This window comes from Capsella rubella, unplaced genomic scaffold (assembly GCF_000375325.1).
Source record: "Capsella rubella cultivar Monte Gargano unplaced genomic scaffold, Caprub1_0 scaffold_7, whole genome shotgun sequence".
NCBI lineage: Eukaryota > Viridiplantae > Streptophyta > Magnoliopsida > Brassicales > Brassicaceae > Capsella > Capsella rubella.
The window spans coordinates 14,538,353-14,674,962 of record NW_006238917.1 but is presented as its reverse complement, the minus strand read 5'-3'; the positions used below and the strand labels follow the sequence as shown (position 1 = coordinate 14,674,962).

The 136,610-nt window shown below is 33.2% G+C and overlaps 27 protein-coding genes, 1 long non-coding RNA gene and 2 other non-coding genes across 36 annotated transcripts in view; 13 read left to right on the top strand and 17 right to left on the bottom strand.

Annotated features, from left to right (window-relative positions):
* The window catches only part of LOC17880781 (replication protein A 70 kDa DNA-binding subunit C), a 2,458-nt gene extending 582 nt beyond the window's left edge, over positions 1–1,876 (bottom strand). Inside the window, exons 1-8 of the mRNA XM_023778551.1 lie at positions 1,730–1,876; positions 1,375–1,642; positions 1,193–1,289; positions 986–1,110; positions 809–893; positions 572–704; positions 300–493; positions 80–203 (exon numbers count right to left, since the gene is read on the bottom strand). Coding sequence (XP_023634319.1) covers positions 80–203; positions 300–493; positions 572–704; positions 809–893; positions 986–1,110; positions 1,193–1,289; positions 1,375–1,642; positions 1,730–1,876 — 1,173 coding nt within the window. The remainder of the gene's footprint in view (positions 1–79; positions 204–299; positions 494–571; positions 705–808; positions 894–985; positions 1,111–1,192; positions 1,290–1,374; positions 1,643–1,729) is intronic.
* A 1,230-nt stretch (positions 1,877–3,106) lies between these two features.
* Positions 3,107–3,991, top strand: LOC17878175 (probable thionin-2.4). The gene is made up of 3 exons (XM_006285135.2): positions 3,107–3,381; positions 3,464–3,541; positions 3,654–3,991. Exons 1-3 carry the CDS (start codon positions 3,156–3,158, stop codon positions 3,749–3,751), a joined length of 402 nt encoding a protein of 133 aa, XP_006285197.1. The 5' UTR covers positions 3,107–3,155; the 3' UTR covers positions 3,752–3,991.
* Positions 3,992–5,039: 1,048 nt separating this feature from the next.
* On the bottom strand, positions 5,040–7,242 carry LOC111829464. The gene is made up of 2 exons (XM_023778550.1): positions 6,141–7,242; positions 5,040–6,049 (listed from the first exon to the last, which is right to left on the bottom strand). Exons 1-2 carry the CDS (start codon positions 7,240–7,242, stop codon positions 5,040–5,042), a joined length of 2,112 nt encoding a protein of 703 aa, XP_023634318.1.
* A 1,814-nt stretch (positions 7,243–9,056) lies between these two features.
* Positions 9,057–9,567, bottom strand: LOC111829743. The gene is made up of 3 exons (XR_002833099.1): positions 9,419–9,567; positions 9,275–9,340; positions 9,057–9,189 (listed from the first exon to the last, which is right to left on the bottom strand). It is a non-coding gene; the product is annotated as an uncharacterized LOC111829743 (long non-coding RNA).
* A 7,776-nt stretch (positions 9,568–17,343) lies between these two features.
* On the top strand, positions 17,344–21,214 carry LOC17879123 (transmembrane 9 superfamily member 4). 2 transcript variants are annotated; one of them, XM_006283328.2, is made up of 8 exons: positions 17,344–17,606; positions 18,076–18,116; positions 18,199–18,784; positions 18,875–19,012; positions 19,097–19,253; positions 19,821–20,305; positions 20,622–20,890; positions 20,984–21,214. In XM_006283328.2, the coding sequence occupies exons 1-7, from the start codon at positions 17,461–17,463 to the stop codon at positions 20,839–20,841; spliced, it is 1,773 nt and encodes a 590-aa protein (XP_006283390.1). In that variant the 5' UTR covers positions 17,344–17,460; the 3' UTR covers positions 20,842–20,890; positions 20,984–21,214. The 2 variants fall into 2 exon arrangements, with proteins under 2 accessions (XP_006283390.1, XP_006283389.1); XM_006283327.2 differs by having other exon boundaries at positions 20,622–21,214.
* Positions 21,215–21,938: 724 nt separating this feature from the next.
* Positions 21,939–23,862, top strand: LOC17880363 (armadillo repeat-containing protein 7). The gene is made up of 7 exons (XM_006284553.2): positions 21,939–22,116; positions 22,236–22,360; positions 22,452–22,488; positions 22,953–23,026; positions 23,135–23,228; positions 23,305–23,387; positions 23,477–23,862. Exons 2-7 carry the CDS (start codon positions 22,289–22,291, stop codon positions 23,660–23,662), a joined length of 546 nt encoding a protein of 181 aa, XP_006284615.1. The 5' UTR covers positions 21,939–22,116; positions 22,236–22,288; the 3' UTR covers positions 23,663–23,862.
* A 3,242-nt stretch (positions 23,863–27,104) lies between these two features.
* On the bottom strand, positions 27,105–29,641 carry LOC17878727 (O-acyltransferase WSD1). The gene is made up of 7 exons (XM_006283564.2): positions 29,420–29,641; positions 28,548–29,120; positions 28,391–28,457; positions 28,060–28,151; positions 27,760–27,969; positions 27,531–27,668; positions 27,105–27,378 (listed from the first exon to the last, which is right to left on the bottom strand). The coding sequence occupies exons 1-7, from the start codon at positions 29,612–29,614 to the stop codon at positions 27,190–27,192; spliced, it is 1,464 nt and encodes a 487-aa protein (XP_006283626.1). The 5' UTR covers positions 29,615–29,641; the 3' UTR covers positions 27,105–27,189.
* A 4,461-nt stretch (positions 29,642–34,102) lies between these two features.
* On the bottom strand, positions 34,103–37,908 carry LOC17881038 (putative polyketide hydroxylase). Of its 2 annotated transcripts, none has more exons than XM_023778962.1 (11): positions 37,805–37,908; positions 37,452–37,677; positions 37,272–37,354; positions 37,042–37,177; positions 36,442–36,935; positions 36,317–36,364; positions 35,889–36,063; positions 35,452–35,564; positions 35,268–35,364; positions 34,965–35,184; positions 34,103–34,732 (listed from the first exon to the last, which is right to left on the bottom strand). In XM_023778962.1, exons 2-11 carry the CDS (start codon positions 37,651–37,653, stop codon positions 34,180–34,182), a joined length of 2,121 nt encoding a protein of 706 aa, XP_023634730.1. In that variant the 5' UTR covers positions 37,654–37,677; positions 37,805–37,908; the 3' UTR covers positions 34,103–34,179. The 2 variants fall into 2 exon arrangements, with proteins under 2 accessions (XP_023634730.1, XP_006282862.1); XM_006282800.2 differs by having other exon boundaries at positions 37,795–37,907.
* A 2,922-nt stretch (positions 37,909–40,830) lies between these two features.
* Positions 40,831–42,717, bottom strand: LOC17879976 (armadillo repeat-containing protein 7). Its single transcript, XM_023779021.1, has 7 exons — positions 42,637–42,717; positions 42,430–42,531; positions 42,234–42,270; positions 41,668–41,741; positions 41,465–41,558; positions 41,266–41,348; positions 40,831–41,181 (listed from the first exon to the last, which is right to left on the bottom strand). The coding sequence occupies exons 2-7, from the start codon at positions 42,499–42,501 to the stop codon at positions 41,002–41,004; spliced, it is 540 nt and encodes a 179-aa protein (XP_023634789.1). The 5' UTR covers positions 42,502–42,531; positions 42,637–42,717; the 3' UTR covers positions 40,831–41,001.
* Positions 42,718–47,020: 4,303 nt separating this feature from the next.
* On the top strand, positions 47,021–49,064 carry LOC17878742 (protein REVEILLE 2). The gene is made up of 5 exons (XM_006284157.2): positions 47,021–47,169; positions 47,650–47,712; positions 47,810–47,921; positions 48,034–48,362; positions 48,445–49,064. The coding sequence occupies exons 1-5, from the start codon at positions 47,158–47,160 to the stop codon at positions 48,814–48,816; spliced, it is 888 nt and encodes a 295-aa protein (XP_006284219.1). The 5' UTR covers positions 47,021–47,157; the 3' UTR covers positions 48,817–49,064.
* A 7,637-nt stretch (positions 49,065–56,701) lies between these two features.
* Positions 56,702–61,292, top strand: LOC17880365. Of its 2 annotated transcripts, none has more exons than XM_023778386.1 (10): positions 56,702–56,875; positions 57,006–57,073; positions 57,158–57,602; positions 57,704–57,913; positions 58,021–58,440; positions 58,538–58,861; positions 59,007–59,357; positions 59,447–60,805; positions 60,886–60,913; positions 61,003–61,292. In XM_023778386.1, the coding sequence occupies exons 1-10, from the start codon at positions 56,761–56,763 to the stop codon at positions 61,127–61,129; spliced, it is 3,447 nt and encodes a 1,148-aa protein (XP_023634154.1). In that variant the 5' UTR covers positions 56,702–56,760; the 3' UTR covers positions 61,130–61,292. The 2 variants fall into 2 exon arrangements, with proteins under 2 accessions (XP_023634154.1, XP_006283028.1); XM_006282966.2 differs by having other exon boundaries at positions 58,018–58,440.
* Positions 61,275–66,763, bottom strand: LOC17877643 (sucrose synthase 5). Its single transcript, XM_006284838.2, has 13 exons — positions 66,530–66,763; positions 64,969–65,123; positions 64,709–64,892; positions 64,110–64,228; positions 63,699–64,011; positions 63,448–63,621; positions 63,225–63,341; positions 62,971–63,137; positions 62,652–62,876; positions 61,972–62,538; positions 61,730–61,868; positions 61,550–61,635; positions 61,275–61,475 (listed from the first exon to the last, which is right to left on the bottom strand). The coding sequence occupies exons 1-13, from the start codon at positions 66,746–66,748 to the stop codon at positions 61,430–61,432; spliced, it is 2,511 nt and encodes an 836-aa protein (XP_006284900.1). The 5' UTR covers positions 66,749–66,763; the 3' UTR covers positions 61,275–61,429.
* Positions 66,764–69,941: 3,178 nt separating this feature from the next.
* On the top strand, positions 69,942–70,045 carry LOC111829810. Its single transcript, XR_002833166.1, has one exon. It is a non-coding gene; the product is annotated as a small nucleolar RNA Z103 (small nucleolar RNA).
* Positions 70,046–70,101: 56 nt separating this feature from the next.
* On the top strand, positions 70,102–70,201 carry LOC111829811. The gene has a single exon (XR_002833167.1). It is a non-coding gene; the product is annotated as a small nucleolar RNA Z103 (small nucleolar RNA).
* A 232-nt stretch (positions 70,202–70,433) lies between these two features.
* Positions 70,434–72,116, bottom strand: LOC17879061 (microsomal glutathione S-transferase 3). Its single transcript, XM_023778946.1, is given in 5 exon segments — positions 70,434–70,715; positions 71,453–71,625; positions 71,720–71,795; positions 71,938–71,956; positions 71,959–72,116. Coding segments are annotated over 5 exon segments (441 nt in total). The 5' UTR covers positions 72,050–72,116; the 3' UTR covers positions 70,434–70,633.
* A 2,299-nt stretch (positions 72,117–74,415) lies between these two features.
* On the bottom strand, positions 74,416–77,628 carry LOC17880587 (uncharacterized ATP-dependent helicase C29A10.10c). Its single transcript, XM_023779277.1, has 4 exons — positions 77,412–77,628; positions 76,791–77,321; positions 75,071–76,676; positions 74,416–74,992 (listed from the first exon to the last, which is right to left on the bottom strand). The coding sequence occupies exons 1-4, from the start codon at positions 77,526–77,528 to the stop codon at positions 74,556–74,558; spliced, it is 2,691 nt and encodes an 896-aa protein (XP_023635045.1). The 5' UTR covers positions 77,529–77,628; the 3' UTR covers positions 74,416–74,555.
* Positions 77,629–78,389: 761 nt separating this feature from the next.
* Positions 78,390–81,489, bottom strand: LOC17877395 (ATP-dependent helicase NAM7). 3 transcript variants are annotated; one of them, XM_023779663.1, is made up of 7 exons: positions 80,786–80,896; positions 80,142–80,687; positions 80,067–80,108; positions 79,968–80,036; positions 79,365–79,901; positions 78,951–79,275; positions 78,390–78,871 (listed from the first exon to the last, which is right to left on the bottom strand). In XM_023779663.1, the coding sequence occupies exons 1-7, from the start codon at positions 80,879–80,881 to the stop codon at positions 78,390–78,392; spliced, it is 2,097 nt and encodes a 698-aa protein (XP_023635431.1). In that variant the 5' UTR covers positions 80,882–80,896. The 3 variants fall into 3 exon arrangements, with proteins under 3 accessions (XP_023635431.1, XP_023635429.1, XP_023635430.1); XM_023779661.1 differs by lacking the exons at positions 79,968–80,036; positions 80,067–80,108 and adding an exon at positions 81,400–81,489 and having other exon boundaries at positions 79,365–79,927; positions 80,120–80,635; positions 80,755–81,304; XM_023779662.1 differs by lacking the exons at positions 79,968–80,036; positions 80,067–80,108 and having other exon boundaries at positions 79,365–79,926; positions 80,119–80,687; positions 80,786–80,881.
* Positions 81,490–83,599: 2,110 nt separating this feature from the next.
* On the top strand, positions 83,600–86,264 carry LOC17879782 (cation/H(+) antiporter 24). The gene is made up of 2 exons (XM_006282746.1): positions 83,600–83,896; positions 83,985–86,264. Exons 1-2 carry the CDS (start codon positions 83,600–83,602, stop codon positions 86,262–86,264), a joined length of 2,577 nt encoding a protein of 858 aa, XP_006282808.1.
* Positions 86,265–86,576: 312 nt separating this feature from the next.
* On the top strand, positions 86,577–87,462 carry LOC17877687 (SWR1 complex subunit 6). Its single transcript, XM_006284570.2, has 4 exons — positions 86,577–86,723; positions 86,808–86,913; positions 86,998–87,104; positions 87,195–87,462. Exons 1-4 carry the CDS (start codon positions 86,619–86,621, stop codon positions 87,396–87,398), a joined length of 522 nt encoding a protein of 173 aa, XP_006284632.1. The 5' UTR covers positions 86,577–86,618; the 3' UTR covers positions 87,399–87,462.
* Positions 87,463–87,604: 142 nt separating this feature from the next.
* Positions 87,605–90,800, top strand: LOC17878969 (probable helicase MAGATAMA 3). Its single transcript, XM_023779828.1, is given in 5 exon segments — positions 87,605–88,113; positions 88,855–88,972; positions 89,050–89,699; positions 89,701–90,031; positions 90,109–90,800. Coding segments are annotated over 3 exon segments (966 nt in total). The 5' UTR covers positions 87,605–88,113; positions 88,855–88,972; positions 89,050–89,546; the 3' UTR covers positions 90,591–90,800.
* Positions 90,801–91,017: 217 nt separating this feature from the next.
* Positions 91,018–96,096, bottom strand: LOC17880409 (auxin response factor 8). Its single transcript, XM_006282384.2, has 14 exons — positions 95,363–96,096; positions 95,168–95,277; positions 94,943–95,041; positions 94,785–94,841; positions 94,542–94,697; positions 94,366–94,450; positions 93,941–94,031; positions 93,705–93,869; positions 93,507–93,629; positions 93,317–93,392; positions 93,034–93,181; positions 91,785–92,797; positions 91,504–91,694; positions 91,018–91,421 (listed from the first exon to the last, which is right to left on the bottom strand). Exons 1-14 carry the CDS (start codon positions 95,403–95,405, stop codon positions 91,304–91,306), a joined length of 2,475 nt encoding a protein of 824 aa, XP_006282446.1. The 5' UTR covers positions 95,406–96,096; the 3' UTR covers positions 91,018–91,303.
* An 8,241-nt stretch (positions 96,097–104,337) lies between these two features.
* On the top strand, positions 104,338–104,742 carry LOC17878266 (mavicyanin). The gene has a single exon (XM_006285316.1). It carries the CDS (start codon positions 104,338–104,340, stop codon positions 104,740–104,742), a length of 405 nt encoding a protein of 134 aa, XP_006285378.1.
* A 2,341-nt stretch (positions 104,743–107,083) lies between these two features.
* Positions 107,084–109,267, top strand: LOC17877762 (uncharacterized protein At1g65710). Its single transcript, XM_006283279.2, has 2 exons — positions 107,084–108,222; positions 108,316–109,267. The coding sequence occupies exons 1-2, from the start codon at positions 107,179–107,181 to the stop codon at positions 109,141–109,143; spliced, it is 1,872 nt and encodes a 623-aa protein (XP_006283341.1). The 5' UTR covers positions 107,084–107,178; the 3' UTR covers positions 109,144–109,267.
* Positions 109,268–109,417: 150 nt separating this feature from the next.
* LOC17877613 (cysteine-rich receptor-like protein kinase 26) lies at positions 109,418–112,590 on the bottom strand. Its single transcript, XM_023778549.1, has 6 exons — positions 112,029–112,590; positions 111,842–111,954; positions 110,293–110,500; positions 109,981–110,209; positions 109,734–109,884; positions 109,418–109,654 (listed from the first exon to the last, which is right to left on the bottom strand). The coding sequence occupies exons 1-6, from the start codon at positions 112,588–112,590 to the stop codon at positions 109,418–109,420; spliced, it is 1,500 nt and encodes a 499-aa protein (XP_023634317.1).
* A 364-nt stretch (positions 112,591–112,954) lies between these two features.
* LOC111829463 (cysteine-rich receptor-like protein kinase 26) lies at positions 112,955–113,623 on the bottom strand. The gene is made up of 2 exons (XM_023778548.1): positions 113,217–113,623; positions 112,955–112,961 (listed from the first exon to the last, which is right to left on the bottom strand). The coding sequence occupies exons 1-2, from the start codon at positions 113,621–113,623 to the stop codon at positions 112,955–112,957; spliced, it is 414 nt and encodes a 137-aa protein (XP_023634316.1).
* Positions 113,624–116,008: 2,385 nt separating this feature from the next.
* LOC17878011 lies at positions 116,009–118,086 on the bottom strand. 2 transcript variants are annotated; one of them, XM_023779335.1, is made up of 8 exons: positions 117,921–118,086; positions 117,650–117,742; positions 117,334–117,537; positions 117,083–117,238; positions 116,907–116,960; positions 116,790–116,793; positions 116,650–116,708; positions 116,009–116,468 (listed from the first exon to the last, which is right to left on the bottom strand). In XM_023779335.1, exons 1-8 carry the CDS (start codon positions 118,074–118,076, stop codon positions 116,106–116,108), a joined length of 1,089 nt encoding a protein of 362 aa, XP_023635103.1. In that variant the 5' UTR covers positions 118,077–118,086; the 3' UTR covers positions 116,009–116,105. The 2 variants fall into 2 exon arrangements, with proteins under 2 accessions (XP_023635103.1, XP_006285617.1); XM_006285555.2 differs by having other exon boundaries at positions 116,650–116,793.
* Positions 118,087–120,195: 2,109 nt separating this feature from the next.
* LOC17877610 (probable glycosyltransferase At5g03795) lies at positions 120,196–122,679 on the bottom strand. Its single transcript, XM_006282520.2, has 5 exons — positions 121,977–122,679; positions 121,745–121,875; positions 121,314–121,659; positions 120,910–121,235; positions 120,196–120,780 (listed from the first exon to the last, which is right to left on the bottom strand). The coding sequence occupies exons 1-5, from the start codon at positions 122,490–122,492 to the stop codon at positions 120,438–120,440; spliced, it is 1,662 nt and encodes a 553-aa protein (XP_006282582.1). The 5' UTR covers positions 122,493–122,679; the 3' UTR covers positions 120,196–120,437.
* Positions 122,680–129,012: 6,333 nt separating this feature from the next.
* On the top strand, positions 129,013–129,871 carry LOC17880251 (NDR1/HIN1-like protein 6). The gene is made up of 2 exons (XM_006285467.1): positions 129,013–129,466; positions 129,576–129,871. Exons 1-2 carry the CDS (start codon positions 129,013–129,015, stop codon positions 129,869–129,871), a joined length of 750 nt encoding a protein of 249 aa, XP_006285529.1.
* Positions 129,872–130,899: 1,028 nt separating this feature from the next.
* Positions 130,900–131,783, bottom strand: LOC17879069. The gene is made up of 2 exons (XM_006282759.2): positions 131,573–131,783; positions 130,900–131,225 (listed from the first exon to the last, which is right to left on the bottom strand). Exons 1-2 carry the CDS (start codon positions 131,754–131,756, stop codon positions 130,996–130,998), a joined length of 414 nt encoding a protein of 137 aa, XP_006282821.1. The 5' UTR covers positions 131,757–131,783; the 3' UTR covers positions 130,900–130,995.
* Positions 131,784–132,964: 1,181 nt separating this feature from the next.
* Positions 132,965–136,153, bottom strand: LOC17877761 (protease Do-like 10, mitochondrial). The gene is made up of 8 exons (XM_006283349.2): positions 135,743–136,153; positions 135,406–135,651; positions 135,115–135,310; positions 134,484–134,743; positions 134,271–134,398; positions 133,931–134,134; positions 133,558–133,608; positions 132,965–133,375 (listed from the first exon to the last, which is right to left on the bottom strand). Exons 1-8 carry the CDS (start codon positions 136,140–136,142, stop codon positions 133,127–133,129), a joined length of 1,734 nt encoding a protein of 577 aa, XP_006283411.1. The 5' UTR covers positions 136,143–136,153; the 3' UTR covers positions 132,965–133,126.
* Positions 136,154–136,610: the final 457 nt, after the last annotated feature.

Below are 136,610 nucleotides of genomic sequence, written 5' to 3'. Positions count from 1 at the left end.
TGCAATTTAGGCATATATGTCTTAGTTAGGTGTTTGGATTTTATAGCAGATGAGGACATTGTATAGTATGTAAGATTACCTCATCATAATTGCCTTCCAAAAGTTCAGTTGTAGTATGATTCACAATCTTATAAGCATTTGTATCAAATAAGATGAACTTTGACTCCCCGGTGTTGTCCATAACATCAAGAGTCAGTTTGAACCTGATGAAAATACATAAAAGAAATAGTTCACATGATAAAACACTAAAAACAATTCGCATAATATGTTTAAGACAAATCATAACTGTACAAACTGACCTGGAAACAGCCTTGGTTACATCTTGCACGCATGTTTTACAGTAAAACAAAGGCTTTCTTGGTTTACTGTAAGTTACATTCTCAACTTTTGGGATCAAGTAGCAAGTTTGTTTACATTTGAGACAGGTAAAATAATACCAACCAAATTCCATATCTATGTTATATATGGTTGCCATTATCTTCATCTTTCCTTCCTATTTATCATGTTCATTCATACTATTAGTCATTAGAAACTCTAGGACATGGTTAGATTTAAGTAGAAATAGAGTTACCGAAGTAGCTTCCAACAGATCGGAAATGGTGCTCATTGGATATTGGTTGATGTAATCATCCTTGTCCTTTTTCAAGATCCGATCTGTTGATTCTTTAGCCAGGAAGACAATTTGCAAATCATCTTTGGGTAAACTGTAGTTTGAAAGAAAATAAATATATAAGCCGTTTATAATAGTATTTTGGTTAGATATGTAGATATTGCAATTAAATGTATTTGACGAAAATTATAAACATACTCAGCAATAAAATCACCGACAGCGGTGTGGTCTGAGTTGATTTGCATGAGAGACATGTCAAATGCATTTGTAACTGATCTCTCACCTGAAAACAATAGTAATAGAAACTCTAATCCCGGATAGAATTGTTTATCATTTATAACATAACACGTTAAGTTGTAGAATTAGAAATCTGACCATTGTAAGTGTTGATTTTAGCACAACGTAGCAAACAAATTACTGATCCACCAGCTCCATTTCTGGTAGCTTCCCACATTGAATCTGCAAACTTGCCCCATAAAGTACATTGTAGCCGCTGATCGCTATAATCAAAAATAGATGAACATGTTAAAAACTTGTAAATTAAGAATTAACATAGTAAACATGAATCTTACATCCGATTACCTGGTATCTCTAAGTTCAATCTCCAATCTTTTTTTTGGTTTGTCATTTTGAGATGATGTTTTCATCTCACCAACAGCAACAACCTGACCAAGGACATCTGCATATAATGAAATATTTAAACTTTAGAAATATAAAGTAGCTACTGTTAAATAGTAGTAAAAGTCTAAAGAAATTTAAATTACCAATCAGGATGTGTTCATTCAACACATCTTCAGCGAGAATATCATCAAAGGTAGCTAAATCCAAGAAGAAATCATTTGACAATGAAGGACATTTCGATATGAGTGTTGAATTCATAATCGACATCTTGTAAGTATGCTTGGTTGCTCTGTACTTTCCAGCAGATCGTGTGAGTTGAAAGTTTTCAATGATTCTCCATTCTCCATAAACAATGAAGCGTTGAAATTTATTCAACTGTTGTTTTTTGATTGTAGCATGGATTAATGTACCCTACAAAAAGAAAAACATTGATTACAATCATATATATATATATGAATGATTGTAGGTATACTTTGGGAGGACAAATGAATAACTTACATCAACATCTGCTAGAATCATCTCGATGGTCTCTCCTGTGTAGGTTGTAAACTGTTTCCAGGTATGGATGATCTTCACTTTTATTTTCCATGACGTCTTGAATGGTTTGATGTCTGCCAATGATGTAAAACAATTGTTTGAAGCCATCGTTTTTTCTGTTTTAGTGCTGGTGTATAATGTTTAGTGTAGAATGGATGCTTTAATTTATATAGGCGTAGTAGAATGTTAGGTTAGATTGTGTTATGACTCGTTGATATTAAGGAATATTATGTGATGATTTTGTGGCATATTATGTTAGGTTAGATTGTGTTATGACTCGTTGAGATTAAGGAATATTATGTGATGATTTTGTGGCGAATATTCATTGGTTTAATTAACTACTATAACCGAGTTTTGCGTGACTAATACTACTAATACTATGTGTAGATTATGGTAGATACTACGTGCATAATTGACATTATGGTGTATGTGAATATATTGATATTGAATGTATTAAAAACTAATATGCATTTGATTGAATAAGAAGACGAATTTTAAGGACAAAAATTAATGTAGTTACTAAGATTTAGCAATTAGTTGATTCTGAAATTAAAAGAGGATTAACTTTTGTCAATAGTTTCAAATTTCTAACGATGATATCGGCAACTTGCTTTATATTGTTTTTAAAAATTGTGATCTTTTTGATTTACAGGATCAAAGCTAATTAACTGGATTCTTTGACGTGTACATTCTCGATTTTACTTCCAATAATCGAAGATCTCATAAAAGATAACTGCTTTAATAACTTCTGTTTAAAATCTTTTTTAAACAATTGTAAAAGAATTGTTTGTATTGTGTTTGGTTACAGGTTTTCATTTACATTTTTTTTAATATTTTTTTTTTGGGACTGTTTGGACACAGCTTGTCCTTCTGTTTTAATAGTATAGATTTTTTTTTGTCTTGACTAAGTTTCTTCACACAGATTACTAGATGGTGAAAATTTAAAGTATTACACTATTACAACGTGTTTTGTGTTTACCGAAACAGTAAAATATTATTACGTAAAATTAAAGGGATCGTGCATGGATCTTTTATTACGCCGGAGCACCAAACAAGAAGGGATCATGCAAGTTATTTGTATTTGTCTTCTTCGAATAAAAAAGATTAGCATACTAATATTTTAGAGTTTGGTAAACATGTTGTAATACCTTATATACATCTACATAACTAGAAGAGAGTTAATTAGGTTAAAAATAATTAAAAAAATATGTAACACAAACACGTTGTTACTAATTAATTACGTTCTTATCTTTCCAACTTCAATCTAGTCATTGTAGACCAAGTACTAGTATTTAAGCGAGCCTTGTTTCTTCATCGTTTCATCAATACAAGCTTATAACTCGATCTCCACATACATTTTGTGATCAAACAACTAACCAATCAAAAGATGGAAGGCAAAAGTTTGATTCTAAGTGTACTCTTAATGAGTTTGGTCATGGCACAAATTCAAGTTGACGCAAAGAGCTGTTGTCCGTCCACCACGGCTAGGAATGTCTATAATGTTTGCCGCGCAGGTGGAGGTTCCAGGCCAACGTGTACGAGTGTCAGTGGCTGCAAAATCGTTGACAAGACATGTCCACCTGGATATCCCCATGACATACTCGAAAACAGTGGTAAATGTTTTCTATATTGCATATGTAGCTTTTTTGAATATGGATCTCGAATTCATTTTCTAATGTCTACTGGATCTTGAAGATGATGCTATCAACGAATACTGTAAGTTGGGATGTGTATCTTCTGTATGTGGTGCCCTAATCACTCTCGAGAACTCTGGTAAAGCAAACTTCCTAAATTCATTGTCACTATCATCAAATTTCTTTTTCTTTTTTTAATAAAGGACATGAAAATATATATAATTTGTTCAAAATTTTGTTTTGATGAGTAGATGGAAATGAAATCGTGAATGGAGCATTTGAAAAGTGTGCCCTAGCTTGTTCTACAGTCTGCACCAAGGGCTCGAAGAATGGAGTTGAACTTGCCTAGAGAAAACTATACATTTCCATGAAGATACCACGTACATCCAGAGGTGAAGGGCGTGGTCATCTTTCACAATGTTGTATTTCATGTTTTCAATAATTGTCATGTATGTGACAAAACTATTAAGTCTTTTGTGCTTGTTTCAGTATATGCGTAGAAGGTTATCGATCTATAGATTGTATAAGGCTTCTACTTAATTCCTATGTTTTCAATAATGAATAATAATGTGTTTGTATTCATCTTCAACTCTCGACATTTTTATTTTATTTGTTCTTTTTGGTATTACTCTCACAAGCTTATATTCAATGTTTTTCTCTGATGAACGCAATGGCCCTATGAGGAGCTCATATCATAAAACTATATGTCACTTAATTTACTATTGTTTTAAGGTTTGCTCATTATATATAGACAAAACTGCCAAGCGAACTAGCATTTTCTCTACATGTCTTACACTCTTACGGGAAAGGGAGGACTTACAATATATAATAAATGTTGCAAAGGTTTGGTCTCAGGTTACAAGATAGGATACAACACTTCCATTATATATAGAGGTTGGGGTGACACCTCCATGCATCTAGATCTTTGCCATGGAATTTTGTGACACCCAATTTTAGGAAATATGGAGAGGTTTGAAAGAAATGATAATTTTGGCATTGTGGTAATGATAAATATGGAGAAATTTACAGTTAAGCATGGTTATACCGAAGTAGTTTCAGAATGAGTGACCTTATGAGAAGTGATTGCTGGAACTGTCAGGGTGAGGACAAAACACAAAGAAAGATCATGTGGTGATCTGTAGGGTCAGTAAACAAGTTTTTAAACCCTCTCGGACAAAGCAAACCGGTGCTCGAATGGGAGGGCCCAAAAACTAGGAGTGGACGTGGGGCTGATTAATAAAAGCGGACTCAATGACCGAGAACGGATATGGTACCCACAAAGAGATGTGACGATCGTGACGTTACAAATGGTATCAGACCCGAATCCAGACGAATGTGGAGTCATGTAAGCTCAAGAAAGAACATGAGACCCACTAAAAGATGTGACAGAAATGGCGTTCTGGACGCTACATGTTTCCAAATATGAGCTCTAAGAGTGAGTGATTTGTTTCTCAAGGTTACGTGATGATGGTTATATTAGTCATATTTATAATGGTTATGAACCATTCTCTAAAATTTTATACCCAATGTGGGACGCTATACATACACTTTCTTTTTCTCGATTGAGTAATATATGTTCGTTTAATAAAAAAAACTCAAATTTCATCATATGCGAAAAATCGTATTTTTATTATACACTAGATATGGACCCGGGTCTTGTATTTTACATGATCAAATGTTAGTAAATCATCAAAGCTTGTAGGCCCTATTTCTGTATTCAGAAGCATTCTTAAGTAATATAAGTCTCCTGATGTTGGATGAATGTTCACTATTCTTCCTATGCTGAATCCTTGCTTCCTTTTTGACCACATTTTCCCATCTGAATCCCACACGTAATATGAAGGGAATTGAATATAAGTAAGTTTTCTTGCTTCAGGACATCGTCTGTTCATCTCGAACCATTCTGTAAGCATTGTTTTCTTGATTCCGTCTTTTGATAAAATGTATTCCAGTTTGGCACCTTCAGGGTAAATGATTCTTTGTTGGTTAGGTAGGTGTAATGATAGTCTTGTTACTGCAGGTTTGCGGTCATGAATATCGAATGTAAAAATTCGCCAAATAGCTTCACACGCAGAGAGGTAACGACATTCCAGATAGTTTTTTATCTCGTTTATCTCTTCTTGTGATTCATTCTCTTCTTTATTTTGATCCACTCCTTTTCTCTCTATCCTCATTGTAGCCATGTCTACTCCTTTTGTGATATATTTGAATAGATACTTTATAGCTGAAGAAGTACTGCACCATTCTACATTGATGTGAGCTTTATATTTTTTCAGGAGTGTGAGATTGTGAGGCACAACGTAGCGGTTATCAAGCTTTGTGTTACCCTTCATCACAAAATTTGTTTCGTCAGATCTCCTTCTGTAAGAAATGTAGCCAGCTTCACTAATATTTGTGGTATTGTTGTACTGTCTTGGAAACTTTTTGGTGCATTTGTTATCATCCATACACTTATGCCCGCATGGTCCATGCATCATAAATTGCTCAACCAATAGAAAACCTTCTGCATCAGTCGCTTTATCTGGTAATTCAGCGCTAATGAAACTATCAATGTCTTCTGGACTTGGATTTTGTTTAGACTCTTGTAGCCATAAAAGTATGTGTGCATGAGGTAGACCACGTTTTTGAAACTCGATTGTGTGAATGACTGATTTAAGATGTAAAAAAAACATGTTAGATTTCTTTATGTTAATAAATCTTAAACTTTAATAATATTTGGGAATAGATTCTATTAGTACCTGCTGTAATAGGGCCGAAGAAGACACCATCTTGGAGGTCTTTAAGAAGTTCTTCTAATTTCATTTTAAATACACGGCATTCAATATCAGGCCTGTCATTTGCATTCTCATTTCCTGCCTTTTTTATATGTTCAGTGATTTCTTCCCATTTTGGATTTGCTGTTATGGTAATGAAAAGGTCTGGATTTCCATAACGTCTGCAAATAGCCATTGCATCTCGATAATTTTCTATCATGTATCGCGGTCCGCCTGTAAACGATGATGGTAGAATTATTTTTTGGCCTAGTTTCTTTGAATCTGCATCACCTTGTTCAATTGCATCACATACATTATTGTATAGATCCGCTCTAAGTTTCTTCTGGTTATACAAATAAAAGTTCATACGTTCTTGTTCGATAGCTGTATATGCATCAACCACGTATTGATGAAATAAACGGCCTGAACGTACTATTGTCCCCGGAGATGTCAATCTAGTATGTATCTGGTATGCATAATACTCTCGCATTGTAACGTATGACCTTTTAGTAGTATATCCCTCTGAACTATATGGAATGGTCTTCTCGATGTATCCTTGTTCACCATATGGAAACAACAAAGGATATTGTAGTGACATGTATGATGGATGTAAAAAGCTGATGTACTGGGGTTTTTCCATTTTAGGATGCACTATTATATCTCTGTCAGAATTTGGGATAGACATGTCACCCACAATCAGTCCTGCAATCTCTTCTCCTTGTGGAAGGTCAAATTGTCTGCCGCGTTCTTTATTTTTGATTAATCTAATTGAGTATTCTTCATTTGCTCCAGACTCATATCTATCTCTAGCCATTCTAAAAACTTTAGCTAGCTCATTGTATTTGTCGAGCATTTCAATTAGTCCGCCCAAAATTGTTTCATCTAACTCATTATTTTTTCCTTTGGCAAGAGCGTTGAGTCGGTTTTGAACTTCATGAGCAGTATCGTATACGTATAACTGTGCAAAACGTGGTATATATCCTTCGACCGGTAGCAAAGATCCAATCTTATGGTAATTCTGACCATGCATACGAAAAGTGAAAGGACCATTACCTGAATTGATATCGTAATCGATTTTCCCACCCATTGATGTAAAAGCAAGCATTGAATTATATGCTCGTATATTAGTCCAAAACAGTGTTGACCGTGATAATAAATCATCTAAGTAAGTTGGAGTTTGTCGGGATCGTTGTAGGACAACTCGTCCTTGTTGACAACAAATTGAAAATTTCAATTCCGTTCCACTCAGTTTCAAACTTTCTGATTCCCACACCAAAGCCTCGCAATAATTACATGTTACCATATTGTTTTTTTTTCCTTTATTGTTTCCTGGGAAAAAAAAGATTGTAGTAAATAACGTAATAATAACAAAACATACACATATATTAGTTGACGTAATGAGTTATATTAGTTGATGTAATTTCATTTTAAAAAATCATTTATAACATATTAATGTCAAATTGGATGATAACTCAACTACTAACGTAACGATAAATAACTATCTTAGTATATAACTCAACGTTAGAATTTTTACCACAATTCTTTGTCTTTTTTGGTTTTAGAGATCTTCTTGTTTGGTCTAGAACATGATTCTCCAGATTTTCATCAACACTTAAATTTGATGGTTTTGATTGATGGCTAGTTCTAGCTACCTTTGATCTTGTTCTTCTATGGTAAATCCTGCAATATATTATTGGTTAGATAAAAGTTTTTTAATTTTTTTAATATAAAAGATAGAAATTCTTACCAACTTCTAAGTTGCGTTGTTGTAATTTGAGGACCCTATATTTTAGAAAATTAGGTTAATAAAAATGAAGGAAGGAAAGTAATATCTATATGTACAAATCATAATATATATGAAGCAGAACATGAGTATTTTACTTACATATTGATTTTGGTTGTTTACCCATGTTTGAACTGTAGTTAAGTTTAGTCGTATATGAGGTTCATCTGCTAGTGTCTTCTCCATCATAGCAATCTGATCATCATTCACAATACCTTGTTTTCTTTTCCTTCGAAGGTTTTCGGGTTTTTCATAGATTGGATTTGTGACTTCGGTGTTCATGGTTGTAGTAGCCTAGTTAAGTTTTGGATTTTTAGACTACGTCTTAATACTCATATCTATATATATAGATAGTGCAACTTTCAATTTCCTTATCCGCTTAGGTTAAAGTTCCTTTATATTATTGGATTATAATAAGAGATTTTTTATTAAAAAAAGTAAAAAGAAAAACAAAACACAACTTACTTTTTTTTGGTATCTCACGTACAACTATTTTAAGGAATCTCAAAGACAACTCTCTTTGAGGTTGTTAAATGGGTACCAAAAGGCCCATATCAATAATTGTATAATATAAACCATTACGTTACATTTCTTGGTTAATATCGTCGGCCAGTATAATGGGTATGCAAGCCGATATAACTTAAAAAGAGTTTTGGGTTTCTTTTTCTTAATATGGGCCTAATCACCGTATAGTGTATATGGGTTTAATTTTCTTTTTTTATAAATATTTTTCTTTTAATAATTTGCCACATGTCAAAATCTTAAATTATTATTTGCCACGTGTCACGATCTTGTTAATGGCTAACTTTGAAAACCAAGATTTATATAATAAAATATGTTTTATGTCATTAGAATAAAATACAAAACAAATGAGAGCATATAAAGATATTGGAAAAATAGTTTAGAGGAGGAAATTGGAAAATCCAAAAACGGTATTTATTATTTATTGTGCAGAGATTTTATGAATTTTTGTTAAATGTGATAATTATTGGTTTCAATATATTGAAGTAAATAGTTTAATGTCAATAGCATATGATTGTAAATAGTTCTGAACTCGAGGATTTATTTCACAAATGTCAATATAGATAATATATGAACAACAAAAAAGACATTTCCTTAAACATAATTATTATGTCTTAGTTAAACTGACTAGAATAGAGGATAATTAGCAATCGTCACTTGATTTTGTTTTTACCTCTTCGTCCCCTTTCCCTTTAAATTTCGATGCATGCTCTTCACGTCCATAACGATCTTATATAGAGATAATATAAAATAAAGCAAAGGCTGATTAATTTGAAACAAATTTTTCTTGAGGGGAATTAAATCTCTCTCATACCTAGTTTGATTGCCACATAAGCTGATAAACAATTATATATGAAGAGCTCTCCTTGACTTATCGACTCTACATTAATAACAACGAAATAAATTGGAACCAGTCTGAGAATTTTCATGCAGAGTAAATTAAAGAGAACGTACGTACCATCGCTAACAGGGGCTGAACTGAAATTGCGACGAGACAGAGCTGATCTCCCTCTGCGAGTTAATTGCGCAACTACAGAACTCAGATTTAGCACCATGATATCAAGATATTAGGCTTTTGCTTTTCTTCTTCTTTGTCTCTCTGATTGCGTTTTTTCGATCTTTAGAAAGAGACACAATAGGTCTATCTATATATATAATAGGAGAGATCTCTCTTTATTTAGAGTGTCCAAGTAAAAAACAAATCTATTAACCTTAAAGTGTATTGAAAGTATTAAATTAATTCGAATTTATCTATATTTTTGGTTACTTATAATAAATATAAAAGGAGTTAGGACTTCTGGATAATATTCTTAGAGTATTGCGCAAGTTCCTTGGAGTGAACCCCAAGTCTTTAACAAAAAAAAAATGGCTCTATCAAGTATCAACGATCCAAAAAATACTCGGCGAGGCGAGAATTCCCAAGAGTCCGACGGCCTGACTATCCTCGCTTGATCCAGCTCGGTTTGGCGCGCGTGTGGGAACCTTCCCTCACTCTTCTAGACACTTTTGAAACTAGATGAGAGTGCAACCATATATAAGTGGCTCACTTCACACCCTTATTTTTCATTCAAATGAACTTTGTTTTTGACATATGAGTATACCATTTTGTAGTACTCGTTACCAGATTTTCATTGCACTATCAGCTCGGCAATTCCGTTCAACCATTTAACTAAAATTTGGCCGGAAAGTGGCCGAAAATCCATTTTCAAAAAGATGCAATTTCAGAAACTTGTTTACCATTATATAGGGTATTTTTTGCCCTGTCTGTAGCTGATTTGCTTTCATAGTGTACATTTATTGCAGGCACATGTTTCCCCAACATTGGATAACTTCCAAGAAATTACGAAGCCATTTAGCTTCCGCCGCAACTATATCCAATGGTATGAATTCAGATTGCATCGTTGATTTAGCTGCCAGAGTTGTTTGGGAGATTCTAGGACATTACTCCACCTCCAAGTGTAAAAACGTATCCACTTGTGTGTTTTGAGTTTTTGGAGTCTACGATCTAGTTGGCATCATTGTAACCTTCCAAAACTGCAGGGTTTCTACAATAGTGCAAGCCATGATCTTTGGTATAACGTAGATAGATCAAACTCGAGTTATAGTCTTTCAATATTTATGTCGTGGATTGCTTTTGCAGCGACTAAGTACAGTTACAAAGTGCGCTAAATTTGGTCTTCTACTGTTTGTCAAGTACATTAGAATGCCAATTACTCTTGCATACTCCACCCGTTGCACATGTTCACCAGAATATTTTTGTCAAGTGAAGTGAGGATCCATTCGAGTTTTTGCAGTCCCATTTGAGTAATGCTTAAATTGATCAAGTATCTTTTCAGCATAGTGGGTTTGAGAAAAGATGAGGTCCTCATCAATTCTTATGATTTTTATCCCCAAAATAACGTATGCTAGATCCAAGTTTTACATGTAAAAATACATTTTGAGCATATTTTTTCGTTTGATTTATGATGTTTTTGATGCTCCCAGTAATGAGCATATCATCTACGTATAGATATAAGCATAAAAATGTATCATGTTGGAGTATTTTTGAAATATATGCATTTGTGGCATTCATTAATGCTAAAACCGATAGACATCATCACACAATCAAACTTATCATGCCACTGCTTAGGAACCTGTGTGAGTTCATATATTGACTTCACAAGTTTACACAATTTGTATTTTTTTCATGGAACAAGTTGTTTCATGTATATTTCATTTTCCAAATCTCCATCTAGAAATGCAGTTTTTACATCCATTTGATGGATTTCAAGATTTTGCATGGCTGCAATGGTTATGAGCATCCAGATTGAAGTTATTATGTTACCGGAGAATAAGTACCAAAGAAGTATCTTAACCTTCTTTTTGCCGAAATCCTTGCACTACAAGCCTAGCTTTGTACATGTCAATACACCATTGGTTTTCCATTTTAACGAGAAAACCCATTGGTTTTCCATTTTAACGTGAAAATCCACTTTTATAAGCATGCTTTTTCAGAACTTCAGATATCTATATTAACATTTTTAAAGACAGTTATGAAAAAACCCTCACTTAGCTCACTTATTTACAAGGTCCTGCCATTGGCTTTAAATAACTATTCTCTAATATTTCTAAAATTTGTTTCCACGATTATTCAACAAATTTAACTTATAGGATCCCTAAAAATTAGATGATTTGCGAGCTGAATATTCTGAGATTTTCGAAATGATTTTGCGGTATTAATAACCATATTTATGATGATTTTTGCACTAAAAACGGAAACCATATTTATGATGAACATATTATTTTATTTGAAAGGTTCCCCCAAATCTCTCTCTAAATACAAAATCAACAATAGAAACTAATCAATTGCATTAAATCAAACAAATTATATCTATTTATATTAACATTTTTGCAGCAACTTATGAAATAAATCATGGGGTTTAAACTTATTTACAAGCTTTGCCACTGCTTTAAATACAAAATCTTATAAAATCAGAAATTATAATTTTCTAAAAAAATATTAATTGATCGAAAGTTATATATTCGATCATAATTGTTAGTTGTTACGCTTATTTAGCTGCTTTATTCAAGCACATTCTTAAAAACTTATTTCCAAAATCTTTCAATTTGTTTATATTGTTTTAATATATAATCGTCTCAATTAATTGTGTTAGTATGTGATTAGCGGCATAATTGGAACAAATAACAAAATTTCCTTTACTTTAGAGTTTAGACTAACATTGAAAAGCATATTTTTCACTTATAGCCTTCAATTATTTAATGATTTCTATAATTTTAATTTTTCAGAACAAATTCTCTTTGCTCACCGAAGATTCGATTACCTAATCATCCGTTTCTAAAAATCATTATAAAAGATAGTATTCTTGACCTTGTCATAATAAACTGAATTAAATTTTGACGATTATATGACTCGACGAGATAAAAGACGGGATGGATTGTAATATGCTTATAAAAATTATACGATGGGACAAGTTTGAATTGATAATACTATAAAGTTAAAATCTCACTAATTTCATATGTCAAAACAGATAAAATATTCATACGTTAATATGTCAATACTATAAAATAAAAATTAGAAAAAACGTTTGCCCCGCGGTGTACCGCGGGTTAAAATCTAGTCTATATAACATTTTTGCAGCACCTTTTGAAATAATTTTTTGACTTTGAAACTATTTACAAAGAATGCCACTAGAATTTATTATTTAGTTAAACTTTTGAAACTAATAAATAAAAAATTTTAAAAAAAATTTCTAAAATCTCTCCCTAATAAATTTAATACCATTTTTTATTTTCCACATTTTTCTCAAATATTTCCCCAAAATATTTATATGATCTTTTTTTTAATTTATTTTATAACATAACTAAACTAAGAAAAAAATAAAATACAAAAATAAAATTATTAAATAAAAGCAATGAGTTATATTTTATACTTCATACCGTAGACTGGATTTTTTATAGTAATCTCACATTTTATACTTCATACCATAGACTGGATTGTTTGTCAGATTTAAAGAGTAATCTTCTAATCACTCTAGTCGTCATAAGTTATGACTACTGTTGAATATGTAAATGTAAACTTTCTCATTAAGTGTTAATGAGTGACTTACATCAGTATTTATATGTAAACTAAGCAAAAGGAAACTTAGTCTATTCTAAATACAACCGATCAAGAGTGTTGAATATGTAAATGTAAACTTTCTCATTAAGTGTTAATGAGTGACTTACATCAGTATTTATATGTAAACTAAGCAAAAGGATACTTAGTCTATTCTAAATACAACCGATTAATTTATCTAACTATAGTCTAATATCCCCCCCCCCCTCAAGTCTTTGAAACTGAACCAGATGGAGGAGAGAAGAGACTTGATATTGACATCCTGTTGAGTATCAAATGGAAAGGACCAGGCTGTAATGGCTTTGTCAAGATATCAGCATGCTAATTAGAGCTTGAAACATGGAATAGTTTCATAAATCCATTCTTAACTTGATCCCTTATGGTGTGGCAGTCGATCTCAATATGTTTCGTCCTCTCATGGAAGACCGGATTGGTAGCAATGTGAATTGCGGATTTGCTGTCACAGAAGAGCTTTGGACTTGTAATCACTGTGACCTTCAAATCCTTGAGAAGCTGAGCCATCTATAACAATTCACAGGTAGCTAATGCCATGCTTCTGTACTCTGCTTCAGTACTGTTGCGGCTCACTGTCTGCTGTTTCTTGGATTTCCAATGAATCAGTGACTTTCCTAGATAAACACAGAAACCAGTGATAGAACATCTTGAATCTGGGCAATTAGCATAACTTTCATCCGCAAAAGCGTTGAGACAGAGTTCTGAATCAGCCGCATAGAATAAGCCTTCTCCCGGATTTGTCTTTAAGTAACTGAGGATACGCATATCAGCCTCCATATGAGCATCCGTAGGGCAAGACAAAAATTGGCTCAAGTTGTGGACAGCATAGGTAATGTCTGGCCTGGTGATAGTGAGATAGAGAAGACGGCCAATTAGTTCTCTATAAGAAGTGGGATTATCTAACAATGTACTTGCTTCCTTGCTGAGATGAACTGTTGGGTCCATAGGAACAGAAGAAGGTTTACATGCTAGCATCCCAGTTGTCTCAATAATGTCCAATGCATATTTCCTTTGAGAAATAGAAATGCCACTAGAGTTCCTTGCTATTTCAAGACCAAGAAAGTATTTTGGTGGTCCCATATCTTTAATCTTGAAAGCAGCATGGAGAGCATCCTTGAGAGCCTGTAATTCAACATCACAGTTTGATGCAATCATAATGTCATCACCATATACAAGGAGAGCAATGAATGATGAACCAGATTGCTTGACAAACAGAGTATTGTCACTTGGAGACTGAACAAATCCAGCCTTTAAGGCCACAGAAGAGAAACAATGGTACCATCTCCGAGAAGCTTGTTTCAAGCCATAGAGACTCTTATGTAGCCAACAAACAGCATTAGGAGGCAATGGGGCATTAGATGCAGGCGTGTAACCCAAAGGTAAGCTCATATAAATCTCCTCATCTAATGTACCATGTAAGAAGGCATTAGTAACATCCATTTGGGTAAGCTTCCAACCAAAAATGGATGCTAAGCCTAAGATATACTTCACACTAGCAAGCTTAGCAACAGGAGAAAAGGTATCAATATAGTCAATTCCCTCTTGTTGAGTATAGCCTTTTGAGACTAAGCGAGCCTTATATCTATCAATGGAGCCATCTGGATTGTATATAATGGTGTAAACCCACTTACAACCTATAGCATTCTTACCATGTGGCTTGGTTACAATACTCCATCTGCCAAGAGTTTCAAGAGCAGAAATCTCCACATCCATTGCTTTAGGAAAGTGTGGATGAGCCATGGCTTGTTGAAAATTCTGTGGTTCTGTTTCAAGTGAGCAAGAGAGTACAAAAGACTGATAGGAAGGATTGAGTTGGTGATAAGAAAAAACAGAATCAAGGGGATAAGAAGAAGAAGAGGAATCAGAAATTTGGAAAATAGAATCAGAAATTTGTGAGACAGATGAAGGTAAATTTGTTTGAATAAGACTGCGATGATAGTTAGATAAGTAACATGGAGCCTTCACTTGTCGTTTTGGCCTGTCATTGAGTGGTGCAACCTGTCCTGTATCAGCTGCAACAGCCTCTTGTGGAAGATTTGGAACACTAGAGTGTGATGCAGATGATGCAATAGTAGTAGTATCAATAGGAACATGAACAGGGACTTCATCAAAATCAAATGCAACAGGAACATAGATGGGCAAAATCGTTTTTGGAAACAAATCTTCAGATTGTGTAAAACGTGTATCTGTTTTAAATGGAAATTCATTTTCATGAAAAACAATGTTCCTAGAAACTGATATGACATTAGTATTCAAATTCAAAACTTTATAGCCCTTATAACTAGGAGGGTAACCTAGAAAAACACAAGGATCAGCTCTAGGTGAAATTTTATTCATGTCCTTAAGAAGAGTTGAAACATAGCATAAGCAACCAAAAGTTTTCAAAAAACTATAGTGTGGTTTCTTTTTAAACAATTTCTCATAGGGACTCAATTTATCTAAAAGCAAAGAAGGAGTTCTATTGATTAAAAACACAACAGTATGAATGAAATCACTCCAATAGACTAAAGGTAAATTTGATTGAAACAACAATGCACGAGCAACATTAAGTAAATGCTGATGCTTTCTTTCCACAACAGAATTCTGTTGGGGTGTGTAAGCACATGAAAAGTAATGAATCATGCCATGATCTTTGACTAATTGTGTAAAAGCAAGCTCAGGTGCATTATCACTTCTAATGGCTTTAATAAGAACATGAAACTGAGTATGAACATGTTTAATAAAAGCAGGAAAAACAATAGAAACATCACTTTTATTTCTCAACATGTAAATCCAGGTCACTCGGGTACAATCATCAACAATTGTTAAAAAAATACTTATACCCTTCTATAGACTCTACCGAATAAGGTCCCCAGATATCTAGATGAACAAGATCAAAGGGTAACTCAGACAAGTTGTTATTTGATACAAATGGTAAACTTTTCTGCTTAGCTAATGGACAAACTTCACAAGTATGAGAGACTGACTTAGACATAGGCAAAATACCAGTAATATGTTGTAACTTGGCAAGAGATGGATGTCCTAGGCGTTGATTCCACAGATGTCCATCCACGAGCAAGGATCCACAGAATAATGAAGTATTAGAGACGACAGGTTGAGTGACATGATGCTCCAAAATATACAAACCATGAATAACATTGCCTCTACCAATCATCAAGTCCCGAGTATGGTCCTGGAGGAAACAAAAATCAGTATAGAAATGTGCAGAACATTTATTATGCAACAGAGAACTAACACTCAACAGATTAAATTTGAAAGTAGCAACATAAAGGACATTGTATAAGACTAATGATGCAGAAATATGCATTGTGCCTGTGTGTGTGATTGGTACTCTAGTGCCATTAGGTAAAGAGAATGTTACACCTGTCACAGGAAAAGTTTCATAAAACAATGCTAAGTCAGAACAAACATGACTAGTGGCTCCACTATCAATTATCCAGGTATCATTAGGTAGAACAGAATAAAGGGATGAAAGAGAATAATGTTGAAAAGTGAAAGAATGATTTTCATAACGAAGGCTAGAAGATGGAAAATCAAAAGAAACAGTACCAGCAGTAGTTGTTGCAGCCATAGCTCCATGTTCTTTGATGGTTTCAGATGGAATAGTAGACTGCTGCTCTGGAACCCTGAGATGAGTTTGTAATTGTTGTATCAAAGATTGAACCTGATATGGACTAAACTGATGAAGATCAAGATTAGTAGCATTCTGTGCAGGTGGTGGCATATATGGGACCATAGCCGTGACTGGATTAGCTATTTCATGTTTTCAATAATTGTCGTATATGTGACAAAAAAATATTAAAGAGTTTTGTATTCGTTTGTAATGTATTCGATTAGAAGGTTAAGGATCCCTAGATTCTGTATGCCTTCTATTCACTATATATCTTTTAAGTAATAAATAATGTATTTGTATCCATGTTAATTAGCTCTCAGCCATTTTCATATATTTTTGTTTTAAAAAAAACAAAATTACATGTAAAGTTTAACAATTAGTCTTCTCCTACACTTCTATTTGAAGCAAATTACATGTAACCGCATAAAAAAAAAAAAAAAAAAAAAGAATGCAGTGTCCTTTACTCCTAATTCCCTCTAATCCCAACACCTAATCTTAGTGTTAAAATATCATTATCGTTAATATAATAAATCAAAAATAAATAAATAATTATATACTTTTTTCTTCTAAAATCAGAAAAAATAAAACAAATCAAAAATTACAAAAAGTGGTTTCGTTTTAAAATGTAAAATTTCATGACTTGCATTGCGGAGAACCCAAAAAAGAAAAAATAAAAAACTGAGTCTCTCACTCTCATGAATGATCGCTTAAATCTCTCTAATCTCTAATCTCAGTATCTTCATTGATACTACCGGCGATGACGTCGCTTCTTCTGGCCTTCTTCTTCTTCTTCTCCCTCTACGGCTTTTCTCCGGTTATCTCCGACGGTTCCGATCACCGTTATATGGTCGGTGATGATGTTCCCCTTTACGCCAACAAAGTCGGACCGTTTCACAATCCCAGGTCTGTCTCTGCGTTAATAATCTATTCACACTCTTCAGATCTGAGCTTCGATTCTCAGTAATTTAATTGTGCGTTTTTCTGATTTTTTGATTTTTGATTTTTGATTTATTTTGAATTTCATGAAGATCTCTCTGTTCTTGGGGTTTCTGATTCGAATTGTTTCAAATTTGGAATTTGATTTCTGTAGTTTGACTATGATGAATTGGGATGAAAAATTCGTAGGTCTATATGAATGTTTCTGGAGTGTGTGATGTTTCGTTAAAAAACTATTGAATTAGTGAATGTGGTTTGATGTTAGTGTAGTTTTAAGCATTTGATTCATGCTCATATAAAATTAAACAGTGAACATGATCAAACGACGATATTGTGAAGTGAAACAATCTATGCTTATAATGCTAACCGAGGTTCTATGAATTACTAATTCTGTTGTGTTAGTTTGAGCTGAAAATTACCTTTTCTATGTGTGTAGTGAAACATACCGATACTTTGATCTCCCATTCTGTTCTTCAGGTATGTATTGATGGTAAAGTTGTGCTTAGTTTCATATGGGATTTTTTGTAGTTTTATATAGCTGAGGTATATGTTTTTACAGCTCCTGTTAAGGAAAAGAAGGAAGCTCTTGGGGAAGTTCTCAATGGAGATCGGTTAGTTAGTGCACCCTACAAACTGGAGTTTTTGAGTTACAAGATCTCTGTAGTTGCGTGTAGAAAGAGGTTGAGTAGAGAAGACGTTGCTAAGTTTCGTGATGTGATCTTGAAAGACTACTACTTTCAGATGTATTATGATGACTTGCCCATCTGGGGATTCCTTGGAAAAGTTGTCAAGGATGGCAAAACTGACCCATCTGAGTACAAATATTACCTCTTCAATCATTTGCAGTTTGAGATTTTCTATAATAAGGACCGTGTTATTGAAATTATTGTGAGAACAGACCAGAACATTCTCGTGGACTTGACTGAGGACAAGGAAGTCGAAGTGGATTTCACATACTCAGTTCGATGGAAGGAAACAGAAATTCCATTCGAGAAAAGGATGGAGAAATACTCGCTGGCTTCTTCAATGCCGCACCACTTGGAAATCCATTGGTTCTCGATCATTAACTCATGTGTCACAGTTCTTCTCTTGACTGGTTTCCTTGCAACTATTCTGATGCGAGTCTTGAAGAACGATTTTGTTAAGTAAGATATTAGCTAAACTATATAGCATAATTGAATTTGTGACTTTTAATATATCTTGTAACTTACCATATAGGTTGTTGTACATAATAGGTATGCACACGATGAAGAGGCAGTTGATGACCAAGAAGAGAGTGGGTGGAAATTGATCCATGGTGATGTATTTAGGTTCCCAAAACACAAATCCCTGCTAGCTGCGGCCCTTGGTTCTGGCACACAACTGTTTACACTGTACGTTTTCACATAGAGTTGTGGTGTTCCTGGTATGGTGTTTTCTATTCATTTTGTAACACACATTTTTATATTTGTATGCAGAGCTGTTTTTATCTTTATGCTTGCTTTAGTTGGTGTCTTTTATCCCTACAACCGTGGGGCATTGTTTACTGCATTGGTGGTCATATATGCACTAACTTCTGGGATTGCTGGATATACTTCTGCTTCTTTCTATTGCCAACTAGAAGGAACTAATTGGGTAAGTAGGATGCAAGTTTCTGGGTTTTTGTTTTTCCTTGTAGTTTTTTTTTTTCTTATTTATATTTCAGTAGCCGTCAATATTCTTTCACAGTGGCTACACATTTAATAAGATGGCTGTCTAGAGTGCTAAGTGATCTATTTGGTGAATATTCTCAAGCAGTATTGCGGTCAACTTTGTTTTATTATTTAGCATCAACTTTATATGATCCTTTACTAGCTCTCTTTTATCTGGAACATATGTCTTTATCATACTTATGTAAATATGTGTATAGTTGAGCTATGACCTTACGTGCCATTAGATGATTAGGTTTTTGAGTTTTCAACTTCTTTTTGCACGCTGGGTTTTTGTCTCAGTTCTAGACATTAATTTTTAGCAGTTTGAGGAAAAGCTATGGCTCATCACGTTCCATCTTGTTCTCATTTGCAATTAGTTATCTATATTAGATTTCTCTGTCATTCATATTTCTCCGAACGATTTTGATGCCGTAAGAATAAGTGATTGAACAGTTTTAGAAATCAATAGCTTGATTAAAAAAAACTGATATTAATTGTCTTGTCTTGACAGGTTAGGAATGTTATACTAACTGGAAGCCTCTTCTGTGGACCTCTTTTGCTCACTTTCTCCTTCCTTAATACTGTTGCAATTGCTTACCAAGCCACTGCAGCATTGCCATTTGGGACAATTGTGGTTATTTTCCTTATATGGGCATTGGTTACTTCACCATTGTTAATACTGGGAGGTATTGCCGGGAAAAACAGAAAATCCGAGTTTCAAGCTCCTTGTCGTACCACAAAATATCCAAGAGAGATCCCACCATTGCGCTGGTACCGAAGAACACTTCCGCAGATGGCTATGGCTGGTTTTTTGCCGTTCAGTGCCATTTACATAGAGCTTTACTACATATTTGCCAGTGTTTGGGGTCACAGAATATACACTATCTATAGTATTCTGTCTGTTGTCTTCCTTATTCTTGTTATAGTCACTGCTTTCATCACAATTGCGTTGACATACTTCCAACTTGCTGCTGAAGACCATGAGTGGTGGTGGAGGTAATGTCGTCTTTTCTCTAACTTCTGGTTCCATTACTACTATCTTGTCGTTGTTTTAGGGAATATACGTCATTAAGTTTCCAGCTAATTGAAACTACTTCTCTAGAGGTTTTTTCGTAACCTTTAACATAGACATATAGTAGTAAGAAAACTTGATTCTTTGCGAATGAGAACCCAATAAGTCGCAAACATTTTTCATTTTTGTCTGTGATGGTTTCATAACCCCAATAATAGATCAATGCTTTAGACTCTTTGTCTATAATTTGCTATTTTTTTGTGAATCTGACTTTTTTTTGTGTGTCTTCTGTATTCAAAGATCATTTCTATGCGGTGGATCAACAGGCTTGTTCATATATGCCTACTGTTTGTATTACTACTATGCACGGTCGGATATGTCAGGATTCATGCAAACCTCCTTCTTCTTTGGCTACATGGCTTGCATTTGCTACGGATTTTTCCTCATGCTCGGTACAATCGGATTCCGTGCGTCCCTTCTTTTTGTCCGTCACATTTACCGCTCCATCAAGTGCGAGTAAAAATTGAAGATTCTTCACTCCTTCAACAGCACCCTCTCTAGTGGTGTAGGTAAGAACATCATATCATGTTTGGACTTTGGCTTGTTGATATGATCGAAGCTATTATGTTGCTATTGTTTTACTTTGATGGTCATTGTAACAGCGATGGTAAAATACGGTAGAGGGCCATCGATCCAGCGAAGTTGTCTATTTTTTGGTTTTGGTATTCTATCAATTTTTTTTTACAGATCTTTCGTTGCTTTTTCTCCTTTGGAATGATGTCCTGGAGAAAGATTTTGAGATAGTACTTAGTAGTAACGAATATTCAAATTTCTCGTACATATTGTCATTCTCCATAATAGTTTGGCTCTATTTTTAATTCTTTAAAGACTAATACGACGTCTACAAATTCTAAGAGCACCTACAGTAAGGAGGGTTCTAAGTGAGTTTTTAGACAAACAAAAAAATGAAAAATAACTAAAAATAAATGAGAAAAAAATAGAGATAGGCTATATAATATCTATATTTAGTATCCATAGTATTCATATTTAGAACATAATAATAAAAAAAAAAAATATTTAGAACATAATATACTATATGCCTTGTATAATTTTTGTCGTTGTTATTTATCATTTAAATTTAATTAAACAACAAAAATAAACTTAACCACTGGAGGTGCTCTTAGGTTTCAACTGGTCAACTAAGGCCTTGTTCGGTATAGTGTCGCTGCGACAGTTTTAAGCGATCAAATATTTAATGTTAACCAAGACAAAAAAATCAAAGGGGATAAAATAAAGTGTCGCAGCGACTATATTTGTGAGTACTGTCGGTCTCGCCATTGTCGCTGAAAATAACAGCGAGCATTGGAAAATTTTAAAAGTGTCACTGCTATTGTTTTTAGAAAGAAAAACGAAACTATGTATCTGGTTTGGGATGGGCTTATATTGGGCCGTGACTTTTGTGTTTTGTTCTCTGCCGATATTATCTTAAAACAAATCTGATACGACCGGGCATTATCCTAATGGACCTTTATGGGCTTTCTTTGTCATTGATTATAGTTTAAGCCCAACTACGTTAGTTTGTTCTATCTTCATCGTCTCTCTCTCTCTTCTTCTTCCTGCTTCATCTCTGTTTCAATTCTAAATTTCAAGTTTCATCCTTTTCGATTTCTACAGATTTGGGTTGTTCTATTTTGTCGTTTTAATTCGTGGGTTGATTGTACTTTTTGTTGAATTTGGATTCGTGGGTTATTGAATTTTGCTATGTCTGATCATGTTCACGGTAGTTTCGTCCAAGGTTAGTGTAAGGATTGTGTTAGGTTTATTTCAAATAGAGATTTACTTGTCTGGTTTGTATTGACAATAGTTAAGGAGCTATGGGTTAAACCCTTTTATTTGTTTTTATTGGTTTTGCAGGATGATGATGATGATTCATGTTCATACATAGTCTTTGAATAGAGTTATTGAGAATGTTTACTAATAGTGGAAGACAAGAGGAACGAACTGGGAAACATGGAACACCAAGGCTTCAGTATCTACAGGTTTTGGTTTATGTTCTGTGACATAATCTTTGTGGTAATGAAAATTAAAGTAGTACTGCTGGAGCTGAGTTTGTCAAATTTTGAATTGTAGGAGCTTGTGAGTCAGTTTCAGAATGCAACTGATGAAGGTGTGATGTACTTTGGTTTTGGTAGACGCTAAGTATATTCTGAACATTTAGAAAGTATTGTTGCATAGGACTGGCTTTGGTTTTGTCTTGTGATTAATGTATCTATGGGAAATTTTTTAAGTGAAAAGTTGAATGTTCATGTATTACTGATTCATTTGTAGTATGCTTTTGAGGACTGTGTGTGGCTTCATATGGATTCTTAGGGTACTTAGGTATAAATGAGGATATGCGTTATGTGTTAAACATCACTTTATCGGCAACTATGCTGGAGTGTATTATCATAGGTTTGATGACGTTAAAAGTTAAGTCTTATTTTGCAATTTTGACTTCTGTAGATCGTCCGAATGGCAAATTGCTGTCCTCACTTTCAAATGCCTATATTATATTATAGATTTAGCAAGCCTAATCTTGCATGTCTCTGGTTTTGTCACTTAGTTTTAACGATTAGTGTTTTGCACCTGCAGAAACAAAGGAGAGAATTGTAGCAAACTTGGGGAATTTTTCATATGACCCGTACAACTACACTATTTTACGTCAGGTAAACCTCGAGTATGCTCATGTTCTATCGTTTTCCATGGAGAATCCAAATACCCCCCAACACTTGAATCTCTCTCTATGAAACGTTAGTGGTGTACTACTCTCGCAGCTAAATGTCTTGGAGCTATTCATAGACTGTCTAACAGAGCCAAATGAGAAGCTTGTGGAATTTGGAATAGGAGGAATATGCAACGCTTGTGCCGGTAAAAAAGCCTGGAATATACGAATATACTTTGATACTGAGCTTCAAACCAAATGCTCTTTTCTCTTCTTGTGCAGAGCCAAACAATGTTACTATCATTGTCCAAGCTGATGGAACTCCTCTTATAATCAAATGTTTATCAAGTCCTGTACGAAAGACTGTGAGCACACATGTTTCTCTACCCCTCATTAATGTTCCTCTGGTGGTGCTTAAATGAAAAAGCTTAAAAAATTGTTTGTTTTCTAATAGGTGAACTACGCGCTTGGGGCTTTGTACTACATGTGTGACTATAACAGAGCAACAAGAGAGCAGATTTTGAAAGAAGAAGTGGTGGATCTCATCGAGAGGTACGCAGCTGCTGAATCAGTCAGTGTAAGCTTTAGTAACTTGGCCAAGGCATTTCTTGACAAGCATGTTCATCATGCAAACACATGAGAGTAATGAAATTTTCTATATTTTTGTTCTGTTGAGTTTGATTCAGCTTGTATATCTATCAATAGGCAAAAAAATGCAAACGCTACCATTGATGTTTTGATTTTTGAAGATTCAGAAAGAGTTTAGTTGCGTCTTGTGATAATGTAGATGAGTAATGTTTAAGGCTAAACTGATGAATTATATACTTGTGTGAAATCGAATGATGAGAAAAACTTATTTCTTCGTTAGAAGTTGGAACCTTTCACATTTGAAAATGCCTGTCATATGTATTGACCAAATAGTCTCTTCCCAAAAGCTTCTACTGCCTCTTGATTTTCTTACAATAAACAAAAAAATTGATGTCTTTATGGTTTGGACATTTAGTTTATTATAAATCATATTAAAATAACACTTTTAAAATATTTTAATAAAATGTAAGCTTAATTACTAAGTAAATTTATTATTTAATAGTAATAAGAAATTTCAAAAGTAAAATAAGATTCTTTTTTAAAAATATTCATTTTATGATTAACAAAAGAGAAAATTTCAAAATACCCATTTTCGAATACCACTTTTTTAAAAAATACTCTATTTTCCAAATTTTATAAAAAAAAGGCCACTAAAATTTAGAAATTTATACAAATATATGTGTAAGCTTAATAAATATACAGAAATATATGTATATGTGTGTAAGATTTTATATATAATTTATAAATAACGTATAAAATACCTTCTAAAAACCTTTTAAATACTTTTAAACTCCTTAAAAACCTTTTAAAACTTATAATATTTGGATCAAGACTCCCAGCAGTATTTATTATCTAAAAGTATCTTATAAGCCATATAAAACTTTATAAATATTTCATATAAACAATAGTATTTTTAAAAATTGATAGGTAAAAGGGGTATTTTTGAAAAAGGGTACACCAAAGTGGGTATTTCTCAAAAATTCTCTTATCAACAAAATTTATTAAATAATAACACCAATTAATATTGCTAAGAAATTTTTAAATAATTATGTGGAACTAAATATTTAAATTAAAAATACATATATTTTGAAAAAAAATCATAAACTAGCTTTGTAATGCTAAAAACACTATTTTCTCTCTTACAAGCGGCGTCTAACACCTCTCTTCTTCCTTTACTTTTCTTCTTATTATTTTTTTTTCATTTTTAGTGGTTTTTCTTTACTTCTCATCATTATATTTCTTCTTCTTTAATATTTTAGTATTTTTTTCTATTACAAGCAAAATAAATTTTTAATCATTCATAAAACAAATTTACGAAAAATAAATTTAGAAAAGATAATTATGTCAATCTTTAATAAATAAGCATGGAGTTTAGCCGGTGATGGTTTCATCCATTATTCTGAAGTTCCTTATTTTTCCATATGTATTAAGGTTTTATCTTAAATAGATTTTGAGTTTTGACGAAGAACTAAAAGAATGATATCTCTTACAATTATATCGATTTAGTAATTTATTCTGATTTTGTTTATAATTTTTTTAGTCTATTTTATAATTACAAAAATATAAGAACAGTTCTTGATGCTAAAAATCGTCTCTTTTTCTCTATTAAAGGTGTATATTTTTATATTTTTCTCTAGTATCTGATTATTTTATTATTCTCCTCGTTTGATTTTAGGTTTAAAACATTACTTAAGCATGCATGTAACGAATAGGCAAAATAAAAAAAATTCAGAAAGATACTGAAGTAAATTTTTAAATATTTTGCCAAATTTATCTATTTTAAATTGTGTTTTAAGTATTATGTCTTATACATATTCCGACGATGAACCCAAAAACTGATATCTGATTTGCAATTGAATCGATTTAATTATTTATTCTGGTTTAGTTTATATAGTACGGTTAATGTTCAAGTAATATTAAATTTCAAGTAATATTAAATTTTATTTTACCTCATTTTTTTGATAATATATTAGATTTTATAATGATGATAATGCTTCTAAGGTTTATGTTGAGTTAAACCTTAAAAATTTTCTATAGGTATGCTATGGTCATTATAAAAAACAGATTAAATGATTGAATTTTGTTAATTTCCACGGGCTCTATGTACATTGAGACTTTGACTATATGAACTCACATAGGAATTTATTTTTTGAGCTAGAATTGTGCGAGCTAGTTTCCTTACAAACTAGCCAAGCTTATAGATTCAACTAATAACCTTTACAAACAAACAAAAACGTACTGCTACATTTTTTCTGTATCATGTATTCTAATAAAAAAAATATTTAATATTTCCTTATTTTCAATTTTTTTATTTTATATTCATATTTTTTTTTACCTTTCTTTAAAATCATTATAATTTCAAATATGTTTGTGATTAATTTGCTTACAAATAAATTTCAGTTTTTAATAAGGGAATTTCGAAAATACCCCTTTTCATATACTTTTTTTAAAAAATACTCTCTTTTCAAGCTTTATCAAAAAAAACCCCACCAAAAATGTTGAAATTTATCCAAATATGTCTGTAAGCTTATAAATATATACACAAACTACCTTTGTATGTTAATAAAATTTATATATCTTTCATAAATAACGTAAAATAAATTATAAAAACCTTTTAAGAACCTTATAAAACCTTCTAAAAACCTTATAAAACTTATAAACACGATTTAAAACATTTTAAAATATTTATATCAAATTTCCCAGTAGTAGTTATTATATATAAGTATTTTATAAATTATATAAAACTTTATAATATTTTGAAAATGATAGATAAAAGGGGTATTTCTAAAACGGGGTAAACCAAAAGGGGTATTTCTCAAAAATTAGAAAAGTGTGTTAAGTTGTGTCTATGAGGAAGATGAATAGAGACGATGAAAAAGATCTGGTAATTTTGTTGTCGGACGGTGAGTGGATGAAGTGGGTGAAGTAAATGAAATCTTTTTTTTTTCTTTCCTTATATAGATAATAAAAAAAAAACTAAAGCTTTGATTAAATCAATATAATTTTACTATTTTGCACTTAACAGACAATATTGTCTTTTGGCGGTGTAAACAAAAAATCTAGTTTTAAGGTTTAAAGTGTTAGTAAAATCATTTTGGTGGTATATATTGTATAGTGTTAGTTAAATACTCTCGAGGTTTAAAGTGTTATCAGTGACACTGTGAAGGTTAAAAATAGGTTCTTCCCTATATTTAAGTTTGTAAGTTTATATGACTTTCTGTTTAGAGTAGATTGTCAATTCCAATTTGAGAAAGTGACATTATATCTTGTCCTTATATTGCTTTTTTTTTTGTTATCTTTACTTTCATAAACTCAAACAGTCATTTTGGAGCACTTAATCAAATATGTGATGATTTTGCGAGATATTTTTTTGGTTCATTCTGAGCCCAAGGTTAACTTTTAAATTACCAAAAATGATGTTTTTAGGCAAATATTTATTGTGTTACTAGTTCAACATTTCTCAAATTGTTCATAAACATATATTATATCAAACCAAAATAACAAATTTTCACTTAACCACACAATTTTTTTTTTTTTTTTGCATATTAAAACAGTAAATTTCATATTTATACATCGATATCACACATCAGGTGATGTTTTCCAAACTTCTGTTTTAGGAGACATTTTCTCTTGTGTAGCAGATTTCATGATCTTGAGTGCTTCTACCATATCGTCACATAGTCTTTGTGGATCTGGAATAGTTGTTGTATCAACAGCTAGATTGATGACAATCTTGTTTACATAGCTTATAAAATGGATATTGAGAGCCTTAATAAACATCACAAAAACAAAACAAAAAAAAAAACAATTAGCTAAAATTAAATTTTAACTTCATCAAAAGTTTCATAATCTTTTATAAGGTAAAAAACTGTACTTAAAAATGAATGAATTAATATATACATGAAATCAATTATACTTACTTGTGATCCAACTAATGCACTTCCCGCAATATACGAAATCGGATGGTGAAGAAAACTTATTTCTTCATCAGGACCTTTCACATTTGAAAATGCCAATGATGTGTGACCAAATATCCTCTTTCCAAAAGCTTCTACTGCCTATTATTTTTCTTACAGTAAACAAAGAAATTTAGGTATATGCATTAAAATGTATCGATTAAATTGCGCGTATCGATTTCATATTTTTCACCTTTCCTCCAAAAAATTTCAAGGTGAATTTTATGATTCCGTAGAAAATAAATGCTTCAAGAGATATCTTTTTCCTATCCATGGTCTCTTTGGCTCGTCGAATGTATTCCAATGGATCATTCTCTGATTTCACCCACAAAGGAAATATGATAGTCCCTATGAAGTTTCCCCATCTACACTTTGAACCCTTTGACATCATATTAGCCAAATCCTGTATTTTTTCATACCTTATTAAACTTTACACTTAACATAATTTATAGTTTGGTTTTGCATAATTGTATATAACTATGTTGATTATCACCTCTATCTTTGTTGCTGGTCTTAAATTTACAGCTACAGCACCACGAACTCGGAGTTCTTCTAAGATCTTTTTCTTCTCGGCCATCGATCCATCTGACAAAAAATTGATCAAGTATTAGAACTATTACTAAGGATGTTCTAATACTATGATGATAGTACTATTATGGTAAACTGATTAACTCTGGTTCTTTTTATTATTATGCGAAGTGAGTAAATATCGAATAAATAACGATTGAAGAAAAGTTTAATTTCAAGAAAAAAAATTGATAGTTCTATCTTCATCCATCTAAAAAGAAAAATGAAAGTATGAAATCTAAGCTTTGAGTATATACCATATTTGCTACTCAAGTATCTTGAAAGACCTGCTTGTGTCATTCCAAGAAGTACATCATTCACTTTCTGCAAAAATTTATAAAACTATGAATTTGATATAGTGTACGTAAACGAAGTGAATGATCAATATAAAGCAAAGCAACAATTATATCATACCACATTCATTTTGTCCTTGACAAACTTGACATCATCAAAACTTATAATCCGATGCATAAGCTTCCAAGATTGGAATCCATCACTAGGATTACCCATAATAGGATTTTTGGTATCTCGCAAGAAGCATATAGTAAGCATCAACTTGAAAAATTCAACAATAGTAGTGAAAGTGACTCTTATCATAAACCAAAACCCAACAACCAACCACCAAGCCATGGAATCGACAGGTTTTTTCGTGGCCACGGTATTGGATATTAGCGCGTTAGGATCTGATATTTTTCGCGAACAAGCAAGTAAAAGAGACATAAGAGACATTCCATCACCAATTGAGTGATGTATTTTTACTATAGCCAAAGATTCTGCTTTTGAGGTCTTTATGTTGAGTAGATGAAATTCCCAAAGTGGCTTGGACATGTCCATTGGAATGTTAGCAATGTTTGAAATATAGTCTTCTATGAAATGATCCGGATCGCCAATGTTGGCATAATCAAGATCCGGGACAAGGACATGGTCTTCTACTCGAACTTTAACCGGAATCCACACTGGTTCTCCTTTTCTCTTATAGTCTACTTCCTGAATAGACAAGAAAAATTATAAATGTCTATAATTCATATATAATGTCTATAATTCATATATAATGTCTATAATTCAGACAAAACTGATCAGAACTAATCTACTTGTGATTTGCATACATAAATTAAACTCTTTGATAATTTAGAAGTACAAACACATGTGTGTAGTAAATTTATTGAAGTTTATTTTATCTTATTTAGATTATACATACTTATTATTATATATACAAATTTTAATTATGTGTCTACGACATATACAAAATGCATGCGTACGTATAGAACATATACAAAAACAATTACCATTTTGCTAGTGAATCTGGGAGCATTGATCAATGAGTTGCTGATGCCTTCAACAAATCTTGATGTATTGCATCTAATTTTTAACCCAAAAGTGATAACAATGAAGAAATTTGGGGAACTTAGCATATGTGACATTGGGCTAAGTGGCTCCATTGGTGTTGTCTCATTGACCTCAATATCTTTTTCCATTTTCATGGTTTTTTTATTGATTCTCCAACCTTTGCAGTAGCTACATTGGTTTTTATAGCATTTATATATTTTTTTTATTAGTATTAAATGATGGTTGGTATGAGGTTAGGGTTTTGTGGTTGCTACCTTCGCAGGGTCCTTTGTGTTGTTTATAATTTAGTCATTCCATGAATCTTATATATCGAAAAAAAAATCATTCGGTTTATAATATCATTTCATGAAGTTTGTGTTTAATTATAAAATTTTCTTTATAAATTTTAAATTGGATTGAATAATTAGAAAGAGTAATCACTATATATGATCGTATAGATTTAGAGCGAGAAGGGCTTCTTTCTCTTGAAGATATACTTGTAACGCTCCGACCGTTATCTCTCCAGTGGATCCCATGTTCACCACCAGCCCATGGGCCCATCTTGTTTACCGACCTTACAATCACCACATGATCTTTCCATGTATTTTGGCCTCACTCACACAGTTCCGACAATCACTTACCGGAAGGTCACCCATCTTTTGACTACTGCAACATAACCACGCTTAACTATGAAGTTCTCTCAATATCCTTGACCGAAATGATAAATGCATTTTGGTGAAATAGGTGGCTAAATCAATTCATTTAAACATCTCCGCAAAGCAGGGTCTCACAATACTCCTAGTCCCTTAGTGTAAAGGTGGGTGCAAAGTCATGATCATCTTGATCACAGTACAGACAAAAATCATGGTGAGATCAGAGATGAGTCTATTGTAAACACATATATGAGTAGTCACTGTAACAATGAAAAGTGTCTTTGTCTATTGAATTTTGTAGGATAAACGTACGGGTCCAAAAACCTTCTAGTGCTAAACCCCATGAAACATAGGTAGATAAAATATAGTGGTACACGAACAGCCTAAATTAGTCATACACGTATGTGAATGTGACGTTATATATGCAGTTTGTCTAGTCTATCACGAGATATATTATTGTCAAGTTGCTTTTTATTTTTGATAATTTAGCATATTTTAAGAAATACATATAAACTAACAAAATGTTTACTTGTCGAAAATGTTCGAAGAAAATATATATATACAACCTTTGTCTAGATGCTAGATGCTCAGACGATGTTTATATAATTTTCTCTAACTGTCTACAAATATATAGATTTAGTTTGTACTTTTTCTAATTTTCAATTACATATATTTAAAATTTACAAAGTTTTACTTTCATATACATGATTAGAACGATCATATGTTGTTTTTTTTGTTGTTGTTGTAAATATCTCACTGATTATAAAAACAGTTTAGGTTACAACTTACAATTGAAAGATTAAGATTCTATACATGGAAAAAAAAAATGTGAAGCATAAAAAGATAATTAAACACAATTTTCAGTTCATCTACTCAATTAAGGAATAAAAATATTGTGGGAACAAGATGGACCAATGACGTTTTTGTCGTATTTTCTAGATAAATTACAAAAAGAGAAGGTCAACTGAAGGATGTAGAACATATTTTTACTATAGATAATAATTAGTTTTAGAAACTTTTTCAAGGAAATTTTTATACATTATCTATTAAATCACGGGAGAATTTCAGAAAAAAAAAATTTTCTGGTATCACTTTTTTAAAAATACTCCTCTTTCAAATTTTATCAATATTTTTCTGTAGTTCTTGCTACGATTTAATATTTTATTCACCTAATAAATGTTTTAACTATAATTTTTAAAAGAATTTATAGCACTATAATATGTTATATTACAAACATTTAAACCGTTTAAAATCATCTAATCTCATTAGTCATTCGAAGCATTAGATAAATAGTGAACCGACACCAACACTTAAGCAAATACTAATAGTAATAGAATTAATGATGTGGTACTAAGTACTGTTCGAGCTACAAATATGCCATTTCGGTGTACATATATCGTTAACATATATGTCCCCAGCCTATTTAATTGAAATTAATAACTTTCTTTTTGTTGTGGGTCATTAAGATGAGGATGTTATGTTTTTTGTTTCTTTTTAAAGTAATTTATCATATCTAACAACAACCCACGTAATATGTATGATGTTAAAAACCCACATAATGTATGATATTGACATAAAATGAAAAAAATAAATATTGATTTAAATTGTTTGTAATAACTGTATGAGATAATAATAGTAATAGTAATATATTCCATCTTTTTTTTTGTATCAATCCACTTTTTCAAAAAAAAAAAAGTTGTATTTTTCAAATTATTTATGCATTTTTAATTATTAATGATGAATTATAAATTTCAAAGAAAATAAGTAAATATTACTGGTTTAGAACTAAAGAAAATAAAAATAAAATAATATATTTACAATTAATTAAGTTTTGATATGCGTGAAAAGTCTAAAATATATATTAATTAAAAACAAAGAGTAGAGTTTATTTTGGAATCAGCTTTCAGCATTGGCATTGAATCACTAGGTTTTCGACTTTACATATTGGGTTTTAAAAAAATTTGGTTAAGTAAACAAAATCTAGTGTTATTCTCATTGTAGTACATTTGAGCATAAGATTTAAACAACATAATATATAAAGAAATTGAGTGTAACAAAATTTAGAAATTAAAGTGAAACAAACTTAGTGTTATATATTAATTCGCATTTTGTTAAACTTGACTTGATTGTAATAATTTTACTAAAATTATTACAATCAAGTCAAGTTTACTTTAAATTTTGTTAAAATGCGAATTAATATATATTAAACTAAAACATATATTAAACTAAAATTATTACAATCAAGTCAAGTTTACTTTAAATTTTGTTAAAATGCGAATTAACATATATTAAACTAAAATTATTACAATCAAGTCAAGTACATTAGAGCATAAGATTAAAACAAACTTAATATATGTATGCGTTAATCAATAGAATAGAAGTAACAAAAGTTAGTGTTATTCTCATAGAGTTTAAGTAATATCCAGTGCTAAGATATTATCAATTTGGTAGTTGTATGAAATAAAACTTAAAAGGTACAACTTATATAATATCGACCACACAATTCATCTAATTAGGAGAGTCTGATCAAATACGAGTACGTGTTCAGAAATATTTATGAACAATTATGAGGTTGGCAGCAAGAAGATGAGTGTTGTACCTAAAAGTCTACTACCTACAAATATTAAATTTCATACCAAATACTGTTGGTTTCATATAATGTTCTTTTTTCCATAAATATGCGATTTTAAACTAAAAATTCAAACGAAGTATTAGTCCAAAATATGTGAAAGAGTCGGCTAGTTTTGTTATTGATAGTTGAAATCACATTGAAAAGTCTTTCAACGCAAAGTCTCGGTTTGTTTGATATGTTGTACATTGCTATTTACATTATAATGTGTGATGGGCTTGATCATATTTACAATTTTTCAGGGTTTGGCTAAGCAAGATTCGTGCGGCACATGATATAAGTCCGGAAACTCTTAGTACACAATCAAGAAACATTTAAAACGTCTTGTGTTTGGTGGTGACACTGGAGTACTCATAAGCATTGGTGTAAACATTGACCCCTCATGGCCTCAATGGAACGGACAAGAATCATCTAGGGTACTAGATTAACATCATTTTTAGTTTCACGCGTACTGGTAAGCAAAATTCTTGCATCACAAAGGCGAACACCGAGTTCCAATTGCCTATTGAGGTCCCTAATACGACCTTGTAGGTAGGCTCTACCACATTTCCTCTAAATTCAACCCGATCACTTTCGATAAAACAATTCATAGCGAGCCAAGAGAGATTAAGGTGCGGTCGAAAGAGAGCCCTAGCTGGACTATAAATGATCGACGAAAAGTATCATAAATTTTTGGGATTGATAATCTCCTAAGAAAACCTAGATAGAAAAATGCAAATTTACAACCAATAACCTTGATGAACGGCCTTGTGATGCAGTCGAGGGTAACGAGTTGTTGAATCAATTTATGGCACAAATTCAAATCAACCACACAACTTATTTTTTAAGTACGACTCTGATATCTTTTGGTCTACCTTAAGTACTAACTCTTTGTGTTCAAAGCAATAAAACTATTACCAGTTATCACAAGTGGTCTAGCTGACTGCTATGATATAATACGACATATGGAGATTTTATTCATATTCCGTGCTATGCCTACTCTTATACTATAAAGTATAAAAGCTTGAAAAATTTGATGAAACTAGTACACAGCCATAAGTGATGATAACGTTGACTACATTAATATGCAAAAACCGTAATTAGTATTGCATTTGATAAATCATTCATCGTATCAAAACATTCATTAGCGTTTTGCTGAATCCAAACCAAGAAAAGTCTCATGTGTTTGAATGAACATGCTTGTCAAGAAACGCGCCTTAGCCAAGTTACTAAAGCTTACACTGACGGATTCAGCAGCTGCGTACCTCTCGCTGAGATCCACTACTTCTTTCAAAGCCGAGTTTGATGCACTATTTCTTCTTACTTAAAAGCTATGTTCCTCTTACCATTCTATACTTGATGTAAAGAAACTAGAGACACCATTACAAAAAAGTCTGATTTTATTTGGAAATAAATAGTATACAAGGATTTGTGGATATAATTGGTGTTATACTGTTATTCATTGTTTACCAAGTATCGTGGAGAAGACATCTCTCATGTGCGAAGTAGATTCCAAAGTAACACTAGACTTGGCACGCCAAGCAATGTGTTGGTCGGGACGGACTAAAATAGATCCTCTCTCTGACATTTTACATATACTCCACCACGAAGTTCCTTCATCATCTTGTCTTTTAACTTCCATAACATCGGCATAATTTTCCCATGGAGCTAATGCTGATTTGCTGTCCCTTTCAACACCCTCTTCGCTACTAGGCCAGGCCACGCATACCTTGACATTAGCGATAAACTCTTTTGCCACTTTAAATGTAGCACAAGCTAGCTCATAGGACTCTTGTAATGGTGATATTATTAGTAGAAACTCCACTTTCTCTGTAGAAACAAGGTCCAGAGTAGAAACAACAATCTCTTTTGTGGAACCTGACAGGATTCTCACATGCATGTGAGGCAGTCTTGAACCTGGTTCAGCACAAGGAACATAGTCTCTTCTACGACCACTTGGTACTTTAGGATCTTCAGACTTGTTATCAGGAACAATGGCTCCTTTTAAATACCTCAACAGTAAACACAGTAACTTCTGTTACTCCAACTCTAAATTTACATATCTTTTGTTCAAATATAATGCAAGAAGCACAATGGTTCGAAACATTCAAGACCACAATGTCATGAAACCACTGATATTAGTTGACAAAAGCAGCCAGCCCTAGTTTCTTCATTTTTTTCTAATTCTTGGTGTACTACTCAGACTAAAGTGAGAATTCTACAGTTTCAAAATGATGATGCTACCTGAAACCAAGATCCTCGGCAGGAAACTGTAGTTGAAGGCTTTTTCCTCCATCAAAGATACTCTTTAGTCTGCTCAGTCTCTGATTTCCCAGCGGATTGCTCTCATTTAACAGAGATTCTGAAAGCTGTGCACGACCTAGTGCAAAGACATTATCCAAAATTGCCTTTTGCAGCCCAGTTGGAAGGATGGAACCGACCGTTTTGTTTATAAACCTATGAACTACAACAACATAGGAGATATTATTGCTACAACCTAATTATGAAGCTTTAAACAGAGCAAGAGATAAGCTAGATCTAGTTTACCTGAGTTTGCAACTGTTGGGTCAAGGCCTAGCGCCGTAGGAACCGCCATGGCTGCTCTGAAGTTGTGAACACTGAGTGAAGTATTGAAAAGGGCAATCTAGCAGTCACAATAAGATGCTTGTAAGTGAATCAACTTAAGAAGAAAGGATGGCAAGAAAAAGTTTAGAAAAGACAAATACCATACCGGCCTACGTTCTGTTTCATAGGTATTAAGAATTGAAGATTTTGCAGAACCCTGAAAAAGAGCTGCTATTTTCCATGCAAGATTGTGAGCATCCTGAATTCCAGTGTTCATTCCTGCAAACATCATGTAATTTTCTATCAGAATATTATACAAGACTGCTGATTGAAAGTACATCATATCGAACTAATTCCTGAGGCTTGTCATTGCTCGAATCATAAAACTTCAAAAAAGAAACTGATAACAAGGGTCCTTTAAGATCAACGTTTAACTTTGCGGCATTCCTTGGTATCATAATATCTCATTCGACGATATCTCCAATAATAATAGTACAACAATGGAGATTATGGATATCTTCCAAATATATAACCATCATACACGACAAAACTGTCAAAGAAGTAGCATATGGTTCACTTTTTGAGAAGAATTTGAACACTTACCAAAACCTCCAGCAGGAGGGAACCGGTGAGCAGCATCACCAGCAAGTATCACTCTATTCTCACAGCACATGAATTTCTCAGCGACTTCAGCATGCATGACCCATGGCTTAATATCAGCTACATCCAAGTCTGAAAGCTCATGTCCCACCAAATTGAATATCAACATCTTGCACATCTAAAAGAAAAAAACTGTTCAGGGAAAAATGACAAACAAAATCGCATTCGAAATTGGTCACAGTTGGGATGGAAATAAAGAGCCACACAAGCATACAGATAAATGAGTGTGACAAGTAAAAGTCCTTTTTTTTGTTTGATGATAGTAAAATCCCACACAAGCATACAGATAAATGAGTGTGACAAGTAAAAGTCCTTTTTTTTTGTTTGATGATAGTAAAATCCACTCTTCTCTAGGTGATAATAGTAAATACCTCGGGACTGAAATCAGATAGACTCTGCTGAGGTGGATAGTATGGAATCTGCAATAAAAAGAAATGAATACATGCCAGCTATGGTATATAACACTAATTAAACTGAGATTTGGGTCTGTAGCTACCTGCAAAACAAATTCTCCTTGTTGAAGATCATGGGCAACGAGAACTCCTATACCTTCAGTGTTGAAAATGAAAAATAGCATCCCTGGTCTGCGAATCATCAGATACTCACCGAGCTCTCTGCTCATAAAATGGATACTAACAAGCTTTTGTAGATCTCTTTCCCCTCGCATTTCTATTTTGGTGAGCTTCCTTACAGCACTCCCAGCACCATCAGCACCAACCAGTAGACTACATTGAACGTTTCTTTTCATATGCTTGCCTCCTCCGAGAAAAGAAACAGTTGCTGTAACACTATCCTTATTAACATCAATCCCCACACACTCATGACCCATGAGAATTTGCCTCGCAATCACAGAGTCAAGCTCAAGACCATCTAACTCTTTGCGACTTCGAACATGAAAGCCGAGGTGTTCCAATCGCTTAAGCATCAAGTTCGTCAACTTGTACTGGGAGAAGTGAGCAACAGAAGCCGGGCTGACAGCTTTCTCGAAATCTATTATTAACACCAAAAGGACTTTTTTGAAAACTCTGCATATTTCCGCAACTACACTAGTTCTATGAGAACTATTTGCACAAGAAAATTGTATGGAAGAACACACCTTGAGGCTGCATGTGGTCCACTGTGCCAAGAGTTGAACCGGAGAGGGAAGTGCAGTATATAAATTTCCTCCAAAAATCTACAGGAGGTTGTGATCTTTCGATTTCCTCAGCTAATCCATCCAATTCACGGAATATCTAAGTATATGAAAAGAGAAAAACTAAGGTTCCAAAAACCCAGGACCACCAAAAACAAAATTAGCCAAAGGGAACACAAAAAAAAAAATCCAACCTCCATAGATCGGTTGTTGATAAAATGTGCTTGTGGATGTTTAGAGAAGCATGTGGCTTTGTCCACAACAGCACATTTCACCCCTATCATAAAAGGTGAGAATCTAGTTCGATCAAAGACGTGAACTCAAAATTACTAATGTAAGTTAAAGCTCAAATGAAAAGCTGGAGAAAACTGTACCTAGCTTGGTGAGAAGGATGGATAAAACGAGACCCACGGGTCCAGCGCCGACGATCAGAACAGGAAGCTTAGCATCTTCCCCATGAAATGAATTTGTGTTTGAAAGGTCCTTGCTTTGGAAGTGCCTCACTGGATACACTCTGACCCTCGAATAGTTTCTGCTTATCTGTGTAACCCTCTTGATCATCCCTAGCATCGCCATGGTCGAAAAGCTAAACCCTAAACCCTGAAAATTGTTTGTAAGGGTAAACTCTAATTTAGTCCCTAAAACACAAATTTAGAAGAAGTAGAAGACTCTCAGACTCTACAGACTCTCACGAAAGGAATCTAATTTCGTTCTTACGAGTTCATACAAGGTTACAGCGACGACAAGGACGCCGGGACAGAGACGATGGAGACGCCGGGAAGGTGATGGTGATGGTGATGGTGGGATAAATGCTGGTGGGAGCGATTGATCGCTGCGACTGGTCGCCAGGTTGTTCGTTTTGTTATCATTGCGACTGAAATTTTTTTAAATCATTTACTATTTGATATATAAATTGAAAATAAAGTAAAAAAAAAAAAAAAAATACAAAAAAGTTATAAAATTAAATTATTTCAAGCAAAATAAAGAGAGTGAGGACAATAGCTTAAGAAAGACTCCAGACTAGATTCTCATGGACAGACAAGTCATGAACAGACAAGACATGAAGAGCAACCGAACAAGAACTAGATTCTCATGGACAGACAAGTCATGAGGAACAAGAACGTGTAGTGTACAATAAAACATTACACACGATCACAATTATTACAAGCCTCATTAATAAATAGCTCAAGCCTCAAAGGTAATATGCAATTTTACATGAAACATATTTTTTTGATAATATGATGTGATTATGGATAGCATTAAGAAGATAGAGCATGAACCAGAGCTGGAACTTAAAGAAGCTAAGCTCGTGGCTGAGGAGAAGTACCTTGGAGGGAAGGATAACCAACTAGGAGAGGAGGATAAGCTTGTAGCCGAGGATGCTCTTGTCATACCAACTCGTACAATGACTCGTTCAAGAGCTAAAATGTTTAACGAAGCTGTTGGAGGATTACTTAATCAGATTCGGAGCCAACACGGTCAAGACATCAAGTATGAAGGAAAAGCTTGTCAAACCACTTTGTTTTTGATCCAAGCTAAGTGATTCAACAATGGGAAAAGTGTCATGTTGTACTCTTTTTCCCTTGTCAAGTTTTGTCCCACTGGATTTTCTTGACAAGGTTTTTAATGAGGCAGCTGTTTCACTTCACCAGTGCCCATTTGTTGAATCAAGAAGCCCAAGGCCCTTTAAGCATTAATAGCCATGTCCAAGGAGAGGATAAGGGTCAATCTATCTTTCAAATTTTAAGTTTTAAATTTATTTCTTTGTATTTTCGAGACAGCCGTGTAACTTGTTCCAAGTAGGCCTGGGCGTTCGGATATCGGATCGGGTTCGGTTCGGATTTTTCGGTTTTCGGATTTTTTGGATATTGATTCTAACATCCATTCGAATATTTATAAAATTCGGTTCGGTTTCGGTTTGGATATTTCGGATTTCGGTTCGGTTTGGATATAATTGTGATAATTAAATTTTAACCAAAATTTATTAGATTCGGTTTTATTCGGATATTTTTAAATCCAATTATACTCAAATAATCCATACTATCCAAGTATATATAAAAAATAGAAATGATGCAAATGACAAGTTCAAAGAACCAACTAACATAATACCATAACAATATATAAAATTGAAGCATAAAACTGTGTCGATGCATAAAAGCTTTAAATAAACCAAACTAAACCATAAATTCCTAATGAAAAAGTAGCAAAATTCAGTGACATCCTAAATCAATTAAAAATAATTTTAAATCCGATATGCAGCAAACGTATATATCCTAAAGATATTAAAGTATATATTGTATATATCCTAAAGATATTAAAGTATATATTATAAGTTCGGTTATATATGGATATCTATTGGATATCGGTTCGGATCGGGTTTAATCCGATATCCAAAAATAATGAAAGCTAACAACCGATCGGTTATTTTTCCAATATCGGTTCGGTTTTAATCCAATTTTTTCTGTTCGGTTCGGTTCGGATTTTCGGATTCGGATTTTATGCCCAGGCATAGTTCCAAGGCTTGTTCTTTCTTTTCTTTATATACCCCCTTGTAATCTCTTTGAGGAGAACTTTTCTTTTTGTCAAAAATCTTTTCTCTAAGGAGATCTTTTAGTTGTTGTGTATATCCAGTTTTTCTCTTGTTGGTGTGTATATCCAGCAAAACCCTTAGCTTCTTTGGTGCATATATCCAAAGGATCTAAGTTCGGTATCGTGAAGCTATCTGCAAGCATCTTGTGATATCCATCGACCATTCAACTTCTATTCCGCACCACGGCTTTCCAGCCAAATCTATCCTTGCTCAACTTAAGAGTGTCGAATCTTAGGGAAATTCTCATCATAATAATAGTTTTAAATCATAAATCAAACATGTATTTATCAAACTCTCTTTTAGTATGAAATCATTTTTATGATGTTTAAAACTATTATTATCAAAAAAATATGTTTCATATAAAATTGCATATTACCTTTGAGGCTTGAGCTATTTATTAATCCCTTACGTAGTACGGGTTGAAATACTAGTACCATATAAATCTATATAATAAATGGGTTTAAAAGGATCTGTTTTTTTCAATGTACCCATTTATTGAATGGGGGTACATGCCCATTTTAACATCACTAGCTATGGAGGATTTCTCCAAAGTTTTTTTTTCTTTTCTTTTTTTTGTAATTATCACTGCCAATTTAAAATTTCTTCGTCCAAGTAAAGTAATGATTAATGAACATCCAAATTCAGAATTTCTCATAAATTTTGCAACTATATATTTTTTTAAAAATGTGAAATTATTATTAACCAACAAGTGGTTGAAATTTCAGATAATTTGGGACAATCGTCCCGGAAATATTTTATTAGACCATGTACAGCGGTGTATCGTCCCAGAAAAAAAAAGTTTAATTTTTTTTTAATATATGTTGCCATTTTTTAATTTGTTTGTTGGCTTTTCCAAGTATTGTTCTTCCTTTGAAAATTTAAAATTTGGTACTTTCTTATTATAATCCCAATTTTGTAGTCAACCTATGAAAGAGATGTCTGTAATTCCTACTGTTCCAGAATTGTAGTTTTGCTTTCTGTATTCTCAACGAATTTGGATAACAGTTTGTAAAGAGTGATGGTGCATTCGATAAGCTAGGATATATTGTATGTCGTCATTACATATTATATGTTATTAGATTAGTGATTTACAGATATTTCTTCATTATCATTATTATAAAAGTTACATCCGCTAAGCAATAAGAGAGAAGATCGATGACATATATATAAATTTGAGACATATTTACATGCAAATTCATAATGTTAAATTTTTCAATCATATTTTGCTAACAATATGTTATCATCCACAATCTTTGGTATGTTTCAAGCTGAATCCAAACTAGTTGATAGGAACCAAGAATAGACACTATAAATTTTCAAAAGGTCTCATCTGTTTAATTTGCATGAACATGCTTGTCAAGAAACGCCTTAGCCAAGTTACTAAAGCTTACACTGACTGATTCAGCAGCTCCGTACCTCTCGATGAGATCCACCACTTCTTCTTTCAAAATCTGTTCTCTTGTTGCTCTGTTATAGTCACACATGTAGTACAAAGCCCCAAGCGCGTAATTCACCTATTAGAAAACAAACAGTTTTGAGTTTCCATCTAAAACACCAGAGACACATTAATAATGAGGGAGAGAAACATGTGTTCTTACAGTGTTTCGTACAGGACTTGATAAACATTTGATTATAAGAGGAGTTCCATCAGCTTGTACAATGGTAGCAACATTGTTTGGCTCTGCACAACAAGAGAAAAGAGTATTTGGTATTGATGATCAGTAATTGCAATTATGGCAGCAACAAGAAACAGTTTAGTATGAGAGTATGTATATTCGTATATTCCATGCTTTTTACCGGCACAAGCGTTGCATATTCCTCCTATTCCAAATTCCACAAGCTTCTCATTTGGCTCTGTTAGACAGTCTATGAATAGCTCCAAGACATTTAGCTGCGAGAGTAGTACACCACTAACGTTTCATAGTGAGAGATTCAAGTGTTGGGGGGGTATTTGGATTCTCCATGGAAAACGATAGAACATGAGCATACTCGAGGTTTACCTGACGTAAAATAGTGTAGTTGTAAGGGTCATATGCAAAATTCCCCAAGTTTGCTACAATTCTCTCCTTTGTTTCTGCAGGTGCAAAACACTAATCGTGTTGATGATATAACTTGACAAAACTAAGGAACAAAACTAGAGATATACTAGATTAGGCTTGCTAAATCTATATACTAATCTAAAGTGAGGACAAAAATTTGCCATTAAGGCAGGAGCATTGGTAAATGTTGGACAATCTACACAACTCTGCAAAATATAAGACTTAAACTGCTAAAAGCTATGAAGCCTAATAGCCTATGATCATACACTCCAGCATAGTTGATCGAACTTAAACTATGTGCCGATAAAGTAATGTTTATCTATACCTAAGTTTCCTAACAATCCATATGAAGCCGCATCACAGTCCTCAAAATCATACTACAAATCAATCAGCAATGCATGATAATTCAACTTTTCACACACATAAATATGTCAATAGACATATTAATCACAAGAAAGCACCAAAGACAAACTTATGCAAACAATACTTTCTTACTTATGGTCAACTAAAACCAAACTACATGATACCTTCATCAGTTGCATTTTGAAATTGACTCACAAGCTCCTGCAATTTAACAAGAAGACAAACTTACCTCCTCCAAAAATGCTTCTCACAGGGACAAAACCAAAACACATGTATTTTTTTTCACTTTCAGACATACTATAACACTAGGTTCTTGAAGAAATCATTAAACTACAAAGAGAAAGATTCTTGAAAAAGGACCTGTAGATATTGAAGCCTTGGTGTTCCATGTTTGCCAGTACGTTCTTCTTGTCTTTCATTATTTGTAAACATTTCTCAACAACTCCTATCTTAAATTCTCTTCTGCAATTTCAAAATCAAAGTATACAGAATCACTGATCACAACTATATAAAATAACATAAAACCAAGAAATCGCAAAAGAGAAACAGAGTGATTTCGAGAGAAACAGTAGAAGTCTCGAGACACGGTGAAGCGGCAAGGCCTATGTATTCGAGTCTCCGGAGTGGGGAGAGAAGGAGATGCGCGGCGAGGAACGGCGAGGATTATCAGCAAATATATTTTGGGCCCGTAACGATTAGAAGACTGGGCCTTCTAAAACTGGCCCAATGTTTACTTATCTAACCTGAGAGATAATAAAACCCACTTGATATGTAATAAAATCCAAACATAAATATCGAAATGTGAGTCCTAGCTGGATTAATCTAAAGAACCCTAGAATCTCATAAATCCTAGCTAGACTAATCTATGTCAAATTTCATAACAGCGACAAGTCGGACGATTACGAACGGAACGATGTCCATCAGAGTCACAGTTGCTTGCGATTATGAAACGAACATAACCACTGCTATGTATATGGAAAGACGACCAAGTGAGTGAGCGAACAATTTCTCAAATTGAAAATTTTGTTGGTGTTTTGTTTTCCAAAGCATGTAATAAATAAATGGGCCAAACAAAGCCCATTATCAATTCTAAATCAATAAATTGTAGCCTTATACTTTGTCCCTCATGTTTAATCTTTTTGTGGTAAAGATATTTTCGTTATAAATTATGTTAAACCAAGATCAATAAACATATAGCTTTTAATTTTGTCAAGAATTTTCCAATCATTCAGCTTCATTTTTAATTTTGACTTTTTTGGATAAGGAACCCTTTCAACGACTATAGTTTGGTTCAATTTCACATACAAAGATATTTCACTTAAAGTAATATCTTTTTTTTGTCGACTTAAAAAAATATCTACTTTTTTGTTCTTTTTTTTTTCTTGTCAATGCTGAAGTAAATATCAACCCATTGAATAAAGTGATTTAATAATTAAAATACTGAACTTTTCTTTAAAATTCACTAAATAAATAGTCGGTTGATAATAAAATAAAATAAAAAATGTGTTTCAAGAAATTCATTTTATCATAAAGGAAGAAAAAAAGCAACAAAAATACATGAACCAAGAACTTGTTAGTGGCCATTACACAAGTATTTTACTGGTACAAGTTTTTCTTATCTAAAGAATATTTCAGATTCGTAAGATCTAAAAATAATAAATAATGTAAAACTTTATTGAAGGAAAAAAAAAAAAACATAAACTCTCTATAGCTTAAATAAATAAAACACCGAACGAGAAAACGAGTGGGCAAGAAATTTTTGGTAATAAAAAAAAAAAAAAAAAAAAAATCGAGTGGCGTACAATTACAAACCATTCATCTTCTTATCCTTCTTCTTCTTCTATCTCTCTAACCTTAACGTAACGCCACGTGTATGACTTTTGGAACAACCCAGAGGACAACGCTTTTTGTTGCTGACTTGGCAAAAAAGTGCAGAGCTTTACTCTTTCAGACAGTTGTACCAAAAATATTTCTAATTTGGATTTTTTTTTTTTTTTTGTAAGACTTTGAAAAAGATATTTTAATTTTACAATTTTTGTCCTTCACATAAATTAATAATCAATTTTTAATTTAAATGGTAATGAAAGTGACGGCTACTGGATTTTAAATATCTCTTTCTACTTTAAGAACAAACGCTCGTGTATGTTTTTGTTTAGGTACTCGCTTTCTTTGCCACATACTTTTTTTGGTCAAAAAGAGAGCACTCCAAACCAAAGAATATGTATTATATATGTATGATCTGTCGTCATTACTCATTACTAAACCTAATTTTAATTCATGATGATTACTCTAACTCTCTAAGGGTTCTTTTTAGTCTTGAGTTTTTGTCCTTAATTATATATATTGTTCTTATAATGCTGGAATAAATGGACAATGAAAATGCCATAGAGATATTTGTTAATTTTGTATTTAACTAGATAACATACCTTGACCAAAACAATTTTGGTTGTTTATTTAGTAAATAATTATAAACTTACCAAAATAATTTCATATTATAGTTATATATTAAGCTTAGAAGTTTTAAAATCTTTCACTCACACGGCAAAGATTAATTATTTTTGAGAATTATTTCTGGAAAAAACATAAACGGTAGATTGTAGTAATTTTTGAAAGAAATGTAAAATTTTTCACTCACATGTAAAAAAATTGTTATTTTCAAAAAATTTCAAGCAAAAAAAACAATTTAAATAAATTACATATAATAGTCATTTATGATAGAAACTTCAATGTTATAAACAAAAACAAAATAAACAAAGACAGAAAAATAATTCGCTCTTTTTCTTATACAATATGTATAATTATATATTTTTTAGGTAACATATTTATAAAATTTGGACTGCTTATTATAAGCTCAAGAATGCTCTGTTGTATTTCATCATAATAATGTTCATATATTTATACAAGAGATGAGTCGGCTACAGATCGTATAATCTAGTCTCTAACGCCAGTTTGACAATTAAATACAGAATTGTCCGTAGAGAAAGGGCATTTGTAAGCATGTCTGCCAATTGATCCTTTGTCCGAACATGAGGAGTTGATTGTACCATTCAATGACAGCATCACACACAAAACATATTGAAGTGGATTTTCATTTTGTACGATTCGTGAAGGTTTGAGCGATATTTGTGTTAGTTAGTTAAATGATTAAAAATCTCAAATGTCACTAAAAATTTAGCATTACTATTGAGTGATATATCACTTAGTTATTTTTATTACATTTAAATATTTATTATATAAGGAAGAAGGAAGAAGATTTGCTTAAGTACTGCACGTTGCTAATAATAATCTACTAATACATGAAAAAGGGAATTAAATTTAGATTTATTAGTAGCATTTACAAATTAATTTTAGTGGATTTTTAAGTAAGTCAAAACTAAATATAAATATCAATACATGTTTATTTTAAATAGGCTACTAAAAGACAATGAAACTAATTTTTAGTTAAAATTATAATGATTTATCTGGTTAAACAAACTCGATTCAATTTTTTCTTATAAGCATTCTTAAAACATTTGAAATTACTCATATCAGTTGTTTTATTTTCATGTTTAAGAAAAAAAATAGTTTTCAAACCTATGTGAGCAATATAAAAAAAACTAACAATACAGTAGGGGAAAAACTATTTGAATCTATATTATATTTCATAACGTACTTAAAATGTTCTAATATGCTTTTCGATTATTAGGAGACACCGAGACACTAACTCATCTATTACAATTAAGATACACTATTTTCGCGATATTTTTCAGAGAATGTACAAAACAATTAAATTGTTAAAGTCTCGAAGAATGAAGCATTATTTATTGAGAATAATAAGATTCCAAAAAAATATATTTAAATGTTGAAGGACTTAATTTTGTTTAGAACTAACATTTCTTGACAACATATGTCTATCTTTGTCATGATTGTCTACTTTTACCATTACATACAGTTATGGCTGTATTTCAATTTTTTTTTTGCAGGATCTGTTATTGGTGTAACGGTTTAAATCGTTTAATATCAATTATTTTGTTTAAAGTGGAAAAGACACCTTTCATCTATGTAAGATGAAATATAGCAATGAAAATTGAGTCAACGTTAAAAATTTTTAAAAGAGACTTTAAGTAAGAAATCTAACTAGATAAGTAAAAACAATTGATAGTTAGTATGTGATAAAAATATTGCAATTAGTCGATCATAATATTGGAAAAGTATTGAATAATGTTACCATATTTATAAATAAATCATATATATGAAAAAACCCTTAAATCATAAATAAAAACTAAGCATTTATTGAAAATTAAATTATTTATCTAGTTAATCAGCTAGATTAAAATTAGCTAGTAAAAAACAAAAACACATTCTATAATTCTTTTTAATAGTTTAAAATTATTAACATCATTTTTTTTTATCATTGTATAAGAAAAAAAAACACTCTTGTTGAAACTCAATTTGAACAAACATGTGAGCAAAACATTGAAATATTAAACTGATATATTATAAGGAGAAATAAAACACTATTTTCAAACTTTAATAGATACTACTACTATACCTACAAAACTAAAACTTAAATTATACAATCCACTTGATTAAGAAGTAAACAACGTTGTTAAACACACACGCGCTTGTCCAATCGCGAGTTTGGCAAATTGATTGAGAGAGAGCCCTTTTCTAGTGGATAAATTAAAATAAATAAAAATCTCCGACAAGATTTAACAAAGAACAGATAATATCTTCTCCGCAAAGACAAAAGTGAAATAAAAGATGAGAACACAACCTTCCACGTGTCATTAGCATCTTTTAACCTGAGCCACATGATTCAACACAGTTTCTCGAAACCCCTCTTATTATTTTTAGTTTTTTACGCTTTTTCACAAAAATAAAAATAAAAATGCTTACGTGGCTTATCTTCTCCTTGCTCTTTTAAAGTAACCCCTTGACTCTGTGCTCCTTCTTCCTAAACTACTACTATCTCTCTATCTCCTCACCAATCTCAAAACCTCTCTCTCTCTTGATTCTTCAGCTTTTTTTCCGGTGGAGTTCAGTTTTTTTCCGGCGAGAGTAACCATATCATCTAAAGTCATCAAGATCTAACCTTCTTCTACAACCATGGCTATGCAGGTGTGAGATCTTTCTTTGTTCTTCTTCTTCAATCTTGATTTTGGATTTGTTATGTTTAAAAGTCTTGTATGGACAGAGGTTTTGGAATCCAGACCTAATACTAGGTTTTAATATGTCCGAGAGAAAGAACTAGGTTTTGTCTTTTTATGTTCTGTTCTGATTTCAAGATTTTAAAGCTTCTACTATGTCTCTAAGAGAACTTTGGAACTGAAGATTATTTGATTGTCGCAGGTTAAAATCTGTGTTAATAGAACCAGGCGATTTGTTCGGGTATTATGTCCGGGTTGTTTATATGTATTGATGCTTTTATTAGGTAAGAGCAAAGTTATTTTCTAATTTCTCTAATTACTATTACTAGGTGGTCTTTGACTCTTCTAGATTCGTATTAGTGTGTGTTTTTAAAGACTCTTTTGATTTATTTACTTACATAAACATTTGTATTAAAGAGACTAATTGTATTTTTTGTTGTTGTGATTATAGGAAAGTTTATGTGACAGAGCTTCTGATGAGCTTATATCTTCCACAGATGCCTTTTATCTCAAGGTACTAAATGTGTTTCTTTAATCTCTTGTTTACTCTTTGATTAGGTTTTGACTTTGAGAAACTTGAGATTAATTATGTTTTTGTTTGTTTATATTAGACAAGGAAGCCTTATACCATAACTAAACAAAGAGAGAAATGGACTGAAGCAGAACATGAGAAGTTTGTTGAAGCTTTGAAACTCTATGGTAGAGCTTGGAGACGTATCGAAGGTGTGTGTGTGCTTATCTGACTTTTAAAGAGAGTCTTATGCACATTGTATGAGTCTACTACTTTGTTGAGAAGAGAGATCTGACTTTTCTTGATTGTTCTTTTTGAAAACAGAACATGTTGGAACAAAGACTGCTGTTCAGATTCGAAGCCATGCTCAGAAGTTTTTCACCAAGGTTGCTCGTGATTTTGGTGTTAGCTCTGAGACTATTGAGATCCCACCTCCAAGACCGAAGAGGAAGCCTATGCATCCGTACCCTAGGAAGCTTGTGATTCCAGATGCAAAAGAGATGGTGTATGGTGATCTAACCGGAGCCAAGCTGGTTCAAGATGAAGATAACCGATCTCCTACATCGGTTTTGTCAGCTCATGGCTCAGATGGTTTAGATTCCATTGGTTCTAATTCACCAAACTCTTCTTCAGCTGATTACCAACACTCACCGGTATGTTGTTAACACAAAGTTATGATAGTTCGGTTACTTGTTTTCTTGTTAGCTGTAGTCTGACAATACTAAATTTTTACAGGGGCATAATGAGTTATCATCTCACACAGAGGAGTCATTGTCTCCAGAAGCTGAGACAAAACAAAGCCTTAAGCTGTTTGGGAAGACTTTTGTAGTTGGTGATTACAACTCTTCAACTAGCTCTGATGATTCTGAAGATGTCAAGAAGTCAGAAACACAGTCGGTTCTATGTTCTTCTTCTTCCTCTTCGGAAAACATCGAAACGGAAATGACACTACGGGTATCACCCGAGTTTAAAAGAAGCGAAAGATCCGCTTTCTCTCAGTTGAAATCGTCGGTGGTGACCGAGATTAGAGGGTTCATGCCTTACAAAAAGAGAGTAAAGGTGGAAGAAAACATTGACAATGTGAAAATGTCATATCCTCTATGGTGAAAGTGTGTTTTGTTTTGTGTAAATCCTTACTCTTAAAGTTAGTTTGTGTAACTTCTTTTGATCTCAACTTCAGTTTTTATGTGTATAATCTCAGAGAATTAGGGAAAGTTTTTTTTGGTTTAGATTCGTAAGATCACTCCAAAGTTTCATTGTCTTTCCATATAACCAGTCAGAAATTGAGATCCCTTGTAATTTACATTTTTATTTGATCCAATCAAATCTTATTGATACTCAAAATTGTTGTGCAATGGTCTCTCTTTCAATGCATACTAGAGTATATAGTGTTATATTCTCATTTGATCAACCAACTTAGCAAATTCTTGCTGCAAATTGCAAACAAATTATACATCAAATGACATGTTTGACACAGAGAAAAAAAAGTAACAACGAATCCCTCAAGAAATGGATCAAAATTTCAAAAGATTACTTTGTAACACTTGACCCTTTAGCCCTAAGGCTATCTTCAAGTCTCTGCCATGGATTCACTCTGTTTCATGATCTTTTCCTTATGGAACACGACAACACAATGGACACGAGCTCTGACCACTCAAAGATACGCTTTGAGATATGTTTTAATTGTACTATAAGACACTGCTCCAAAAACATTTCTGTAAACAACTATACATACGCAGCACTTTTGTCTCTCATTGTTTGTTCTTTTCCAATATTTGAAATTACTAACAATGATCTCTTTGTGACTTTGTCTCTTTGTAATTTTAGTAATATGATCTTAAATCATGTGCATTAGTTTAGTTATTGACTGGTTTAGGAAGTTCATCATCATGAACTCGTTTACCAAGTGTAGTTATAGTTCAATGTGTGATTGATGTGCCAAACGAGTTAGTTCTTCTCTTACAAGAACGAAGCAGTTCGATGAGCTCAACTAAAAAAAATGCATATACCAAACATTGATACAATGAGAAAACAAGATTATTGTCATAAATCAGAGCAAGCCTCTGAAACCCTAACCCTAATTAGTCTAATCTTAGATGCTCTGTTTATACAACTTGCCTACGAAACATATCAAAAGGTCAATACATTGTGAGGAGCAAGCCACTCAAAAATACAGTTCTGATGAGACAAATGTAAAACACTTGGGGATCTGAATGATGCTGACTCTCCTGGTGATGATTCCGAAAACTTCTCAAAATATATATTGAACACGTCTCATCCAAACCCAAAGGTTCCACAGATTGTTCCCCAAGCAACCTCTGAAACACATCAACCGAAGCACCACTCAACGGAACAGAAACAGAGGACATGAGAAAAGGTATTTGGTAAACATGAGGGACTAGAGTACTAAAACATAAGTTAATTTTATGATTAAAAAAAAAAATCAATATCTACCAACACACTGATGTTTTTCATTTTGTTATAAACCTCGATATAAATATATACTAGAGGATAATCCGTGCTAGAGTACGTGAGACATATTTGGTAAATAAATTTAGAGATGTTTTAACCTCAAACAATGAGGTATTGTTTGTTGTTAAGAAGACTCTATGAAAAGCCATCCTCATATGAAGTCTTTTAATCAAAATTGGTCTCGTAAGGGAATCAATGTAGTGGGATATGTTAAGAATGCAAAGGAAATGGAGAATAAAGTGGAGCAGAATGCAGGAAGAAGTTCTTTCAAAACAATAAATCCTATGCCTAAGAAGTAGTCACAACAAGAAATGAGTAAACGTAGAGCAAAGGGACTTTATTATTTCTCAGATGAGAAATATACACCTGAACTCTATTTGGTTGACAAAAAGACTCAGCTGTGTAGTCTGGATGTAGAGGAGAAGTTGATATGGTCTCGGGAGTATTGTACTTGGAATTCAAAACTGGAGATGGGATTCATGTTTGAGAACCCGAAGGTATTGCTACATGGTATTCATATTTGAGGAAGCATGTTTTGTTTGATAATATACTCATACTAGAGTTAAATTGATATAATCAATTATGCAACATTATATAACTAACATTTACATAATTTTATATTTATTTATGAATTCAATTTGATAAATTATATAAAAGCTTTCATTCACGTACTCATAGCATAAGATTTTTCATTTCATAATATATAATAACTCGACGGACAAAAAACTTTATAATATGTTTAGAATCCATTCAATACAATTCTCACATCTTTACTACATTAACTTCATAATCCGTCCAATTTCATATTATTCATTCAATTTAAATGATTTTAGATATATTACGACACCATGTATTTAATATAAACAATGTAGTTTTGGTAGCTAGAAATTTATGTCAACAAAGACAAAAATTCATAATTATCAAACATCTTTTACATTTTTTGTTCAAAACTAGTTTAAGGAAAAAAAAACTGAAGATATTATGATAACTAAGTGAATTAAAATCTTGTACTGGATAACTTTTATAAGTTCAACAAAAGAACGTAAATACGAATACCTAAACTGAAGTCTCTAAAAGTTAGGACAAATAGAACATCTCGTAGCAAAATAAGATTCACCCTTAGGTCCGAAAAATATATCAGAGTAGTTTAAAATATTTGCTAGAGATTAAATAAGCATATACATAAAAAATGGTTACCAAAGCTGCTGGAGTTTGACTGTGAAATTCCAATACAAACATGATAAAGTAAAAGTTGGTAGCTCATACTCTTTATATATAGTTATAACTATTCTCGATGTCCTTTAAACATACCTTTTTAATAACTGAGTAATTTATATCCTTTTAAAATAATTTGAATCACACAACATAAGAAGAAAAAAAAATCTAAAATTTTATTAGCTATATGCATTATATAATTATTCAAAATTAAAATAATACAAAAAGGTGAAATGAAAATTATAAATTTTTACAATGTTAGATAAAATTAAGTTGAGAGATTTAGAAAATAAATAATCAAAATTAGCATTTTAGATAAGAAAATTATTGTGTTTGATTGTAAGGATTATAGAGAATTAATTTATGGTTGTTTGAATACACATATAAATGTTAATATGAGATTAATTCTAATGATATGATTTTTAATTCTTTAAAGCAAAGCCAAAGGCTCGTACCTGCATGATAGATGTTCTCAGGTGAACATGAATAGTGTCATCATGTTGGATGATGAGACATTAAGACATTTGGCTGATGATCTTGTTAGCTATCTTTCTTACTCTGGCAAGAAAGATAAAACAGCAGTGCTTTGTTTAACTAGGCCACATGCTGTTCCGAGAGATATTATAAGCTTATTTGGGAAGAGGTACACACAATAAACCATTTCCTTTTCCATGATTCTTTTCTAGTTTAATTAATTTCTCTTACATGTATATTCAAAAATCTGTTTAGTATTCTACTGACATTTTGGAATTTTTCAAAACATATACCGCAAAAGTTGAAAAAAAAATATACTGACAAAAAGAAACAGAAATTAATATCTAGATATGTCTCTATATATTAAGAAAGTGTAAATGTGGACCATTAGTTCATAAACTTAACACCAACACTTCAAATTCAAACAAATACCACAATCTAAACATAAACAATCAACCCAATGTTCATAAACACACAAAATCGATCACTACGCTAGCTCTCGAATGAGAGAAACCTATCAAATTGAATAAAGGGTTTTCGACTTCTTGCAATTTCCAGAAATGATTCCATAATGAAAAATGCAGAGTTACACTTGCTAAAATATCTTTAGAGTTAATACAACAAAAATGCACTTTCTCTAAAGTATTAACGGAAAAGACATTTTCTATGTTTGATAAAACTTTAACAATTATAGGAAAAATATAGTTCATCTATGGCCTTACTTTATATTAATATTCACGATTTTATCAAACTAATTAGTTAGATAATTTTATTTGTATTCTTCTTATTCCTTTACCCTTTTATCTTTATCCATACACTGCTACACACTCCCTATCATTGGTTTACTTTTTCACATTATTTTCGATTAGTTTTGTTATTTGTTCATTTATATAAGATTAAATACCAACCATATGGATTTTATTTTTTGTCTTGGTCTATTTTTTTGCATGAAAATTTTTCGCGGAAAATTTTTAGAATGAATATTCCTTCCTTTGGAAAGAATATTTTTTGCCGACAAAGAAAAGGAAAGAATATTCTTTTATCTAGGGGTAAAATGATTATTAAAATTTAAGAGAGGGCAAAAATGAAAATGACAAAAAATGTTAGTTTTGCAAAAGGGTACTAGGATTTATCCCGTGGTACACCACGGGTCCATAATTTAATATACTTGTTTGGTGGATATTTTTGTAGTTGGTTTATATAGTCTAGTTTTATACGTGTTTATTTTATTTTATTTTTATATAATTTTATGAATTTGTATTATAAGTAGATTCATAGATATATGTGGTCAACCTGCGGTATACCACATGACGATTTCGTTGTAAATAAAAAATCATATTTTAACTTAACCCGTAAAAGATTTTTAATATGTATAACTCATTGGAAAAATATAATCATATTTATGTAAACTCAAACCCGTTCAATTTATAATGGTTTTGAACTGTTATCTAAAATTTTATACCTTATGTAGACGTTGTACATATATTTTTTCCTTTATCGATTGAGTTATATGCGTCCGATTTCAAAAATTTAAATTTCAAAATATGTGAAAAAAATTGTATTTTTATTATAAATATATGTTATGTAATAATATAAATTAAAAACAATAAGATCATATAAATATATTGGAGAGGGATTTAACTTATTAGAGAGATATTTTAGGAAATTTTTTGAATGTAATAAATATTTGTTTCCAATTTTCTTGTGATTTAATTACAAAATTTACTTTTAAATTTTGTTATTTATTCAAATGGCAAGGGTTTGACTATGCAAATATTACAAAATAAAATGTTATAACCCAAAATAGATTTTAGTACAAAATATACTTCAAAAATGTTAAGATAGATCATAAAATGGTCATTAATAAAAATGTATATATATGAGCTTGCACATTTTTTTGATAAATTTCAAATTTTTAGTGACTTTTTGATAAAATTTGAAAGAGGGATATTTTTAAAAATGGTATTTGGAAAGGGGTGTTTTTGAAATTATTTGTCATAATAATACTATTACCAAAATTTTCAAAAAAACTTAATTTAGATATTATACCCTAAACATGATTATACCATTATCCTAAAAAATGTTATTTCCTAATGTCCTGTTTTTTCAAACTATTCTTGCATATTTTTGTACTTCGCAATTTATTGTATTTCTTAAACTTAATTAATTATTACAAAATTTGATTGTAAAATTCTTACCAATTAACATCAATTCAACAAAATGAGTTATAATGTCGTTGAGATAAGCATTAAGAAATATTTTTAAATATAAAAGTATAAAAAATTACATATTTGGAAAAAAATATTATTTTAGAAATCATTATATTAGGAATTATATTGACTTATGTTATCCTTAATTCAAGTTAATAATGTCTCTTTTTTAGTTCTCTTTTATTCACCCCTCTTAGTCTAGTCAATGAGATTGCACTATGACATATTACATTTAAATATAAATTAAAAATTAAATAATTATAACAAATTAAAAAGGTACAAATATTTAATAAACACATTTATTTTGTTAAACCCATAATCTCGTTTGATTGTACTATCCAATCTTAATTCTCTTTTATAAATTGAAACAGATAAATAACCTTGTATAAATTATGTAATCTAAACTCTACTCCTAAATTATAAACCTAAATTATAAACCTAAATCAGCATAAAACCTTGTTTAATTGTAAGAGAAATTTCAAAAGTACCACTTTTTTTAAAAAACCTCAATTACAAACTTTATCAAAAACCACCAAAAATTGTGAAATTTATCCAAATATATGTGTAAACTTATAAACATACACACAAATTACCTTTATATATGTATTAAATTTTATATATCTTTTATAAATAACGTAAAAATAACATATAAAAAGTTTTTAAAAACCTTATAAAACTTGTAAAGGCGATTTACAACCTTTTAAAAAATTATAAAGATTTGGCTTGAATCTCCAAGTAGTACCTTATAAACCATATAACACTTTATTGTTTTCATGTGTTAAATTATCGATCACTATCGATCACCAAAACAATTGTGAGCTATTCACCATTTTTCATAATATTACCATTACCAAAAAAATTTAAAAACTTAATATAGATATTATACCCTAAACATGATTATACCATTCTCCTAAAAATGTTATTTCCTAATTTCCAGTTATAAAAAAAATATTCTCGCATATTTTTTTACTTTGCAATTTATTGTATTTCTTAAACTTAATTAATTATTAAAAACATTTGATGGTTAAGTTCTTAAAAATTAACATCAATCCAAAAAAATGAGTTATAGTGTCGTTGAGATAAACATTAAGAAATTTTTTTAAATGTGAAAGAATACAAAATTACTTATTTGGAATAAAAAAATTTAGAAATCATTTTACTACAAATTATATTGACTTTTGGTATCCTTATTTTAAGTTAATAATGACTATTTTTTAGTTCTCTTTTATTCACCCTTCTTGTTTTAACCAATGAGATTGCACTATGACATATTACCTTTAAATATAAATTAAAATTAAACAACATTTAGATATAATTTAAAAATTAAACAATTATCAAATATTAAAAAATCATTTAATAAACATATTTCTTTTGCTAAACCCATAATCTCGTAAAATTGTACAATCAAAATCTTAATTCTCTTTTATAAATTAAAACATATATATAACCTTGTATAAATTGTGTAATCGAAACTCTACTCCTTATTTATAAACCTAAATCGACATAAACCATTTTTTAATTGTAAAATCTAAACCATAATGCTCATTTATAAATTCAGGCAACCATATAGCATGTTTAGTTGTAAAAGCTAAACTTTAATCCCTCTTTATAAACTAAATCGACATATAATATTTTTTAATTATAAATATTAAACCATAATCTCTTTTATAAACCCAGACCGGCATACCTAAATATTAGGTTAATAATTTAATTATAAGTAAAATTTTCGAAGTATTTTAATTTTATTTGTAATTTTCTATTTTTATCTAATTTTTTACAAAATAGATGTGTCATATCCCGTCATCTAATGTTTTACTTGAGATATATCACAATCACGTTAGTTAGTAACTTTGAAAACCAAGTTTTATATAATAAAAATTTATGAATTAACATAAAAATCCATTATAATCAGGTATAATTTATATATATTACTTATGTAGAATTTTTTTACGATAGGTTTATAAATTTATTTTTACAATATTTTAATATATCGTTAACTTACACATATCAATATCTTATCGATACAATTGACACATGTCACATTAATCCAAACTTATTTAAATTGACTTACTGAATAAAAATATTTAAATATTACATAATATTCACGATAATGCAAATATTTTTTAATATTATCTATTAGTTGACTAACTTGTTGTATTTTTTTATTTATTTGTTATTTTTATTTCTTAGACATAATTTTATTAATAATTTTATTTTATAATTACTATCCTTTTTCCTTTAGGATTACTACTAAATAATTGTTAAATTTCCTGAATTTTTCTTTTCTTCTTTCTATTTTAAAAATATTTTTTTTTAAATTAATTTATATAATTTTTTACCATTAATTATTTGACACGTGTCAACATCTTATCAATTCAATTAACACGTGTCATGACTAATTTGAAAACCCAACTTTATATAATAAAAAATTAGTATTTTAGAAAGAAAAAAATAATTATTCCATAAGATCACCCACATATAAATTATTTCCTAATATATATATTTTTAAATTAAATAAAAAATTGTTTTCCCAAAATTTGTAATAATTGTTTTTTTCCATTTTTTTATTTGACTAACCTCTCTAAATGTTAAAACCCTAAACCTTTTCGATTCCCTGTAAACTTCTCCATCGTCTTCTTCGCACTCGTCTGCTTCCAGTTTCAGTTTCGTTTCGATAGCAATGGCTAATCGCGAAGATACTTCACCGGAGATTCACTGCGTCTTCATAGAAACAAGCCTCGACACTGGTCTTGCATTACCCGTACATAAAGATGAAATCATCTCCGATTTCAAAGGTGAAGAATCAAAAACAAAAATCCCCAAATTCATCACTGATTCGGCTTCGAAAACTTAGTGGTGATGTTAATTTTTCGAATTCAACTGTGACTGCGTTTCTCTGATTATTGAGGTTTTTTTGGTTTGTAGACAAATTACGCTATGAGCATAAAAGAGCTTTCCCAGAAATTGGAGAAATTAATGTTTCTGCGTTGAAGGTATTGTGTTTTTTGCTGCTTTTGTTCATATACGTTTCTTTGTTGTTTAGCATCAAAGTGATGGTTGAGTGGTTTTAATTTCAGGTTAAACGACGAAGAAAGTTTTATCATTTCGCAGAATCTATGAATGTGTATAAGGCTTTTGATGGGGTTGGTAGAAACTGGTTTATCTATGTTGATGCTGTAAGAGTTGAGAAGAGTGAGGTTCTGGCTATAATGGATGCTGATGAACATCGTTCAAATCTTGAGATGGTTGAGAAGAAGAAGGAGATTGCAATTGTAGATGGTATGCATACTAAGGATTTGATTCTTGAAGAAGGCTTAGAAACCGAAGTAGTTGAGAGTAAGACGAGGAAGAGGAAGATTAGAAGTTCGGATGGGAAAACTAGTCGAAAGAAATCCAAGGTTGATCTCAGTCAATCTGTTGTTGATACAACGGAGTTATGTGGAAAACTACAGGTTGAAGTTGCCTCTAAATCTTGTGTAGTTTCACCAAGAGAAAAGATTGATGATATTCTTATGGGAACAGGTAACTTCTGTTTTGATTGTTATGGAATGTTGTGATTCTTCAGATGTTATTGGAGTGTGTTAGTTGATTTACCTTTGGTTGTAATATTTGATGTTCTGTAGACATTGAAAGCGGCGAGAGAAATGGCGTTAGTATGGGAGAGAATCCGCAAACTTCTGATGCAGACAGAGTATTGGAAGAGAAAAATCCCACTGTTAACTCAGAGCTTGTAGATGGGCATACCATGGGTGAGGGGAAGGATGTGCCAGACAATCAAACTGATAAAGAAGCTCTAGAAAAGATAGATGATCTTACAGGAATAACAGAACAAGGTAATTTTCATTTTTTTAACTAAGGTTGAAAATTGGAATCGTATATTAGAGCTGTATGGAGGGTTATGGTAGGCTTATCCTAAGACAAAATTTCTGAATTTCAGTAGATCTTGAAAAGGGAGGAAAAACTGCTGATATAGTCATGATTGACCAAGAGAAGGATCTTCCACCTCCTTCAGAACTTGTAGATGGACAGAATACATCACAAGATGATGAAAGAGGCGAGGGAAGCAGATTGACTCCTAATCCTCAAACTGCTGAGTTGGTGACTAACACGGAAAACCAGTTGGAAGCTAGCAGTGGTTTGACAACTGGTCCAGCTACAGAGAAGAAGAGAAAGCGAACAAAGAGCTCGAAAGATCAAATCAATCAATCTACTGCTGCCGCTACTACAGTTTCAAGAAAAATTGTGAATGAGATAACCGAAGTACCTGGAAATGCAGATTGTGTTGATGCTACTTCAAAATCTTGTCCAATCTCAGAAAGTGAGATTATTGCAAACCCTCTCATAGAAGCAGTACAGAAAGGTAATGTCAGTTCTCAAATGAATTTAGTTATCCATTTCAACCAGATTTCAGGGAGTTTCTATTGTTAACTCATAATGTCATTTCTGATTCGGTGTAGAAATTGAGATGGGTGGGAAATCTGTCGAAGATGTGGGTAGAGATGATATTCAAACTGATGATCAAGCAACCCACCCGGAAAGTCATTTGGAGGCAAACAGTGGGTTGGCAACCGGTCCAGTTCTAGAGAAGAAGAAAAAACGAAAGAAGAGCTCAAAAGATCACAACAATGAACCTGCTGCTGCTGCTGCCACCACTACTGCTACTGAAACTACAGCTTCAAGAGAAATTGTGAACGTAATAAATGGACTACCTGGACATGTAGCGTGTGTTGATGCGACTTCTGAATCTCATCTTATCTTGAGAAGTGGAAATCTTGGCAAAGGTAATTTCAGTTCTTTGCTCTCAGGGATTTTATATGATTAACTCATAAATTCATGATGTAATCCCTGATCTTAATCGAATATTGCTGTCCTTTAAGATTGCATTGGAAGTTTTTATTCGCTCATAGGATATTATTGTTCATGTAGAAAATGAGATGGGTGAGAAGATTAATGAAGATGTGGGAAGTGGGAAAGTTGTACCAAGTTCTGTAGATAATATTCAGACCGATAATTTGGTGAGCAACCCAGAAAGTCAGTTAGAGGTTAGCAGTGGTTTGGCAACAAGTCTAGCTACAGAGAAGAAGAAAAAGCAAAAGAAGTCGTCCTCAAAGGATCACAACAATAAATCTACGGCTGCTACTGCAGCATCAAAGAAAATTGTGAATGAACAGGAGAAGGTATCTGTAAGTATACATCAAGTTGATGCTACTTCGGAATCTATTCCTGACTCGACAGGAGAAAAGCTTGCCAGTACTCTTGTAGACGCAATACAAAATGGTAAACTGGATTCTTTGTCGAATATAGTTTTATACATTTGTATGTGATTGAGCGTTTCTATTAACTCGTAATTGGTGAATTATTTGTAGAAAATGAAATGGGTGACAAATTTATCGACAAGGTGGGAAGTAGAGAAGCCACACCTATCAATGCAGATAAAATACAAGATGCAAATAATCTACAAGTTGCTAGTTTGGCAAGCACCCCGACTGCTTTGGTCCATGAATCCAAAACGCTGAACCGCATTGGGAAATTCACGAATGAAAACGCATCCTGTGAACATGCCGTTTCTCAGGAAAAAGTTGAAATAGATGCTGGTCAGGTTAAATCAGTGAAGTCCTCTAAAAAGAAGAGTTCAAAAAAAGTCAAGACCCTAGCTAAAGAAGATACTCTTGTAGATTCTGCTGCACAGAATATTGAACCTGTCAAAATTGTAGATGGAGAGGGGCCTGACGTTGTTATCAGAAATGTATTAGATTCTTTGCAGCAAAGGAACGAAGGTGAGGAAAATCTAGACAAAAGTGGGAAGAAATCAAGCAAGAAATTGAAGAAGAAAGACTCTTTGAATATTGTGGTGGAGGCTCAAGTAGTAGATTCTTTGCAGCAAAAGAACGAAGCTGCGGAAAATCCTGAAAAAAGTGGGAAGAAATCAAGCAAAAGATCAAAGAAGAAAGACTCTTTGAACATTGCGGAGGAGGCCCAAGTATGGTCAGTTGAGGTAAACAATTCTGCTCACGACGAGGTTTCTCCCATCAACAACCCAAAAGACACTGATGCATCATTCACGCCAGCTAAGAAGAATACTGAGAGCAATGCTTCACATTTGAATAAGATCATTGAGGTCGCTGTTAATACTGAGGATATCAACCATTCCATACAAACTCAAAAACAGAATGCTGATATGGGAGATAATTTTGGTTCTAGCCAAAAGGACAATATTGTTGGTGGTGGTAACAAGCAAGATAAAGTGGCTGGTGGAGCTAAATCTAAAAAGGAGAAGAAAAGCCTTGATTTGCATCCTGGTGGTTCCATTGATGGTGCAATGAAACCGAAAGAGAGGAAAGGTAGAATTCAACCATCTAGTTCGGTTACTAGTCAATTGCAGTCAAGGGATAAGAATGATCACAGTGGATCAAAGATTGATCATTCTGATGCACCCCTGAAAGGCACAGTTAACAACAAAAAGGAAGCTACGAAGAAACTCTCTAACCCAACCACAGCGAAGAAGAGTAAGATGAATGTCAACAACAAGAAAGAAGCTGTAAAGAAAAGCTCTACCTCAGTCACAGCGAACAAGAGTAAGCTGAATTTCTTCAAAGATGCTGAGAAGTGGAATGCTTCAGAAGATGAATCTAAGACAACTTCGCATGACTCTACTAAAACACCATCAAATAGTTCATCCGACAATGATAGTGATGTAACTTCTTCTATGTATTATAGGAAGCAAGGTATTTTATCGATCCAAATCTAACTTTGATCACACCTTCTCTCTACCAGATATCCTAACTTTGATTCTTAATTTCAACAGAGAACAATCTGGTTGGAGGAACGAATACGTAAGTGACCAGTTAACAGCATCATTGTTAGTTTTAGATACACATGATACTATGGTCATTAATCCTCTTTGCCTGTCTCTTGTGAACAGGTTTTCGGGGAGCCTGCAAGATATCCTAAGAAGCTCGAAAAGTTACAAGGTGGCGAAACTTACAGCTTCTCAATCACAACCCGATGAATTTGTCCCAGATATCGTCCCAGATAGCCAAGCCTACTAAGTTTTAATCTACATACATCCTTTTGGATCCAATTTTGACCAAAACCTGAAACAAATATGCTTAAATCTTCCAATCACGGTTTTGCTTGTTCTTAGTAATATCGGTACAATGCTTCTTCTCTGACATTTTATGTTGATCAGTAAAGTTAAAATATATTTGTGCTTTGTTTCCCTTTATTTGAATGTGTAATCACACAACTTGAACGTTTACATAAATAATGAAACTACAATACTAAAACACAACAGGGTTTAGATACTTGTTTAATTCTGATATCAGATATACTTTTTTCATAATGATAGCTTATGCACCAAACAACCTGAAACTCAATCGTGACTGTGTTCTTTTGCTGTCAAATATATAGAAAATAACATTAATATATAAATAATCTGTGGTGATTCTGAATAAGTTGCTGTAACTTACCCTTTAGCTGATGATGGTTTCACCAAAGGCTTTGGAGGAGGTGGAGGAGGCCGAGGTATATCACTCAATATGGGTATAGTTTTCACCTGTTCCAAAGAAAAAGATGATGGTAAAATAAAACATCTTATGTGTCGATTCGATTCGCAACAAGTAAAACGAAAAATGACTAAACAATTTTACCAAATTCCGGTATTGAAGATTGTAGAAAGAATGGATATATCTTTGCTTTGCTAGTTTCTGATCTTTGTTCAAATGTCTCCAGTAGCTATATGTACTCCCCATGTTTATCACTCTGTTTGCATATATTTTCCATGTATAGCTGCACAAGTATAATCATAGAATTGTAAATATAACTATCTTTAATCAGTATATTGTAATGCTTAAAGCTTAACCCAAAGTAGACAGTTCTATTTTATATATACCATTCGCTTATGCGTTGAAGCCCTTCAGTTGAAAACATGTTCCAGTAGTTAGGATCAATATTGCATTTCTCAAAGAAATCCACAATCTTATCACTTGATTCTTCTCCATTACTCGGGTCAATATGGAATCCAGAGACACCATCCACAATTATCTCAGCAGGACCGCCTTGGTTCGTTGCGAATGTGACCAAGCCACAGCTCATAGCTTCAATAACAGTAAGACCAAAAGCTTCATAATGCGCAGGCTGAACAAAAGCACCTCTTGTATCTGCAATACATCGGTAAAGTTCACCGTTTCTTGTTCTATCGGTTTGAGCTGCAATCCATCTAAACTGACCCTTGAGTTGGTATTTCTCAATCAGTGAATGCATTTTTGTGATCTCTGAGATCTCTTCCCTATCTTTAGACTTGGTAGGGTCGAAGAATCCTCCAACAATCACAAGGTTTACTAAGTCTCTTAGCCTCTTGTTCTTGGCATACCACTCGGTTAATCCGGTTAAGTTTTTTACAAGATCAAGCCTTGCCATTGAGAATATGATTGGTTTCTTCTTGTCCACCAAATAACCACTTTTGTTCATAAGAAAAAAATATTGGCTAGTTAGCGATTAACCACTTCTTGAAACCTTATATAGTACTATGGATATATTATAAATGACTAGTAAAAGGGAATAGAGACATACATGTGATCACCATTCTCATCTTGGCTATACAAGAGTTCGTCAATAGAAGGATAAAACTTGGTGAATCTCCGGTCTTGCGCGGTAAAAGGGAAGTAGATAGAGTCATCCGCGCCAGGAGCTGCGATATTGAACCTCGGATCAAAGACATTGATACCAGAGACAACTCTATAGAGCCCCGGGAGTGTGAAGCTCATATGGCTCTCGTATTGTCCTGACCTTTCTTTGCTAATAAAATCGAAACAAAACCGAATAATGTTAAACGTGCTCGATTTTGGTATAAATAATAATACTTTGTCTTAAATGAAATCAATTATTTTACCTTCCAGCAATTTCTTGATAAGTACTTGCTATGATGAAATCAGCAGAGTTCATAGAGATTAAGTCTGCCGTAAATTGTGAAGAGAAATGATATTTACTATCAAACTCTTTCCATTTGATGTCGGAGTCTTCATATTTAGTCTTCTCCAAGGCATGAGCAATAGTTGCCTGGTTTTTTATTACCTCTTTTAGTTATTTTTTTGACAAAAAATGAGTAATATTGGTCTGATTTTACTAAATTTAAATGTAAGTAACCTGAGTAATTCCAAGTTTACTGGCCATGAGTGATGCTACTAAGTTTCCATCCGTATAATTTCCGATTATTAGGTCAGGTTTGCCTTCCAAAATATCCAATATTTTTGTTGTTGCATCCTACTCATAACATGTTACAGTTTCAATAAGAAACTTCTAGAGGATAAAACATAGAAAACTGGTTTAAAAAAAATGAATTCTACCATTCTTGATGTATTGGTTTTACCTTAGTGAATCTTTCTAGGTAAGGGTAGATATCAAAGCGGGAAACCCAACGACGTAAAATCCCATTCTCTGTTACGAATGGAATTCGAAGAATGTTCGAATGCTTTGTACCGAAAATGGGTTCCAATTCTTGGTTGCATTTGGTGTTCTTTGCGTCTGGGATTAATCTTGTCACCTAGAATCAAATTCTTGACATCAATATCGTGTTATCAAGTTCTAATTTAAAAGATTCTTGATCGAAAAAGAACTTACGACGATAATCTGAGGTTTAAAATTAAGGCCTTGAGAGTTGATTCTATGAAGCAATTCATCTTCAAGGGCCTTAACTTGGTCAAGAATGTAAACGACCTGACCACCAGTATCAGGCAAACCAAGAACATCAGTTTGACCAAAGTAGCCGTGAACCGAGAAGATAACAACGTTAAAGATTCGAGGAATCCTTGCGAAGAATCGATCAATGTTGCGAGGATCAGGGGCTTGAAGAATCTCCGACAATATTCTCATTGTGTCCTTTACTCTCCCAGCGCTATCTCCCCATCCTTTCTCAAAACCCCATTCCTTAAACCTGTTTTTGAGTTAACTCAAAATTAAATCAGTTGACCAATAATCCCATAAATTATATAGTAATTTAAATAGCTACCAAAAGATGAGTTAAAGGTTAACCTGAGTTCAAAGGCTTGGAAAGGTGTGTCTTTAGGCAGCTCCGATAGAAACACATCGGCCAAAATCAAACTCATCTCAAGCTTTCTAGCCGTGTTAAGTGTCTCATTCATCATAAGTTTCTGATATTTTATAATAACATTGACATAAAGCTTAGGATTAGGCTTCATTGCTTATTTGCATTTTACGTTTACATTTTCTTTTTCTTTCGTTTGCAAATGAATTCAGTTTCTTTTTACAAAATTTTGTTCTTAATTAGTGTACGCAAAGACATAAAATATTCTAAGAAAATATTATTTTTTGAAGACGAAAAATGTTTAGTAAACTTTTTTAAATGCATGTTTTCTTTTCATTTATTTATGAAATTACCTATCAATCCTAAAATTGCAAAATACTTACACTTTAGATTTACAAGTTTAAGAAGAGGTTCATAAATGAATTAGTAACCAAGAATATATAATCGAAAAACCCTTTCTCAAACCTAAAACATATATGTATTTTGAAGTAAAAAATATATTTTTGAACTACTTTCTTGGGGTAGTAAAAACCTAAAATTAAATATATGTTGTTTCAGTTTATATACTTATGTGGTTAATATTAACCTCTCCTTGATGCTCAAGTGACAACAAGTAGTCCACAAGAGGCTGCGGATTATCGTTTAAACGGCCTCCGAGCTTCGAGGACACAAAACTCATCCCATTTCCAATTGAAGACGACAAAGAAAGCTGAGGCAAAGTGAAATCCAAAGCTCCAAAATCAACCTCCAATGCGTTTTCATCGTTTGCCCTATTTACAAAATTCTAAGTAGATCAAGAAAGTGAAAGTATATTGATTTGGTAAAGGAAAAAGAAGAGAGACCGACCAGTCCTCGTCAAAGAGAAGCTCTTTGAGTTTGAGATATTGTGTGCTCGATAAAGCTTCTACCGAGAGATTGGTAGAGTTAACCTTCACGTATTGCCAATTCCCCGGGTTTCCTCTTACCGCAAATGCCACATTTGGAGGTATTACCACTGCCTCCTGCATTTTCATACATATTTACAGTGCCAAATAAATTTTGATCACCATTTGAATTTTTTCTATATTATGAATGCAAAAATGAAGAAAACAAAATATATTAAATAACTTTCACAAATTAAAGATTAAAAAAAAAGAATTTTGGTATACAATTGTCTTTATATTCCGACAAATATACAATTGCCTATTATACATAATTTTGATTTTTTTTTTTTTACTAATTTGCTCGGTATGGGATTTTAATCATTTGTAATCTTGAATATATATTTCAGTATATTTCTTATCTATCATATATATTTTAATTTTTCTGAATGAAATGTGAAACTAAATTATAGAAAAATGTAATTTTCATAAAAAGGAAATGGATATGCATACCATATAGAATTACAAATACTAGTTTGATACTTATTTCATATTATAAAATAGCTAAATAAAAAGCTTAATTACACATAGGCATGTCAATCGGGCTAGCCCGGCCCGGCCCGGCACGAAACCCGTAAAGCCCTCATATACGTGAGCCCGGCCCGGCCAGAAAAATTTCCGAGCCTATATTTCAAAGCCCGGGCTGGCCCTAACAGGGCTACAGGGCTTTTCGGGCTTTTTTGGGCTTTACTTACCGATAAAAAATCAATTTCAAAGTTCATAATAGTATTTCAAAACTATATTTAAAGGTCTACTATAAAAATAATGCATCAAATTTTAAATAACTTATCAATATTCAATAAAACTAACGTAATGTAAGAGAAAAAAATAAAAGCCAAATAAATTATTTACACTTTAACCCAATAAAACATGAAACTAAAATACTTTAAAGTATATGATAGAGTCAAAATTTAACATATATTTTGATGATTTCAAAATCATGATACTTATATATATATACAGCTTTGTTCAGTTCTGACATATATAAATAAGAGAAAATATTATAGATAAAGATTTTAAAAGTAATAAGTAAGGCTAGTAAGTAAATTTGAAAACTATAACATTAATCAAATCTTTTAATCAAACTAAAATATTAAAAAAAAAATTGAAAATATATTTGTTTAATGGTTTTTCGGGCCGGTCCGAGCCCGACCGGGCTAAGCCCAAAAAATCCTTTACCTCGAATGGGCTTAGCCCAAAAAGCCCGGTTTTTTCTGGACATATATTTAAGTTCGAGCCCGATGTTTTTCAGGGCCGGGCCAAACTAGCCCGCGGGCTTTAACCCTAATTGACATGCCTAATTACACACAAAGCGTGGATAACCATGTTTAACAATATACTAATCAGTTAAACAACATGACCATCTATTCGCAGAGTAATCTTGAAATATAAATCCGTAAACCTTCATTATTTAATATTTTGCTAACAAAAAAATTCAAGTTGTCATTTGAGAAAAAAAAAGTTATATAAATCGAATGGTATAAGACCTGAGTGAAGCACAAGATCTTGCCAAGATCACCTTCCATGACTCTCCTTCGTTGCGTTACATCATTGATAACAATCTCCATTTCATCCATCAACTGGTTCAGTTTCATCACCCTTCTTCCTTTCTCAATGTACTTCTCGAGGCAACGTTTTATGTTCCCGCGGGTTTGTCCCATAGCTTCTGGGATCCCATTGCCTAACGATCCAGATGTTATCTCCATTGAGAAGACAAATTGCAAGACGAATAAAACGCGCGTTTTCGCGTTTGTTGTTGCTTGGTTTCGTATTTGCAGCTTTGTCTATCTACTTTTATAGGAGAACTAAGGTATGAAGATACGACATATCTTTGTGGATATGTTATTGTTTGTGGGTCATTTATTATACCTTTCGTTTTATCAAGGTCATGTGATTTTATAAAAATAAGAAAGCTGCATATGCATAGTCAAATTTATGTTTTAAAACATGTTTAACCAAGCTGTTGTGAAATGATGGTTGCTCCCATTAAGGTGTCGAGTCTCACTATAAGTTTTGGCCAACAACGTGAAAACCATGAATATTATGAATGGTAAAAAATATCGTTAATCGTATATATGAACTGAAAATAAGTTTTCTAAAAAAAATACAACCAAGTGGTTTTGGTCTGGTAATTTCCACTTGAGTGAGGAGTTTCCCTGTTGGTATAGGTCAAAGATCGTTTTTCCTTAAATACGAAAACGCTAGATATTTCTATTTGACCAGGGGTTTCACCCGGTCTTCCCCGGACCCCGAACTCTTGGTAAACAAAAAAAAAATGTTTTCTAAAATACTATACGAAATATGAATATAAGTGCATTTTATATCGGTAACATCTCTATCGGTAAGAAACCTACTTGAATAATTACTAATATTTTATCATTATTTTAATATAATTTAATTCTATATAGAATTAACTTATAAAAGAAATTAAGTCTTTGACTTTTCTAATTATTTTCATCTTTTTTGTTTTTTTTTTTATCAATAGAAATACTCTAACTTACATAACATTACATTTATGATCATTTGAAAATATACAAAAAGAAGCGGTCTATTACACTTGCCAAACATTATTTGTATACTCAAACTATGATACCCGGTCACAGGGAAGTCAAAATTTAGTAATACCAAGAGATTAAAAAGAAATAATACATGTATAATATACAAAAGGTCTTTTTACATTTAAAAAAAAAACATGTTTTGTTCTAAATTTAGTTGAGGCCGAGGAAGAGCAACAAGAAATTCCAAAAGCAGAGAAGAAGATGAAGTAAAGGATCTAAAAGTGGCCCTTACAACAAATTCGTTTCCTTTCGTAAAGACAAAACCATTATATGTTTTGTGTTTTATTTTCAGTTTTTTTTTTAATTGCAATCCCCAAAACAACAATAATATTTGTGTTTGAAGCTAAAAAGTATACATGTACATGTCGTAGTTATGTAAGATCTTTAAGAATATTGTAAGATCCTTCTATAAGGAGTTTGATCGAGAATTTAAGTGAACATATAGCTTCATAGTATTCAATACAAGTATTATAAGTTATAACTAGAGCATGACTTTAGAGCATTGTGTCATGGACTTCATCTTGAGGATCAAACCTTGTGGCCTTAGTTTTTCTTGACACGAGCAAAATAGACTAGGTTACCGTGGTCACGCAAAAATCCATCCATAGATTTCGAAAGAAAAAAAATCCATTCACAAACAAATTTTTTGTTTCGAGTTCTTTTTTTTTCCTTTCGAAATCTATGGATGGATTTTTAGAGAAAACAAAAAATATTAAAAGTATGTATAAGACCACTTCGAGTTTAAGTAATCAATGAGAGGTGCTAAAAAGAAAAAAAAACTATTTTATTTATAAAGTATATTTTCTATTTTCTTTTATTACTTGAATTTGTATAAATGTGACATGTGTCTATATTGTTTTAGAATCGATTCCTATAACACCTTGATTAGCACATTTCTCTTTCTCTCTTTTCAATTTTTCCTTTTTTTATTAATTTAATTTGATAGAGCAAACTCTCAATATACTCCCACTGGAGGTGGTTTAAGTTATCAAATGGGAAATCAAACAGGAGACTGGCATATCAAATTACAGGATTTTAACAGTTGAACTATGAAGAATTTTAGTAATTTGCTGCCCTTTAAAATACTTATTCATTGTGATGCCTAAAACCCTAGTTTACTAGGCTTTAGCTCCGGGTCGGACCTAGTTGAAATCACTTAAAACACACACTTGAGTTCAAACCAACAAAGAAATATGAACAACTCTCTAAACTAGTTGAGAAACTCTAATTAAGAAACTCCAAAAATGAGTGTTACAACAAAGTCATCAAAACACTCATTGTAGTTAACAACACTTGCATTGAAAACTTTAAACGTGTATATTTTGTAATTTGTATGATATAAAGGATCTATTCTCTCTATTAGATGTTGTTTCACTTCACCCAAAGTCCCAAATACTTTTATCATATATATCTTTTTATATATAGCACTTCTGTCACATAAATCATTGATCAGTAAAAATACGAGGAATATTCTTTCTCTATGCCTCTATGATACGTGCCGGTGCGGTTAGCCCTGAGATCAATTATCCGAAATCTACGTTTTGATCTGGGATCTGTTGCAATCTGCTCCAAAAAACTGGATATCCGAATAGGATAGAACCGGATCCGGATAGTGAAATAACAGATCCGGCCAGATACGGATACAGATATGGATAGTGGAAAATTTTAGACCAGATATCCGGATCCGACATTTTTAAAATTTTAATAATATTTTTATTAATATATATTGTTATTTATATTATATAATATAGTTTTCTAATTTTATATATTAAGATATATATATATATATTTTAATTAAATTAATATATTTCTATTTTATTTTAAAAAAAAAATTATGATAATTTAAAAAAGAAAATTAAAAACACTTGGATCCGGATATCCGCGGCTATCCGGCTTTTTTATGCGAATATCCGAAACCCAGATATCCGGAATAATTAATCCAGAGCCGGATAATATAACTACGGAACTACCAAATTTGGTACGGATCCGAATATCCGGCTCCGCCCAAGCCTAGGTACGGTACCACCTTGTCTTAAAAACTGAAAAGCACCTTGTTAATTAAGGCCCATACTCAATTCTTTTCTTATTGGGCCAAAAATAAAACCGACCGAAAGAAAAGCCCAGTTGATAAACCCTAGTTTAATTATTGGGGAGTGTCGGTTTCTGTTTTTTGGTCAGAGCCACCAATGTTCTTATATAAATACCTAATCGTTACAATGTCTCTAACACAATTCTTTTAAAGGCTTCTTCTCTTCATTCTAGGATCTATTTTTTTTTTTTTTTTTTTGGTTTTGTAACTTTTGGTATTGGTTTTATAAGATTTGTTTGAAAGAAACGTTATGGGGAGGTGATGATAATTTCCCCAGATGATCGAAATTGATTATACTGAGCGATTTTATGTTTCTCTCTTTCAGAGAGTTTCCAAGCCTATTTTTTCTGATCCCTTTAAAAACAATTTCATAGTGTTTTTTTTTTGTGTCTTTTCACATGATAAAGATTAGATGGAAGTGAGGATTATTTCCCCAGATGATCGAAACTGAACAAACTGAGCGATTGATTTCTCTTTTTAAGAGTATATCCAAAGCCTTTTTTCTGATCCATCTCTTTGCTTTTCAAATTCTTTGTTTTGGAATATTACCAAAGTTGATTCTGACAAAACCTATGATTAGTTGTCGTCACTGTGTTAGTCTATTGCTGCATCACTAAGTATACCCATGATTGAACAATAAGATTCTCAAAAAGAGAGTTTGTTTGATGAGAAAGAGACACTCTTGTTGATACAAAGTCAAGATAACTACTAGAACTGTTGGATGAGTTAATGTAACACAATTCATAAATTACTGATATGCCAACTGATATATAACTCACCAACTTGAAAAGTTGTATAACCTGTTTACAGTTTGTTTTACATATTTGAAGTCAACATGTTTTTGAACAAGGGGACTATACCAAGGAAATCAAATTGTTTTGGAGCTTCAAACTAAACAGCACCGTAGATGTATTGGTAAAGAAGTTAAAAACTCACAAAGATGGCTAAGCTGAGCCACGAAGCAAGGTAATCGCAAATGAGATTGTGCAAACAGTCAGACCTAGCATAGCTAAGAAGCCATATTTCCTGCACAAACAGAGGTAGCGAGAGTTTTATCAAACAGGCTAACTACTACACTCCAAAAAACTTTCCCCTGTTATTTTAATTCCATAAGCTTCTACAATTCTATCTATCCCTAAATGGAGGTTTAAGCTATTCCACAAGCTCTAAGTAACTTTCGAGAACTTGAAAGAGTTTCAGATTCAATGTTTGCATGATGATGATGTACAAAGACGTAAAAGTTAAGTAAAGAACTGAGCCATGCCAAAACCAAAATTTTAGTAAAGTACCAAGAGACACCAAGTCAGTGATGATCATAATTGCAAGCAAGTCTTTTCTAACACAATGATAGAGACATATACCTAAGGATTCCCACATCTATACATACTAGTTTTTTGCAATTTTGTTTCCTACAGTTTTGTTTCTACTCTATTAGATTCTGTGGGAACCAATCTTGATGTTACTTCATCACATGCTTAGCATATATAGAAGGATTCTGAACTCCAATAACATTGATCATGCTCCCAAGTCCCAGTTAGACACCCAAGTCAGTGATCATGCTTCATCATTGATCATAACTGCAACCAAATCACTACAAAATATAGGATATAAACACATGCCTAGCATTCCTACCATATCTACAAATGCCAGATTTTGCAGTCAAACACAGTTTTGTTATCTTTTTAATACTTTTTAGAGTGCTTTGATTCATTTGAACTCCAATATCTTTGTTAGAAACATAAAAAGAAAAACGAAGAACAAACCCAATAGTAAGACGATTCTTAGGATCACCAGTAGAATAGCCTTTGAAGTAAAAGAATCTGCTAACATTGTAAAGCAAGCCAAGACCTGCACAGATACAAGGATGCTTCATCCCACCAAGTATCATTAGTAAGAAGTACATTGGCATCATCTCCAATGAGTTCTGATGACCTCTCTGCAACAACAACAACAAAAAAACCTCAAATTTAGTTTCCAATTAAAGAAAAAAGTACTGTAAAATTGATCGATTAACAAAAAAATTCACAAACCTGAACACAATTGAAGAGCTTAGCACCTTTGTTCTCCGATTCAATTGCATATAATGTTGGGTAAAAAACTTTGTACCTGCAATTCAAAATCTTCTTATGATGATGATGATCAAACTCAACAAAATCGAATCAATTTTCATAAACAAAACTAAATTCACGAAACAGAGCTCGATTTAGATCTAATCGATACGGAAGGTTGTGAAAGTAAAATAAGAAACCTCTTGCGAGCTCCGCCGATTGGAAACCCATCCAGAGATTGAGGAAACAGTAGAAGACGACGACGATGACGACGTATCCGTACTCGTTAGGTAAAAACTCGGTGATCGCCATTGATACGACCTTTGCTTTCTGATGAAGAAACTGAGAGATCTCGTTGAAAATATCTGAAATGACTTTGATTAGAGAAGAAGAAGAAGAAGAACCATCCTTAACTGCCCAAAACGACGAAGTTTTGAGGATTAAACGGTATTCATGTCAAACGGTGTCGTATTAGAGACGAGGTTTTGAGGATTAAACGTTATTCATGTCAAACGGTGTCGTATTAGAGACGAGGGTATTGACTTCGGTTCAATATTTAGAAAATCGAGGCGCTAGTCGGAGGCCAACGCCTAGCAAGAAAATCAAAGATAAAACGATGATTTTAATCCGGAACTGGTTTTAGGATTACTTCATTAAATTAAGAGAATTTTTGAGAAATACCTCTTTTAGTGTACCCTTTTTAAAAATACCCCATTTATCTATCAATTTTCAAAAATACCCCTTTTCAAATATAAAAAATTATAAAGTTTTATATAGTTTATAAGGTATTTCTATATAATAACTACTACTAGGAGATTCGATACAAATATTTTAATATGTTTTAAATAGTTTTAAATCGTTTTTATAAGTTTTATAAGGTTTTAAAAGGTTTTTAAAAGGGTTTATATGGTTTTTATAAGGTTTTTATAATTTATTTTTACGCTATTTTATGAAAGATATATAAAGTTTTATACACATATAAAGGTAATTTGTGTATATATTTATAAGCTTACACACATATTTGGATAAATTTCAACATTTTTAGTGGGTTTTTTTATAAAGTTTGAAAAAGGGGTATTTTTAAAAATAGGTATATGAAAAGGGGTATTTTTGAAATTCCCCCTTAAAGTAATATAAAAAGATAAATATATGTTATTAATTATATGTACTATTTGATTTCTGTTAATGAGAAAACATAATATAACATATAAAACTATAATATTGGCTTCAAAGTTGTTGTAAATAAATGAAAACATAATTTTAGAACCAAATTTATGATTTTCATTAAAATTTTGAATACTGTTTTTTGTAAAACATCAAAATCTCTCGATCTAAATGCTTAATAACCGATATAAAAAAGTAGGCGGGGATTAGTCATTAATCAAAATGGATAAAGTGGGCATAGCGATTACACGGGCAGTAATTGGACTTAGGCGGGAATTTTTTAAATACTAAGCATCAAATTACTAAATCATCTTGTTTATAATTATTTTGGTTAGTTATAAACCTTTATAAATATCTCGAAACTTTATATTTCTTGGATAAAAAGACAAGGTTGCGTTTGGGTTATTGAAGCATTATGTCACCATTGTAATTCTTGTAACAGTTTGGATCCTAAGAAGTTTGATTAAGATTTATCATTTTGGGGCAGCTTTACTTCATCATACAGTTTCCGGTTAGCTTGGTTTGTTTATGGCAGACTATGTTACAATTCAGCTATTTACTCATGCGATAGAATCGATGCCTCAAAGGAGTTTGAATTGTTATTCTTAGAAGAAAAAGATGCGTGAGGTTTTCACAAAACTTAGGAGTTGATGTGTGGCTCAACTTAAGAAATTCGTGTCTAGGAGTTTTGGTGAAGTTTTATGAGGCTGGATTAGTAGGACTTAACTGTTTTGTATTAAAATTGTTGGGTTCATGTAACAAAGACTGGAAAATGATTTTCATATGCACCCATTTTAATGTTTGTTGGTTTACTATGTTACTAAGAAATTAGAATTCGCAGAAACAAACAATTGATTAATCTTATAAAATAAAATGCACAAATTTGGTGCTATGGATTATTAGTTTTGGCTAAAGACATTTTTCTCCAAGTTAAACTTCAAATGTCATGTTTATACTTCAAACAATTGTTTGTGGGGCTTTGCAAAACTCATAGTTAAATATAATTTATGTACTTTTAATTAATTTGTCTAATTGGCATGTCATTTAAGTTAATTTAGGAATAATTGGCTAAAAATCCATTTTGAAATCACTTAATTATATATTTATTTTCATTATAAGCCTTATAACGCATGTGGTTAAATGATTATAAGATTTTATAAGGTTTTGTAGGAATTATAAAGTTTTAAACTACAGATTATAAAGAGTTATTTTTCAAAACATTGCAAAAAAATTTAGACCCTCTTACATTTTTATTAACACATTTCGAATTTAATAAAATTCATATAATTTCATTTCAAAAGAAAAAAAGAAAAAAAAAATTTGAACAATAAACGCATTGTTCTGTAGCGTGCAAGACAAGTAAAACCCACACATCACTCAATTGTAGCATAACATAGACTTTTCTTTTTATGCTACAAATTAGACTAGAGAACGTATCATTGTATGATGAATCCATGCTCCATCATTTACAGGCAACTTTATAAGAGTTGAATATAAAAAGTGAAATTTCACAATAACCATAAATAAATATACCATAAAAGATCTTTAATCCCATACAAAGTAATCATAGAAAACAAACAAAAAAACACAAAGATAACAAAATAAAAGTCTACCAGCCATTTCTTCTTTCATAACCATTCCTAATCGAAAAAGATCAAAAACTCGACGATACATCATCAACCAAAGCATCATTCATGGCATCTCTTAGATTCTTGTCTTCAACTGCAACATAGAAGCATTCACGAGTCCTCGACTCACTTATCAGTTCTGACCAAATAGAACCACTTAGAGCCAAAGTTGTCTCGTTACCAATCACCCATAAGCAATGTTTTGCTCGAGTAAGTGCCACATTGGCTCTTTGACGGTTATTGAGAAATCCAACGTTTCCATTAACGTTACTTCTAACTGTGGAGATGATGATAACGTCTTCTTCACCTCCTTGAAACCCATCTACTGATTGAACATTCAAACTGAAAAGCTCACCTGATAAGGAACCGTACTTATCACCAAGTCTATCTTGGATTGCTCTCACTTGTCCTTTGTAAGGTGAAATAACTCCAACACTCATCTTCTGCCTTCTTTCACTTGAAACTGTCTCAAGATTAAGCAACTTAATTAACCAAAAAAAGAGTTATGAAAAATTATACAAATAAAAAAAGTTGTATATACCTTTGAAAAGATTGGATATGATTTCAGAAATGACAGCAACTTCAACCATGTTCTTGGGACTATGTCCTTCACAAAACTCTTCTCTTCCACGTCCAACATTGATAAAAGAGAATGAACCAAACATGTTACCTTGAAGAAACCGCTTTTCGTAAACCCTTTCTTGAACAATGGCTGCATCCGTGATTCTCCCATCATAAAACTCCTTGTTAGGAAAAGAACTAATCGAAGGATGCATTCGATATTGAACGTTAAGCAAATGTTTGTTATGACCAATGAGAACCAATCTCTCAAACAAGCTTCTTCCGAATTTCGCCTTTTCGCATTCATCGTTATGAACCGTTGCTGGCAACTGATACTCATCTCCTATTAGGAGCGCGTTTCGAAGACCAGGAAGTTGCAATGCAGCGATCGATTCACATTCTTTAAGCTGAGCTGCCTCATCGATCACAAGAAGATCGACAGAGCCTACTCTTGTTGGATTCATATTTGCAGCACATGAGGCTGTACAGAAGATTATGTCTGCATTATCTAGACAAAATTTCCTAATATCATCATCTCCTAGACTAGGAATCCCAAAACACTTAGGAAGTAGACATAGAGCCCCAAGAGCATCAACACTGATGAGTCTGTTGAAGCAATTGTATCTGAAACCACCTTTCTTGAAATCATCTCTAGAAGAATTCTCTAGCAAGAAACATCTAACGCGGTGAAGAGCTTGGCGGGTTTCTATCATATTCTTCACATCTTTAGATGAAATGAAAGACTTAGGCAGATGAGTGCACAACTTAACCATATCAAATTCCAATTCTTGAGTTAAGTCATTAAACTTCTTCTTCACAAACTCTCCAAATGTAGGGATGTTTACAACTTCTTGCATCGTCGTCTCTTCAACTTCTTCCGTCACCTTCTCACCATCTTCCTTCTTCTTTTCATCTTCTTCTTTCTTATTTTTCTTTTCCTCTTCTATCACCCTTTCAAGCTCTTCTAACTCATGTACATGTTGCTCGTACTTAGCCTCTGTATTCTCAAGAAAATCTATGATTGACTCCAACCTCTTCTTCCATCCACAAGATGATGAAAACAACTTACCAAGTACAGTGACGCGCTCAATAAAAAACACATTGCGAAGAGCTTTATTCTTCATAATCCCCATTCTTTCGCGGTTTCCAGAAAGAACTATATTCCCCATACCGTAAGTGGTACGTTCTAATGTAGAAGTTCCATAGAACAAGGACGAGAACCTTGATACAACTTCAGCAATAGCTGGATTTGTAGGAGCACACACAATTGTTTCCTTAGATAAAGCCAATAGCCTCGATGCAACTTCTACAACAGCTGTATTTGTAGGAGCACACACAACTGTTTTGCACTTTAGTTTGAGAAGAACAGAGAGAAGAGTCGCTACCGTCTTTGTTTTGCCTGTACCAGGAGGTCCCCATATCAGCTTTACACTCTTCTTGTGATTACAATTCCTTGTCTTAAGGCAACCCAAAATTGCAGCTTCTTGTGAAGAGTTCAGTTTTGCTAAACGGATTATATCCAAAACGCTGTCGGAATCAGAACCATCAACGTCTTCATGCCCACAAGAAAAGCATTCTTCAGTAACCTGAAAGACAAGTAAACCCACAAGAAAAGCAATGTTCAGTAACTTGCAAGACAAGTAATCCCACAAATCACTCCATTGAAGCATAAAATAGATTAATGTTGTTATGTTACGTACGGATGCATCTTCCTGAAGAATACTCTGGATTAGAGTGGAATCAGCAGCTTCGTTGTGCAAAGCATTCCAAATCCGAGTGTTTGTTATTAGAGTCATAAGAAAAACGCCAGAGCGAAACAGATGTTTCTCATTCTTAGGTATAGGTCTAGAGAAGTGAACAGAGAATTCTAAACCACCAGAAACAGAGAATACGTAACCTAGAAGTAAAGGATTCAAGTCATCGATTCTTGGCCTTTCCTCTGTCAGACTCAGAGGACTTAGCGCAATAACATCTCCACACCTTGGCTCGTACTTTTCACTTTTGTCGTCTGCATCATAATTCGTTAATGTTATATCATGGAACATCTTAATCGATGTCCTTCTAAAAAATTCGTTTGTTCTTGTCTCCACGGAATCTATTTGAAAGACAGGAGCTTTCGATAAAGATTTGAGGCTCGAGAACAACTCGGTTCTTGTTTCCTCGAGTAAGTGAGGAACAAAACACTGAAAGTATTCATCAACGGAACTAAATCTGTCTGGTATTGTCTTCATCTGTTACACACAAAAATACACCATCAAGATTCAAGAAGTACAGAAGATAAAGCTACTGATCAAAAGGAAAGTTTTAAAACTATCAAAAACCTTATCCTTGTAGAGATCTTCGTTGAGGATATCTTTGATAGACCAAGAACATACACTAGCGAACAGACTTGTTTGTTCTTCTTTTGCCAAGATCCTTCGTATTTCTTTGTAATCCATCAGATCAACGGGGGATACAAAACTAAGATAGGTTTTGAAAATCACCAAAAGACTTAGCTTGTCTTGGAAGACAAGAAATATTTTTTAAAGAGGATTTGAACAGAAGTATCAATGGAGAGGCGAAAATACTTGAGTTGTGAAGAAGAATCGATGTATGTGTAAGTCACTATCAATTTGGTTTTACCTATAAGGAAGAAGAAGGCGAAAAGTCCAAAAAGACTTTGGAAATGAACTCAAGTTTCAATATGTTTCCAAGAAATTGTTTATTAAATAATGCATGCAATTCAATTTTCTTTTTTAATTTATTCATTATGAACCAAATATGACACTTTGCATTCGTAGAGTGAAATAGTATAGAGCAATTTAATTTAAAAATTTTCTTCTTTTTCCTTTTCGAGAGAGATTAATTCAATTTGTTATGTTGATTTCCCAAATCCTATGGATAATGAAGAATTGTCTATATATAAAGAACATGTAACATTATTCTAGTTTTAATCTTTATCCTAAGCATATTTGCTAGAAATCTTTACCAATTGAGCTATTAGCACTTGGTTTTATCAGTTTCGAGTAAATAAACAAAAACCATATAGTGTAAGAAAGATGTGACACAATGAAACAGTTAACTAAAGTTGTAAGATGTTAAAATTTTAAGAACTAGTAAGGGTCAGAATAACTAGTTTCTAAAGGTGGTTTGAAATAAGCTCATTGGAAAACAATAAGCTATATCTTGATACGAGAATCAGGCAAAAAAAATGTTATTAAAAGCCATAAATATCAAAGAGCATCATAAATCCCATACAGAGTTTTTAATAGGAAAATAAAAAACATGAAGAAGATAATTAAGATAAGAAAACAACACATCTACCAAGCATTTCTTCTCCCAAGACCATTCCTGATCGAAAGAGAACCAAAACTAGAAGACACATCCTCAAGCAAAGCATCATTCATTGCATCTCTTAGGTTCTTCTCCTCGGTAGCATCAAAGAAGCATTTACGTGTTCTCGACTCACTTATCAGTTTAGCCCAAATGGAACCACTTAGAGCCAAGGTTGTCTCGTTACCAACAACCCATAAACAGTGTCTTGCTCGAGTAAGTGCCACATTAGCTCTTTGACGGTTGTTGAGAAATCCCACTTTACCATTACCGTTACTTCTGACAGTAGAGATGATGATAATGTCTTCTTCACCACCTTGAAACCCATCTACCGACCGAACATTCAAAGTGAAAAGATCACCTGACAAGGAACCGTACTTGCTTTTGGTTTTCTCTTGGATTGCTCTAACTTGTCCTTTGTAAGGTGAAACCACTCCAACACTTATCTTCATTCTCTTTTCACTTGAAACTATTCCCAAAATGTTAAGAAGAATTAACAAAAATTAAAAATGAAAAAACATAAAAATATCGATAACAAATATTTATACCTTTGAAAAGATTAGATATGATTTCAGAAATGACAGCAACTTCAACCATGTTCTTGGGACTATGTCCATCACCAAACTCTTCGTTTCCACGTCCAACATTGATAAAAGAGAATGAACCAAACATGTTTCCTTGAAGGAACCTCTTTTGATAAATGGTTTCTTGAACATTCGCAGCATCAGTGATTCGTCCATCATAGAACTCCCGATTGGGAAAACGACTAATCGAAGGATGCATTCGGTATTGGACATTAAGCAAGTGCTTGCTATGACCAAGAATAACCAATCTCTCAAATAAGCTTCTTCCAAATTTGGCCTTTTCACATATCTACCACATAATTCTAAAATTAGAAAACCATATTTTATACTACTCGAAAAAGGAATGATAGTTTCATATAAGATGAGAGAGAAAAATACCTCGTTATGAACCATTGCAGGCAACTGAAGCTCATCTCCTATTAAAACAGCATGACGAAGACCATAGAGTTGCAAAGCAGCAACTGATTCACATTCTTTAAGCTGAGCCGCCTCATCGACCACAAGAAGGTCTATCGGTCCTGTCCTTATCGGATTCATATCTGCAGCAGCTGAGGCTGTGCAGAAGATTATGTCAGCATTCTGTAAACAAAAGTTCTTAGTATCTTTGTTTTCCAACATGTCTGAAACCTCAAAACGTCCGGGAAGTAAACGTAGAGCCTGGAGACAATCAGAACTAATGACTCTGTTGAAGCACTCAAATTTGAAACTTCCCTTCTTGAAATCTTCTCTGTTATAATTCTCTTCCAAGAAATATCTAACTCTCTGAAAAGCTTGACGAGCTGCAACCATACTCTTCACTTGCTTTAATGAAATGAATGACTTGGGAAGATGCGTGTACAAATCAACCATATCTTTCTCCAATTCTTCACTAAGGCTATCGAAAGTCTTCTTTACAAACTCCCCAAATGTAAGAATCTTTACGGCTTTTGGCTTCTGTTCAGATACTTCCTTCGTTTCTTGCTTCTTCTTGTACAAATCAACCATATCTTTCTCCAATTCTTCACTAACTCTCTCGAAAGTCTTCTTTACAAACTCCCCAAATGTAAGAATCTTTACGGCTTTTGGCTTCTGTTCAGCTACTTCCTTCGTTTCTTGCTTCTTCTTGTCAGCTGCTTCCTTCTTCTTCTTCATTTCTTCTTCTTTCATTCTTTCAACTTCTTCAAGTAAATGGACATACTTCTCGTACTTGGCCTCAGTGTTCTCAAGAAACTTTATCAGTGAATCTAATCTCTGCTTCCATCCAGAATATGGAGAAAAAAGATTAGCAAGTTTACCAACGCGCTCATCAAGAAACACATCAAGAAGAACACCATCTTCTTTAATCCCCATTCTGTCGCGGTTCCCGGATAACACTATATTCCCCAGCCCATAAGTAGAGTGTTGTGGTTCACAAGTTTCCTTAAATAAGGACAAGAGCCTCAATGCAACTTCCACAATAGCTGTGTTTGTTGGAGCACAAACAACTGTTTTGCACTTAAGCTTAAGAAGGCAAAAGAGAAGTGTTGCAACCGTCTTTGTTTTGCCAGTGCCAGGAGGTCCCCAAATCAGCTTCACACTGTCCTCGTGGTGGCTGTTCCTTGTCTCAAGGCAGCTCAAGATTGCAGCTTCTTGGGAAGTGTTCAACTTTGCAGAACGGATTATGTCCAAAACACGGTCAGAACCATCAGGACCATTAACACAACGATCACAATGTTCAGTTGCCTATAACACAAGCAAGACCTTAAATCAATTAATAGCAGAATAAAATAAAGATATGTGATTAAGCTACAAAGAGAGAACGTAATCATGATAACACCTACCAGAGTAGTTTCTTGAAGCACACTCTTGACTAGAGCTGAATTGGCAGCTTCGTTATGCAAAGCGTTCCAAATCCGAGTGTTTGTTGTCATATTCATGAGAAAAACACCAAACTGAAGTGAAGCTTCATTGGTCTGGTTTATTTCAAGATCTGATATGGATCTAGACGGATGAACATATATAGTAAGATCACTATCAGAGGATACGTAGGCGAGAAGCAAAGGATTCAAGTCATCGATCCGTCTTGGCCTTTCCCTTGTCAGAGCAATAAGATCTCCACCTTTAGGCTGATACTTTGCACCAAAACTCAATGCATTGTTTATTTTTATACCATACAACAAATGGTTCGATGAGCCAGAGCTTCCACTTGAAGCCTTAAACTCCACTGAACTAATTCCAAAGACAGGAGATTTGGATACAGACTTGAAACTCGAGAACAACTCCGTACGTGTTTCCTCAAGTAGATGAGGAACAAAACACTGAAGGTACTCATCAGTAGATCTAAACTTGTCTGGTATTGTCTTCATCTGTCACAAAACATACCAGTGGTAAGGAATATATAAAACATAGAAATGTAACGACGAAAATGGTTAAAAGAGATAAACAAAACATAAACCTTGTTCTTATGGAGATCTCTGTTGAGAATGTTTTTGATAGACCAAGAGAATACTTTATCGACCAGGCTTGTTTTCTCGTTCTGATCCATGACCCTGTCCCTTCGTCTTTCAAGAAGATAGTCCATCAAAGCAACAGCTAGAAACTAACAAGAGTTACGTTGGAAATAACCTTTATACGTAACTTGTGTTACAAGGCAAGAAGAATAGAATGAGAGAGTAAATTTTTTCAAAGAGAGAATACAAAGAAGACAAATCTGAGTGAACTCTCGCTATTAGTTTGGTCTACTTATAAAGGAAGACGAAGACGAAGATGAAAGGTCCAACGTACACTTTCGAAAACTTCAACATTTTCCAAGAAATTTTTGTTTTCTTTATCATTATTATTCAATTTAAAATATGTAATGGTTAACAACCGAAGATGACACTTCGACTTCGTAAAGTCCTGACAGAGTTATTATTATTACTTGTATACTTAAACTACTAATCATTACTTTTGTTTCATTTTATTTTACGAGAGATTAGTTAGGTAATGCTTTGTTCTAAAATCCCCGACCTTTCTTCTTCCCCATGCCATTGATGGTAGTGGACACAAGTTAACTACTTAGTCGTCAAACCAAATTTTAATTAAGGGTTGAGTGTTTTTACTTTGCTTTTGAGATTATTAAACCAAAGGATTAAGTTTAGAGGAACTTTAAATTAAATAAATTAGAACTTAGAAGTATTAGTTATAGCAATTGTGATTTAGGTAAATCGTAATCGTGTTTATTTATGCTTTCCTTATTAGCTTGGGTTTTCAAATTATCATAAAGATATGTGGCTACGTTCATGTCGGCCCATAATACAAACAATGTGAAGTCATGAATCATTTTTTTGCTTTTTTTTTTTTTGTAATATTTGTAGGCTTATTACATAATTTGGTTTATTATAAATCTTTATTTTATAATAATAATATTATTTAGGTCATTTTTCAACTGTGCTGGTGGGATTTTTTTTAGCAAAATGTCAATGAAGTTATTGTATAAAGAAAATCTATATGTATATATTATTTATAGAATACATATTTTTCTTTTTTTTTATGCATAAGGTTTTCTAAAACAGTAAAACGTTAGACCGGTTTAATTTAAGATTTCGCTTTTCTTTATAAATATTTTCCCATCAGATGAACACCCATATTGATTCCATTTGCATTATATGGAACGAATTTTGGAACTCTAATGTATCTTTGTTTGTCAGATTAAACAGATGGAATCTGATTTATTTCATAATCATGGTAAGAGCTAGGGTGAAAAGAAATGGAACTTATATTGTGAGTTTTACATATAAGAAAAAAAAAAGACTTATGCAACTACCACTTGTTGATGGTTATGGCCTTGAAGATGATGGCTGATCAACACCTGTTGGATTGCTATGGTTTTTGGACTCTGATGGTGTATCTTTGTTTGTCAAATGGTAAGCAAATGAAAGCTGATTTATTTCATAATCATGTATTCATGTTATGTTCTTTCAAGTTAGTTTGGTTGTGTCTGATCAAGCTCATAGAGTATATAGAGTTAGAGTTGTCAAAATGCGTGAGTTTAAATGTAGGGAATGATATAGTATACAAAGGTACAATATTGGTTTAATCATGGCACTATCCCTAACGAGCATGAATATATGCATATTTTTTTATCGAGTTCATCTTAAGAGTCTAACCAAAAGCTTTACCAATTACCACTGAATAATTTTTCCAATGTATATGCTTCCATGTTTTTACATTCTTTTTTTCGCATGAGACCATATTTTAAAGAATTTTTTCCATGAAAAACCTAATCATTCATATCTTGAAAAGATATTTACATTCTTATCAAAAAATAAATAAATGGTTCTTAAAATATGTAAAAAGAAAACAATCCAAGTGGTTCACTTTCGTTGGCTACTATGATTATACTAAAAATAGGCATTCTACCGAGTGAATAATATAGATTGTGATATAGATACCGCAAAACATATGTATTTTATTTCATTTTGATTATAAAAAAAACTAAATAATGATGAAAAAAAATGAAGAGTAAAGCAAGAACTAAAATTGTTCCCTAAATGACGCACGTCCACATCTATTGAAATTTTTTTACATCAGTCATGGATCTCTTTTCTTGTCTCTATCGATGATCATTATCGTTTGCTTTACGCTCAAATCTTGATTATGAAAGATTAGTTTGTATGGTTAGGCATTTCCCCATCAATGACCAGAGTGTCCTGCCTACCCATTTTGGGTTTTGGCCGGGCAACTCAACCACCCCTGCAGAGGTCAGCAGCCGTATTTTCTCCCCAAAACTTCCGGTAGTATGCCGGAAACTTCATACTAAGCAGCCGTTTGGAATGTTCAAAGGCGAAAATGGGATGAACTACGGGTTTTCGACCTTTTTGATCGAAGCAATCATCATTATTTCCTGCATCAAACTCGTTAGCTTCCTTCTTCGGCCTTTTCGCCAACCACGTATAGTCAGCGAGATCATTGTTCGTTCACCACCGATCTTATATTTGCATTTTCTTTATAGTTAATATAATCTAATATTTGAATTTTTTTTTTTTTTGTGTTTTGAAGGGTGGAATGATGATAGGACCATCCTTACTTGGAGGAAGCAGAAATTTCAATTACTATCTATTCCCACCGATCGCGAATTACATATGCGCAAACATAGGACTAATGGGATTCTTTTACTTCCTCTTCCTCACGGCAGCCAAGACGGACATCACAGCCATTAGGAGGGCACCAAGAAAACACAAGTACATTGCGGCTATGGGCATTGTCGTGCCGATTATCTGTGTGTCAGCCATGGGGATCGCTATGAAGGACCAAATGGATGAAAGCTTGCAGAAGCCTTCGTCCATTGGAGGGATTGTTTTCGCCTTAGCTTTCACATCTTTCCCTGTCATTTACACCGTTTTGAGAGATATGAACCTTCTCAACTCCGAAGTTGGCAAGTTTGCCATGTCGGTAGCTCTCCTTGGAGACATGGCAGGGGTTTACGTGATTGTTATTTTCGAAGCCATGACGCATTTGGATGTAGGAGGAGCATATTCCGTCGTATGGTTTCTAATATCGGTTGTCATATTTGCCTCTTTTATGCTTCTTGTTGTTAGACGAGCATTTGATTGGATTGTCTCCCATACGCCTGAAGGGAAACTCGTGAACCAAAACTACATTGTTATGATTCTCATGGGTGTTCTTGCTTCTTGTTTCCTCACTGACATGTTTGGTCTTTCTATAGCCGTTGGACCAATATGGCTAGGGTTACTTGTCCCTCATGGTCCACCTTTGGGTTCGACGTTGGCTGTTCGGAGTGAGACCTTCATCTATGAGTTTTTGATGCCTTTCTCCTTTGCTTTGGTGGGACAAGGCACTAATGTACACTTCATTAACGAAGAGTTATGGGATAGCCATCTCTCTCCTCTCTTCTATATGACCATTGTTGCCTTCATCAGCAAGTTTCTCTCCACAGCTTCCACGGCTCTCTTCTTTAAAGTCCCCGCTAGGGAAAGTATCACACTTGGGTTGATGATGAACTTGAGAGGCCAAATGGATATATTGGTCTACTTGCATTGGATCGATAAACGTATTGTTGGATTTCCCGGCTTCACAGTCATGGTTTTGCAAGCGGTTGTGGTTACGGCTGTAATGACGCCACTCATTAGCTTTCTCTACGATCCGAATCGTCCTTACAGAAGCAGCAAACACCGTACCATCCAACATACTCCTCAGAACACCGAGATGAGACTGGTTCTTGCAGTCTCCAACAATGAATCCTTGTCCGGGTTAATCACCTTCCTCGACTTTGCTTATCCCACAAGATTTAGTCCCTTGTCTATATTCGCAGTCCAGCTGGTGGAACTAACCGGGAGAGCCACACCATTGTTTATTGACCACGAGGAAGGAAAGGAGGAGGATGACGAATACGAGGAGGGAGAGGAAGAGCCTGAGCGTACGCAAAGTGGACGAGTAGACCAAGTACAAAGCGCCTTTAGGTTATACCAAGAGAAAAGAGAAGAGTGCGTGACGCTACGTGCCTACACCGCTCATTCACCAAAGCGTCTCATGTACCAAGACATTTGCGAGCTAGCCTTAGCCAAGAAAACAGCTTTCATCCTCTTACCTTATCAGAAAGAGCGTCTTGAAGACGCAGCACCTACCGAGCTACGTGACTCCGGTATGCTAACCGTGAACGCAGACGTATTAGCACACACACCATGCTCCGTATGTATCTACTACGACAAGGGACGGCTCAATAACGCAGTGGTTAGGTTATCAATGGACTTACAACACTCAACAAACTCAAGCCGTGTAAGGCAAGAAACATACCGTTTCGTTGTTCTGTTTTTAGGAGGAGCTGATAACAGAGAAGCTCTGCATTTAGCAGATAGAATGACTACAAACCCTGACGTAAACTTAACAGTGATCCGATTCTTGTCGTACAACCACGAAGGAGAAGACGAGAGAGAGAAGAAGCTAGACGATGGTGTAGTGACATGGTTTTGGGTCAAGAACGAAAGCAATGACAAGGTCAGCTACAAAGAAGTAGTAGTCAAGAACGGTGCTGAGACATTAGCTGCGATCCAAGCAATGAACGTTAACGACTATGATCTATGGATCACTGGGAGAAGAGAAGGGATCAACCCAAAGATTCTAGAAGGTTTGTCCACGTGGAGTGAAGACCATCAGCTTGGAGTCATTGGTGATACTGTGGCTGGAAGCGTCTTTGCCTCAGAAGGATCAGTGTTGGTGGTGCAACAACAAGTGAGGAACCAAAAGGGTGGTGATGGTTTCTTGAATGGCAAGTTTGATTACAAGAGATTAATTTCTCCTTGGTCTCATCACTCACATTGATAGGTTATTAATTTTTTTTTAGGGTTCTCTGTGAATCCAAAACTAATTGATTAGGTTTCTTTAAATTACATTAAATCTGTGTTGAGTTGTATAATCTTGTACTATTGAGAGATTGTTTTGTTTTTTTTAGTTTGTAATTCCAATAAAAAAAATTCAATATAGAAGCAGGCTTAATTACTTGATTATCACGTTTCATATTTACTTTGGGCTTTGGTAATTAGTTAAAACAAAAGGCCCAATGGGCTGATATGACAATGTCTAAGAAAATATAACCTAAAAAGAGAGTCACCGCGTAATACAATTCTACCGCCGCTGCACAACCATCGCCGCCGGTGAACTGAGTAAATTTCCGAGATGGAGGAAGAGATGACGCCGGTGAATCGTCGAGTATCGAGTCGGACTCGTAAGGTTGCTACGAAGATGGCGGCGGCTCTTACAAGCAATGACAATCGAACTCAGGTGAAATTTTTTGATTTTTCAGAATCATTTTTTTTGTATTGGGAAAAAAAATTGAATTGTTTTTCAAAAATGGTTTAAGTCTAGGCTGCTATAGCTCGGCTTGAGGCTTTAGAGAACGACAATGGTGCTATTGAAGTGGTAGATTTGAACGATGATGAAGAAGCTTCTCTTGATGAAGACGATGATATTGGTGAATACATCTTTTCACATTTGAAGTTATCTCTCTGTGTGAATCTGTAGTTAGTAGTTTAAATCTGTGTTTTTGGGTTGGTAGGTTACTTACAGAAGAAGCAACACAAAGGATCAAAGCGTAAAACTCGACAAGCTAAAGCTTTAGAAGCTCGTAGAGCTCCTAAATCCTTCCTTGAGCTATTGCAGGAGGTATAACTGAGTGATTAAGTTTGTTGCTGTGTTAGTTTTGTGGCTGAGGTTAGTCATTAGAGTTTGGTTTCTAAGAATCATATGTTTTAGGCAAATTTGGAGTCCTTACCAGCGCATGTGCCGACTTATTTGAAAGCAGCCGTTGGACCTCCGAGTTGTTCTTCTCGTCGCCATTTCTGCTCGGTTTGTGGTTATATTGCAGGCTACAATTGTTGCTTATGTGGTATGAGGTTTTGTTCCATTCGTTGCCAGAACATTCACAAGGATACTCGTTGTCAAAAATTTGTTGCATAGGAAAGATTAAACGTCAATGTAATATATTTTCGGAATGGATTTGGAACATCGATGAATTCATATCCTTGTTCTGTCTCAAAATGGAAAGAGCCAAGAGAAACTATTGATTGAGTGTTAATATGATTAAAGATCAAACATGGGACAATTATTGCTTGAGTGTTTCCAGCTAGCTATTCTTAAATTTACAGATCTGGAGAAACTCAGAGAGGACTCTTTGTTGTGCCATGACTGCTTTACGTGCTGTATCTGCTATGGTCCACAATTAGTGCATATGCATCAAAGATGCAATTTCTAACCTCCGATTCTTTGCTGGATGCGATAAAACTCTCTAGAACCTGTCCTGGTCCTCCTGTTGCGTCTTCATCTTTCTTCGGAGTTGACAGAAACAAGTGTTTGTGGAGCAGAGAAGAGTTGCACTAGAGAAATACTTGCGCAGGCTATGAGCAACCCTGTTATCAGGAACAGTGATGAGTTGAAAGTGATTCTTCAGGTGCAAGGGGAATTTTCCCCTACCAATGAGCAGTTATGTGGCTCTAAGATGTTGGATAGCGCGATTGTTTGGTGATAGCAGAGCCTGCGCTGGTCTAGTGCATGAGGTGGTTCGACCTGCCAGAGGAGGTAGGGATTCAATGAGCTTGAAGCAGACAACTTACTTTTGGAGAAGAAGGAGAAGATGTATGATCTTGAGCAACAACTTATCAATGCCTCAGAAAAGGTAAAAGTTTCAACCATGTTAGTTGAATTATGCATCATTCTGTCAGTATGTGGTAGTATCCCTTGTGAATGTACAGCAAGAGCAGGACATGGATGAACTAGGATTATCAATATTATGCAGCTCATTACCATTAGAAGGTAAAGCCTGTCCGTATTTCCCAATATAGAAGGGATAAGGAGATTGTTAAGGCTGAGCACATAGTGTGTGATTCCATTCTTAGTGAAATTTGATATTCCAAAAGTTCCTCAAACGATTTTTTGAAAAACCATCATAAATTTATTAACAAAGAGTTTTAATAAAAAGTTGTAAGACGTAAAATTATACAGAAAGGGTAAAGAAAAAAATACATTTGTATCTATAGTAAAAGTACTTTAGTGTTTATGCCCCATATTACGAAGTGATATTTTCAAATTTTTTATAGAAAATGTGCCATTTTATGTAACTTTGTAACACAAGGAAAAAAAAAAAAACTCTTTAAATTTTAGCTAAGACCTTTCGACTTCTTCTTCCTTATATAGACAGGGCAAACTAGCATAATGATTCTCCACTCTTTTCGTTGTGGTCTCTCTTTACTTTTGTTGATTCTCTCTACATCACTCTTCTAGCAGCTTCACTTCCTACCTATTACTCTACCACCTTGTAAGACAAAATCACATCTAATAAAAAGCTATTAACATCACTCGGCTTTTCACTCTTTGTACCTATCTCTTGGCTTGTTTTTTCTGTCATGTAATATTGCAGGAAAGAAAGGTAGTAAACGTGAAAGATCATGGAAAGAAAGGAGAAAACAAGTTTACTTGATAGGATATTTTCTTGGTCTATCAAAGATATTCTCAACAAAGATCTCTACAAGGATAAGGTTATTCATTTCTTGTAACCCTTTCTTCTTTGGATCACATCTTTTGGTTCTTATTGTAATCAATGGTTCTGTCACAGATAAAGACAATACCAGACAGGTTTAGTTCCGCTAATGAATACTTTAAGTGTTTTATTCCTCACCTACTTGAGGAGACGCGAACCCCTTTGTGCTCAAGCGTCAAATCTTTGTCTAAAGCTCCTCTCTTTCAAATGAGTTTCTTGGAGGAAAGTAAATGGGAGTCAAGTGGAAGTTGAAACAGTTATCTACACACTTTAAGATTAATGGATGGAGAGAATGATGCAAAGTACCCACCACATTGTGGAGATCTTATAGCTCTGACAAAGACAACCCCAAGAAGTTCCCGTGACTTGGACCCGTTGCTTCTTGCATATGTTTCTGTTGACAACCATCCTAAAATTTCTGTTGAATCATCAGTGTTGATTGCATTAAAGCTATAAGGTTGGTTTCAGAAGGCTTTTAGGTTCCAGGCTTGTTTAAAAATGAAGAAGATATTAGGAACTTTTGTCTACAAAACGCATGTATAATCTTCTGTACAGCTTCAGGTACTGCAGAAATGAATGGAGAAAGGACAGGAAATGTAGAATTTCTTGTGGTTGACGAAGCGGCTCAGCTTAAGGAATGTGAATCAGTGGCTGCATTGCAACTTCAGGGACTGCGTCATGCTGTTCTACTAGGAGATGAGTTTCAGTTACCTGCACTGGTTCATCAACGATGAATGCAAAAAGGCAAAATTTGGAAGAAGCTTGTTCGAGAGATTGGTTGTACTTGGTCATAGTAAACTTTTGCTTAATGTTCAATACCGAATGCATCCTTCGATTAGTTGTTTCCCAAATAAGGAGTTTTATGGTGGGAGAATCAAAGATGCTGCGAATGTTCAAGAAAGCAATTATCAAAAGAGGTTTCTTGAAGGAGAAATGTTTGGTTCATTCTCTTTTATCAATGTTGGACGTGGAAAGGAAGAGTTTGGTGATGGACACAGTCTCAAAAACATGATTGAAGTTGCTGTGGTTTCTGAAATTATATCCAATCTTTTCAAAGGTATATAATCTGTATTGCTTTAAAGTATTTATTAATCTCATATTCTATTAAACTAGTTTTGCTTAATTCTGAAACAGCTTCAAGTGAAAGAAAGATAAAGATGACTGTTGGAGTGATTACACCTTATAAAGGACAAGTCAGAGCAATCCAAGAGAGAATCAGGTATAAGTACAGTTCCTTTTCAGATGATCTTTTCACTTTGAATGTTCGGTCTGTAGATGGGTTTCAAGGTGGTGAAGAAGATGTTATCATCATCTCCACTGTTAGAAGTAACGGTAATGGGAAGGTCGGGTTTCTCACTAACCGTCAAAGAGCCAACGTGGCACTAACTCGAGCAAGACACTGTTTATGGGTGATTGGAAATGAGAGGACACTGTCTCAGAGTGGTTCGATTTGGGCAAAACTCATAAGGGACTCTAAGAGACGCAAATGCTTCTATGATGCTAAAGATGATAAGAGACTGAGAGTTGCCATGAATGATGCTTTGCTTAAGGTTGACAAGTCTGATGTTTGCACACGTTTAAGTACTCTCTGGACCAAAAAGCAAGGGAGAAGATGAGTTCTTGGTCCTTCACCTATGTCATTTTTCAATCAAAATCCTCTGTTTGCATTCAGTATAAGAAATGTGGTTTGTTTAGGAGATCTTTCAGCTTGCCTTTTTCTGAAATTTTACGTTTGAAGATATCAATGTGTAATATTACTAGATCTAGTTTTTGGCTTCCATTATGTTTGAGAAAGCTTCAATGCAGTTTTTGCCTTTTTTGTTGAACTGAAGTTTTTTCAGACATCTTATTGCATCAAGAATGAATGTGTCGCATTTATAGAAGCTTGGTAGCATTTGTTATTAATGGTTGTTCTTGACTCGAACCTTTTGGATAACACTGACTTGATTTAGTGTGTGTTTTTAAAGATTTGGTTGGTTTGACTAAATCAGAATTTAATCATTACAAAAGAGAATGTCTCAGAAGTTTTATGGGTGAGAAGTGGAAATTGGAACGTACAAAATAGAATAATAATACTAGAAAAGCTGAGTTATCTGAGACAGCTAATAAAGAGTCTTATGTTTATGACCAGAGTGTCTGTCTAATACAAGCTAAAGTACGCCCTAAAGTTTCAGGACCCATACTCACAAATATGATTATGTTTCTTTCTAAAAACGTCAAAATGAGAGAGATGCGGACGAATGGCATATTAAGATCAGTGGAAGTGACTTCAAATGCAAACAAAGGCTTCCTGCATTGTAGAAGGATGGGACCAACACCGAAGCAGCTTCTAGAGATGGGTTGGGTTTTGCGGGAATGACCCGGCACTGCCTTCGCCTTGATCTCCCATTTGCTGCACATCTTCGGGCGAGAGTATCTTTATGTACCAAACGTTATTCACAAATGACCTGCATACCACAAGCTTTTTTTAAGATCTATCTCAAATTTAAAACAGTGTATACAAAATAGAAGAAGAGAACTTCTACTTACTCCCACGGGTCATCGCCAAGGAGAAGAATATCATTTTCCTTGTCAACGAATACAAGCTGCCAGCCTGATCTAAGGGGGTCTTCCAACAACCCTTCGATAGCAAACATCTTCCCTAACTCTTCTCGCAGCTCGTGGTAGCTGCTGAATCGGGAGATGTCTAGTGAACGCCCAACCGAACCAGATTTATAAACCTGCAATTTTTGGATTTGTAAGCAAATCAGTATTTTCTTAGAGACAACAGAGCCACAGAGAAGTTGGTGAAGCTTAGAACCAACAAGCACCTTTACAAAGTTCTTGGTTTGGTTAGACGGATTAATCTGTCCAGCTCCATGCAACAACTCATGAGTTGTGTCTTGCATGCAGCCATATAAGGAATTCTGAAATCCTGAATCTGTTAGTGACATAGGGGAAGCTTCAGCATCTCCTGATGAAGATGCAAAGCGGGGAACTGTACTGGGGAGAAAGAGTCCAGAGTCGGGATCAACACCAAAAAGAGAGGGATTCTGGGGATTTAGGTTGGGGTTTCCAGGTTCTAGAGCAAGACTTTTCCCAGGATAGGCTTGAGGAAGTGACAACGGTTCAGAGAAAGTGTTGGATGCTTTTGGAGACCAACCCTCTGTTGTTAACTGTTCAGGCAGTACAGACTGACCGGTTATTGAGAAATTCAAAAGATTGCTCCCATCATTAGAAGCCGGAGAAGCAGCGTTCTGTTGCATTGGAGTTGCAGATGTTGCAAATTTGTTGCTTGAGTCAGTAAAATCTGATTTCATGAACGAGGGCGAAGCCATTTCCTGGTGCTGCCACTGTTGAAGATGACCATTTTGCATTTTGAAAGCATTAAGGTACGCATTTTGGTCTGGTTGCTGCAGCTGCTGCCCAGTTGGGTGGTTACTAACTTCTTGTCGCATATTCTGCTGTGGAATGTTCTCACTCATGACCTGGGTTTGAGCATGCATTGCATGGCGTGATGCTTGTTGCTGCTGCTGCTGCTGTTGCTGCTGAAGCATCAAATCAGAATTGTGGGAAGCTGATTGTTGAACATATTGGTGATGAGGCTCTTGCAGCTGGACAAACTGCTGTCTTAGAGGATCTCCACCACCGATGTTCTGCAATCCAGCAGCTAACATTGCTTGATATTGCTGATTATTATCAGTCCCCATTTGAGTGAGATCCAGCCTTTGTTGCATCCATGGAAACAAACCAACAGACGGATAATTTAGAGGAAGCAAACCTTGCTGATCTCCACCTCCTCCTCTTAGCCATGTTAGACCACTTCCTAATTCTCCCCTCCCATCTGCAACATCACAATGGTTAAAGTAAATAGCTCTGAAGAGTAACTACACTTCTTTGTAAATAAATTATAACAGGAAGACCATCGTCGGAGCTTGTTACCAATCCAACATTTCCTAGTTATCCGAACTAGCAACTAAGTTAAAATAACAAAAGTTGGATATCTGAGTGACAGTAACAGACTTCCGAACTTCCTACACTAGTACATAACAGTTAGGAGAAGAGCCAGATGGTAGATACCAGGCAATGATGATGTGCCAGCATGCCAAGGACGTTTTAGCCTGAGAGGAAAAAGAGATGGATACATGGGAAAGGTAGTAAGAGGCTCAATCTCCCATAACGAAACCCTTGGCTGTCTCTCCCCTGCAGTCGATTCGTCCCAACCAACCTATACCAATAATGCCCAAATCTTCAATGTTAAAAGAAAACCAGTTAAATATATAATTACAAGATTACACTAGATCATCAGAATCCTGTGGCGTTTCATGGAATCTTTACGAAGTCACCAGCTTAATAATGTTACCTTCACTGATCGCCAATGAGAGTTTGGCCAACGGACAGTATCCAGATCACTGATACCAGTTATAGTACCCATGTACCTGGAAAGTTCCCCATGCCACTGTCAGAAAATATGTTAAAGTAATATGTGTAACATAATGATATAAACTTTGTCAGTTTCAACATTTGCATTTCAAGATACGTGGCATCATCACCTGCGGACGCTAGACTCTTCTGTCTCGAAGAGCATGCGAAAGCGCATTCCAACTGAAATACGTGTGTGAAAAACGGCTTTAATGTACTTGGAAAGTTGTATCACAAACTCAGATGGACTAGCCCTGAACATGAAGAGAATATTAGTAGAATACATTATCAAGAGAAGAAGAGGATGCAGATCGACGAGGTGTATTAACCTTGGATGAAAGAAAACAGTAAAACAGCTATTAGTTGCAGAAGCATGTGCAGCAGCAGCAAGGAGTCCAATATGCATGCTATCACTAGATAATACAGATGATGGTACAATAGTCTGTGGCCGAGTGGCTCGACGAATTCCCAAAAAGAGTTGATTCTTTTCATTCCTGGAAACAAGAAATAGGGTTAAAGATATAATCACAGTCCACAAAGTAGACGTCCAACAAAAGAATTAAACCTGATAAAAATGACAGAATCCCCCGCTACTAGTCGCTTAGCACTGACAAAGACACTCCACCCAGTAGTAAGGAGATGTCGTTTAGGCTGTCCTGCATAATCACACCAACACTATGTAAGTAATTGATATAGCAAACAAAACAAGAAGAAGGGAACAAATCAACTGGTTTAATATGAACAGTAATACTTCCAATTTGACTATGAAAAGAACACAGAGCATCCGTATTTACTTCAACTTAACCAAACAAGAGTAGTAGAAATAACAGCAGAATGCTGCTTCAGGACATACTTAACCGCCAAAAACGCAATTTTTATACTGGTGACTACAGTTAAAAAGACTGTCATCGAAGTAGTAACCAACCCAGATAGAACAATATATGCTATTAAAGACATCATCAACTCACACCAAGGAAAGGTGAAACCTACCCCGGAAGATATGCCTAAACTTCCATTCAACATCATGGAGATCCCTTGCAATCAGTTCTTGGGCCGGTGGCTGCAGCGTGTAATCCTGCAACATGGAAGTGGCAAGATATCAAAGGAGAACATATAGCAAGTAACAACTTTTAATGAGTAAGTTAAAGAAAAAGTATTGTGCACACCAGTGGAGGAAAAACTTTCTCGGCAGCACGTCTAGGAACAGAAAACCCTCCATGAGTACTGGTATCACTAGCTGTGAGAGTCTTGCAGAAATAATTGCTAGGTTGTTTGCTCGGGATCCCTAACTCAATTGGCACAAATGTTTCCTTCTGCTCCTCCTATAACAACACCAATTTAAAAAGTTCAAGCTACTTATTCACAGACTTATGTGAACCCAAATCTCGTTATCTATATAATGTATGTACCGGTGTCAATGGCTGAAGGGTCATTTGAGCATAAACTTCATCCGTCTCAACATCTGCCTGAAAAGTAGAAACGAAACCCATACTTACAAAGCACATCATCCAAAAACTACTTAAAAAGTAAATTGAAGTTGGAAAAGGACAGGGAACTAACTACGCACATGCATTGTAACATTATGGAGCTGGCATATCAATTGTGGTGGTAGGCTTGGGTAATTGGGTATGTGACCATCAACTTCCTTATTAGTTGTAGCAGCTACCTACAAGTACACTTCAATTTAAATGGAAATGCCCAAATATAAACAAGTGAAAAGAAAATAAAGCTCCATACTTTAAAACAACACTTCACAAAATCTTTAAGAACTTAAGCATGAAGAAGAAGGAACCTGTTCACTGTGACCCTGTGGGAAGTAAACAACACGACTACCAGATGATGGAAGAGAGACCAATGGTCCAGCACAAGCATGCCATAGCTCAGAATTCAAACATTTCTCTCCTGTAACAAAACACACAAACTAAGAAAACTTGTCTAGTAACAAAAGTAATTGAAATCAGAGACTAAAAGAGGAAAACAAAAACACCTTCATGACCCTGTTGACCCAATCCAGATGTTGACAGCTTCATTGTCTAAATCCCAACTTCAGAAAAACCCAAAGTCACAAACTTTTCGAAAACCCTAATTTTTCCGTACAATCTATTAATAAAAATCCTATCTTTCACTTCCAGCTACTACAGTAGCTATAACTCTTTAGCTCCGGAAGAACAAACTCGTCTTTCTCCATCTCCTCTGCTCAAAAACCCCAACAAATCCACTCACCATAAAAATAGCTCAAAGGAAGAAGCTTCGAATCAAACCCTTGAACACAAGAAACCCCATTTCTTCATCTGTTCCTTGCCATCATCAAAACCTCAAGCTAAAGAACAACAACGCATTGAGCAGAAGCAACAACAACACTCAAAGAAAGGAGAAAACTTTCCCAGTTTAAGACTAAGCCCCTCTTTGTCTTTAGAGATCTTTGTAAAGAAACAAGACAAAAGAACAAATCTTTCTTCAACTTAGCTTCTCGTGTGGTGGTAAAATAAAATAAAAAAATTAAATCTCTTGAAGCAGTTCCATCACTGTCCAAGAGAGACACTTTGGCTTTCAAAACAGAAGAGAGAGAGAGAGAAAAAGATATGTGTCAGAGAGAGAGAGAGGAAAGAGAGTGCGTGGGGGGTGAAAGAGAGTAAGTGGTTTTGCCTCTTCTTATACAAAACCCGACCCGTATTCGACCCGGATCCGACCCGGATTCGACACAGAGTGGAAGAGATGAAGAAGAGAGAGTGAGAGAGAAAGAGAGAGAGAGAGGTCCTACTAACGAGAATTATGAGAGGTGGTGTCAGTACCAGAGTCACTTCTTTTTGATCGTTGGATTTGACTCTTGAGATCATGACCGTTGAAAAATTAATAATTTTAATTTATTTATTTGGGGGTCTTGGATTCGATGAAAAGGACAATGAATTATATAAGTAAGTAATAAGAAGAGAGAGAGTGAGTGAGATAATAGAGTTGTCATAAATGTTAGCGTTGTTTATTTAATTTTATTTCATATTTATATATTTTTTTGTCCATTTATTGATGAAAGAAACACCAAATTGTTTTATTTTAGGTATTTCATAATTAGTTAATATTAATTTTTTAAGAATCTAAATATTTTTAGGTAGATACCCCCGTTGAAAGTAAGGTCAAAGGTTAGCTATGTATAAATATTAATTATTATATGTTATGACTTAGAAACAATCATTAGCAAATAAATAGATGTCTAGCATCTTTTGTTTTTCACTGATAAATATTAGTATTGAAACTTGTGGCACATATTATAGAGAAATACCCTCAAATAACATGAAATATAATTTATTGACAATTATATACATATTCCACAAATTTCCAAAAATAACACTAATTGACACATATTATATTTAGATATTTTTTTTTAGGAATTTTGTTTTAAGGTTTGGGTTGACTATTTTAAATTTAGGGTATAGTTTTAGGAGGTAAGGATTATTATCTAGAGCTTAAGATTTAATTTTAAAAGTTTAATTTTGATATATGGTGCTAATTTGGAAAATAAGAGAATGTATGCTAAGTTTGGAAGGTTAAACTTAAATTAACTGCTATTTTTGAGAATTAACTTGTATTATATTATATAGTGGATTATAAAAACTAGAAAAAATAATTGAAAATGGAGTTTGCAAATTCCAAGGAACACCAAAATTTCAAGAAACATAGCCTAATTGCATGGGAGACATAGATTTGTAAACAAACAATTTAAAAGAATAACTAAATTAAGATTTTGATACAAGTAAACAACCAACTATCACCAATTAAATCCCAAGAGATGAACTTGTAAAGACACAACTAGTTTCGCAAGGTGGAATCGGTTATGATGATAATACTCCCAATTTTTTTTTTTGGATATAGTAAATTTTTATTCACCGATTCAATCTTAAAAAGTAGCTCTAGACATTTAATTATTTTGGTTATTTCGGATCAGGGTTTTTGAGTTTCGAATTTTTTGGTCATCTTAAAAATTTTGCCGAAAATGGCCCTTTTCAAAGTTCAGTTCAACTTTTTTTTGGTAATCGGTTTTATTGATTAGGTTTAGGATTTAAATTAATTTCGAAGTAAACCAAATGATTTTTGGTTAGTTTAAACTTAATTGGACCAAAATCAAAGATATTGGGCTGATAAATAACAGCAAGCACATAAAATCTAATAACAAAGCCCGTTAACAAATTGTCAAGCCCATTGGAGAATTTCAAAAATTTAATAACCAAGCCTTTTAATAAATTTGAAGCCCAGTTTGACAAATTTACAAAATCTAATATATATCTTATACATATGTTTTTGATAAATATTCTCCTTTTTAAAAAATTTTTTGAAAGAATTTGTTATAATTAGTTTTGGCTGTTTAACTTTGTGTCTTTTAATAATATTTGTTTTTTTTTTTTTTGGTGTTGATTCTGAATATGTGTTTACTCTTATGATTTCAGTTATTAGATGATGTCAATTTGGGAATTGTTGATGGTTTTTGCATGAGATCTTCATTTTATTTTGGAAAGAAGCTGGATCTTAAGGACTTGCATATATTTAATATCTAAGACCAACATTATCGACAGCTTTTTAGGAGGATGTAGGGGTTTTAATCAAAAAAAATAAAAATAATAAACATTAATATTGCTAACATACGTAAGTTGGAGAAGGATTCTTTTGGTGGGTTAAGAGACGCCACGTTGCGTAATCGGATTGGGTAAGTTTCTTTTTTTTTAATTATGACATTACAATTTTTTTTTTAATTTGTTTTTGTAAACCATTTATTATGACATTACTATAGTTTCTATGGATTGGGTAAGTTGATAATTATATTATGACATAACAATTTTCAAATTTAATTATGAATTTGATGAATCGATGTTTAGAAAAAACCCAATAAAATTAGCCATACATGGAAAACACAAGTTAATTTTCTTATATTACAAATTATAAATTTATGTACTTTAAAAAAAAAATCTAAGATACCCAACTTAAGATCCTACCAATAAACACATCTCAAAACTAAAAACAAAATTAAAACTCTTAAACTCTACTTTTTCAAATTTAATACTAAATTAATGCTAACATACCCTAACTAACATACTCCCTATAATATTGCTCTAACATATTGAAAGAACCCAACATGCAAACCGGATTAATCCAATTAATTCAAACCAGCTAAACTGACCCTAATTAATTTAAATACATTAAACCAAATAATTTCATTAAACCAAACCAATCAACATTAACCAGCATATCCAACCAATCAATTATTTCAGAAACATAATCATCCTATCATGCTTATAAATTCCAGTCTAACAACCTAACAGTTCAAACAATAATTCAAGAACACCAACGAGCCCCTAGATCATCCTCCTCGCCATGATTCCACACACTATTCCTTTACATGCACCACAGAAAAGAGATGCATAAGTATTTCATAAATACTTAGTGAAGGCGATCCTCCCATCTACGAACTATACACACAAGCAATGAGATAACACCCACATATATGACATAAACAAACCATCCTGCAAGCTAAACATCCAATAACACTTCCAGTTCACCTACAAATCATCACAAACAAGTCACTCAAATCATCACTCAATCGCTTAGATAATCTCATGGTCATGCACTCACCTTAACAAGTTGATTTGAATAACAAATACAACCAGGAAAGACTCTCCTTGCGACTGCAACAGCCAAACAACGCCCTACAACAATCCACACAAACAAAATGGACAGAAACATCAGAAAAACCACAGCCACAGAAACGAAGCCTTAAAACAGAAACCAACCGTTAACTTCTGAATCCCTTCGGTGGAAAGCGAGAACTATACGTCACTAAGCTTCCCACAAAATTTGGTGCCGATCAGAGAAACAATGAAACCATGATCGCACTTACAAACTCTGCTGATCCCAGTTCGCAACAGAGAAGAAACGTCTCACCAAACTGCATATTTCACTGATTTTTTAATCCGAATTCATTTCTGTAAAAATGAGAATCAACGTACACGCCTTAAGAATACACCTACCAAATTTCGTTACCTTTCGATAAGATTTGATACGTCGTAACTCTATTCTACCAAGACGTGACGAATCTGCTTCTCTTGCCTTATACACCAAAGCAAAGCTAACCCTCTGCTTCTCACAAGTTAACTTCTCCTCTCCTTTTCTCAAACTAAATTCTCAGGAACAAACAGCGACAACAAAAAAAAAGAGAAGATTCCACTTCAACTGAAAGAGAGTCAGTAGCAGAACTTAACTAAGGCGTTCCTTATAAAAGTAAGGTTTTTGGTTTACCTAAACCGATATTAATTAAACCACTTTTGATTCGATTGACAAATTGACCAGTTTAGGAGATCAACCGGAGTTAAACCGACTCCACCCTAATTCTTATACACACTCAAGTCTCCTATTAATTTTCAGAACACGGACGTTACACTTATATATGTGTTTATATACTTAAATTTTTGTTTATTAGTTTGAAGTTTTGTGTGTATATGTCGCTGTGTCACTATGAAAGGAAGTTCTGCATATTTGAACTCTTATGTCATGTATTCAGTTGATGTTCACTTGAGTTTTATATACATAATTGGTTTTTGCCCAAAATTGGTATGACATATTAATAAAGAAAAGTTATTAAAATTATAATTAAAATCCTTTAACTGATTTAAAAGATTTATAAGAGACTTGGAATATTTATATACAAAAAATACCTTAATAGTACTAGATTTTTGTTTAGCTAATATATGTAATTATTGATAGTGACTTTAACCAAAAACAGTTGATATCTGACTCGATATCGATAAGTTGGTTAAAAATAAAAGCAATATGAACTATTGTATCATTATGGGTTTTGATTAATGATTACGATTATAATTAACGATTGAACCAAGAGACTGTAACAAACCAATAACAGTTATTATGAAGTTAACTTTGATTTGTGGAACTGAATAGGAAATTGGCTAAAGCAAAAAATTTGATTAATTTGCGACATTTTAATTATAATAACTAAATCTGACTTTGTGTTACTGATCGATCTCGTCTAAACTGGTGGTGTTTACTATAGAAAACAGCATAAATCGACATCGAATATATCAGAGAAGATCGCTCAATCAAAATTTCAAACGCAAACTTTTCTAAGATAAATCACTACCACAAATTTAAATATACGAGATTGAGTTTAGTAAAGCTAAGATAGTAATATACTAATATTACTCAAAATTTATTATACATGTATGAGAAATAGGGTCGGAGAGTTTATGCTTACCAAGATGGTGCTAGTATTGTTCGTATAATTTTTTAATGTGGACTATACGAACAATTGTTTTGAACTCTTAGAGCTTTTGAAGATTATAAGAATTTTTTTTGGATGATTAATTTCTCATACAATGAAACAAGGTTATTGTGTGGATCGGAGTACATATAACAACAACTATGATCATTTGTAAAAAACAATTCTGAACCTAGATTTTGGATTATAATAATTAAAGTGTCGATCATGAAATCGCAACTCTAAATTTAAGAAAACGATAATATTAATCATTTAATGAATTTAAGATTATAACTATGTCTTGTCTATCTTCTCCCTTAGTCAAAAATTCCAAAAAATCTTAGGTTCCCCTGGATTATAACTATGTCTTGTCCATCTTCTCCCTTAGTCAAAAAAATCCAAAAAATTTTAGGTTTCACCTGGATTATAACTATGTCTTGTCCATCTTCTCCCTTAGTCAAAAAATCCAAAAAATGTAAGGTTTCACCTGGATTCCGGTGTATTTGTACGGAAAAAGATTTGCCTTCAAATGTTCACAAACCGTTTGCCAGAATAATAACAAACTGTTTTTTAAAGTTTCTCTCCTCTTATGCATGTATAACTAATTAACAATACTTATTAAGTTTAAATCAAACTTTCAAGACTGATTATAGCAAAATCGGTTGATTGTAGCGAATTTGGTTGATTTTAGAGAACTTGATTGACTTAAGCTTAACTAGATAATGAGATTTTCTGTTTTCGTACGGAAATTGATTTAATACCAGTTGACAATGCTTATTAAGCTTAGTTCATATTATACCAAGGTTTCTAATCTATATTAGTAATAATAATTCACAAAAATTATTTGAGCAAGTACATTTTGATTTATTTTTTTATGAATTCATATTACTAAATTAGATTAAAAGAATTAAACAAAAAAACTTTTGAACCACCCGCAACCATCCATAGAATAAATTCACTATAATTTTTTGTTTTATTAATAAAAAAACGGATACTGATTCCATTGATGAAGAAGGCATTCTTTCTTTATTTTGGTTATCCATTCTTGATAGTTCATGGTAGTTGAATACAATAATCATACATTAAACATATATATTCATGAGACATAATTAAAAAAAAAGCAATTGTATGGTTAGATTCTGAAACTATAAATATGTATAATATATAAAATCAATACAATACAGAAATCCCGTGATCACAAAATTTTGAAATTAATTAAAGTATACTTCCTTGCGTAGTTGTAAGTAAGAGAATATATTTTATTAAATTATAAACACAAAAGATTAAAACCAAATGAGAAAATGAAAAAGTGACTATCCAAAAAGTAAAATTATCTTATTTATTATTAATGCTTATAAATAAATAAATATATCTTATTATATAAAGATTAGTTTTCAAATTTAGCCATTAACAAGATAGTGACATGTGTTAATTCTAATTTTGTTAATATTTAGATAAAAATAGAAATATTATTAACCCCATCGAAAAAGTAAATATATAAAATAAGTATTATAAAAAATTATATACTAAAACTTATTAATAAAATTAAATAAATAAACTAATCTGAGTTATGTCAATTTGGTTTATTAATAAGATAGAGATTTAAAATTATTATTAAACGAAAATATATGTCGATTTTTGTTTACAGAAGAGGATTAAGGTTTTAACTTGATTTAACAGGTTATATGTTGGTTTGGGTGTATAAATGATAAATGAGAATTATGGTTTATCTTTGTAAATGAAAATTATGGTTTAGGTTTAACAATTAAACGAGATTATATGTCGAAACCTGGTTTTCAAAGTTATGAACTCACGTGATCATGATAAGTGTCAAGTAAAACATAAGATGTTGCAACATGTTATATCTAACTTTGTTAATATTAAGATAAAAATAGAATTGTTAAAAAACATTAAAATATAAAATAATTATATATTCAAACTTTTTTACTTAAAAAAAGTAAACTATTAACCTAATTTTTGGTTATGCCGGTTGGGATTTATCAAAGAGATAAGGGTTTAAGACTAAAGAAGATTATATGTTGTTTTTGTTTATAAAGAAGGATTAAGACTTAGGTTTTACAGTTATAAGGGTTATATGTTGGTTTGGGTTTATAAATGAGCATTATAGTTTAGAGTTTATAATTAAACAAGATTATTTATCAGTTTGAGTTTATAAAAGAGGAGAAGGATTTAGGTTTTACAATTAAACAAGGTTATTTATCAGTTGGGGTTCATAACAGAGAATTAGGATTTATATTTAAAAACTAAATGAGATTATGAGTTTAACTAAATATATATTTTTATGAATGATTTTAATTTATAATATATTATATTTGTTTGAATTTTAATTTATGTATGAATGTAATATGCCATTGAGCAATTTCATTGTCTAAAACATTAGGGTGAATAATAGATTTTCGAAAATATTTTTGTAGCTTAAATTAAAAATAACTAAAGTTCATTATAATTCCTAATATAGTGATTTTAAATATATATTTTACATATGTAGGTTTTTATAATTCGTATTTGAAAGATTTCTTAATGTTTTCCTCAACGATGCTATAATTTATTTTGATTTTTTTTTTTATGTTTATTTGTGTTTTTATATGAAATTTTTACAAATGACTGTATTTGTATTTAACATCATATTTTATATTGATGTTAATTTGAAAGAACTTTACCATCATATTAAATCATAATTAATTAATTTTCATTTTCTGAGAATGATTTTTTGAAAAATTGAAAGTAAAGACATAACAATTTTTACAAAATGGTATAATCATTTTTAGGGGATAATTGCTTAATTAAGATTTTTAATATTTTAGCAATATTATGAATAATGGTGAATAGCTCCCAAATGTTTTGGTGATTGCCAGTTTGGCGTTACTAGATTTTTATAATTAACCTTTAATAACGAATTTAAGATATATATACATACACACATTTATTATATTCTTCAAACCAAACAAAATCTCATTAGTCGACAAAAAAAAAAAAAAAATTCTCTTTCCATGTGAAAATAATTTCTCATATTTCAAGTAAAGACTAAACTAGTGATATATATATAACTTCCATTCATATAGATTATATTTTTTTTTGTGTGAACCACTTCCGTTCATATAGATAAAAACGAAGTAAACTAAACAAAATTCCTAAAAGGACAAGGAGTAAGATAAAGAAGAGCTCGTAAATTTATATAAATAGGGCACATACGTAACTTCTTTTCATCACGCACACATCAAATTCCTCCATGGCCCGTCTCATCAGATTCCTCCATGTAACGCCCCGACCGCCATCTCTCCAGGGATTCATGTTCACTACCAGCCCATGGATTCACCTCTCTTAATGGGCCTCACATCTTCTCACTAGACCCATCAGCCTATCAATATCCGTCGGTCGGTTTGCTACGTCCGAGATGTTTAAATACTTGTTTACCGACCTTACAAATAACCACATGATCTTTCTCTGTGTTTTGGCCTCACTCAAACAGTTCCGACAATCACTTCCCGGAAGGTTACCCATCTTTGACTACTACAGCATAAACACGTTTAACTATGGAGCTCTCTCATGACCTTTGACCATAAGTGCACTTTTTGTGACATATGTGGCCAAATCAATTCATTTAAACCTCTACGCATACAGGGGTCTCACACTCCACCACCACCACCACCACCACCACCACCGAGCAAGATCCTTCCTCTAGTAGGATGTACGCGGGCGGTGACTCAAGCGGATGGAGCGTATACAACAGTTATTACTATGAAAAGTGGAGTGAAGATAGACAATTTTGTGTTGGAGATACTCTCTTTTTCGAATACAACAAGCACATCAACGACGTTAGAGAAGTCAGCAATGAACTTGACTTCGAATCTTGCACGCCAACTTCTACTGTAGCCTTGGACAATACCGGACACGATCTAGTTAGACTCACCAGACCAGGAGTGCATGACTTTGTAAACTTAAAGACCGGTCTTTCTCATGCTGGGATCAAGCTTCGAATCACGGTGCAACCATCAACCGAAAACGTTACTTTGCCGGATGCTCCCAAGAAGCTGTCTCCTATTGACTACCTCAACAGGTGGTGGTTACGTTTTTTCAGACCTCATCACTAGGTAGCCAACCATTGAGATTATTTAAGGTTTTTTTGGTTTTTTGGTTTTCTTTTTTTTTTGCGTTTAATTGGATTTTGTCACATGTTTTTCTTAAATTTCCATATGTTTCTATTTAATATATTTTGATAATGAGAATGCCCATAAATTCATAAACATGAACACATCGGATGTGACATATATTTCATGCCCCATGTGTTAGATTCTGAGCAGCAACTAAAACCCTAGTATAAACAAGAGCAAGATCTATCCTTTTGTAGCTTTCTTGTCAGCCAAGTAACTGACTTTTCATGCCCTATTACTCAATGAAGTTTAGGGTACTTGAAAAGTCAGTTACTTGGTTAATAAATAAGAAAGTAAATTGAGTAATTTATTCTCGGAGGGTACTTGGAAAAGAACATAGAAATTATATATATATATATATGTATAAAATTTTTTTCGACATCACATAGAAATTAGATTGGATTCAATAAAAAGATGATGTGTATATATATAAATAGAGAGAGAGGGAGAGAGATAGATGAAAGCTTTGGAGATACGAGAAGAGACACATTGCGACATGAGTAAACAAGAGACTAAAACTTAATTACGGAAAGGAATATGTTAATTAATCATCATTGCTCATCTCTCCACCATTGCCTCTCTATATGCAATTCATGCGCCTATCTCAAGCTCTTCTCTTGTTTTTGTTGTTGACTCAAAAGGCTATGGTAATTTCAGCATTGTTCAAAGAGCTGTTAGTGTTGTCCCTGATTCAGTCAAGTAGACGACTCTTATCATTGTCAAATCGGGTCATTACAAAAAAAAACATAGCTTATTTCTGACCATGGTTATTGTTGGAACTTCGTCCGAAACGGTCATTTCCGACTAAATTCCGACGAAATATTTTCCTCGTAAGTAATTGGTCGGAGCAAGATTTCGTCGGAAAATCGTCGAAAAAATTTAAATATTATATTATATTTAATATGAAATTAAAAAACCTAAAAATAAAATTTAACTGAAATTATAATTTAAACTTCAAAAGTTCAAAAAAATAAAAATCATCCAAGAGAAATACAATCTAGTAAAAGGCAATTTAAAACATCAAATTCGATGTTTATGTTTTGAAAGAATAGTTAACATAATTTGACGTTTTAAATGACATTAGAAAATTCATAGTTTAATTAACGCTTTTGAGGAAAATCATGGTTCAAATGATATTGTTGACATTCATAAAAAGTATCTAATGAATTATGAGTTCAATACATCCTGTTTAGCAGAAAGACGGATATTCCTTGCTCATTATCAGACAATCACTTATGTTTTCTCAATTTATATATATTTGCAAACGTGAAACTTCATTATTACAAAAATATAATCCATAAATGTAACTAAAACCGCAAAAATATTTTTTGAAAAATAAGTTCCTTTGGATATCGCATAACTCATAATCTAGTAACTACACAAATCATCATATAACAACATAAGCCATTTTTTAAGGGGGTTGGGCGACTCTTTTGAAAAAAAAATATTATAATTATTTATAATTTAAAAGGGTAGAAATATAAATTAAAACAATAATTAGAAATTGAATTTTTGGATTAGATCTACCATTTTCTCCATGAAGTTTTGTAAAAGTTCATTAATAGTTTTTTAACCAGTTACAGTCGCAAGTTGAGGATTAATGATGGTTTTGTGTCGCCACTGATTTCGGTGACTCCGAAATCATCACAAAAGAGTCGGAAATCATCACAAAAGAGTCGCACAACTGAAAGTGAAGTAGAAAAGAGGAAGAAATCAAAAAGAGATGAGTATTGTTTATTGGTCGCGAGTCGCTGCAGCTGCGATTATGCCCCGAACAAAACCATAATTAAAAATTATTAATGAATGCCATCAACCAATACTTCAATTACCATGGAAAAAATCCTTCCAAGATTATTTTCATTGTCAAGACAAAAAAAAAACACATAACATGTATTATTTAGCCGTTAGGAAATTTAAACTAGCATAAAGTTTATTTTAAAAATGATTTCACTTTTGAAAAAATAAAAGTTCCGAAGGACTAATTTTTTATATAAATTATATTATTCATCCACTCATCTGTCTACCATCCACGTATAACGGCTCTCTTTTGCCAACTGTGGAATATTTTCAAAATGCAACACTTTCCTTAAATTTACAGTTCACCCCAAAACTCCTTAAAAGTAATCAATCTAATCCAAAATCTCGTCCTCCAGTATCTTATTCAGGGACCAATATGTAAATAACAAAAGTAAGTAGTCATATAAAGTTATACTAAAAAATTAAAAGGGGCTGTGTCTGTCTCTATTCTTCTCTCTAATAACATTTTGAACTTTTGAATTTTTTTCTTCATTCTCTCTCATTCCTTCAAAAAAAAAACAAAAAGCTCTCTTCATCTTCTTCCCCAAAGCGTCGTCTTGCTTCAAATTTCTTCAGCAAATGGGTTGCTGTCTCAGCAAAACTCCTCCTCCGTCTTCTTCTCCTCCTCCTCCTCCGGTTAACGGATCTTGTTCGGTTAAATCACCAGATCTTGTTGATAGACTTCCTCTGAAACTCGAAGCGAAGGAGAAGAAGGTTGAAGTAGAAGAATCGAAACCAAAGAATGAAGAAGAAGAAGAAGAAGCAGAGGTGAAAGATAATAGCAAACAGAGGAAAGAAGTGTTTGTTATTAAACATCGGAGAAGCCATGAGAAATCATCGAAGACGACGACGGGGACAGATCCGGAGGAATCTTCGGTTTCCGATGTGAAATCGACCGGTTCGAATCCGGTTGACGTGGATGCGATTTTGATCCAGTGTGGGAGATTAAGCCGGAGCAACTCAGGAGCTGCGAAAACTCGGAGATACTCTGGATCTAAGAGGAGTTTCGATTTTGATCAGAGTGAACGGAGCCGCGACGGTGGTGACGCGGATGCTGAAGACGAAGAAGCTGAGAGGCGGATTCATCGTCAGCGTCACCGTGGTGGTGGTGAATCGCCACGGGAACGGAGGAGACGAACTCCGAGTAGAGAGAGGGATGATTCGAAGAGTTATAGATCGGGGAGTAGAGAGAGAGGAAGTGGTAACGGCGGCGGTGGTGGTGGTAGTAGACGGGTGAGTAGATCTCCGGCGAGAAGATCGGAGATAAACCCTAATTCGAGTGGCAATTCTGTGAATTCGAGTAATAATAATAATAAACCTGGGAAATTTGTATCTGTTCCTGCTACGGATAAGGCTTTAAGTAACAATGGAGATGGATCTGTGAAACGTGTTGCTGTGAAGAGAAATGTTGGTAAAGCTGCGTCTCCGAGGTCTCAGTCGCCGGCGAGAGCGGCGAGCCAGCCTTCTCCGTCGAAGCTTAGCCGGAAAACGGAGTTGTCTCCTTATAGGAGGAATCCATTGGGAGAGATTGATACAAACTCTGTGGCAGGTAACACCAATTGCAACAAAAGGATGAACAGAGACATTGAAATGAATAAAGATTCTTGCAATTTCGTGGCTCAGGTAATTGAATCTAATTGGAATTAAGAGATTTGAATGTTTGTTGTGCTTTTGAAGTTGTGTAATTGTTGTGGTGAATGTTTTGTGTGTTTTCAGAAGATGAATCCCAAAATCGCTACACAAGCGCCGATTCGGAGAAGCGCAAGCCCGATACGTGCAATGAAAGAGCAGCAAGAGATAGTGGAAGAGTGTAAGGTTGAATTGGTTAAGCCTCAAATTATGAGTAGAAGCAGATCCTTAAGGAAGTCTCGTGATTTCGATTTCAGTCCTGATGCATTGCTCTCTAGCAACATTGATAACAACAACATTAATAGTAACAATGCGACGGCTGGATCAACATTACCATCTTACACAGCTTTGCTTTTAGAGGACATTCAGAATTTTCATCAGAAGAGTGTTAATGTTAATACTCTAAGTTCATCTATGTCCAAGGCTTGTTCTATTGTAGAAGCAGTTGCTGATCTTAACTCCACTACAAATCAACACCAAAGAACCGAGATCAGTTTCACATCGGGAGCAGCGAAGAAAGCGGATTTAATGGAGCCGAGTTTCGAGAAGTATGTGACTGTTAAGCGAGGTGGTTCTTCGTTAGAGGATATGGAAGAGCAAGAATCATCAGGAAGCAATAGTATCACGGGAAGCAGCTGCGTGATGCAGCGACAAGGATACTCATCGTCTTCTTCGTGGGAACCGAACTCAGCTGAGTCGACAGATCGAATGAGTATGAGATCAAACAAACAAGAACGTGATCGTAGTCCACTTGGTGTGAGTATTGAGAAACAAGAGTTTGATCCGTTGAAGAAGAATGGTGTTGGAGTTGGACGCAAAAGAGTAGCTGTTGTTGATTCTTCTTCTTCTTCTACAGGGAAAGGTGTTGTTCTACATGCAACAACAACAACTCGTGTTGCTGCAGTTTCAGTGTAATGAAATAATGAATTCGATTGTTTCTTTTTCCCTTACTTGGTTGCAAGAGTTTTAGCAACTGGTGTGTTTGGTTTCTTTTGTAATCATTTGATCATTTCAATCGAGTATTCCTTCTTTATGGATTTTTAAATGCTCAGATACATAACAAAACTATAATTCAATCATATCACAAATGCATCAAAAATACAAACATACATAAAACAAAAGCAAACTTTATAATTCAATCACACTTAGATAGATTATGTACAAAAACATGTACGGTGGCCTGATTGCCTCAAACATGTACTCTTGATTTTCTTCCTTTGTCTGATCTCAGATACGATGATGCCTGAGAGCGGTTGGTTTTTTCTAGCATTTGTCCGACGTTCCTCATTTTTGGTCTGTCTGAAGGATTATATTCAACACATCCTAGACCAATGCTAATGCAAATCAAGATATCTTCCCTATCACGTATTTCTAAGTTTAAGTCCTCTGGTTTCAGTGGTTTTTTCTCCTTGTACATCCTCTTTGCCTTCACGGAAAAAAATTATTAGCGCGATAAACGAATTAAGTATTGGTTGATATGAGATTATTTTGTTTGAGTAACTTACATAGGTTATAAGATCTTCCCCTCTCTCTCCCATTTTCGAATTCCACATACGCTTACCACTCAAGATTTCAAGAACCAACACACCAAAACTATAAACATCTGTCTTAAACGAGATTTGTCCTTCGTTACGAAACTCTGGAGCAATATAGCCTCTGTAAAAAAATTGATCATATAACATTAGTCACATAAACTTCATTCTTAATGTATACTACACGCAGTTCATGAGAAAACCTTAGGCATATACTTACTCAGTCGCCATGATGTTTTTCGTAAACTGTTTGCTTATTTGGCTCTCATCGAACAACTTAGCCAAACCAAAGTCAGATATTTTTGGTGTCATATCCTTGTCTAGCAATACATTTCCTGGTTTAAGATCGCGGTGAATTATATGTGCATGGCAATCTTGATGAAGGTAAAGAATTCCTCGGGCAACACCTTCTATGATTCCGTAGCGTGTTGACCATCCCAACACCTTATCTATATATGTACCAAGTATAAAGATTCTTTAGACCGTTGCAAAGATTTAGCAAATGGGATTAAGAAAAGAAGCTGGAGAGTACCGAAGATGAAGTTGTCGAGACTTCGGTTGGGTAGGTACTCATAGATGAGAGCCCTTTCATTGTTCTCAACTGAGAAGCCAACAAGTCTGACAAGATTACGGTGTGAAAGGTTTGCCATGGACAAAACCTCGTTTTTAAACTGAATTTCGCCTTGTTGTGCATTATCGGACAACCTTTTCACTGCTACTTCTTGTCCATTAAGTACACCCTGTAAGAAAAATTTTAGAGTACATTGTTATGCCAAGTTGAAGTAGTTGCTTAAAACTAATAAACTTTTAAGTCATAAATAAATCAAACAACTAATGTGGGTTATCAGACATCATCCACTTGTAGTTGACTTGTTTTTTTTTTTTTTTAGAAATTCTGACAAATAGTAGGCCTCGGCATTCAGGTTTTCGGGTCGGGTTCGGGTTATATAGGTTTAGAAAAAATAGAATCCATTGGGTAATTTTAGACTTGTGGTTCGGTTTCGGTTTGGGTATTTTCGGGTTCGGGTCGATTTGGGTTACAAATTTCAGAACCCGATTACTACCCAAATTACCGGGTACCCAAATTACCGGGTACCCAAATTACCGGGTACCCAAAAAAAACCCTTTAAAAATTATATTAAACTAAACAAGTTTAGCTAAATTTTGACATATGTAACAAATAAATTTGAGATATTTTGATTATTATGGGTATTTAGGTGTAAATCTAATTGATATATTTAAAATTATAATTATAATATTGGATAATTAAATGCTATTAATGTTAATATTAATAATATTTTAAATATTTGTATATTGTTTAGGTTTTATGGGTACCCATTCGAGTAACGGGTATTACCCTAACCCTAACCCGAACCCGAACCCACAAGTTTACCAATATAAAACCCAATAAGAATATTTAGTCATACCCGTACCCTACCCAAACCGGTTTTTTCGGGTCGGGTTCCGGGTTGGGTATTTGTGTTCGGTTTTTTTTCCCAGCCCTAAAATTTAGCATATCATCTCTAAAGTTCCTAAAAAACACCATATTACAAAATTAAATTTTCAAAACTAATTCTTGAACTCTAAACAAACACTAAAACTATATCCCAAATGTAAAATATTTAATCTAAACCTTTTAACAGAATTCTAAAAATAATTTCTTTGCAATTGTGTGTGCTATTTTAAAGAATTTGTGGAGTGTGTTATATAATTGTCCATAAAAATTGTTTTCTCTGCTATTTTAGGGTATTTTTTCTTTTTCCTAATGTAGAAAATCTCAAGCAAAAACCTATTAACCCAATCTTTTGAATCCATAGAAATCTGAATTTTCTTCCCACTAAAATCTTTTACTGGTGACCAACCTGCGAGGCATGATATTTGTCCTAAAACACCAAAGAGAAACCGATATAGCTTAGGTCTATCACACCTAGACATACCTGAAAACTCCATAATCTCAACTAAAGCCACCAACTTATATATATATCACACCTTGGTTCACTTCTAACTTCTAAGATAGATATGCTTCTTCTTCTTTTTTTTTGTTTTGTGTAAATATTTGACATAATGAGTTGTAAAATTACCTTATAAACTTTCCCAAATCCACCTTCTCCGAGTTCATTTTTAGGTGAGAAATTGTTGGTTGCACTTCTTACTGCACTGAATTCAAATTTTAAGGAATCTTTCCTCATTTCGTCTGTACACCACAATAGTTAATGTCAGGATGGTGTGCCCTTTTCAGTTATATATACATATGTGTGTGCAACTTACTTTGGTGGTTGTGCTTCTTTTTCCTTAGAATCAAGACAATAACAAGGCATGATGCGATCAATATGACAACACCGCCAATAACAATCATAACTATAAAGACCACACCTTTAGTGTCATCTATAACAAAACCTTTTTCCTCTCTCACTCTCTCATTCGAAGGAGGAGGAGGGGGAGATGGAAGATGGGCTGGCGGTGTGGCCCGAGATGGCTCCTCGGCTGTCAGATCATAGAACCGTGAGGTATGGTACCTCAAACCGCAGCTGACGCTCACCTGCTCGCAACCCATTTTTGTATTACAACGAATCGGAATACGACCTATATTCCTCGTAAGACAGTCAATGCAGTCACGTTCCGAAATATCGGGCGTGCACTGCATTAGACCGTACAACGTCTGAAGCGAGGGGCCACTCTTTTTTGAGACGGCGAACTTCTTCCTCGACCCACCCGAAGCTGCTCTACTCATTAATTCTTCTAGTAGATCCTTTAGCATGTTATCCCATGCGTCTTTTTCACCGGGGAAATCGAAATCCGAGGCCAAATAAAATCCAGGGGATGTCTCCATCGTGTTCAATAAAGTGTGGTTTGAGTACCTAAATATAGGTGGGGTTGATTCAAATTAGTATTGTAAGTGATTTAAGTTTTTATATGATTTTGATGATTTAAAGAAAAGTTCATATGATGATTTCTTGTAAAATCCTTTTTTTTTTTTTAAATAATCAAAGAGGTTCTGGGCCGAAGAACATACATCTCCTCAGGTCCGAAACCAAAGCATGTTATATGGTTTCGTCCCAAGCGCTACTCGAACCGGCGACATCTGAATTTTTACCAGAGATCTTTACCAATTGAGCCATTAGCACTTGGTGTAAAATCCTTTAACCATATATAAGATTTAGATTTCTGTATTTTTAACTAAGAAAATCCTCTGATCACATCCTTCAAAATGATTAAAAATCAAATTCACAAAATGTTTTCAATAACAATGGATTTTAAGGTTGATTTCTAAATCATTAGTTCAATAACATTGAATTTCATTATAATTTTCAAAATCTATGACTGAATTTGTAAGTTTTATATAAATCACTTAAAATTCTAGCTAGTAATGCACCCCCTATATGTTTTTCAGTAACCTATAAATGAACTGGATCTAAACATATGTCAATCCAAAAACATATGGTAAGGTTTGAGTACCTGAGCATACAAAGGTCGTACCATATGTTTGCTTCTTTCTCGTTCGGACATCGTTCCCTAATTTCTTGCCCGGCTCTAATAATGCATCCAATGCAGTCAGTTGGTTTCACGTCACCTCTACACAACATCAAAGAGTTCACTTTCTCATTATCAGTTTCTCCAACGGAAACGTTGTAAAATCCATCTTCGTTCTGCGGAAGAGACGAGAGGGAGGAGATGAATGAGTTGAGGTTAACTTCATAGCTGCTGTTGACGGTGAAGTTCCCTCCCACTGTTTGGCAAGAATAGTAGCGAAATCGATTTTCTAATTGAGATTGTACGGAGAGTAGTAGCGATGAGATCAACAAAGCTGACAATAGAACAAGACATTGCCAAGTACTAAATGACTTAGGCATAACATAACTCATTGTAATCTCTCTCTCTCTCACTTTTTGTTTATCTTCTTACTCTCTTGCTTTATTTCATGGCTATGATTGTAGCATTTATATAGGGCAATTAGATACAAACAAAACATATTGTAATTATTGTAAATGGTGGGATTGTCCGTTGACATTTTTACCGCGGACTGATTCTGTCTATATAATTTTTTAAACCAATCGACTTTGTATATTAAGGTTAAATACGTACCTTTACCAAATCAATGGTGAATAGAGGCCAAGGAAACTTCTATACCGGTCCAAGTTCCGCTAGGATCCGTGTACAATGTGTGTATAACATGAAGTCAACTTGGTAATAGAAATTCCAAAGTAGGAGCAAGGCAAATGTGTAGTAAGTACTAAGTAAGGGTCGAACCTCAAAGAACTAACGATATAGCGACACTAAAGAATTCAAAATGCTTAGCAAATGACTCGAGGGTTAACCTATTGTCGAACCTCAAAGAACTAACGATATAGCGACACTAAGGAATTCAAAATGCTTAGCAAATGACTCGAGGGTTAACCTATTAATGCATGATGCTCATAAAACTAGTAAATGCTAATCTTTAGGTCTATATCACTTAAATTAGATGAATTCACTTTGATGACCAGCTAAATTCTCGTCGATTGTAGTTAGATAATGAATGCATTAAACTCGATTCTAGATAACCACTAAGACCATCATTATCAATGCGCTCTTAGGGTACTTCTTAGCCTTAAGATTTGTTAAGACTGACTTTTATATTAGAGTAATTCTTAACAAATCTTAAGGCTAATCATCAATTTCCATCTGTTATGAGACACATACTATCCAGATTTTACTTGATCAAGAAAATGATTAGTAAAAAAGAAGACCAAATTTCATTAAACTCAAACAATGTTCTTCCACTCGTATAAGTATTTTCAGGATACTTCTTATTCAACGGTTCAATATTTCTGAGTATTTTCAGTTAATGTTTCTTCTTCTCAGACCGGATCATGTTTGAGTTTATAAGGTTTAAAACATCAACCATGTTAAATTTTTGTGCTAACAATTTTTATATATCATGAAATGGTACCTATCTCAAGTGAACCATCAAATACTATATGTATGGTGGTTTAGTTTATTGTTGTAGTCAGCAAGTGACATAACATAAACCATATTTATTTCACGTTTGATTTAGAGCAGTCGATTGTTTGTATTCTATATCAATAAGCATTATATTCTTGCGTAAACAGTAAAAAAAAAAACAACGACTTAATCAGAGAGACGTATAATCATAAATCATAAGTTTATGCCAAATTGAAGATTTAAAAATGTTCTATCCATATCATCTCCCACAAATAATGTAAAGATTATAGATATCAGAATATTAATTATATAATTATAAATAATCATATCTTCATTAGTTTACAACTTCCACAATAAAACATAAGAAAATGTTTTGGTTTATGGAATCTGAGTGGCTCTCTTCCATATTGAGCAAGTGGTGCAAGCTCCCTCTTAGAAGCATCGCATAGCAAAATAAAACCATCCACAACCTTACCATAATCTTTTGCCAGCAGCTTAACTTTCTCTAGGAATCCTTTAGTCTGTAAGCTGCCTTACAAATATGTTAAGGGAAAAAAGAATACTTAAACTGATTCATAGTGAAGTATGCGCTGCAAATCTCCCATGCAAAAGCTATCCAAGAGTACCAGCTGGTACTTACTCACATGTACTCAGGCCCGGCCCGTGACCCATTTTTTTGAAACATTCGTATTGGGCCTCCAGATTTTTGACATCTTTAGTAAGAAAATAGGCCCAAAACATATTTTGGTTTTGCAAAATTAGGCCCCATATTTTACAAAATTTAAATTCTGTTTTCCATGTTTAAAATTTATCTATTTATTATTTCAAAAATAGGCCTCATTTTCTGAAATTTTAAGCTCCGGTCTCAACTTATAAATTTTATCTATAAAACTTCTGAAAAAAAAAATTATTTTGTATTAGACCACATATGTGACAGGGCCGGCACTGCATGTACTGATGATGCAACTAGAATGGTGTGGAGTTAACTAATGGAGACATGGAGGTATATTGAAATAGTCTTTACGAATAGATTTTTGTTTATACAGTTTTTCTTTTACTCTCTAGCTAGTGGCACTAATACTCTTCCAAGCAAACATAAAACATAGAAAGTTGCTAAGCCAGATGATTCCTTAAAATGATTAATACTCAAAAAACAATAAAATACCAACACCTCATAAGGTTCATAACCATAATACTTTGCTGTCCACTCTTTAATTATAACCATAACTTCAAACTCACAAACCCTTCCACAACTAGAGTGACATATCTCTGTCGAGGTTGATAAAATTCATTTGGAAGCGTATAAATTTGTATAACATATGAAATAGACTACATTATATAAAATCAGTTTATTTTTTATTCTCGGTTACAATTGGTTTATAAGAATTTATTTCTATTTTTCCATTAATTAATTTATCTCTTTTAGATATTTCCAGGACCTCCAAAATATATGATATGTTTGCTTGGAAAATATGAGTATACACCATACCTACCATTTATCACATTATAACCATGATAATTATCTCTAAATATCTCTGTATTATTTACCCACTTATCAATAATATAATTTTCGTCAAATGTAGTTATGTTAAAGATAATTGCATCGAAAGCTGGATGTTTATCCGGAAAATGACCGTTTCCCATCTGAGGACTCGGCATAAATGCACTATATACTTCTCCTCCCCATTCAATCTTTATAGCATAGCTGTGTTGAAATCTAATTGCCGGCCAAAACCCAATTTCTACTCCTTTGAATTCGAGCCACCAATTACCATTTATCTTGTCCTTTAATCAATAGTCACATTAAAATAATATATATTAATTATCATGTAGTCATAAATGAAACATATTATATACATTTATTAATTAAAAAAAGCTATTGAAAATCCAACAAAAAATGAAAATTGTTCGATTTTTAATAGTGCGATATTTAATACATATCAATTTTACTCAAGTATTCGCATACCTTTAGTAAGCCAAATGTATCATATGAACCTGTTTTAGAGCCACGAACACAAGGAGGACCTAGAATCGAACCAAGAGGAAAATCTGAACGGACTGATATGATCCCAATTGAACACATTTGATTATAACACTGATTATCACCAGCCTATACAATTATATATATTTAGTTATGGCTTCTCGATTGATAAAGTACATCGAAAACATTTTCGAAAAATATAATGAGATAGTTAAGCCTATATACGTCAATGATAAACTTACTTTTGTGTACACAAAACTTCGAGTTTTACTGTCATGATATAACTTCGGATTTACCTAAAATGTAAATATGTTTTGAATAATCATATTAAAACAAATATTTAAAATTGTAAACGTTTGAAAATAGTATATAGGTTATATATTAAAATTTTATAAAAGATATATGATAACAAACTTACGATCCAACCGATTTGAATGAAATCATCTCCAAACTGAACATGCATACGAGAAGAACTAGTTTGCCCATATTTAACTTTAGGATCATTTATAGAAACTACCATTGTTGCTCCAGTGTACCTTTTCCTTTTTCTTTCCTTGGTACGAGACACCGCAAACTAATCATTATCATAATTCATAATCAAAATTTGCTTATAACTTATAGGATTACCTTACATTTTTTTTTTCAAAGAACAATAAAAATAATACTTACATGGTGTTGATCATTACCAACATTAATTTGATTATTGCTGGAATTCCAAGAACCTCGAGGTTTAGAGAATGAACTTAATCTTAGAAATTCATCTTTAGTAACTATGTTTATGGGTACTGTTCCATTGGGGCAGCCTATGCCATTTTCCCACAAGAAACCAAAATTTTCATTACTTGTTCTTTTTGAGGATGATGCTCGACGCAACTACAGTTGAAGATAAATGTTTTATTAATGATTCATTGGAAAATAAAACAAAAATCTTTATTAGTGACAATAATAATGGGAAAAATTCACAAACAAATTATACAATATATACTTTATAATTGAATAAGTGTTTTTTCATCGATGGATGATCAAATGCTGGTTGTTTATAAAAATCCACACATTCGTATGTATCGCCATGTGTAGTCTATCATAAGAAAAACAAAATAATTTAGAAAAATACTTGGTTAATATTATTATATGTAGTGGTGTAATAATTAATGATCATTCATCAACATGGGAAACCAAAACAATTTAAACTTCAATCGAATAAATAAAAATGAATAGATAAATCTAAAACACTTTGAAGATTAAACTATACGAACTTTGATGATTTTGGCCTGAGGTTTTTCGAAATCGCTAAAATTTTCTACTCTTTCTGCATCCACAAAATGATTATTGACGTTCACCATATTTCCAAAATACACAATATAACCTAACAAGATTAATATCATCTTCACACTATCTAATTTCATATTCATTAAGAAGATACTTATGGTGAGAATCAAAGAGTAAAGAAGATTTATGTAATAATATATAATAATATTAAAATAAATAAGACAAAAAGAGAAATACCATTATTACATTAATGTTTACTAGATATGTGTGACTACTTTTTCATCAGAATGTTGCTTAATTAATTCACCTATATGATATTTATTTATTAATGTGATATGGTAAATTATTACCACCATTTTAGTTGATCTATTTATATGTATCTTTGTAGGTGCAAATTTGGGATAAATTTAGCTTGACTTGGCTATATGGTGTTAAATATTATTATAATATCATTTAATTAAGAGATTTAGAATAGGTCATATTTAATTAAAAGTTTAGATATTTTTCTAACAATTATAAATGCTTAGATTACTTATTAAATTTAATTTAGTTATTGGAGGAAAAAAACTTTGATTAAATTCGTGCACCACTTGAGACAAATCTCCACGAATTAAAGAGATTAGTTGGTTAGTTATGAGTATCAGTATCTCAGTTTTCCTGAACCACGAAGATCAAGCTCCTTGGATCATGAAATTATATTTTGATATGAAAGAAATCATGTTCAAATCGTTCGACTATTATGATACACTTGTCATATCCTTCGACTCTAACTCAAAGAATTGTAGGTTGACATTTTGACTTGTAGCAGAGAGTCAGTTTTAAAACTTCTGAGTTATTTTCAGAAGTCATATATGAGGCTTGATTTCGTTTATAAAATGAGATGATCAAGCATGTATAATAATCATATTTCTTTTCTTTGTTTTTGGATCTTATGTTTGTTTTGATTTTCATCATTGTTTTCAGATTGTTTAGTAGAACCATTCTAGAAACTTAAATTCTTAAGATTAAGATGTATAAAAGCAAACTTCTTTTATTAGCCTTTGAAACTTACTCAAAACAAAAGCTCTTAATCTCTCTCTCAATTCTCTTAAAGGCAAACCACAACTTGGTTACTCTTTATATATTGAGAGGGCTCTCCTAATCCTATTTGTATTTAGACATCTCCTAAATACTAATCATAACTCGGCTAGGATTAGATAACTTACTTCCTAAGCTAACTTCTTATTCAAGCTTATCCCAACAACCATGGTTCAAATCCTCCTACAAAAAAAGGAAATTTCATCTACTTTTTTAAAAAATGACCGTTGATATTCTTAGAGATCATTGTTTTCAATTTCTCCCCCATAACAAGTTAAAATCTTTCATCTGGTTCTCTAACTGAATTTGAGGATGGTGAACGTTCAATAATGATGAGGATGGGGAACATTTAGATAATTTACTCAACACGTCTCAAATAAAAGTGTAGCTGACATGAATAATCAACTGATGATTAAACTGTATGTTAGTCTTCTAAAAAGATTCTCTGATAGAAATCTTATACCAAAAATATAATTTTTTGAAACATTGAGCTAAAAATGTAAAAATTGGTGTCACGATCAACATCTCCAATAAATTATCTTATATATGTATGGTACTAGAACAAAAATCCACTGTTGTTTGCACAAATAAAGAACAAAACTTTATTGTTAGGAGAGTAAGATCTTCATCGTTGGCGGGAAAAAATAGGATTATATAGAGTCAAAATATATACTCAATCGTTTCATGAAAGAATTAGAAGAAAAAATCACAAAAATGTATGTATCCAAATTTTAATATACACACCAAAAATTGGACACAAACATGTATATAATTCTTGTTTATCTCCATTTTTCCATGAGATTATCAAGTTTTTTTTTACTTTTGTGAATTCTAGTTTGTTTCAATCGATAAAGATCTTAATCCCCTAGCAATATGATTTTGTTGGAAACGCTTAACCAAAAGTATGGATCACCCTACATTGGAGGAGTTGATTGAGACAACAAAACCTTCACATTACATACAGCATTTTAAAAATTCACATGTTATTCTCAATTATTTTTTCCTTCAAATTCTTTCATGAGATGATCAAAGAAAAATTTTTAGTTGATTTTCACTACAAAATACTTTTTTTTGCGAAAACGATTAAAATCATAAAATCCTTACAAAATCATAATTTCTTGCTAGATGACTTACGTAAAATTCCTAATCTCAAATTAGAACTTAATCCAATATTGAATAACTGAAGCAGTTTATTTTGCCTTTTTATTTATTATTGTTCTCAATTACATGAAAATGTAACCTATAGGTACAATTAATATAAATTGATGTCAAAAATATAAATAAACGATTTGGAAGGCTTTTTTTTTCTCTTTCAATTCTAATGTTTGATTCCACAAATTACTGTATTTAATTATCATCAACTTAAAACGTAGTGCTTACAGGAGATGATGCACTCTTCAGTTTTGGGCTACAGGCTATGGATGTTTTCACCTGGTTTTAATTCTATGCACTCGGCTGTACCAAATTGAATGCAATACCATATGGAAGAGATCGAACTTCACAGGTTTCTTGTGCCACAGGAAATGTTGCTGCACTGCCTTTACCCTTGCTTGCATGCCAATATATCTCTCTTCCGGTATCGACAGCAGAATGTTTCTCAGATTCGGGATATCTTTCTCCTCAACAAACACCGCAAATTCCTCCCAGTTCAAAACTTCGAAAAAGGGAGGCACGTAGTTGTCAGCAATGATAACCGGAACACACTCATTAATGATAGCTTCCACAACCCTAGGGGTGTGGACTTCATAACCTCTCGCGCATATGCAGTACCTGTCGAAATGAGAATCGAACTTCTAAGACAACATATCGTTGTAATGGTAAGCTATGGTTTACAGTTTTGGTTTTCTTTGTTTAGTAGAAAATGACAGACGAAATAAGCAAACAAAAAAGGCGCCTTACCGGCTGCTTTTCATGTATTCACGGTATTTTTTCTTGCTTTCGGGGTCACGAGGCATTGGACCGAAGATCTTCATGTCAGGTTCTTTGTTCTCCCAAAGCTGAACAAGGATAGGACGGAGATATCCATGCATACTTCCAGCAAAGAACGCAAGAATCTTCCTTTCGGACGGAGTTTTACCACCTAGGTACTCAAGAGGGGACTGAGCAGAGCGTATATATGTGACTGGTAAAGCTGTATCAGTCCCAATTCTAAAGCCTTGTGCAACATTTGAGTTACAAAGTGCTCTAACACTGTTCTTCATGCTTTTCTTTGTTAGTTTATTCCCCTGCCAGTAGCACAAAAACAGTTTCTTATTGATGTATGTATAAGACAAAAAGAAAGACAGAAAGAATAAAATTAGTACCCAATCATGACAAGCAACAAGAAAATGATCAGCTCCACCAGTTCGGTTCCAAAACTTATACTTTCCGGCTATCAAATCGACATATTCCTTCAAATGGTCCGCAAGGCTCCTTGGTGTTTGAAACTCCTTTCCCAGAGAGGACCTAAGAGATTTTATACTGATTGGTATATAGAACAAATGAGCCTTTCTTGGGTCTCTTACTACAAACTTCTTGTTGCTTTCCATAAGTTTCATGAACCAACCTTCTGATGCATAAATCCCTCGAGTCATTGCGTTATGAAATATTGGTTTCTCTCCTTCTTTATACACATAAACTCTCAGTTTCCTCTCCATCAAGTCATAACTCCTAAATAAGCAACATATCGAATCTTGAATTTAGCTAACGAACAGTCTCTAAGTCTATAGATTTTACTACAAGAATAGGGGCTAACCTTTGAAACTTGGAGATATTTCGATAAACCGAGGCGCTAAGTCCAAGATTGTCATGCACAAAAGAGGCTTTCTCAATCTCGAATCTCGCAGAAACCATTTCGGAGTCTCGAGCTGATGACCACCGAGGCTTCTACACAAACAAAAGGCCAATACAAATTGTGAATGTAAGATAATACCCTTAAACAGTTTCTTGAAACCTAAAATGAAAATTCAAGAATCAAAAACTCTTACAGGAGATTTAAAAGAAGCAAAACTCTGGTTCAGCAATGAGTTCATCTGAGATATCGAAACCACAGCCACACTCCTATGCCTCCTTGTAATCAAAACATCACTTTTCCTAATATCTTTACTCCTAACTAAAACAGAATCTGGATCTGATGATACTGAGCTCTCGACCACCATATTAGTCTTCCTCATTGATATATTAGGTGTACTAATAACAGATACATTAATCTCTACCTTCTCCTTACTAATCACAACATCATTTTCTCTACCAAGATCCTCATCATAGCCATTTCCATCATCAACATAAGAGAGATTTATGTAATTCGTCACAGAAACTTGAGTGACATTGGAATTGGATAAATCAATCACTGAAACTTTAACTTGAGACCAGTTTAAAGAAGGAATACCAAAACACTGAACAAGCAGAACAACAAAACCAACTGAAAAAATGGTTCCCGACAGCAATCTCCTGATGTCGGAATGATGAAACCTCTCCAATCGAGGAACGATTCTAATTCTCATTATCTCAAACGCAGAATAACTTAATCAGAGTATGAATTGAACAAGGGTACCTCTGTTTTGTTCATCTCTTCTTCAAGAACGAGGTTTAGAAACTAAATCCGAAACAGAACGAGAAAAAAAAAGATCTTTCAAGTCTTGGAGACGAGACAATCTTGAATCGAAAGTGAAAGGTCTTTAATAAAACCAAACTAAAGTGAAACAAGTGTTGTGTCTTCTTCTTACTAAGATTATTATATTTGAGTGTTTTGGTGAGACATCACTTTTATGCCAATTTAATTAAACTAATCTAACAGTCCAAAGATGATCAATAACAATAGTTAATTAACATTAGAGAAAATGGTAGTTAGTTACCAACCTAGTCTTCAAATCTTCGACTTGTAGGTTTACTAACCACCATTAGAGTTTCTAATGAAAATGAATCAGTCTAATTATCCAATAAACTAGTCAATGTCAATGTTATTTGACATCTTTAATCTACCGGTTTGGTTTGATTAATTTTAGATTAAAGCTAGTATTAATTTGGTTTGTTCTAAATTCAGTTTAAAAATAAAACCATATTTTGAAGGTTCTAATTTATAGGTTTACAAAAAAAAAAAAGTTCTAATTTATTATTATGCAATATGATATATTTTATTTTATTTTATTTTCACATTAATTCTCCAAAATTCTTTTAACTTTAATCTCTCAACCTGAACCTGAGTAAAAGTTTTGATCAAAAAAAAAAAATGAACCTGAGTAATTCTTTTCTATCACTATAAAATTTATATTATGAATTACTATTTAGCATTTATATTTATCTGTAATTCTCATTATTAATTATGTTTAAATTTTAACCTATTTTCATTAAAAAAATAAATACTATTTTGTGGTGTTTCTATACCTATTTGTAATTGTATATAACATTTATTTGGTGATATTTTTGTATAATCGATGTCGCAACCACTGGTCAACCAGCCAAAAGTCTTCTGCAAATGCACCTATTTTTTACTGTTAAAAACTGTAACCATTCGTTTCCGTAAACTCCCGCAATCGCAACTATATATTACGTTTAAACCAATGCAATTTAATAAAATTTTGGGTTTTATTTTTATCATTAAATTACCTCTAGAAAAATATTAGTTTAGTAGTGGTTAATCAAATATGATATGTCTTAATTTTTCATTTTGATTGGTTTGTAGTACTAATAATATGTCAACTTCTTATAACACAAAATCGTAGATTACATAAGAGTTCAAATAGACTAATATTATGAAGCAAAACTAGGTTGATGATGACTAATTTCTTGTGGCTCATCCGACAAGACATTACATTATTACTAACTAGTTACACAAACATTATAATACCTTTAGGGGAAAAAATAGTACATTATATTACTTTTTGTTCCAAGATAACGCACGTACCAACGGTGTATTAGCCTTTCTTGCAAAGTATATCCCATCGAGTCTTGCAGCCCATATGCGTAGCTGACCACATCGAGGAATAAGTCTTTCTCCTGCTTTGTATACTTCAACGTCAAATGAATACTCATTGCTAGGGCCTTGCCTAAAAATACATGCCCATCTCGTTAGATTTGGTATTTCATCACGGAACCTAATAGTATATGGAGGGCCATTGAAGTTCATTTTTTTCACGCCTAGATCATCATCTTTGGAACGACAATGGTATTCAAGAACACGACCAGGACCGAGTTCGTTAAGAATTACTACATTGTTTTGTTTGCAAGCTTGATTTACCACAAAATACTTAATAAGAACTAAAACCAAAAATAAGAGATTATTCATTTTCTGGTTCTAAAACCCACTATTGGAGTAATCACAATATCAATATGTAGTATTTATAATTCTCTTGTGTGGTAGACAATTCTTTTTTCCTTTGATTGCTATATAATATTCTTTATATGGCTTTGGCTAAATATAAAGATAAATATGAACCAATTAAACCTTTAAGCTAATTTTGAACGTAAATAAGAACCAATTAAACCTTTTATGGTGTTTAGTTAAACCTTCTATATATTAATGTTTGTATTAATAAACAAAAGTTGATTATACAGTGATTAAGCTAGTGAAAGATAGCTTTGTAATAGTCAAAGTACCCATATAAACTAGCCAAAGTCAATATTATTAAATAAGTTTAGATTAGGTTCTTTAATCTGGTTTTGAGTTGATTTTGTTTATGAATTAATTGATTTGGTTTACTTTTTGGGTTTAACCATGGTTCTGGTTATCTCTTATGCTTAATTGTAGAATGATTTTATTTTTTCTTTTAAGATTTGAATACTATTTCTTCTGTACTTCTATATTTGCAGATGAGCTCTGGTTTAATACTTTAAAGTACTCAATTTTGAATTTTGAAAGAAAAAAAAAAGAGAAGTTTTTTAAGAATATCATCTCTAATGATATGAAGCCTACTTTGTGCTACACTAAGTAGTTAAGTAAACAACATAAAGGTATACAAATTCATCTCATATCTTACTATTCGTTTTTGTTAATTACTCAATCTTAATAATTTTTCAGGTTACCTCATAACCGACTAATCAAAATAACCAACTAGATTGGTTCGGGTTACCCGAACTCCCATACCTATTTTAATATACAAGGGGTGCTAAGACGAATTGACCATAACACATATCTAAAACTCACAATTCAAGTTCTTAGCATTGTACCACACATCACACAATCATGTAAGCAAAGACCACGCATATTAACCAATGAAAATTAGATTATGTAAAGCCTACACAATAACCAACTGAATCAAACCAAATTTTCAAAGCATAGACCAAGTTCAAAGTATAGATCATGCAAAAGACTGATTGCCAGTTTGTGAAGCCACTATCTTTATTTACGTACAAGTCTCACTACCGAGTCTTGTATCAGTTGATAGAAAAAAAACTATTTATTGTAAGAAATTATATATTGTACTTATGAATAAGTTAGAGGGTATAACTGTAAATTATTTATTAACATTTAATTTTCTAAATTAATTTTATCTACTCCGTCATCTTCTCTGTGAATCTTTATCAATATATTATGAACCAACATCAGTGGCAACATGAAGATAAGATATGAAATTCAGCAACTCTAAAAACTTGATATTAAAATCGCAGTCACTCTAAAATCATAATATCGCAATGACATATATATCGCAGTGCAGTCGCTGCGACTTCTTCCCGAACATGGATGTCTCATAATTTAAAAAAATTAATCCAATATATATTGATAATTCTTTTGGCTTAATTCATAAGATGGCAAAAACAATTGACTATGTAAGAAAAAGAAAAGTACATTACTTTTTGTTCCAAGATAACGCTCGTACCAACGGTGTGTTAGCCTTTCTCGCAAAGTATATCCCATCGAGTCTAGCTGACCATATGCGTAGCTGACCACATCTAGGAATAAGTCTTGGCCCTGCTTTGTACATTTGAACGTCGAATGAATACTCCATGTTAGCTCCTTGCCTAAGAATACAATTCCATCTTGTTAAATTTGGTATTTCATCATGGAACCTAATAGTATATGGAGTGCCTTGAAAGCCCATTGTTTTGATGCCTAGATCATCCTTGTTGGAGTAGCAATGAAATTCGAGAATACGATTAGGGCCGAGCTCGTTCATAATTACTACTTGGTTTTGTTTGCAAGCTTGATTGAGCACAAAAGATGTAAAAGTGACTAAAAATAAAAAGATGAGATTACTCATTGTTGGATCTAAAACTAGTAATAGTTTAACAATGACACAACATGAAGTAGTACTTATACTTTTGTGGAAAACGTTTTTTTTTTCCTTTAATTACAAGATTATATTTATAACTTTAGGTCACTTTAAACATAAATATTGACCAATTCAACCTATTAAAGGTGTTAACTAAATTTGAACGTAATTTTGAAGCTATTAAACAATATAGATAACATAGTAACATCTCTCTTAAATATAGATTTAATGAATCTCACTTTTGACTTTTTTACATGTGCTTTATTATATTAATTTTAATTATATTATAATACTAAAAAGTATCAAAGAGACAAAAAAAAAAATCATCATTTAAAAGTTTTTATATAAATATCAATACTATAATAATTTCAAGATATAAAATGTACCTTTTGGATTAAAACATTTATTTATTAAAATACTTCACTTAAAAACTCATATTAAGAGGATTCAATGGAATTATTATTGTTGTTATTATATTTCGCCATATGTAACACTTTTTGCTTTTCTTACAATATATCACATTTTTAAAAGTTTATAATTTTTTTTATCCTTATATTCTTGAAGAGCCAATATTTTCATTATTTTAAAATAAATAACACTAAAATAGTTTATAAAAATCAAGCTAGTACTTTAAAACAAAATTCACCTTTTCTATCTCTCTCACTCTCTGAATAATAACATTAAAATTAAAATTTAATCAGCTAATTAATGCAATTTGTAAACAGTCTAAATTCAATTATTTTATATATAAAAAATTCTAAGAAAAATGAGAAAAAAAAAACAGAAAATGAAAGTTTTGCTAATATATTAAAAAAAATTGGCGAAAAGGTGTATTTTAAAAAACATATTGATGCAGCGAGATATTTGGAATATTTCCAAATATCCCAAAAAATCTATAGTTATTATCTTTAGCTAATTATTTATTATTATTCTAGAATATTCTAATCATTAGGGTTTTGAGGTTTATTATAAATAGAGGTTTTTAGGAGAGTTTGTAGTTTAGTTTTATGATTGATATTGATTTTGATTAATAAAGTTGAGAGATTCTCCTTTATAAACGAGCTTTCGGGCACGGGGAAGAGTATTCCCAAATTTATCCTTTTTATCGCTTCCACCTCTGCACCACATATGGATTACTTTAGTTAACGTCTTGGTTAAAAAAATTTTCTAGGCGCTAGTCGAGCGATCGAGGTGGGTCTAGTACCTAACAAAAAAAAAAGAGTTTAAACGATCAAAGACTAATTTTAGGGTTATTTTATTAAATTGATAATAAATTTTAAATATATGGTATAAAATTATTAATAACATGTACAGTTCGATTCATGTTAATGAAAAATACAATATGATATAAAACTATAATATTGGTTTTAAAATTATTCTAAATAAATGAAAACATAATTTTATAGCCAAATTTATGATTTTCATTATAACTTTGAATATGAATTATTATTAAACATCACAAATTTTAAATAATCGATAAAAAAGGTTAGTCGGGGATTAGTCATTAATCGAAATAGATAAGTAGATTCTAGCGATTATTCGAAGAGTCATCAGAGCTTTGCGAAGATATTTTAAACTGACTGCTTTCAAAATGGATTATTATAATTATTTTACTACTCTATTAGATCATTTTAAATAATAATCACCTATATAAAAGTCCAAAATATATACTTTTTGTATAATTTAACCAGCAACTATTCCCATTGGCCATTGCCATACCCCCATGAGGCCATGACACACCTAGCTCTAGCCCTGGGAAAAATATTCGTTAGATTCGCTTCGCTTCGATATTCGTTTCGATTCGATTTGAAAAATTCAAATATCTATAAAATATTGAACCGAAGCAAATATGAAAATGTAGTATTCGTAAAAATCGAAGCAAATAACAAATATTGATTTTCTTAGTCCCGAATATCCGCTTCGCTTCGTATATTTATATATGTATTAATATAAATCATTTTATAATATATATATATATAATATGTGTATTTATAGATTTGGGTATATATCTTATAGGCTTATTATTCAAATTATTATATTTTGGTCCGTTGGTTTTTTTTGCTAAATGTTGTTCTTAATCAAATAAAACTTTATTAGAAAAATCAAAATTAAAAATAAAATGTGAGAATTCTATGGACGGTGGTTACATTTTCTTCTTATTTTGAAAACATGTCAAACAAGAACCTCTAATATCTCATATTTTGCACTTTATATTTGTGTACTATATGTTTTTAGTTTTAAAAAATAATTAGATGGGTCGAAGCGAAGCGAAGCAAGTAATTCGCAAATATTACGAAAAATATTCGAATATTCGAAATTCCGAATACTCGAAAATTTACGAAGCGAAACAAATAGCAAAATCAACTATTCGGTCGAAGCGAAGCAAATCACAAATATAACAAATTTTCCGAATATTCGCTTCGTGCCCAGGGCTACCTAGCTCATTGTCATTGCATATGCAAGCATATAAAAAGAACTTCCTTCCTCGTAGCCGCCAAACCCCAAAATTGACAAATAAAATTATTTTTTGCTTTTAACATAAAATTGAATTCCAACATTAATCAAATACGTCACACGATTACGGTCCAAAAAAGGCGAAGGAAAATTCAAAACACACGTTTGGTATTATTAAAGAATTAAAATCTTTCTTTTGTTACGTCCAAGACTTGCTTTTTTCTAACTTTCTTTTTCTCTTCATACTACTATTTAACCAATACCTAACAAAGTAACAAAAACTTATATATATACACATTAACCAAAACAAAACTTGAAGATACTACTCTCTTCTTGCAAGCTTCAAGAACGTAACTAAAACATGTCCGATCACCAAAAAATCCATCCGGTAAGCGATCTTGAAGCTCCACCACATCCAACGGTTCCTCTTGTTCCACGTGACTCTTCAAGATCGGAACATGGTGATCCTACCAAGACGCAGCAGCAGCCAACACCGTTGGATCCTCAGAGGAAGAAGAAGAGATCAAGAAGCTGTTGGTGTAGATGCTTGTGCTACACGTTACTAATCCTCGTTCTTCTCATTGTCATCGTAGGAGCAATCGTTGGTATACTCTACTTAGTCTTTAAACCGAAGTTACCGGATTACAATATAGACCGGTTACAACTCACCCGGTTTCAACTAAACCAAGACTTGAGTTTATCAACAGCCTTTAACGTTACCATCACAGCCAAAAACCCAAATGAGAAAATTGGTATTTACTATGAAAACGGAAGCAAAATCAGCGTTTTGTACATGCAAACCAAGCTCAGTAATGGTACGTTAATTAAAAACCGGTTTACTAGCAATTCTAGATTTGTTTGGTTTAAATTTGGTTTAAGTAGTTAACCGGGTTTTAATTTGTAAATTTTTTTTTCTTTCTACAGGGTCATTGCCAAAGTTCTACCAAGGGCATGAGAACACGACTGTTATAAACGTTGAAATGACTGGTTTTGACCAAAATGCGACAAGTTTAATGAATATATTGCAAGATCAACAACGGTTAACCGGAAACGTACCGTTGCGGATTAGAGTTACCCAACCGGTTCGGATCAAACTCGGGAAATTAAAGTTGATGGAAGTGAGAGTCTTGGTTAGGTGTGGTGTATCGGTTAATAGCTTGGCTGCTAATAGTGTCATTAGGGTTCAAAGTAGTAACTGCAAATATAGGGTTAGACTATAATTTCATTTATTATTTCATAATTATTTTAAAATATTTATTCATTACAATTTGGAGGGGTTGAGGTGTTGTAGTTCCCCCCATATATACAACGGTCGTCTTTTTTTTTTTTTTAAGAATAAACAATTTTGTTTCACAATTGTAAATGGTTAATAAAAGAAACATTTTATTTGAAATTGTTCATAATTCTTAATTTATAATTTATAATGTGAAACATTCTTTTGTTTCACAATTTTGTTCCAACGGTGCGGTTTATACCGGAACATATTAGTCCGAACTAAACCGCACCAAAATTACCGGTTTCCGATTCAAAATAGTTAGCAACGGTTCAATTTGAAGGGATTTGAGTTATGTTTGGTTTATTGTTTGATATCCAAACTGGTCGGTATATGGAGCTGTAAATAAAAAATATATTATGAACTTAAAAAACGATTTAAACCAAAATATATTAACCTGAATTAAATTAACCAATTTTATCTAATTTGACCGGTTTTACCTGAGTTGAGCCAGTTGAACACGATTTTAACCGAGAAAACCCAAAACAATTGGTTCAATTTGGTAGAATTTTACTAATCAAAATAAACCAAAAACCGAATCAATTATTAATTTATTTCATTTTTATGGCAAATTTTAATAACCGAATAAACTGAGAACCCAAAAACCGATCGGATTTGGTTTCGGTTTATCGAACCCACATGGCTATTTTCATTATTGGGTTAGAAGTTAGAAACAACCTTTGTGCCTATTTTAGTTTTGCTAAGCATATGGTGTATTATTACCTCTTTTAGATCTTTTAGTCTCATAAACAAATTCTTAAAGAATATCTATTAAAATTGATTTCAAAGTAATATTCTCTGTTTTCCTTTTCTAGAATGAGGAAGAAATTAAATTTCTTTTATGATAAAAAGTCATCTCTTTGTCATACCTTTTTTCTTAAAGAGCTCAAAGATCAAAAGTCTTGCTCATTGAGCAAAAAAACAGACAAAAATATTGTTGAACTGTCTAGCTAATATCTATATATCGAGAAGCATTTTACTTTTCAATCACTTGCAATACATTTCTCAAACGATAACTATTTTTTCCTTAATACTAACATTTCAACCAAAAGATGTAAACAAGAAAAAGGGTCAAGACAAAGAGGCTTTGACATCTCTTATCTTCTGGAGACAAAGCTGAGCCCTCTCAAGAACCATTTCAACTCTACTTTTTCTCTTCTTGACCACTCTCTGACTTATCATCTTGTTATTATTGTTCTTGTGGATCTTTCCCATTGTTGACGAAGATGCTTGGTCTCCACAATTCTCCATCACACACTTTCTCTTCTTATGTTTTTGTTTATACTTACAGTTTGATGACTCTGTCCAATGCATCAAACAACAATTTAATGACAAATTTTTATATATTTTTAGCTTATGCTATATGTATACCAGATATAACTGAAATTTAGACCAAATGAATCTTCTCTATTATTATTTTTTTGGTAAGTTGAATCTTCTCTATAATAGGCAAGTCGAAAGATATCGTCCTCAAATTTGTTTTGGTCCCAATTCTTACTTAAGGACAAGCTACAAAGTAAAGATTAATCATCATTCAAAACAACACTAATAAAGCAAGTATGTATGTAAAGATTTATTCTAGTAGTACCACTAGTATAGTAATAAGGCAAATATAATTGTAAGAGAAGATAGATAAAAATGAGAGTACCTTGAGTGAGGACAACGGAGGAGGAGGGGATAAGCGGCGGCGCGTGATGTTCACGGAGGTTAGAAATGAAAGATTGAAGATCGGATTTGAGGTAGGAGAAGCGGTTGGGGTATTGAGAGTGAAGAATCTCGAGTTCCTCTTTAGCTGTTTCCACTAGTTGCTTCTCCCACGACGAAGAAGTCATCTTCTCCGACAAAACAAGTAACGCAAATCTTTCTTTCTTTTTTCTCACTGTCCGAGAAAGAAGAAGAATAGGGAAAGAAACCATTGAGAGAGTAAATTAGTGGAGTTGGAGGGTATTGTCGTCTTTTGTGTTGCACGTACGGATGTGACAGTTCGCTTAAGACACGGAAAGGGATTTGTGTTTTTTTTGCTTTTCTTGTCTTGCCACACTTTTTGGTTTCATTGGAACACGAGAGAGCAAGGAAAAGGCGTGGTCGTTTTTTGTGTATCCAACCAATCCGTTTGGGTTCTGTTCGAATATATCAGAGATTTAGAGATATAGAACTCGTTTGAGTTTGGTTTGGATTTTTAGATTTTTTGGGGTTTTTTTTGGTTTAGAGATATATGATTTGGAATTTTTAGATTTTGGGTTTAGATTTGGTTTTTTGAGTTCGGTTTCGAATTATACGACATTCCCAAAACTCAAAATTTGAATATTCAAATATGTCCGAATTACTAAAAAAAACTCAAAACCAATAGTATTTTTTACTCAAACAGTCAAACTTGTTAAAAAAATATTAATACAAAAAGTCTAAAATATACTGAAATCTGAATATTTTGGACATTTAGATTATTACAAATATAAATATTATTAATAAAATATTACAATATACATGTTTTCTCAGGTATCTGTTCGGATTTGAATTTGGATATGGTTTCGGTTCGGATTTTCGGCATAGTAGAGTAATGACAGGCAAGACTACAAAAAGAAAAAAGGTGGTCTGGCTTTCTAGTTTCCTACTCACTAACTAAATTTTGGGGTCAGTTCACATGTAGTTGTAGTGTGTACACACGTTTTTTTATCGTCGTTTGGTTTATTTGCATTTTATTAACCGTTCTTTCATCTAAACCAATTTTTAATATTTAAATTACTCAAGATTCACACAAGTATACGGTGAAAAACCAAAAAGCATACACAGCTGCAATTCTTATTATGTACATTATCATTCTGCAAGCTTTTATTCTGCAACTTACGCCATTAAATCAAAATCATTAGATTTGTACGTAGTTGAACTTTTTGGAGGTTGGTGTAAACCTATAAACTAACATATGCCTTTGCTACTGAGTATTGATGCAAGGCCTCTTGTTGTAACCTTTATTATGAATATAAATCCAGATGACCAAAAAAAAAGGGACATCATCCGTAACTTAGAAAAGAAACTAATCTTATTGGAGTAAAGAAAAAATTTCTATAAATAATTTTCAAAATTCAGGCTTGTGAAAAGCCGCTTATCAAATCCCTAAATGTTTATGATGATACAACATTGTGGTTTACAAATATGAATGAATTTGAAGTTGTACAACATGCCAAATGCATTGGCATTGTGTGGCTCAGACAGCAGAACAAGAAGCCAACTCGGTTACTGGATTTTGTTCGATAAGCAGATCGCTGGAAATCGCAGATGCTATTCTGTGTCGTTTCAAAATCAAAGAAGTCGCAATTTTTGCGGATTGGTAGTTCAAGATGATTACCCTCTCATCATCGTCTAAGTCTAACCTCAGTTCCTCGGTGTTGCAGTTCTCTATGAGCTGACATAGATGTCTCAGATTATCCACTTCCACTCCGTTCACTTTCTTCACCTGTTTTCAACACATCAACAGTTTTCTTGCTGTTATTAGAATCATATGGTGTTCTGTTAAGTTTGTTTAGTAATTGCTGATTACCTATATCTATGCCATGTTGAGAAGAATCAATCAATGACTAAAGAGTTAGGAGTAATTTGCCGTAACTACAACGAGGTTTAGGATTAGCTTTTACTTACTTGTAGCTCTGCGAGACGCTCGTATCCTGTGTTGATGTCATCCATTAACACCTATCAAACAGAGATTAAATTATCAGTGTGATGCCTAAATGACGAGACACCATTGTTGTTAAATTTGCTGGAAATACAAAAGCTCTAAAGCAAGCTATCGTTGTTTAATTATCATTGTAGCACAAGTGATTTTCAAACTTTCGAACAACTTGAATTCAGAGAATAGTATGAAGTAGGATTATTTGATGAAGTTTGTAGTTGAAAATCTTTAAAACTGAACGTTATTGGTAAAAAAAAAAAGAGAATCCTTTTGGTCTTCAGGAAACGTATTCGGTTCTGGTACTTGGCTCGAAACACTAATCAAAGAAAAGAAGCTACAAACCTGAGAGACAATGACAAGTTGTTGACCGGCTTTTTTGGGCAAATCTTTTAGTGCACGCATGCATAAACTGCGGGGAGAAGTGTTATACCAATCTTCTCCATATTCATGAAGGTATGGTTGAGTGAGAGGTACAAATACGAAGCCCGCAAAAATGTAATAACTGGGAAGCTGATCAAATTGATGCACTGGAACCAGAGGTTGCAGCTGCATACAACACAAAACTTTTATGCTTAGAAGAACAGATGATTTTCCATTATATAGATGTAATATGAACCAGCGTTTAAACTATATACCATGATTTTGTTAGTTATATCTTTAACGAGCAGACCAAATGACTTACAGGTTTTAGTGTGATACTGAACTCATGTTCTTTCCCCTCCCTCAAGACTTTAACCAAGGCCGTTTCATCTGGTTTCTTCATAGAAACCAGATAATCAAAAGTGATTCGCTCCCTGTTCCGGAAAGGAACTGCAAATACATGAAAAATACACTTCTTCAGCAAAATAGGCAAACGATTCAGGACCGAGGTTCATGGGAATAAAGGAATATATACCTGTTCCATCATTTGCTATAGAAACATTATCAAACGAGAGAATAACATCATCCTTCTTCAGAATCCTGTGAGCATCTGATAGAGGGTTAATTTTGCTTATAAGAACCCCTGTCATTTCAGGACTCATCTGAAATCCACGACGGAGTTGAGCATTCTCCATAGGCTGACATGATACTCCCATTGCGCAGAAACCAATGTATTTACCACATTCTTCAACACCAGTTATGAAATGCTTAATTACTGGTGTTGGAATGATATAGCTGTAATTTGAAACAACAAAACCAAAAATTAGTTTTAAATCTTGGCTTGTCATCACACGTATACCATACTGCGATTATTATGCATATTGGAAACCAAGATCATAGTCTCAAATTTGGGAGATATCTCAACTATCAAGACAGCAGTGAAGTCAGTTATCTTTCCTAGAGCGACAAATAAACTTGCGTTACAAAAGTCTTAATTATCGAGATAGCTATATTCTTTTACTCAAAAAACTTTGTTTCAATCCTTTTGTTAAGGCAAATATATTTCCTAGTGCGATAAATAAACTTGTGTGACATATGTTTTAATTATCAAAACTTTGTTTCAAATAGAGCTAGAAAGTTCTCAAAAACATATAATACCTACTCACCCTATATTCTCAGCACCTGAAAGATTCTGAAACGCGACACCAGCCACTTTGTTTCCCATAATAGCCGGACCACCACTATTCCCTGGATTAATCGCCGCATCTATTTGTATAGCCATTAGTTGAGTAGCACCATGAACATATTGCGTTGGTTCAACTCGCGACACAACACCCGTTGTAACAGAGATATTATCACCACCTGCACTCAACACAAAAACTCAAAACCATTACTTAACATTTTCCAAATACGCTCAACTACATAAATGGAATCCTTAAGCCAAGAACTAATTTTACCTTGAGGATAGCCAACAACCGCAACAGCTTCCTGCAAAAACGGTATATCACCGAGCTCTAACGAATTCATACCTTCCCAAAACACTTCACTATCAACAACCAATATAGCTAAATCACACTCATGACCAACAGCTTGAACTTCTGCTCTATGCTTTATAGACGAACCATGCTTTCTAACTAACACAAAGGAGTGATCAGCCACTACATGAGCATTAGTTATAATCCTTCTTCCAGATATCACAAATCCTACATCAATTATCAAACAATGGAGTCTGAATTTGGAAAATTACAGATTGATTTTGGAAAATCAAAAGAGATTTGAGTGGTGTGGTGATACCAGAGCCCATTGATTCTCTTTGAGACTTGTTCTGCCATGGAAGAAAGTAACTAGGACTTGTAGAAACAGTGAAGATCTTCACTACTGAATCTAACGCCAAATCAACCGCATCCGCCGCCGGCGAGTTTGATTGTGATTTTCCGGCATGCCTCCGCCGTGAAATCTTTCTTTTACTAGCCCGTTTAGAAAACACCGGTGCTGATGCAGTCGTGTATTGACGATTCTCGTTTTGAGGATTCACGCTTATAGAGTAACAGAAGCGAGGGGTATGACTGGGGAAATAGCTTTGAACGTCGCCATTGAAACGTTGTAAGAAGGGAGGAGAAGGGCGGTAACCGGAGACTGAAGAAGTGGAGATACGGCGGAGAAGCTCGACGGTGCGAAATGACCGGAGCAGCATATTTATTTTGTTTTTCCGATAACTGCTTATTTGGGTTTTTCCAAATGAGGTTTTAAGCGGCTAGGTTTAGAGAGTTTGTTAACCGATTCGTACCGACCGGTTTACTGTTAGTCTCAAAAATGGTACGAAGTAACAGTAACAGAGAGTAATAGCAACAATGGATAATATACAGTAGTATAAAAATGGCTATCAATACAATAAAAATGAAAATACACTACATAGTTTAGAGAACAATAAACATTTAAACGAAATAAATGTGGCTAAAAATGCACCAAAAGGGTGTATTGCATTTTGCATCGCTTATTTTGTATATTTGCATCAGATATAAATGAGTTTTACATCACTTTTTTTTTTCTTTTTTTTTTTGGGTGATTTGGTGAATGAATAGTTGATGTTGAGTTTTACATCACTTATATAATTGATTCTGGAAGTGTGAATGATAGCAAATATTTTGTATCATTAATCATA

Coding starts and splice junctions, on each gene's coding strand:
- LOC17877613 (XM_023778549.1), bottom strand. CDS start 112,590: ATGGAGACATCCCCTGGATTTTATTTGGCCTCGGATTTCGATTTCCCC. Junction 109,885..109,980: donor AAAAACATCATGGCGACTGA/GTAAGTATATGC, acceptor ATTTTTTTACAG/AGGCTATATTGCTCCAGAGT. Junction 109,655..109,733: donor GGGAAGATCTTATAACCTAT/GTAAGTTACTCA, acceptor TTTTCCGTGAAG/GCAAAGAGGATGTACAAGGA.
- LOC17878011 (XM_006285555.2), bottom strand. CDS start 118,076: ATGAATATGAAATTAGATAGTGTGAAGATGATATTAATCTTGTTAGGT. Junction 117,743..117,920: donor CTCAGGCCAAAATCATCAAA/GTTCGTATAGTT, acceptor TTCTTATGATAG/ACTACACATGGCGATACATA. Junction 116,961..117,082: donor TCATTCAAATCGGTTGGATC/GTAAGTTTGTTA, acceptor TTTACATTTTAG/GTAAATCCGAAGTTATATCA.
- LOC17880409 (XM_006282384.2), bottom strand. CDS start 95,405: ATGAAGCTGTCAACATCTGGATTGGGTCAACAGGGTCATGAAG. Junction 94,698..94,784: donor CCCTTCAGCCATTGACACCG/GTACATACATTA, acceptor GTGTTGTTATAG/GAGGAGCAGAAGGAAACATT. Junction 91,695..91,784: donor AAACCAAGAACTTTGTAAAG/GTGCTTGTTGGT, acceptor CAAAAATTGCAG/GTTTATAAATCTGGTTCGGT.
- LOC17878266 (XM_006285316.1), top strand. CDS start 104,338: ATGTACGCGGGCGGTGACTCAAGCGGATGGAGCGTATACAACAGTTAT.
- LOC17877610 (XM_006282520.2), bottom strand. CDS start 122,492: ATGAGAATTAGAATCGTTCCTCGATTGGAGAGGTTTCATCATTCCGAC. Junction 121,876..121,976: donor TTGCTTCTTTTAAATCTCCT/GTAAGAGTTTTT, acceptor TTGTTTGTGTAG/AAGCCTCGGTGGTCATCAGC. Junction 120,781..120,909: donor GAATACATGAAAAGCAGCCG/GTAAGGCGCCTT, acceptor TCATTTCGACAG/GTACTGCATATGCGCGAGAG.
- LOC17878175 (XM_006285135.2), top strand. CDS start 3,156: ATGGAAGGCAAAAGTTTGATTCTAAGTGTACTCTTAATGAGTTTGGTC. Junction 3,382..3,463: donor TGACATACTCGAAAACAGTG/GTAAATGTTTTC, acceptor TGGATCTTGAAG/ATGATGCTATCAACGAATAC. Junction 3,542..3,653: donor AATCACTCTCGAGAACTCTG/GTAAAGCAAACT, acceptor TTTGATGAGTAG/ATGGAAATGAAATCGTGAAT.
- LOC17879782 (XM_006282746.1), top strand. CDS start 83,600: ATGGTTAGGCATTTCCCCATCAATGACCAGAGTGTCCTGCCTACCCAT. Junction 83,897..83,984: donor GTATAGTCAGCGAGATCATT/GTTCGTTCACCA, acceptor TGTGTTTTGAAG/GGTGGAATGATGATAGGACC.
- LOC17878727 (XM_006283564.2), bottom strand. CDS start 29,614: ATGAAAATGGAAAAAGATATTGAGGTCAATGAGACAACACCAATGGAG. Junction 29,121..29,419: donor CCAGATTCACTAGCAAAATG/GTAATTGTTTTT, acceptor TTGTCTATTCAG/GAAGTAGACTATAAGAGAAA. Junction 27,379..27,530: donor GTGCATTAGTTGGATCACAA/GTAAGTATAATT, acceptor ATGTTTATTAAG/GCTCTCAATATCCATTTTAT.
- LOC17877687 (XM_006284570.2), top strand. CDS start 86,619: ATGGAGGAAGAGATGACGCCGGTGAATCGTCGAGTATCGAGTCGGACT. Junction 86,724..86,807: donor GCAATGACAATCGAACTCAG/GTGAAATTTTTT, acceptor GTTTAAGTCTAG/GCTGCTATAGCTCGGCTTGA. Junction 86,914..86,997: donor TGATGAAGACGATGATATTG/GTGAATACATCT, acceptor TTGGGTTGGTAG/GTTACTTACAGAAGAAGCAA.
- LOC17877761 (XM_006283349.2), bottom strand. CDS start 136,142: ATGCTGCTCCGGTCATTTCGCACCGTCGAGCTTCTCCGCCGTATCTCC. Junction 135,652..135,742: donor AAGAGAATCAATGGGCTCTG/GTATCACCACAC, acceptor TAATTGATGTAG/GATTTGTGATATCTGGAAGA. Junction 134,744..135,114: donor TCAGGTGCTGAGAATATAGG/GTGAGTAGGTAT, acceptor TTCAAATTACAG/CTATATCATTCCAACACCAG.
- LOC17877395 (XM_023779661.1), bottom strand. CDS start 81,489: ATGGATCAGAACGAGAAAACAAGCCTGGTCGATAAAGTATTCTCTTGG. Junction 80,636..80,754: donor CATGATTACGTTCTCTCTTT/GTAGCTTAATCA, acceptor GTTCTGACCGTG/TTTTGGACATAATCCGTTCT. Junction 78,872..78,950: donor CATATCTAATCTTTTCAAAG/GTATAAATATTT, acceptor TTTTGGGAATAG/TTTCAAGTGAAAAGAGAATG.
- LOC17878742 (XM_006284157.2), top strand. Junction 47,713..47,809: donor CAGATGCCTTTTATCTCAAG/GTACTAAATGTG, acceptor TGTTTATATTAG/ACAAGGAAGCCTTATACCAT. Junction 48,363..48,444: donor CTGATTACCAACACTCACCG/GTATGTTGTTAA, acceptor AAATTTTTACAG/GGGCATAATGAGTTATCATC.
- LOC17879123 (XM_006283328.2), top strand. CDS start 17,461: ATGACGTCGCTTCTTCTGGCCTTCTTCTTCTTCTTCTCCCTCTACGGC. Junction 18,785..18,874: donor TTGAAGAACGATTTTGTTAA/GTAAGATATTAG, acceptor TGTACATAATAG/GTATGCACACGATGAAGAGG. Junction 19,254..19,820: donor AACTAGAAGGAACTAATTGG/GTAAGTAGGATG, acceptor TTGTCTTGACAG/GTTAGGAATGTTATACTAAC.
- LOC17879069 (XM_006282759.2), bottom strand. CDS start 131,756: ATGACTTCTTCGTCGTGGGAGAAGCAACTAGTGGAAACAGCTAAAGAG. Junction 131,226..131,572: donor CTCCGTTGTCCTCACTCAAG/GTACTCTCATTT, acceptor TGCATTGGACAG/AGTCATCAAACTGTAAGTAT.
- LOC17880251 (XM_006285467.1), top strand. CDS start 129,013: ATGTCCGATCACCAAAAAATCCATCCGGTAAGCGATCTTGAAGCTCCA. Junction 129,467..129,575: donor GCAAACCAAGCTCAGTAATG/GTACGTTAATTA, acceptor TTCTTTCTACAG/GGTCATTGCCAAAGTTCTAC.
- LOC17879976 (XM_023779021.1), bottom strand. CDS start 42,501: ATGTTTACAAATAATGAAAGACAAGAAGAACGTACTGGCAAACATGGA. Junction 42,271..42,429: donor CAAGGCTTCAATATCTACAG/GTCCTTTTTCAA, acceptor GTTAAATTGCAG/GAGCTTGTGAGTCAATTTCA. Junction 41,559..41,667: donor ACTACACTATTTTACGTCAG/GTAAACCTCGAG, acceptor CTACTCTCGCAG/CTAAATGTCTTGGAGCTATT.
- LOC17877643 (XM_006284838.2), bottom strand. CDS start 66,748: ATGGAGATAACATCTGGATCGTTAGGCAATGGGATCCCAGAAGCTATG. Junction 64,893..64,968: donor CTTCTCTTTGACGAGGACTG/GTCGGTCTCTCT, acceptor TTTTGTAAATAG/GGCAAACGATGAAAACGCAT. Junction 61,636..61,729: donor ATCTTCAATACCGGAATTTG/GTAAAATTGTTT, acceptor TCTTTGGAACAG/GTGAAAACTATACCCATATT.
- LOC17881038 (XM_023778962.1), bottom strand. CDS start 37,653: ATGGCGATGCTAGGGATGATCAAGAGGGTTACACAGATAAGCAGAAAC. Junction 36,936..37,041: donor GGACCACATGCAGCCTCAAG/GTGTGTTCTTCC, acceptor TGTTAATAATAG/ATTTCGAGAAAGCTGTCAGC. Junction 35,365..35,451: donor ATGAAACAGAACGTAGGCCG/GTATGGTATTTG, acceptor TGTGACTGCTAG/ATTGCCCTTTTCAATACTTC.
- LOC111829463 (XM_023778548.1), bottom strand. CDS start 113,623: ATGAGTTATGTTATGCCTAAGTCATTTAGTACTTGGCAATGTCTTGTT.
- LOC111829464 (XM_023778550.1), bottom strand. CDS start 7,242: ATGGGTGGGAAAATCGATTACGATATCAATTCAGGTAATGGTCCTTTC. Junction 6,050..6,140: donor CTTCGGCCCTATTACAGCAG/GTACTAATAGAA, acceptor ATCTTAAATCAG/TCATTCACACAATCGAGTTT.
- LOC17877762 (XM_006283279.2), top strand. CDS start 107,179: ATGGGTTGCTGTCTCAGCAAAACTCCTCCTCCGTCTTCTTCTCCTCCT. Junction 108,223..108,315: donor CTTGCAATTTCGTGGCTCAG/GTAATTGAATCT, acceptor GTGTGTTTTCAG/AAGATGAATCCCAAAATCGC.
- LOC17880365 (XM_006282966.2), top strand. CDS start 56,761: ATGGCTAATCGCGAAGATACTTCACCGGAGATTCACTGCGTCTTCATA. Junction 57,074..57,157: donor TTAATGTTTCTGCGTTGAAG/GTATTGTGTTTT, acceptor TTTTAATTTCAG/GTTAAACGACGAAGAAAGTT. Junction 59,358..59,446: donor TGTAGACGCAATACAAAATG/GTAAACTGGATT, acceptor AATTATTTGTAG/AAAATGAAATGGGTGACAAA.
- LOC17880587 (XM_023779277.1), bottom strand. CDS start 77,528: ATGGATTACAAAGAAATACGAAGGATCTTGGCAAAAGAAGAACAAACA. Junction 76,677..76,790: donor TTCTTCAGGAAGATGCATCC/GTACGTAACATA, acceptor CTTGTCTTTCAG/GTTACTGAAGAATGCTTTTC. Junction 74,993..75,070: donor CATATCCAATCTTTTCAAAG/GTATATACAACT, acceptor ATCTTGAGACAG/TTTCAAGTGAAAGAAGGCAG.
- LOC17880363 (XM_006284553.2), top strand. CDS start 22,289: ATGTTTACTAATAGTGGAAGACAAGAGGAACGAACTGGGAAACATGGA. Junction 22,489..22,952: donor TCAGAATGCAACTGATGAAG/GTGTGATGTACT, acceptor TTGCACCTGCAG/AAACAAAGGAGAGAATTGTA. Junction 23,027..23,134: donor ACTACACTATTTTACGTCAG/GTAAACCTCGAG, acceptor CTACTCTCGCAG/CTAAATGTCTTGGAGCTATT.